General features: G+C 38.8%; 1 protein-coding gene and 2 long non-coding RNA genes across 3 annotated transcripts; 2 read left to right on the top strand and 1 right to left on the bottom strand.

Moving 5' to 3' along the window:
* The first annotated feature begins 28057 nt into the window (after positions 1-28057).
* On the top strand, positions 28058-28600 carry LOC136837975 (uncharacterized). The gene has a single exon (XM_067102846.1). The coding sequence runs from the start codon at positions 28058-28060 to the stop codon at positions 28598-28600; it is 543 nt and encodes a 180-aa protein (XP_066958947.1).
* Positions 28601-67118: 38518 nt separating this feature from the next.
* LOC136835668 (uncharacterized) lies at positions 67119-90605 on the top strand. The gene is made up of 3 exons (XR_010852233.1): positions 67119-67190; positions 73052-73099; positions 86968-90605. It is a non-coding gene; the product is annotated as an uncharacterized lncRNA (long non-coding RNA).
* A 12410-nt stretch (positions 90606-103015) lies between these two features.
* Positions 103016-121641, bottom strand: LOC136835673 (uncharacterized). Its single transcript, XR_010852235.1, has 3 exons — positions 121570-121641; positions 116899-118565; positions 103016-106852 (listed from the first exon to the last, which is right to left on the bottom strand). It is a non-coding gene; the product is annotated as an uncharacterized lncRNA (long non-coding RNA).
* Positions 121642-131978: the final 10337 nt, after the last annotated feature.

Consider the following 131978-nt stretch of genomic DNA (forward strand, 5'->3'; position numbering starts at 1 on the left):
AGAGTAAGGGGGCATACCATGTCCATTGTCAATATCTGGTGCAAGAATACTCTCTAGAGTAAGGGCATACCCATGTCCATTGTCAATATCTGTGTAAGAATACTCTCCTAGAGTTAGGCATACCCATGTCCATTGTCAATATCTGGTGTAAGAATACTCTCTAGAGTAAGGGCATACCCATGTCCATTGTCAGTATCTGAAAGAGGACTCTCCTAGGTAAGTGCATACCCATGTCCATTGTCAATATCCCTAGAGTAAGGGCACACCAGTGTCATTGTCAATATCTGGGTGAAAGAGGACTCACCTAGAGTAAGGGGCATACCCATGTCCATTGTCAATATCTGAGTGTAAGAATCTCTTGAGTAAGGGCATACCATCTCCATTGTCATACATACACATGTCCATTGTCAATATCTGTATAAGAATACTCTAGAGTAAGGGCATACCCATGTCCATTGTCATCTGGGATATCTGAGTAAGTGGGTAATGTCCAATACTCTCCTAAGGGAGTCCATTGTCAATAGGGCATACCCATGTCCATTGTCAATATCTGGTGTAAGAATACTCTCCCAGAGTAAGGGCATACCCATGTCCATTGTCTATCTGGTGTAAGAATACTCTTAGAGGGCATACCCATGTCCATTGTCAATATCCTGGTAAGAATACTCTCCTAGAGTAAGGGCATACCCATGTCCATTGTCAATATCTGGTGTAAGAATACTCTCCTAGAGTAAGGCATATGTCCTGGGATAAGAAAAATGTCCATTGTCAATATCTGGTGTAAGAATACTCTCCTAGAGTAAGGGCATGCCATGTCCCATGTCTAGAGTAAGGGCATTGTCCATTGTCATTATCTGGTAAGAGAAAGAGGACTCACTCTTAGAGTAAGGGCATACCCATGTCCATTGTCAATATCTGGTGTAAGAATACTCTCCTAGAGTAAGGGCATACCCATGTCCATTGTCAATATCTGGTGTAAGAGAGAGTACATCTCCATTGTCAATATCTGGTGTAAGTAAGGGCATACCCATGTCCATTGTCAATATCTGGGTAAGAATACTCTCCTAGAGTAAGGGCATACCCATGTCCATTGTCAGTATCTGTTGTAAGAATGAAGGGCATAATGTCCATTGGACTCTCCTAGAGTAAGGGCATACCCATGTCCATTGTCAATATCTGGTGTAAGAATACTCTCAGAGTAAGGGCATACCCATGTCCACTGTCAATATCTGTGTAAGAATACTCTCCCATGTCCAGTAAGGGCATACCCATGTCCATTGTCAATAGGGGGCATACTCATCTGGGATAAGAATACTCTCTAGAGTAAGGGCATACCCATGTCCATTGTCAATATCTGGTGAAGAGGACTCACCTAGAGTAAGGGCATACCCATGTCCATTGTCAATATCTGGTGTAAGAATACTCTCCTAGAGTAAGGGCATACCCATGTCCATTGTCAATATCTGTAAGTGTAAGAATATCTCTCCTAGAGTAAGGGCATACCCATGTCCATTGTCAATATCTGGTGTAAGAATACTAGGGCATGCACCATCCTAGAGTAAGGGCATACCCATGTCCATTGTCAATATCTGGTGCATACCCAAGAATATCTCTCCTAGAGTAAGGGCATACCCATGTCCATTGTCAATATCTGGTGTAAGAATACTCTCCTAGAGTAAGGGCATACCCATGTCCATTGTCAATATCTGGTGTAAGAATACTAGAGTAAGGGCATACCCATGTCCATTGTCAATATCTGGTGTAAGAATACTCTCCTAGAGTAAGGCATACCATGTCCATTGTCAGTATCTGGTAAAGAGGACTCTCCTAGAGTAAGGGCATACCCATGTCCACTGTCAATATCTGGTGTAAGGGCATACCCATGTCCATTGTCAATATCTGGTGTAAGAATACTCTCCCTACCCATGTCCATTGTATATCTGGTAAGCATACCCATGTCCATTGTCAATATCTGGTGTAAGAAAGAGGACTCAACCTCTAGAGTAAGGGCATACCCATGTCCATTGTCAATATCTGGTGTAAGAATACTCTCCTAGAGTAAGGGCATACCCATGTCCATTGTCAATATCTGGTGTAAGAATACTCACCTTAGAGTAAGGGCATACCCATGTCCATTGTCAATATCTGGTATCTGGTGTAAGAATACTCTCCTAGAGAGTACCCATGTCCATTGGTGAAAGCATACCCATGTCCATTGTCAATATCTGGTGTAAGAATACTCTCCTAGAGTAAGGCATACCCATGTCCATTGTCAATATCTGGTATAAGAATACTCACCTAGAGTAAGGGGCATATCCATGTCCATTGTCAATATCTGGTGTAAGAACTCTCTTAGAGTAGGGCATACCCATGTCCATTGTCAATATCTGGTATCTAGAGTAAGGGCATACCCATGTCCATTGTCAATATCTGGTGTAAGAATACTCCTAGAGTAAGGGCATACCCATGTCCATTGTCAGTATCATTGTAAGGGCACCCATGTCCATTGTCTGGTGTAAGAATACATGTCCATTGTCAATATCTAGAGTAAGGGCATACCCATGTCCATTGTCAATATCTGGTGTAAGAATACTCTCCAGAGTAAGGGCATACCCATGTCCATTGTCAATATCTGGTGTAAGAATACTCTCCTAGAGTAAGGGCATACCCATGTCCATTGTCAATATGCCCATGTCCATTGTCAATATCTGGTGTAAGAATACTCTCCTAGAGTAAGGGCATACCCATGTCCATTGTCAATATCTGGTGTAAGAATACTCTCCACTTACTCCCTCCTAGTAAGGGCATACCCATGTCCATTGTCAATATCAATATATGAAAGAATACTCTCTCCTAGAGAGTAAGGGCATACCCATGTCCATTGTCAATATCTGTTGTAAGAATACTCCTCCTAGAGTAAGGGCATACCCATGTCCATTGTCAATATCTGGATAAGAATACTCTCTAGAGTAAGGGCATACCCATGTCCATTGTCAATATCTGGTGTAAGAATACTCATCTAGAGTAAGGGCATACCCATGTCCATTGTCAATATCTGGTGTAAGAATACTCTCCTAGAGTAAGGGCATACCCATGTCCATTGTCAATATCTGGTGTAAGAATACTCTCCTAGAGTAAGGGCATACCCATGTCCATTGTCAATATCTGGCAAAAGTAGAGTAAGGGATACCCATGTCCATTGTCAATATCTGGTGTAAGAATACTCCTCCTAGAAGGGCATACCCATGTCCATTGTCAATATCTGGTGAAAGAATACTCCTAGAGTAAGGGCATACCCATGTCCATTGTCAATATCTGATGTAAGAATACTCTAACCCATGTCCATTGTCAATATCTGGTACCCAGATGTCCATTGTCAATATCTGGTGTAAGATTGTCAATATCTGGTATAAGAATACTTCCTCTCCTAGAGTAGAGGGCATACCCATGTCCATTGTCAATATCTGGTAAGAATACTCTCCCTAGAGTAAGGGCATACCCATGTCCATTGTCAATATCTGTTGTAATGTCCATTGTCAATATCTGGTGAAAGAGAATTTCCAGAGTAAGGGCATACCCATGTCCATTGTCAATATCTGGTGTAAGAATACTCTCCTAGAGTAAGAAAGGCATACCCATGTCCATTGTCAATATCTGTAAGAATACTCTCCAGAGTAAGGGCATACCCATGTCCATTGTCCTGTAAGAAACTCTCCTAGAGTAAGGGCATACCCATGTCCCATCTTGTCAATATCTGGTGTAAGAATAAGGGCATACCCATGTCCATTGATATCTGGTAAGAATACTTCAGAGTAAGGGCATACCCATGTCCATTGTCAATATCTGGTGAAAGAATACTCTCCTAGAGTAAGGGCATACCCATGTCCATTGTCAATATCTGGTAAGAATAAAGAATACCCCATGTCCATTGTCTCCTAGAGTAAGGGCATACCCATGTCCATTGTCAATATCTGTGATAAGAATACTCTCCTAGAGTAAGGGCATACCACCAATGTCAATTGTCAATATCTCTACCTAGAGTAAGGGCATACCCACGTCCATTGTCAATATCTGGTGTAAGAATACTCTCCTAGAGTAAAGGTGGTGTAAGAATACTCTCCTAGAGTAAGGCATACCCACGTCCATTGTCAGTATCTGGTGTAAGAATACTCTCCTAGAGTAATGGCATACCCATGTCCACTGTCAACTCTCCTAGAGTAAGGGCATATCCATGTCCACTGTCAATATCTGGTGTCTCCCAGAGTAAGGGCATACCCATGTCCATTGTCAATATCTGGTGTAAGAATACTCTCTAGAGAGTAAGGGCATACCCATGTCCATTGTCAATATCTGGTGTAAGAATACTCTCCTAGAGTAAGGGCATACCCATGTCCATTGTCAATATCTGGTGTAAGAATACTCTCCTAGAGTAAGGGGCATACCCATGTCCATTGTCAATATCTGGTGTAAGAATACTCTAGAGTAAGGGCATACCCATGTCCATTGTCAATATCTGGTGTAAGAATACTCTCCTAGAGTAAGGGCATACCCATGTCCATTGTCAATATCTGGTGTAAGAATACTCTCCTAGAGTAAGGGCATACCCATGTCCATTGTCAATATCTGGTGTAAGAATACTCTCCTAGAGTAATGGGCATACTCCCATGTACCCATGTCCATTGTCAATATCTGGTGTAAGAATACTCTCCTAGAGTAAGGGCATACCCATGTCCATTGTCAATATCTGGTGTAAGAATACTCTCCTAGAGTAAGTGGGCATACCCATGTCCATTATCCTCTGAAATCCTATTGTCAGTAAGAGCATACCCATGTCCATTGTCAATATCTGGTGTAAGAATACTCTCCTAGAGTAAGGGCATACCCATGTCCATTGTCAATATCTGGTGTAAGAATACTCTCCTAGAGTAAGGGCATACCCATGTCCATTGTCAATATCTGGTGTAAGAATACTCCATTCCTAGTAAGTAGAGGGCATACCCATGTCCATTGTCAATATCTGGTGATAAGAATACTCTCCTAGAGTAAGGGCATACCCATGTCCATTGTCAATATCTGGTGAAAGAATACTCTCCTAGAGTATGTCCATTGGCATACCCATGTCCATTGTCAATATCTGGTGAAAAGAATACTCTCCTAGAGTAAGGGCATACCCATGTCCATTGTCAATATCTGTGTAAGAATATCCTAGAGTAAGGGCATACCCATGTCCATTGTCAATATCTGGTGTAAGAATAGAGTCTACCCATGTCCATTGTCAATATCTGTAAGGGCATATACCCATGTCCATTGTCAATATCTGGTGTAAGAATACTCTCTAGAGTAAGGGCATACCCATGTCCATTGTCAATATCTGGTGTAAGAATACTCTCCAGAGTAAGGGCATACCCATGTCCATTGTCAATATCTGGTGAAAGAATACACCTAGAGTAAGGGCATACCCATGTCCATTGTCAATATCTGTAAGTGTAAGAATATTGTCTGAAAGAGGACTCCTAGAGTAAGGGCATACCCATGTCCATTGTCAATATCTGGTAAAAGAATACTCTCTAGAGTAAGGGGCATACCCATGTCCATTGTCAATAAGAATACATCTAAGAATCACTTTCTAGGTAAGGGCATGTCCATTGTACCCATGTCCATTGTCAATATCTGGTGTGTAGTAAGGGCATACCCATGTCCTCTCCTAGAATACTTTCCTAGAGTAAGGGCATACCCATGTCCATTGTCAATATCAATATCTGAGTGCATACCCATGTCCATTGTCAATATCTGGTGTAAGAATACTCTCCTAGAGTAAGGGCATACCCATGTCCATTGTCAATATCTGGTCCTAGAAGTATAATGTCCATTGTCAGTATCTGTGAAAGAGTGAGGGCATACCCATGTCCATTGTCAATATCTGGTGTAAGAATACCTCCTAGAGTACCTGTCCATTGTCAGTATCCTCACTAGAGTGTCCCATGTCCATTGTCAATATCTGGTGTAAGAATACTCTCCTAGAGTAAGGGCATACCCATGTCCATTGTCAATATCTGGTGTAAGAATACTCTCCTAGAGTAAGGGCATACCCATGTCCATTGTCAATATCTGGTGAAAGAATACTCTCCTAGAGTAAGGGCATACCCATGTCCATTGTCAATATCTGGTGTAAGAATACTCTCCTAGAGTAAGGGCACCCATGTCCATTGTCAATATCTGGTGTAAGAATACTCTCCTAGAGTAAGGGCATACCCATGTCCATTGTTGTCTGGTGAAAGAATATATCCTAGAGTGGCATACCCATGTCCATTGTCATATCTGGTGTAAGAATACTTCCCTGAGTAAGGGCATACCCATGTCCATTGTCAATATCTGGTAAGAATACTCCTAGAGTAAGGGCATACCCATGTCCATTGTCAATATCTGGTGTAAGAATACTCTCCTTGAGTAAGGGCATACCCATGTCCATTGTCAATATCTGGTGTAAGAATACTCTCCTAGAGTAAGGGCATACCCATGTCCATTGTCAATATCTGGGATAAGAAAACTTTCCTAGAGTAAGGGCATACCCATGTCAATTGTCAGTATCTGATGAAAGAGGACTCACCTAGAGTAAGGGCATACCCATGTCCATTGTCAATATCTGGTGTAAGAATACTCTCCTTGAGTAAGGGCATACCCATGTCCATTGTCAATATCTTGTCAGCATATGTCCATTGTCAGTAAAGGACTCCTAGAGTCTCAGATTGTAAGGGCATACCCATGTCCATTGTCAATATCTGGTGTAAGAATACTCTCCTAGAGCAAGGGCATACCCATGTCCATTGTCAATATCTAGAGTAAGGGCATACCCATGTCCATTGTCAATATCTGGTGTAAGAATACTCTCCTAGAGTAAGGGCATACCCATGTCCACTTGTCAGGACATACTCATGTCCATTGTCAGTATCTGGTGAAAGAGGACTCACCTAGAGTAAGGGCATACCCATGTCCATTGTCAATATCTGGTGTAAGAATACTCTCTTCCATGTAGTCAGTAAGGGCATACCCATGTCCATTGTCAATATGTGGTGTAAGAATACTCTCCATAGTCCATTGTCAGTAGGGCAGAGTAAGGCATACCCATGTCCATTGTCAATAACTGGTGCAAGAATACTCTCCTAGAGTAAGAGCTTGCCCTTGTCCATTATCAGTATCTGGTGAAAGAGGACTCACCTAGAGTAAGTGCATACCCATGTTCAGTGTCCGTATCTGGTAAAAGAGGACTCACCTAGAGTAAGGGCATACCTGTGTTCATTGTCAGTATCTGGTGTAAGAAGTCCACTTCCCCTATGAGTAAGGGCATACCCAAGTCCATTATCAATATCTGGTGAAAGAGGACTCAAGTAAGGGCATACCCATGTCCATTGTAAGGGCACTCTCCTAGAGTACCCATGTCCATTGTCAATATCTGGTTGTCAGTATCTGGTGAAAGAGGACTCACCCATGTCCATTGTCAATAGGGCAAACACATGTCCATTTTCAATATCTGGTGTAAGAATAAGAGTAAGGGCATTCATGTCCATTGTCTGGTGTAAGAGTCAGGGCATGTCCATTGTCAATATCCCATGAATGTCCATTGTCATTGTCAGTATCATGTCCATTGGTGATAGAGGACTCACCCTAGGTAAGGGCATAGTCAATATCTGTTTTCCTGGTAATAAACCATGTCCATTGTCAATATCTGGTGAAAGAATACTCTCCTAGAGTAAGGGCATACCCATTGTCAGTATCGGATAAAGGGATTTGTTTGGACTAATCTTACCTCTGATACACTGGATTTACCCTCCATTTATATAAAAGGTAAACATTGATGATTAGAGTATTTGTACTTTTTAACTTTGTCAATACTCCTTTTAACGACTCGTCTCCTGCTTATCATTCATACACGGGTTTATGAGCAACCAAGTCCATTGTGATTCGGTGTCATGATTCAGTTCACTAGAGTAAGGGCGACCATTCATTGTCAATACTGGGAAGTGAGTAAGGGCATACCCCTGTCCATTGTCAGTATCTGTAAGAATACTCTCCTAGAGTAAGGGCATACCCATGTCCATTGTCTTTTGTAATATGATCTAAATAGAAATAATCTTATCCACGGAATAATATTTTGTGTTGTTTTCTAGAGTAAGGGCTAATATGTCCATTTATTATCTTTGATTTATTATCATGTCCATTGTCGTCTGGTAAATCAGGAAACATTTTATGTCACATACCCATGTTTTTCTCGATTTCTGTCGATGGTGCAAAATGTCTTAATAAGCTTAAAAGGGACGTTGTCAGTAGTATGTAGTGAAAGAGGATTTACCTAGAGAGGGCATACCCATGTTCATTGTCAATAGAGAGTGAAAGAGGACTCACTTAGAGTAAGGGAGATCTGGTGAAAGAGAGAGCATACCCATGTCCATTGAGTAGAGAGAGAGAGAGAGAGATTGAGATGATTTGTTTGAGAGACTGTAAAAGGTAAACATTGATGATCCATTGTCAAACAGACTGGTGTAAGAGAGAGAGAGAGAGAGACCCATGATTCAGAGAGAGAGAGGTCAGAGACCTAGAGAGAGATAGAGTCCAGTCAATACTGTAGATTTACTCGTCGTAGCAAACACTACAGTTTTGTCGATTTGATACGATTGAATAAAGGGATTTTGCTATAGTGTAATCACATTGAATATGTAAATTGATGTGCGAGAAGCTACCTTTAAAGAGAAATTAGAAGAGATTATTTCACACCCAAGTATTTTCCTTGGCAATAAGTGCTGATTTCATGTTTACTGAATAGTATGTTAGCATTTCTGTAGAGCAGGCTGATTGCGCTATACTCTCTCTTCAGACAACAGATGTAGAGCGAAATCGTCATAGATCTCTTGTAAGAAAAGAGGACAAAATAATGTTCTAAGAGAAATCATAAATTGTATATTGACTAGTAAAAGCCAAGATGATTTTATACTGATCAAATGACCATTACTTGATTTAATTGTAGCGATATAAAGAAAAATTAAATAGGGAAGCATAAGAGGGAGAAAGAATAAAGAGAGAGAGAGAGAGAGAGAGAGAGAGAGAGAGAGAGAGAGAGAGAGAGAGAGAGAGAGAGAGCAACAATTAAGCCTTGGTTGTTATGCATTGTGAGGCTAGAAATGTCAAGTAAGCTAAAAAGCAGGAAACTGTCTTATACGAACTCAAAACAGTGAGTGATTGTATCGCGCCCAGAGCCAGAAAACCGATCGTAAAATCTGGAACCTGTGCCCTCACGATTCAGCTGACCAAGGATTACTTAGCACCTTGTCAGAAGTTAACATTCCAGCCATATCTATAATCCCGCCTTCAATAGGAGGCGTTCACATGAATTTCCATGAAAAGGGGCTGGACAAAGTGAAGTAGTCCACCATTTCTCCAATTAGACATTCTAGGGAGGTGCTAGTAACACTCCCTCCTGAGGTCATTTCCAATCAAATCCTCTAAGGAAAGATTTTAACAACACCCACAACTGTCCTTCCCAATCACGCTGTTCGAGGGGAGGCCTTACAGATAAAATCTTCCAATGAGGAACTTCAAGGGAGGAGATGGAAGATAGCAAGAAGAACCAGGGGTTCCAGAGAAGCCAGAAGAAAGAAGCCAGAGAAGATTCATTCGAGTCACTAGTCACCAATACAACAAGACACGGTTCTTCCCCTTGTTTCCGTGGTCCCAACCAGACTCTGACCACGGGCTACTTAACCAGACATAAACTGAACTTTGACTAGCAAGAGTGGTTTCAAGATAGTAAACTGTAACCGTAATTGTAATTGTGTATGTACTTAACTTTCATCATTAAAGTAAGAAGCTACCCATTTCGTCTCCATTACGCCTTTCTGAGAGATATAATTACATTTCACATATAGCCCTTCTAAATAATAAACTCGTAAGCTGCTGTCTACGGGAGGAGACGCTGTGGACGAATACTTCACTGACTTAGAAGAAAGATGCAGTATTACGATCTCGACTCTCGAGATCAACAGGTTCTAAAAAAAAAAAAAGCAATTGGGCTGTAATGACTGACGAGAGGTGACAAACAAAGGAAGAAGGAGCAGAACAATACCAAAAGTGACCTTAATATTAATTTATTTACAAAATATTTTATACACAATATACAGTGAGTCAGGTTCAATTTAACATATACCAAAATGTGAGTCAGTAATAAATTTATAAACAATATAAAATGAGACAGAACTTTAAAGTATTACAAAAACAAATCAGCAGCGTAATCAAATTACTTTAAAAGGACAATAATCAAATAAACATCTTGAGAGACCATTAACAGCACAAGCGTTACATTTAAGAGTCGTCTGTCAGTAAAATAATCAAACAAAACATCTGAAAACAACAAGCCCCAAAAAAATCATTACACGAATAACAACACTCATGAGGCAAGCTTAAATACGCAAAACAGAAACAGTACATAAATGGTCAAAAATTAGATATCTTAAACAGTCAGCAAAGCAATAAACATCACATGAAAAATACAAACAGTCAGCAAAAATAAACATCACATGAAAAATACGAACAGTCGGTAAAAACTTAACACAGCAGAAATACAAAGGCAATCACCTCCTGAAAAATATACATACAGCCGGAGTTACATAAACATCCACAGACGAAGCTGCAACACAGGAACACTGCAGGACAACAAAGACGGAGCCGACACGACAACCATCTAGCCCTCAAGCACAGTCCTCCAACTCCGGGCGCCCATGACAGAGTCGAGACGACAACCATCATGGCAAATAAAAACCCTCCGCTGCTCTGCTGACGAGACCTGCTGATGTCCTCCTCCAATAACGACGACCATGACAAAGCCGACACAGCAACCATCTCGTCCTCAAATACTCTCCACTGCTCTGCTGCCGGGACCTGACTCAGGTACGGATACCTGCTGCTGCTGCTCCAGCTGGCTTGCTGCTACCCTCAACCTGACTCGTTGCTGCTACGAACCTGACTGACGCTGTCAAGCACTCCATGACAGACGTCAACTCACCAGCATGAAAAAAATACACAAACAAAGGAGGCAACAACCCACCAAGGGAACAATCGGCAAACAATTGTTCCTAACACGCAGGTAAGAAGGGAACAATAATATGTCACACAAGTTATGAAAATAAGGTTGTGCACGACATAAATTTGGTGGCAGTGATACAGGATCCAGAGGGCGAGGTGAAACAAACAGACATTAACAGAAATATCAGTGCATTACTTAAGTTACAGTAAAACGAAAATCTACAAAACGAACTTAGATTTTACGACGGCAAGCAAAACTTATATGAAGAAATAAAATCCTGCAATAAAGTGTCAGACAGAAGTAAACATAAATAGTAATGGTGCACAACAGAGAAGCAAAACATATGTAAGGTGTCAAAGAAACGAGCAGGTAAAAGTTACTGCTACTTTATTACAGATCCAGGCAGCTTATATTGCGGCCGACTGACGCAATATCAAAGAGACAATGGAATTGACTGTGACCTGAGGTCGAAACAATAAACAATAATATGCAGTGAACGAGTACAAATTACAATACAAAACATACAGAGCTACAATATGGATACAGTCTTGATGCCTGTGAATGAAGAAACATGTGATACACAATGTGTGACATTCGAAAAATATATAAATACCATAAAGTAAAAATGATTAAAATGTGTGACCTGGCACGTTTTAGGCGTGACTAATTGAGCTTGAAAAAATGGGAAGTCACCAAAGAAAACAAGCTCAGCGGAGACTTAATTAATGGCGCCCCGAAACACTATCCTGGCGCCGATGTGGTGACTTTACAAATACCCTCCGCTGGTCTACTGACGAGAGTCAGCACGCCAAACGCCTGGTTACAGTGCCGTGTTTAGGCCGCTAAGAGCGTTTGGAGAAATCCTGGAGCCAAGACTGAGTCGCCGTGTGAGTCCGCTAATGGCTACGGATACCCGGGGTCACCACTGTAAGGTGTCAAAGAAACGAGCAGGTAAAAGTTACTGCTACTTTATTACAGATCCAGGCAGCTTATAGCATGGCCGACTGACGCCGGGCAACAGAGACAATGGAATTGTTGTGACCTGAGGTCGAAAACAATAAACAATAATATGCAGTGAACGAGTACAAATTACAATACAAAACATACAGAGCTACAATATGGATACAGTCTTGATGCCTGTGAATGAAGAAACATGTGATACACAAATGTGACATTGTATAAATACATAAAGTAAAAATGATTAAAATGCGTGACCTGGCACGTTTTAGGCGTGACTAATTGAGCTTGAAGAAAATGGGAAGTCACCAAAGAAAACAAGCTCAGCGGAACTTAATTAATGGCGCCGTGGTGAACAGAAACACTATCCTGGCGCCGATGTGGTGACTTTACACATATAGAACCATTAACCACAGCAAAGTGAGCCAGCACATCGTCGAGCAACAACAGTCAGCAAGTGTGTTTAACAAACTATCGCCACGAGCGTAACAGAAACAACACAGAGTGTGTTTCGACGAAGCTCCGAAGGCGACAACAACAGAAGAACAACTTATCGACTACGAAAGAATTCCGTAATAACAACAACCTGTAAGCTATCGAGAAAGTGAGATTTACTGTTCTCTCTCTTTAAATGTGTAAAGAAGTGAAGAATTTTTAAATTTATAATAGAGTAAAGATTATGTAACCTCTCTTTATCAAATTGAAAATTAAGGAAATTCTCTCTCCTGAATTAATTTTTTTTGTAAGTGTAATTACCATTATTACTCTCTCTATGATAAATATTTGTTTGGTAAATAATTTAGAAAAGGAATTCTTATTTTTCTCACTTGGATGGTGATAAATAGATTGAGTAATTATAAGCAATTTTGTGTACTCATTGTGATGGATATTTTTTTTTATGATATGATGCCCAGTTTCACATAAAATTTTTTTTTGTGCATTGTGGATGATTACTTTTGAAGGATTTATTTTACTTGTGCACTTGAACTCAATTTAAGAATTTAATTTTTTTGGACTATTGGGTTTTGATAGTTTCTTTTATTCTATGGTACTGTGTGCATAGTGTAACATTTTTTATATAGACATATGAAGTGGTGTACTTAATTTGAATAATTTTATTGTAAAATGCAAAAAGAGTCTTTGACGAATTACTGAACACAGTTAGCCATTCACCGTACAATTTAAGACCGTCGACACTCAGACATAGCTAAATTCCAAGACTAATTTCCCACTCAACTTTAGTGCAAAGAAATACTAACAATAATGACACAACTAACCAGAACCAAAATAGTGTTAATAATTCTAATAATACTAACAGTAATAATAATAGTAACAATACTAATAATACTCACACCTTTCAATATCGTAATATGAATCAAGCAGCTGTAATAAAACAGCCACATGCTTCTGTGGGCAGGTGGATGATTCAAATCCTGACAAAAGTCGACCCAAATCTTGTACAGTAAATCATTGGCTCGCAGATGCAGATAGTCACATATCTTCAGGAGGAATAACAGATGAAAGAGCTAAAATAAATGAAGCCTTGATTCTCGTAAGTTCAGAACATGGTGACGCCCACAAAACTCTGAATTCCACGAGTTTTAGCAAACTTAATAACTATGCGGAATTCAAGGAAATTTGTTTATCACTCTGGGAACCAGTAAATAAGACTGACAGTTTATATAACATAACCAGATTCCTTAACCTGCAATATGAAACAATAGCTAATCTGTACGCAAGTGTTGAGAATGCAATAGATAAAATAACAGAAGATTTAAAGAAAACAGGTATCACCATAGGAGATAAGACACAGTTTGGTGATAATGACAATAATTTAGTTGATCTTAGACATGTTTTGAATTACTTGTCATTTTGGAACAAGATATAATGCCCTTGGAGAAGATGAAAAGAAGGCTTTCAGGAAAATAAAAATTGATCCAAAGAAAAACAGCCTTCAAACACTGAAAACCATGAGAGAAGAAATACAAAAGAAAGAGATAAATCTCTCCAAAGAATTTGTAGGAATAACAGAAGCACAAAATGAAAGGAAAGGCAGAAATAATAATCCTACCTTTAAAATGAATGATAAGATTTATGATAATTTCAGACGAGTAGGGAATAGACCAACTACCTTTCAAGGAAAATATGCCCAAAATACTAAAAGAAAATGGAATCCAAACCAGAAAGGAAGACATAATCAAACAAAGAGTGGTCCTCCCAAACCTTATAAATATGGTCAACACTCAAACACAAATAATTCAACCCAAGTGAACTATTCCGCTCAAGGAGCGAGACCAAAGACAGCCTGTGAAAACTGCGGGTATACCAATCATTCTACAAACGAGTGCAGAAGGCCTAGGATCTGCACGATTTGCAAGAAAGTAGGACATTTAACCAGGAATTGCTGGTTCGGGAACAAAGAAGGAAATAAAGAAGTAGTTGAATTAAGCAGCAATCGCCCAACGTCAAATAAGTCTACAAGTCAATGACAATTTATCCCTCCACATAAGACAGCAAGAAAGTCCCTTCAAGAATATAATATAAAAACAGAAGAATTAGCAAAAAGGGGAAGTGCAGGTTCATCCGCATTTTCCTATCTGCAGAGTAAAGAAGTAGTATTTCCCATGAGAGAAGAAGAAATAACCAGAAAGGATTTACCTATCGTTAAAGTTCCCATAAATGGAAAGATATGTACTGTACTCATGGATTCAGTTAGTACTGTAAACATAATAGATAAACACACTTTAATCAGATACTTAGGCGTTGAAGAAACACTAATTCAGGGTCAGAGTAGAATAATAAAAGGAGTAGCGGGTAAACAGATTAAAAGTTTAGGAAATGTGAATTTAGAAATGGATATTTCGTCACATAAATCTGTTGAAAGTTTTCTAGTTCTAGAAGACAGATTTTTCCCCGCACAAGTATTGTTCTCATTTTACCTAATGAAGAGATGTGGAATCATCCTGGACTGCAGAGAAGGAAGGATTAGCTTGAAACAGGATAATCAAACGAGCGTATGCTTTACGCTTGGAGAAGAAAAGTTTCACTCAAATCTGATCAATTTGTCTGAGACGGCTTCGGGAAGCGAGAAAGACATACATGAAATAAGTTACCATCAAGAAAACAATCAAGATAAAATAGAAAAAGATAGAAAAGAGGAATTCCCACAATTGCAGCATAGAGAATCAAGATGTGCACATCAAGAAACTATATACTCCGAAGAAAGAAATGACCCAGATACAAATAATGGTGATCACCGAGATTCTGAACATAACAAAAAACAAGGCGCCTATACTGATAAATATACAGAGATAAATACTGATAACTATAGCAATGTAGTAATCAGTTGTAATAATGAAGGGAAATTATTAAATGAAGTATTGTTATTAAATAAAATAAATAAATTTGATATAAATAATGTAATAGCAGTAACTGAAGAAACTAATGAATATACAGAACATTGTTACTTTGCAGATATAGAAGATGAAGAAATATGTTGCGTAAGCACTGCTGATGATAATAAAGTACAGTTCATACTTAATAGACAAGTAATTTTGCATCCAAAGTGTTTAACAAAAATACATTTAAGGGGAAAGGAAGAGATAGAGGTTAAAGACGTTCGGTTATTAAATGAAGAATTGCCAGAATTTGCCAAAATGGATAATTCATTGGTCCACATGAAGGGCAATACTTGTGAAGTTTATGTCCAAAACTACTCAGATGACAAACTAACACTATATGCAGGCATTGTCTTTTGCAAAGGAATATCTATTAACAACCCTCTACTAACACTGGAAGAAAAAACATTTTTCTCCGTAACTGGTCAAAAGTCTGAATTAAGCAAAGAGATGAATAAAACAGATTTCCCAGAAAAAAATTAATTAATTCAGGTATTAGAAAAATACAGAGATGTAATAGCTATAGAAGGAGATAAATTAGGCAGAACAAATGTCCTACAACAAAGAATTTTGTTAGATGATGGAGCAAAACCGTTCTTTATTCCTAATTACAGATTACCAATAAGCCAAAGACCCATAGTTGATAATTTGATAGAAGAAATGAAGAAAGATGGGGTAGTCATTCCTTCCGAATCTCCATATAATTTTCCATTGGTACTTGTTCCAAAGAAAGATGGAAATTGGAGACTTGTGATAGATTATAGAAAGTTAAATTCCAACACCATCCCAGATAGAATGCCAATGCCAGTAATTCAAGATATGTTAGCTCAATTAGGAGGTGCAAAAATATTTTCATCCTTAGATTTGCTGAATGGATATTGGCAAGTACCTTTAGACGAAGAGTCGAAACCATACACAGCCTTCAGCACACATAAAAAACACTTGCAATTTGAAGTCATGCCATTTGGACTCACTTCGGCTCCTTTAACTTTTGTTAGATTAATGTTACAAATTCTTGGAGATATAGAAAATGTTGCAGTTTACTTAGATGACGTTATCACTTTTAGTAAAGATTTAGAAAGTCACCTCAAAACTTTAGAAATAGTCCTAGAAAGATTAAGAATAGCAGGACTAAAAATCAAATTAAAGAAATGTCAATTCTTAATGAAATCTTTGGAATACTTAGGTCATGTAATTAGTGAAGATGGACTACCCATGCAAGCAGGCAAGATAAAGGTAATAGTTGAATATCCAGCTCCCACAAATTTGAAAGCGTTGAGACGATTCCTAGGAATGGTAGGTTACTATAGACCTTTTATTAAGGGTTTTGCTACGATAGCCAAACCATTAACAGAATTAACAAAGAAGGATGTCAAATATGAATGGAATAAAGAGCAGGAGACAGCCTTCCAAACGCTAAAGCGTAAAATGACAAGGAATCCTGTATTAGTCTACCCAGATTTCTCCAAAGACTTTTACTTAGCCTGTGATACCTCAAGTACAGGGCTAGGAGCTATATTACTACAAAAGGACAAAACTAGAATGAGGGCAGTATATTATGCCAGTAGAGTCTTAAACGCAGCAGAAAGAAATTATAGTACTACAGAAAGGGAATGTTTAGCATTATACTGGGGATTAAAGAAATTTAGGCACATACTTCTAGGGCATAAAGTCAATGTACTTACTGATCACAAACCCATTTGTGATTTGTTTCATAAGAGAACTTTTACAAATAACATGAAGTTCGACAGATGGTTCATTAGTGTGTTAGAATTTGCTCCAGAATTCAGATATATCCCAGGGAAATTTAATACACTAGCAGATGCATTATCCAGATCCCAAGAAGAAACAGAGACATGCATTACCACTGATACCTTTTGTTTTAGCTGTCAAGTAGTAGACTTAGACTTAGAGCACAAATGCAACAAGGAAGTGATGCAGAAATCAGACATATAATAGGACAGTTAATGACAGATGAATCTTTAAAACCTGATTTTGCAGTAATAAATGGATTGTCGTATAAAAATTTTGTAGTTTGTGATAGAAATAAGGGTAACGTAAATCCAAAGGCTCCACTTGAAAAATATCCATCAGCATTAAATTCATTTCAGTTAGTTACGATGGATTTTTTAGGTCCATTTCCTACCACTATTAGAGGGATTAAACAGATACTAGTCTTTCTAGACTATCTAACCACATAAGTAGAAATTGTACCAGTAAGAAACAGAGATGCAATTACAGTTGCAGAAGCTCTTAAATCTAGAATTATCACGAGACATTCATGTCCGCAAGTTCTTCTTTCTGATAACGCGGCTGACTTTACTAGTGAACTTTTAAGAAAATTATGTGAATTTTACGAGATAAATAAATGTCAAATCACAGCATATAAACCAAGTTCAAATGGAGCAGTAGAAAGAACAAATCGTAAAATAAAGGATATCCTGAAAACTTTAGTTAAACCTAATACAGAAGACTGAGATTTAGCTTTGGAAGACGTACAGTTTACTATAAACAATACTGTAAATGAGACAATAGGAGAATCACCACACTACTTATTGTATGGTTACCAATAGAGATTACCTAATACCTTACTAGATGATGCAATACCACCCCGACATACCTATAATTATGATGACTATATTGCAGGGAAAACTAGACGATCAAACAAACGAGGACTAGACTTAACGAATATCACAAAATTAATGCCAAGTACTATGATAAAAATACCACTAAACGAGACATTAAGATTAAAGTTAGCCATAATCGTGCGTCTGGCAACGGTATAGGCCAGGCCACCACCGGGGCGTGGTCAAAGATTCATGGGCCGCTCATACAGCATTATACTGAGACTACCGAAAGATAGATCTATTTTCGGTGGCCTTGATTATACGCTGTACAGAAAACTCGATTGCGCCGAAGAAACTTCGACGCAATTTTTACTTGTTATTATCAGAGTTAGTATCTAATTATAAATAACGCGGTGGTGGAGGCGAAGGTGATAACTCATAAGGACTATATGGGTGTGAAATCTAATAATGCATATCATGTATAGCGTAATTTATTGATGGAACAAACTTGATCAGCTGAGCGCAGTATGTGTTACAACAAATGAGTTAATTCGAACAAGGAAGCTCAAAAAAAAAGAAAGACTACAATAAAACATTGTCAGTCGCATGACAATTAATTAATATATTCCAGCTGGTCTTGCTTTTGAAGGTCTTAATTAATATTCGACTGGTATGGACGGAGCTGTATGCCTGAGGTCTTGTATTAATATTAGTCAACTTTTTTTCGTAATGGCAATATTACTCTTCATTATTCATCATGGAAAATACTTGTGCATATAACATGTAACATAACCTAATTGAATGTGGTGTATTTGAATCACTCTTTTGCACTTAACTATAGTTTAGTGGCACCATTAAACGTGAGTTTCCACGATAATATATTTTTTGTATTTTAATTTAGTAGCATCTGTTACGTCATTTGGTTATTACAGTTTATTACTATTGAGGAAAAAGGTAGATTTTGAAAGCCCTGTTTTCCCCAGGTGGACTAATAAAAATAAATCTTCTTCAGATACTGAGAGCAACATGTACATGCCTTTCTTTAAACATAAACATCAATACATATATAAGCACGAACATTATTTTATATATATATGTATGTATATATATATATATATATATATATATATATATATAATATATATATATATATATGTGTGTGTGTGTGTGTGTTTGTGTGTGTTTGTATATATATAAATATATATATATATATATATATATATATATATATATATATATATTTGTAAGTTATATATAGACAGTATAATATATATTATATATTGTGTATATTATATATATATAAGTATATCTTAGTTTAACCAGACCGCTGAGGTGATTAACAGCTCTCCTAGGGCTGGCCCGAAGGATTAGATTTTATTTTACGTGGCTAAGAACCAACTGGTTACTTAGCAACGGGATCTACAGATTATTGTGGAATCCGAACCACGTTATGACGAGAAATGAATTTCTATCACCAGAAATAAATTCTTCTGATTCTTCACTGGCCGGTCGGAGAGTCGAACGCCGGGCCAACAGCGTGCTAGGCGAGAGCTCTACCCACCCATCCAATGAAGATATATATATATATATTATATATATATATATATATATATATATATATATATATATATATATATATATATATATATATATATATATATATACATATATATATCTACAAGTTTTATCCTCCTAGAAAAGGTTTCTCTCCGCAAACCAATCTGCGATCATGAGCAGCTTTACGCTTGTAAAGTTGGACATTCCAGTCATATTCCTTATAGTAGTCGAATTGGTACCAAGGCTCACCGTCGTAGCTCCACCACGTTGAGTGATTTCAACAAAGAGCTGTGACAGGACTCTTATTTAACAGGCGCCACAAATACGTTGATTTTAAGGGGATTTTCACCATTCACTGTAAAATCAGAATACCGGTCGTGTACACGTATGGAACGTTCTAGATAGTTCAAATATACTAAAATATAGGTCAGTATTTTATTATATTTGAACTGTATCCTCGTTTATTGGACAAATAAATCGTCTGTTGAAGTGTGGACGTCATGTGTCGGTTGGAACCGTGAAAATACCTTTTGTTTATGAGAGAGAGAGAGAGAGAGAGAGAGAGAGAGAGAGAGAGAGAGAGAGAGAGAGAGAGAGAGAGAGCGAATGGACTATGTAACAGTGCATGTTTTTAGGAAAATCTTTTTATGGTTTTCTCTTGTAAGTAGGTGACGTGTTCCTGGAAAATGAGAGTAAATTAATGTGTATGTATTATCTTTGAGATCATTGCAGTTAAAAATACATATATACACATACAGTACATTTGACATCCTGCGTTTTTTATTTATTTACCACAGCGTGTGAGAGACTCTTCACACAAAAACCTATATCAATTCCATATAATTCGTTCTGTCTTTTTCTTTTTTTTTAGTTTACATTAAAGGCATCATGCATGTTGTGTCCCTGTCTTCCAATAGAAACGAGAAAAAAGGGAAATTGAAAAAAAAAATTGATTGAGAGAGAATAATGTCCATATTTTGACGAGTAATTGAACGGCAAATCAGACCTATGCGTAAGGTGCTTTAGAGAACTGTTCACGAAGAGTTGCAAAAGACAGATGGTTACCTAAATCTCTCAATTTTAATAGAATAACCTCCCTTTATTTGCTAGGCTACCCGGAAATCTTAGGTAAACCTTATCATATTCCTAGCCTACCCACTGCGAACAAAAACCAAGTCAGTATAAGGTTTAGTTCCGGAAGTGAGAATAATGTGATACTATAGTATCATTCAAATCAAATAAAACTGTAATTTTGTAGGACTACTGAAAAAGACACTCCTGGGGAAATGTCAAGACAGGATATAGACCTTAGAATAATTTCGTGAGAAACATGGTTTCTACATTATCCAAAGAGTAATTTCGTGAGATAACATGGTTTCTACATTGTCCAAAGAGTAATTTCGTGAAATATCATGGTTTCTATATTGTCATATTGTCCAAAGAGTAATTTCGTGAGGTAACATGGTTTCTACATTGTCCAAAGAGTAATTTCGTGAGATAACATGGTTTCTATATTGTCCAAAGAGTAATTTCGTGAGATAACATGGTTTCTATATTGTCCAAAGAGTAATTTCGTGAAATAACATTGTTTCTAATATGTCCAAAGAGTAATTTCGTGAGATAACATGTTTTCTACATTGTCCAAAGAGTAATTTCGTGAGATAACATGGTTTCTATACTGTCCAAAGAGTAATTTCGTGAGATAACATGGTTTCTACAATGTCCAGAGAGTAATTTCGTGAGATAACATGGTTTCTATATTGTCCAAAGAGTAATTTCGGGAGATAACATGGTTTCTATATTGTCCAAAGAGTAATTTCGTTAGATAACATGGTTTCTACATTGCCCAAAGAGTAATTTCATGAGATAACATGGTTTCTACATTGTCCAAAGAGTAATTTCGCGAGGTAACATGGTTTCTACATTGTCCAAAGAGTAATTTCGCGAGGTAACATGGTTTATACATTGTCCAAAGAGTAATTTCGCGAGGTAACATGGTTTATACATTGTCCAAAGAGTAATTTCGCGAAATAACAGTTTATACATAGCCCCAAGAATGATTTCGTGAGATAAAATAATTTATGCATAGCCCAAAGATTAATTTCGTAAGAACAAGGAAGTTTCAAGCACTTTGAAATAAAACTGTGTGTGTGTGTGTGTGTGTGTGTGTGTGTGAGTGTGTTGTGTGTCGAAACATCTTTACCCCCAAAAACCTTGGCGTCACGATGGCAATTCTGTATTGTTCACGCAATGTAACCGGCCAAAAATGCGGTGAAGTATAATTGAACGGTGTCATCCAGGAATTCCTTATTAGACCGTTCAAGTATCCTTGATCAGAACTGAATCATTTAATTGGGAAACTAGGAGGATGCCAAACGTTGCTTATTGATTTCATACAGAAAATACCCAAAAAGAGTTGAAGATAACAGCGGTCCTTTTGCTCTTGCGTTATCACTTGATGTGATTAAACGGCAGCTAACAAGGATGAAGTTAAGATCAATAAATTTTATGTCTTTCCTTTACGTATTCAGTAGAAGAAGAAGGGCAGTGCCCTTTCTGATCTTTTCCTAAACCCTTCACTATGGATTATATACAGAATTTGTTTCTGTATAGTCCTTATTCAGCGTTCATCCTCAAGAGTGGTCCGTGGTGGTAGGTTTCTTTTTCCTAATATTAGCTGTTGTGACTTGGACCATCGACGGATGGTCTCTTGTTTGTCACTTATTTTTTATAGAGTTCTTTCACATTCACAAGTGATCCCTGATCCCCTTTTCCTGCCGAGAGCGACCAGATTCTCTGAACAGCAGCATCAATATGCAGCAAATGTGCCTCGCTATTGAACTTCTCGGTTCTAGAGGTCCTATATTTTAAACCTCACGCCGTTGGAGTGTGGAGCAGCCTTCCAGTGGGTGTCATGCAATTGGAACTCAAATGTTCAGGCGAAGATGCAATGCATTACTACCGTAATGCTGTTCTCCTTGCATTTCCATACATTTTTATCTATTTATCAATTTATTAATTTATTTTGGCTTATAAATAAGTGAGATCTCTTTCTGTATTTCCCTCACTTTCTCTTACATCTTAATGAGCACCATGTTCTTTGGAAGCTTGAATTCCAAGTCAGTGGCCCCTGCGGGCTTGTTCCATATGAGTAGGGTTCAACTTCTGAATAATAATAATAATAATAATAATAATAATAATAATAATAATAATAATAATAATATTCAGGATAATTTCATCTTTCACCATAATTCAACTTGTGCATCTGATGGGAACTTGCGTCAATCTCTCTTCTATATTTCCAAACAATGATTTAAAATGGTATGCTGATTTCTTGTGTTTTACAGACATGCCCTTTTTTTAAACACTTTCGTATTAGCCACTTTTCAGCCTCAAAGTGAAATTTCGAAGCATTCTCCTACCGTTCTTACTAATGGTCAGATACTTTTTTTTATTCAAATAGTTTTTTTAACTATCTTCCTGTACTATACTTCTCGTGGTCAGGTGGGCACCGTGACCTCGTTCTGATACTCTGGATGCGGGTTTGAAACCTGCTACGGGTTTCAAAATTACTGTATATTTTTGCATTGGATCTGAGGCTTATCCAATAAATGTGAAGAATTCGAGAAGTTAAGATGGCATTTTGATTATAATGATTATATACATGTACAAGTTTATAAATTATCTGGAACTCTTGCTGTGATGAACAACTTGAATTATATGATTCCATACTGGCACAGCAAAATACCGCAGACACATTTTCCACTGCCTCTTCTTTGTTTCGTATCGTCTTTTGTCCAACAAGCAAGACCTGAGTTGCCGCTTTGCTGGATGACGAAATGTGTACGAAGCAATTACCAAGAATTTTCTTTATATCCATCACTCGTCACTGAACTGCCCCGGACATTGCACTGGGTAATTAATTTGCAAATTCATAACTCTTTACTGGCTTCGTTCCCTGTCTTTTCACTTGTTGCCCACATTACCGAGGTGGATTTCCTGTTTTTCTTTTCATTTATAGACGAAAAAACAAAAGTAAAAAAAAAAAACTTGATCATAACAAGTATCTTACTCATGTGTCCCGATCTCCGCAATTGGTCTTCTTTCAGAAAAGAAAAATCTAGACTTCACTTCATTTTCATGGGTACTATTTTAGTCTGAATATTGAATTTCTTTTTAGGTAATTTAGACAAATAAAGGGTATACACCTTGTGAATAGCAAAGAATGAAGTATGTACATAAATGCGTGTAGTGTTCAAAGTTCAGACTTACGGAAAAACTTACAGTCCATATATACAGTATATATATATATATATATATATATATATATATATATATATATATATATATATATATATATATATATATATATATATTTATACTGTATATATATGTATATATGTTACATAACAAAAAGAACTGTTACAAGCGCCATTTAACATATTAAGAAGCACGGCACAACATTGTTCAATATACGTGGCGTGAAATTTTCGTTATTGAATACTGAAAAAAGAGGTAGAAGAAGAAGAAGAAGAAAAGAAATAGTCGATGGCGAAATGCAGCCATTATACCCAATTAATCTTCCAGAGATTGACGGCAATTTTCCCGTTGTCTAGGAAACCCCAAGGTCTCGTGAAAGGTGTGTAGCAACGCCTCATGGAAATCTATTGAAGTTAATTCCCATTTGCCGAATTTAATCGTCACGCATTTCTTTCATTTTTCGGAGAGAGAGAGAGAGAGAGAGAGAGAGAGAGAGAGAGAGAGAGAGAGAGAGAGAGAGAGAGGCTGTATTTAAGGTCTGCAGTGGACGATTTCTGAATGCTTTGCTCATTCGTTCTCATTCGCCTGGAAGTAACTGGGGTGAGAGCGGCCTGCCGTGGAACGTGTCTGGCGGAGACAAGGCAATCAACAACTCTTGACGAGGTGACAGTCCGAGAAGTAATGACGCAAATTGGCAAGCTAGGTTGTTTCAAACGTAGCGAAGAATTTGTCCCTGCGCCACGCCGAATATAAGTTCAACTGAGCTTTCTCTTAGTCCTCAGAACTGTTTTCACACAGGGGAAACGATATAGAAAGCAGAAATCTTGTTGTGAAGTCTATATGATTTTCACATCTCAGTAATTAGGTAATACTAGAATTGATATGAGAGAATTGGAAGTGTATTTAAGAGTTTTAAACGGAACGGCTTTTCACTTTTTTTTAAGAAGATTGCAGTGCAACTATCTTTTCAAACTAGGGCCTCTCTAAAACCATTTATTATTTCGGAATGTTATCGAATTGCCTCTGTGAAGGAAGAAAACATATCTTCGTTATGAAAGTGCGTATCTTTATAAGTCAAGGAATTCTTGTTGTTCTTCTCCCTCTCTCTCTCTCTCTCTCTCTCTCTCTCTCTCTCTCTCTCTCTCCAATTTTATAGCCGATTAAAATACATTACTCGCTATGGTCTATGATCTGACGAATAACCTAATGAAGAAATCTACGATCTTGATTATATGTAACGGTTTGGTAGTAAAAATATATCCGATATACCCACACGCACAATATACGTACATGTATACACTCACACATATATGTATATATGTATGTGTGTGTATATATGTATATATATGTGTATGTATATATATACACACAAATAAGTATTCATTACCAGAACACGAAATTTTTTCTGCTGTATGACCTGGTTTTTTTCTTTTTAACCTCCATTTGCAGCTGTTTTTCTGTTTTAAAAATATTTTATTTCCGTCAGAACTTTGTGTTTCAAACATAATTATTTGTATCAAACTTTTGGGATTTAGAAATAATTGATTTCCATTAAACCTCTGTGCCATTTCACAGGATCCAAGGCCCAGTATTAAAGAAGGTTTTGTATCACTGTGACATTCCAGTAAAATATGTAGCTACCCTGAATTATTCATGAACGAAATAGATATAAAGTTAATGTTGATGGGTTCTTGCCCTGTAAATTTGCAGTAGATGATGTAGTGGGGTGCTACAAGGGAATGTTCTTCCATTAGATTTTAAAGCAAACAGATGGTCGGAGAGGGAAGAGGTCTTGATTGGACTAACGATAGAAAATTAGCAGACGCAGAATGAGCAGATGATGCTGTTTTAGTCAACAAAACACTGCAAAATTTACAAGCTTGCTTAACAGAATGCATCGTATATCCAGAGAGATGGAAATCTAATGACAGAGTATGTACAAAGGGACGAAATAACATCGGATCGAGTCGAGAGCAGAACAATGTTGTTGAATCTTTCAAATAGTTAGTAACAGTTATATCCAACACAAGATATATCAAGTTGGAATCTAGTGAAAGAATAGAAACGGTAAATCAAAAATAGGATTCTGGATAAGGTCTGAGAATCAAATAGATTGAAATTGCATGCGAAAGTAAAGTATGATTATGATAACACATCCGTCTAGCAAGATCTTTATTGCGTACGGACATGATTCATGGTATGCCAATGAAACTACAGTATATCTAAAAGATTTTGTGGATGTGAAAATGAATCTTCAAGAAGAATATTAGGAACTTCGAGTCAGATGAAAGGATAGAGTTATCTGAGAGAGGTTTCTTTTTGATATCGTTGTATTAATTTTATATGGAAATGAAGTGTAAATGGTGAATGCGTATGAGACAAAAACGATGAAGCTATTGGGATAAATAGTTTAAGTATTATATGGAGATACATAGAGGTAAAATTGTTAGCGCAGGTGAAAGTTTGGATTAGGGTCTTCTGAAGTGGTTTCATCATGAGGAGAGAATGAAGGACATTAAGTTGGTGAAAAACGTGCATAATTCAGAGGGGTTAGGAGGGGGGCGGGGGGAAGAGAAAGCGCTGAGTAGATGGACCGCAGGATATCTTGACAAGGTCGTAATATTTAGGAAGCTCGAGATTAAATGCAAGATAGAGGTGAATGATACAAAGTGCATTAGGCTATTTAATGTACTGGTGATAAGCCTTATGTGCAGATGCATGAAGTGGCTAAAAATATGGAAGGTATCTGCGTAGGAGGCTTGTAAAGTCCTCGCTCAACGCGTTCTCTATAGTGAACATCCCGTTTTCTGCGGTGCCTTCACATCGACCTGGGGTCAACCAGAACATATGTTTATCCCTGTAATTGTAAATTATATATTTATTGTCTTTCCAAATGATCTTGCTTTATGTACATGTAACGAAGTATTTATGTTATACATCAGACATTATTGATCACTATGTTTTCTGTATGAACCTGTCCTGTTTTTGTAGAGAATTAGTTTGACCTCAGGTCATCTGTAAATCTTTGTACCCGCGGTCTCTGCGAAGTACGCAGACGTCCACACTCCGCTTTATAAGCGGCTTGCTTCATCAATAAACTAGCAGTACTTGTCTTCCTGCTCATTATTTCGCATCTCTCTCACAGTGGTGACCCCTGGAGTGGTTCCTGGAAGCCATTAACGGACCCAAACGGCGGCTAAGTCTTGGCCCTATGAACCTTACCCACGGCCCTAACGGGCTAACTACAGCACTCTGACAAAGTGTTCGGGCGTTTACCGACCCTCGTCGGCAGGTTGCCAGCGTCATTAGCAGACCCACACGGCATGCTCCCCCCAGTGTGTATTGGCACGAGTATACCCTCACGCTGCAAGTGAGAGTGCGAAATGAGCATGGACGCGGACATTCCCAACCATGTACAAATTACTGTGAACCTCTCGGAGGCAGACACCTCCCTCTCGCAACTCACTCCCGCACGCACCTCCACGCCGGTACCTGCACCCCACACAATGACCCCCCCATGCCGCCATTTACCAGGGAAAATGCAGCGTCCTGGTTCTACAGGGTCGAGGGGCAGTTCAGGGTAGCAGGCCTAACGGACGAGGTGTTGAAGGCGGACATTGCCATCAATGCCCTCCTGGAGGAGATATACAGGAAGATCGCCCGTGGTTGATGACGACATTTGGCCCCGTCACCTTCCAAGAACTAAAATCCACTCTCGTTGAGACGTGCTCCCTGCCGGTCTCCGAGAGAGCTGCCCGTGCTCTCGACCTCGCCCTCAACCCCCGGCAGGAGGGAAACCTCTTGGAAACGTGGCTTGCCCTCCGGGACCTCCTCCTCCTCCCCAAGACTGACAGCAGTGGCAGGCGCAAAGAAATCAGCCTGTCAAGGGAGATCTTCCTGTGGCAGCTACTGCCAGAGGTCCTTGGGCAGATCATGGACGCATGTACCCTGCCGGTCGAGGACCTGATCAGGGTGGCGCAGCAGCTGACGGATTCCATGAAGGCGGCCAAGTGGGCGACCATGCCCACACACTCCGCCAACTGCCTCCTGCAGGTGGACCCCAACACAGAGCCTGCCAATGTCGTCGAACAGAAAAGGCCATCCCACCAGCAGAAGAGGTAGGGAGGGGCCGGGGCTTTGCTATTACCACCGGAAGGTTCGGGAGAGCTGCCTGGAGATGCGAAGCCCCCTGCCCTTTCTTCCCATCAAAAAAACGAAGGAGGTGGCGGCCAACTACACAGGCCTCCATGGCAGCAGCAGTAGAAACACCCAGGGGCCCTTTACCATTAGGTTTCTACGTCCGTGACACCGTCTCAGGCAGGATGATGTTGGTCGACACTGGAGCCATGCGTTCAGTGTTCCCGTCTTCAGGAGAGGACCGCAGACACCCGCTGGACCCGACTGCCTCCCTGACGGCTGCAAAAGGGTCCCCTATCCTCTGCTATGGCACCAAGCTCCTGTCGATCTCCATCCTTGGCCGGAGGTACAACTGGGAATTCATCATTGCAGACATCAGGACCCTACGGGCGGACTTCCTCGCCCACTTTGGACTGGCAGTCGACGTTGGCCGCAAACGCCTGCTGGACACTGAGTCCTGCCAGTTCCTGCCCTTGTCACTGGGCCCCGAGGAGCCCGCCATCTGTTCTGTCGCACCCCACCAGTATGGTTCCCTCCTGAAGGAGTTCCCGAAGGTCTTCAAACCCAAGCTCCGCCAGATGCCCGGGGCTCCTGCTAAACACGGGATATACCACTACATCAAGACAAAGGGCCCCCGACGTACGCAAAGTTGACAGCTTCTCCCGCAGTGCCTTCAGGAGGCCAAAAAGGCCTTCGCTGAGATAGAGAGGATGGGCATATGCAGAAAGGCTCCCAGCCTGTGGGTCTCCCCCTTCACATGGTGCAGAAAGCGGACGGCACCTAGAGGCCCTGCGGCAACTACAGGTGGCTGAACCTTGCAACAGAGCCTGACCACTATCCCCCGCCAAACATGCAGGACCTGACGGCCTCTTTCCACGGGGCCAAACTATTCTCCAAAATGGATCTTTTAAAGTCGTATTTTCAGGTACCAGTAGCACCGCAGGACATCCCCAAAACCGCCATCATCGCGCCCTTTGGGTCCTACATCTTCACCTTCTCCACCTTCAGCCTGAGGAACATGGGTGCGACCTTCCAGAGGTTGATGGACAGCATCCTGGGGATCTGGACTTCTGTGTCTGCTACGTCGATGATATCCTAATCTTTTCCAGATCACGGGAGGAACACCTGCGACACATCTGGAAGGTCCTGCAGCGCCTGCAGGAAAGTGGCCTCATCGTCAGGTTTGACAAGTGTACCTTTGGCGTCGAGAAGGTGGAATTCCTGGGCCACAAGATATCCCCCAAGGGCGTCCGCCCAATGTCATTGAAGGTCAAAGCCATCAAGAAGTTCCCCACCCCTGCCTCCATCAGGGCTGTACAAGAATTCCTTGGGATGGTCAACTACTACAGAAGATTCATCATGGGGATTGCTCACACCATGGCCCCCCTGACAGAGGTCCTGAAGGGACGTCCAAAGTCCTTAGTGTGGGGCCCCGACCAGCAGAAGTCCTTCCTCCTGATGGAGGCTGCCCTTGCCGAAGCAACATTTTTGGCCCACCAGGACCCCTTACGCTCCCGTCTAGCTGATGACGGACGCCAGCAACGTCACTTGCAGAGCTGTCCTGGAGCAAGTCATCAGGGGGGACCATTCAGCCCATCGCCTTCTTCAGCCCCACTGAGTCCCACTACAGCACCTTCGACCGGGAACTCCTCTCAGCATACCAGGTGGTACAGCACTTCAAGTTCCTCCCTTCACAATTTGGACTGACCACCAGCCGCTGGTCCATGCCTTCACGAAGTTGGGGGATGCATGGTCCTCTAGGCAGCAACGGCACCTTGCGGCCATCGCGAAGTTCACCTGCACCATCAGATACTTCCCCAGCAGGAAGAACCCAGTAGCTGACGCCCTCTCAAGGATCGAGATTGACTCAGTACAGCTCGGGATCGACTAAGAACAGGCTGCTGACCCTGAGACCCCTGCCTACCGTACAGCCATCACGTCGCTGAAGTGGAAGGACGTGCCCTTCGGCTCAGGAGGATCAACATTACTGAGCGATGTTAGCACTGGACGCCCCGCCCCTGGTGCCCGCCTCCAGACGTCGGCTGGTCTTGATGTCATCCACAGCCTATCCCACCTCTCCAGAAGGACAACAGCCAGGCTGATGACAGAGAAGTTCATCTGGCACGGCTCATTATTTCGCCCTCTCTCACAGGCTCACCCATGATTCAACAGTAGAGTATGAATGTTGGAGTGACCACTGTGTTGTTTTTTCTCTGGAGCCGTGCCTGTCAAGGAAAATGGCTTAATTTTGTATATATGTATACACACATACACATATACTGTACACACACACACACACACACATATATATATATATATATATATATATATATATATATATATATATATATATATATATATATATATATATATATATACACACACACATATATAGTCTTCTAAATACCGATATTCAAGTAACTGTCGTTCTGGACTTCCAGAGAGACGATTCTTTTATTCTATGAGTCAACAGCCCATTACGATCAGCAGTTACGCCCTGAGGTAGGAGAACTTATTTTTAGTAAATTTGGGGCTCGTAAAATGTGTTCATTAGCTGATGCTGAGTTTTTATTGGTTTGCTGTAGGGTTGGTAAGCGTCTCTCAATAACGGGAGCGTTTGCAGGCCAGTGATTTAAATTTTAAATGGGAAAAGAGTCGTTCGCTTTTGAAATAGCACGTTGTAAAACTGACGCACCACAGATGTATCTCATTCGTAAGAGAGAGAGAGAAAAAAAGAATTAGTGTCTGCGTAGTCAATTAATGACCAAAGGCGATCCACCAAAAAGTATGAGTTCCAAAAATACTTATAATGATATTCTTTCGTTTGAAGTTCCTGTAGTCAGATCTAGTTCTGGTTCGGTCATTAGCATATCATCTTTTTCTATCTTTCTCTCCAGCGGTGTTTTTCGTTGTGTTAGGTACTCTTATGAAATGCATAATTACCTTTGAATTTATGGGTGATTTTTGGAAATCTGACCAGAAGTACCGCCATGTAACATTTCTTTCATGTGCTAGGAACTAAATTGCGTTAGGAGAGAGAGAGAGAGAGAGAGAGAGAGAGAGAGAGAGAGAGAGAGATAATATTTTTTAAACATTTACCGTGTGTGTGTGTGTTTTTTTTTTTTTGCTTTTTGTAAAACTCAGCAAAATGAAAACGACAAATGAAGTCTATAGCATATTCATGATGTTCGCATCATTCAATTTTTTCTTGTTAATGACAAAAATTTTCAAAACACTCTTTCCTACAAATCTTTCTCTTATCTTTTTCTCTCTTTTTTGTAATCCTCAAACAAAAAATGAATTTTTCGCTTTGGTTTCCATCCCTTTTTAAAATGTAGTTATTCATAGCATTCCTTTGAATATACCGATGGCGTTACTCTTAAAAAAAAAGTCTGGGATGCTACGTTACCCCCTTGCAGCCCCCCCGTGACTAGACATACCGGTGGCTTACAATATAAACAAGTAAAAATCTCATAAACTCAAAATTAAACGAGGAACGATTTACATGGATAATCATTTAACTGAGATTTTTATTGAATCCTCCAATATCGCGCACTTTTATTGCAAAACTATTGCACCATTTAAAGATAGGTAAATGTGATGTAAGAAAAATGATACCCTGGAATATGTTCGCTGTTAATTTGAATAGACAGAAAAGTCTGTTGAGTAAGTTTTATCTCTTGGGTAAATTTCATCAAGTGAGTTATTTTATGCCCTGCTTATGAAAAAATAATGAAACGTCGTTATCATACAAATATTTTAAAGAAAAAATACTTTATTCCTAAGCGCTTAATGCAATTTGGAGGTGACATGCTTTTGTTTTCCCCTGATAATAGAAATGGCTCAGATAGAAATTCTCCTGCACCTGTAACATATCATTTTGGTGGTTTTTGTATCTTGTTCTCAAAGGACCGATATTAATCATGGTTGTGTAAGGATTACAACCCTCTAAGAAGCTCTTGATGTATTGTCAAAGACCAAATTACCATTCCTACATTTTTGGCTTTGTCAGTCTTTTTATACCATAAGGCAATGAATCATGTCAATTCATTTTATTTCGTAGGCTGTCACATTTTCAAGATGTATATCTATCATTAAATGAACATTGTGGAAATATTCCATATATATATATATATATATATATATATATATATATATATATATATATATATATATATATATATATATATATATATATATATATATATATATATATATATATATATATATATAAAGTATGTATATTTATATTTATATATAGATTATTTAATAGCGACAATGGTTTCTCAACTTGTCGACTTCATCTTTGTAAGTATATATGTTTGTTTTTGTAGCACGGCCGTCTCTAGAACCTCTCGTGCGTGAGTCCAAATCCTGATACAGAAGGCGAAATCTTTGCTTATATCCACTCGGGTATAGACTCTTAGTGATGAGCTTATCCCAAAAGTGTTAGGAAGTCGATAAGTAAAGAGGTTCCTTTGGTTAATACAAATATATACACGACTGAAAAAAAAAGTAAGTAAATTCTAAACGTATGTGTATTATATTCATATATACTTGAATACATACATACCCGCACACACACACACACATATATGTATGTATGTATGTATGTATGTATGTATGTATGTATGTATATAACGAGGTATCTTAAAAATCTAATGATAAATCCCAGCAACCACTTGAGGGGAGGAAAAGAAGGTGCTCTTTAAGAAGATAATTTGAGAATGAGTGACTAGCAAATGCGACAGATGCTGTTTAAATTATACGTAGTCTCATGTCGATGGAGTAAGTATTTTATGATAGTGAATGCAGGGGATAGAAGAAAGGCGGATCTGATTGACGCAAGGGTAGGATGTGCTGGGATGAACTTTAAAGTCCTTGACAATGTGACTTATGAGAATGCAATGAGGGAAAGTAAGAGATTTCAGGCACGACGGTAAAAGTTGTATTGTGTGTGTTGTGTGTGTGTGTGTGTAAGGTAATTCCTGGAAGAAGGAAAGGTTCCAAAGGAATTAATGAAAGGTAATCGTTCCCTTCTATAAGGGGAAAAGGAAGCAGGAGTAACTATAACCTTACGGAATAGTGGATGCTAATGTGTGTGGTGGAACAATGAAAGCAGTTAACAGTATGGTTGTTTCTGAGTAAATGTAATAATAGAGGAGGTAAGTGGGGAATGAAAGATTTGAGCGAAAGATACGGGAGAGTATAGTAGATTTTCGCAAGCTTTTGGTGGAATAAAGGTATGGATTGCTCAGTGTATGGATTGTTCAACCAACATTCGGATGTTGAATGCGAATGAAAGCAAAAATTTAAAGCTGTTGCGATGAATTATTTGCGCAGTGAATGTCGAGTAAGAAGAACAGAAACGGTGAGGAATGTGAAGATCCAAAGAAGTCTTGAAAAGTTTAGCTTAGGAGGAAAGATGGATCGAAGGCTTTTACTTGGTTCAATCACTCTGAGTGATTGATGGATGGAATAGAAGACTTCAGTGGGTCAGGAAGTGAGAGAATGCGTGCAAGATGGAGGGATAATGGTGTATCGTGGAAATTTTTTGGCGCAGAAAGTTAATGGATGAATGTGGCAGTGCCTATCGTCTCATTTTCAGGGGTAACGACTTATTGTTTGATATACATTCAGACAACTACAGTATAGATATATATATATATATATATATATATATATACATATATATATATATATATATATATATATATATATATATATATATATATATATATATATATATATATATATATATATAGGGAAGTAATCAACACACAGTCACATGTGGAACAGAAATAAATTTCTGACTCACATTGGTACCGAACCCAGGTTCTCAATTGAAAGGCAAGGGGGTTACCAACTGAACCACATAGGCCATAGCGCCCTTGCCTTTCAATTGAGAGACCTGGGTTCGATCTCGATGTGAGCCAGAAATTTATATATACAGTATATATATATAATATATTATATATATATATATATATATATATATATATATATTATTTTTATATTTTATATATAATATATATATTATAACAACTAATATCATTTAATATCGAGTTCACTCTACCTTAGATTTAACTTATATTCAAAGGAATCATGACTAATAATTGCTTCTGTGAATCCTGGCTGGCGTAGAAGCACTTATCAGTTATAAGTCCCTTTAATTGTTAGTTGTTAATAAGGTTTAACGAATTCGATATGAAACAATATTCGTGGCTTAATATTTGTGGTTATAAAAAGTCACACTTGTTCAAGTGACCAGTATATATTAAGTATATATATATAATATATATATATAATATATATATATATATATATATATATATATATATATATATATATATATATATATATATATATATATATATTGTTTATATACACAGACACAAACACACAACACACACACATATATATAATATATATATATATATATACATAAATATATTCGTGTGTTTCTATAGATACCAGCTAGCTCTTTTAAAATAGACTTGAGCATCATATATATATATATATATATATATATATATATATATATATATATATATATATATATATATATATATATATATATATATATATATATATAGGTCAAAGCAAATACTGAAGGTCCTTAACGCAGAGTAGCTTTGAAGAAAGTCTCATTTATCGAACTGAAAGGGAAGAGATAAGTCAACGTTAGGGTTATTTTAGGGAACCTCCTGAAGGAAAAGGAATTTCGGGAGCAGATTCCTTGCATCCGTACAAGAGTTTCCTATCTCACGCTTCGCCTCAGCACAAAATTGTGATTCATGATAATGGCTTTCCGGTTACACAGGAAAGGCTGCGATGGACAGTCTCCTAGCCTCTCTCTCTCTCTCTCTCTCTCTCTCTCTCTCTCTCTCTCTCTCTCTCTCTCTCTCTCTCTCTCAGTGTATGCGTGTGTAAAAGATTTAAGGATATTCTTTTTGTTTTGAGCTTCTTAACTGTAAAATTCTTCAAAGAAGCATACAGTAAAAGTGTTATGTTGGTAATCATTTTTCAGAAGGAGTCTGTGACATAAAAAATATAGAATATATTAGTCTCTCTTGTTCCCCAGACATTTCAGTTACTCGAAAGTGTTCCCCCTCCAAAAAAAAAAAAAAAAATAGATTAAAAAAAACTGTAAAAGGACCAACCTTAGACGAACGATCCGAATAGACCGATATATTCAACACAATTGCTTTAAATCGAATTACCAAATCTTTACAGATCGGTAGAGAAAAAGTACGGCTGGGAAAAAACAAAAGGGTTAAAATCTGTGTGACATCGTTGGGCCACCAGGCTAAAATCCTGCTTCGGTACCTTAAGCGTCCAGGCTCATATATTTCTTAGGCAAAATGGCTCTGAGGGGTATTGTCCTCCTAGTAATAGATGTATGTATATTACTTATGTTACTTTTTCCCCTAAGCTTTATTATGTCAGTAAAGGAAGTTTAGCTGATATGCGTTTTACTGATCCTACAGCATCTAGTTCCACGAAATGTCTGACTAATAACAGGCATTTCGCTGTTCACCTAGAAATTTTCAGTTCTCTTCTGTGAATGCGGCAGGTAGACAACACATATCCTCACAATGAATATTAATTTAAAATCCTTACCTGTGTTGATATTAGGTGAGGGTAAGATTAAGTGTTAGTCTGAATCGCCTCGAAAATCATTCTGTTATAACTTTATCTACTGGAAATAGATAAACGTCGTACAATGAAATACAATATAGCCTCTCAACCATAATGCTTTATATAAAGATTTTAATTAGAAGTTACCTTTTTCTTGTAAGCTGCGACGGGAAGGGGTTTTCTGTAGCTTAAAAATAGCATTTGGAAATCAAACAATTGACTCGCAAAAAACGCGATGTGCTGACATTTTTGTTTCTGATTATATAAAAACTTGGCGTCCCTCGTTATTCCCACAAATTCCACAGTCCAAGAAAGAGAATATGGCTCTTGACTTGTATCTCTGGAATAATTTTAAACTTTAGGTTTTATTTGTACTGTACCTCCTTGATTGAGCGTCTTGGCTACTGGCATCGGCAGTAACGATAAAAAGTTCGACTCTGATTGTATATTTCCATATCCAACTCTCTCTCTCTCTCTCTCTCTCTCTCTCTCTCTCTCTCTCTCTCTCTCTCTCTCTCTCTCTCTCTCTCTCTCACCAGTGTTCTGTATTCAACTTAATCCAACGAACATTCGATTAAAAAAAAAAACTTTTCCCGCTTCCAAATTGGGTCCATGAATATTCAGGTTTTGACAAACATTCCATTTTCCTACTGGCATTTTGGGCATACGCGGAGAATAAAAAATGGACCGGGAAAGAAAGAATAAAGTCTCCTAGAAATGGCTTCCATTTAGCTTTTGTCATATAGCTGACGAGAAGGTTAGGAATAATAGAGGGCGCTCTGTTATTTTGCCCGTGTGGGCGTCTGTAGAAAGGGATTTCTTCCCGTTCATTTTTAAATGCTTTTCCCTTATGTATGTGACCTCTCAAGGCAAAAATTATAGGAAAGTAAAAACCATTCCGTCCTTTGGAAAGGAAACAACAAGAGTCATGTCTAAACAACTGCTGTGAAATACTTTGTGAATAAATGAGGGGTGTTCTTTTTTGAAACCTGGTATTTTTTGTATGGCCGGACTTTTCATTCTGATGCCGGATACCAAGGTTACAGTTTATCCTTGTTTGAGCCGTATATATATATATATATATATATATATATATATATATATATATATATATATATATATATATATATATATATATATATATATATATATATATATATATATATATATATATACACATACATATACACGTATATATAGATAGATAGATAGATAGATATTTACTTATATTTCTACACATACACATATATATATATACAGTATATATATATATATATATATATATATATATATATATATATATATATATATATATATATATATATATATATATATACATACATACACGTATATACTGTATAGATAGATATTTACTTATATTTCTGCACATACACACACACACACACACATATATATATATATATATATATATATATATATATATATATATATATGTGTGTGTGTGTGTGTGTGTGTGTGTGTGTGTGTGTATGTATGTGTGTATTATTTATTTTGGTCTGTTAATTACAAAATAACTTGGCGGTTAATAAATAAATCACATTTCCTGTTATTTGGAATGTGTTTGTTTGAACGATAGAAATCATGTTAGTGTAAGATACTTTAAAACAAAGGAAATTTTATTAGCGTCCTTCCAAAGTGGTTTTTTGGAGCGCCGTCTTTCAGCCAGGCTTCTGCCGCTACCTACCTTTTTGTTAGTTAATCAGTTTCAGAAGATGTGTGAGTCGAACGTAATTTGTGATGAGATACACATTTAGTTAATTGTAGTACCATCTGTCTTGAGTTTTGTATTACCTTCTAAATCTGTCTCTGTTGGATGACAGAACCAAGATGTCCCCTCCAATTCTCTTACTCCCTCTCTCGGCTTATCACGCAAGATTGGCTTCATCTGAACCTGCCACCCGCTAGCTCCTAAATCTTCTAGAAGCTTGGAAAGTTAAGTGATGAAATGTCAGAGTCGACCAAAACCAATTCTAAAATTATAACCTGGCGTCAGGAGTGAGCTCTGGTGTTCTTGAAGTGTTCTGACATTAATATTTATTATTAGACTTACTCTTTTCTCCATGGGCTAATTACAGGTGGAGGGAAATAGAAAAGACGACTTCCTAAGGTGAAGATACAGGTCGTAATAGATACCAAGAATTTAGTTTACTTAGAATATGTCCTCTTGGCCAAAGCAGTTTCCTATTTTGGTTATAAGCCGAACATAACTTCGACATCAGTAATTTTTCTTATATGTAAAATCTAATTTTGCAGGATAGTGACATGTTAAAATTTTGACTTGATGGATAACTCCTAATATGGTCATTCTTAAGCTCGTGAATTTCAGCATTCCCAAGCTGAGAGTTTGTAAAATACTGAATTTATCTCTTGTAAATAAACTGCCTTTTCAAACTTGGATTTGGCTGTCTCTCGTGATCCCTTCCCAGGGTTTAATTTCCGTTCCTTTGATGAACACCGAATTACGACTGAGACATTTGATGGTCGAATGTCCCAGTCTTAGGAATTTGAGACACAGGTTCCTGTCCTGGGGACGCGACAGGGAAGGACATTTCATCCTCGCTACAATTCTTGGTGAGGATTGTGATATGGAGAAGTTGTGCATCTTTGTTAGGGAGCTGGCCTCTTCAGTAAATTTTAAATTGTACGCATATGCAATATGTGTATGTATAGATAGTCTATGTGAATAGATATGATTATATAGTAAACACACACATATGTATATATATGTGTGTGTGTGTTTAGATATTTGTAATTTGAAACTACTTTTAAGAGTTATTTATTAATTTATTACAGCGTCAACGACCTAGATATGGTTGACGCCAGTTTTAGTAGCTATTATCAATCAGTCCCGTTCGTACGTTGGTATTTCGGTGAACTACCTGATTAGTGTAATACTTTCGTTATTTTGTTGTCTTTGGATTTATATGAATGTTTTCAGTGGTACGGAAAAAATTTGTCTCGTCGCTTAACTAGAGGACAATCAAGATCATATGGAAGAATAATTTTGTCCGTCGTATGTTTCATAAGGAATTTTTGCTGACTTCTGAGTATGTAGGTAGTGATAGTTTCTTTTATAAGCTGTTTATATAGACGTTAACTAATAGTGTGTATATTTACACAGTTCTCGATGTGAGTAACATTCGTGCACAAGTATACCTGTTACTCATAAACACAGGCAGGCACACACACACACACACACACACACACACATATATATATATATATATATATATATATATATATATATATATACACACACAGTTCACGAACAGCCTTATAGCCTTATTAAAATTCTTTTCTATATGAGCTAACTTTTTCTCATAGGTGGTATATTGGTATCATTCAACAACGCGTTCTGTTTCATTTCATTGTATTGAGCTGTTTTTATTTATTTGTAAGTGATGTAAAGGACGTCACCGCTGAATTTGCAATGTGCATTCCAAGGGAAGAAAACTGTAAACAGTTTAAACAGACAGTACAACAACACACACACACTTCAGTTATCGGTCATCAGTTAGGGCAAAAGCGAACTGGATTTTGAGGATTGAAGATCCACAACTGCTAACATCTTAAAGAAATATATACTATGCAGGCATGAACGTTACCGTATCTAGTATAAATCCAGAAAACATCTGTAAAATGATAGCTTTTTGATTTAGTGAGTTACATAATTCACCATTTCTTTGAAATTATGAAGGTTAGAACCGTGACGGGAGCAAACTTTACGATTTGATATATTTTCTTTTAATGTAACTGTGCATATTCGATTGACGACGGACTTCTCGTACAAAAACAACTGTCTAGTTCCTCAGTCGGATGAACAACCTGGGATATTGACGGAAGAGTAACTCGCTCTATTCCTTTAATATTTCATCTTAAAATCAAATGTCTGTGACTAAGTTAAATCAGATTTTAATTGGTATAGTTTTTTATATTCTTATTAAGTAGTTTTTCTATTTAATTAAAGCAAAACGCAAATATTCTCTCAGTTCAAATACAAAAAAATATTTAGTAATGGTAGACTTCTGAAGAGCACAACAAATTCAGATTTTTCTTTTGTTTCAGGATGTTGGATCTGGGTCTTATAGGCTGCTGAAATAAGAAATCAGTCGGAGCAAATGGCGAAATGAGACTTCGCAGATTTTTAAAGCAAAGGTTTGTCAGGTGCCTATTGTTGTTTGAAAATGATGGAAATTCTCTTCTACTGAGAAAGATGCTAGGTCAGAATAAGAGTTTAATTAGAGTAATGATTTTATGGGTATTTCCAGTACTAGAATTAAAGTGAAAGTTCATTTTAGCTCATCTGGTTAAATGGTTTGCAGAGAGTTAAGTTCTCATTAGAAAATATTTTGCTCTATTCCGGGAATTGGACTAAACTTTAGGCAAAGTGTGTATGGCCACGCTTCTTAGCGTAAGTGAAGTGTTGGCTGACATGCGTTGTAGGTACAGATAATGTTTTGAGCTTTTTCTTTTTGTATAGGTTGTGTTAATGACCGGGCAGTGTTGGTTTATGAGAAATGTTTGTGAGACAGCGTTTAGGAAGTCACTGCAGAAGTTCAAATTTGTCACCGTTTGAACTACTGCAGGGACTTCCTAAACACGGCCTTGGAAACATTTCTCATAAATATATATATATGTGTGTGTGTATATATATATATATATATATATATATATATATATATATATATATATATATATATATATATATATATTATATATAAATGTATATTTATATATATATAAATATATATATATAATTATAAATATGTATATATATATATATATATATATATATATATATATATATATATATATATATGTATGTATGTATGTATGTATGAGAAGACATAAAATCCATCTGTCTTCTGAATCAGTGCTGTAGTATCTGCAAGTATTGTCTCAAACCCGTTAGTCCTGAACCGCCCTCCCCCAACAAGTCAAATAAACAAATGCTTCATTGGCTTTGGGATATATCTTGTGGATGACTAAAGCAATATGGCAAATAAAAAAGAACCTCAAGTTCATTACTAAATTTTGCTGGTATAATCAATTAGTTCACTCATGAAATATAATCAAGGGAAATCACATATTTCTAATACCTTTCAGTAAGAATAATCTTACTTTTTAAAAAAAATGAGCTAAGTGAGTATCATTTATTTCAGTGTATTTTATGATATGAAAATATTAGTTGTCAAACTATATTGACTGTAACTCTAGATGAATCTACAATAGTTCTGAAGGATCACTACATTACTCTAGAGGTGTTACTTCTCGAGCCTATTACCTTTATCTGTTGCAGTAATGAAACAGGCTCCTGCAACAAAGAAGTAAGAGTCCTTCTATACAGTGTGTACCATTCAAACCATGTAGCAGGCATTTTTCCAGTGAACGACTTCCAGGGTTTCTTCCCATGGACAGATGTATTGACCATGCACAAGATTTGGCCGACAGTGTGCCTTCTTTGTAGGTGAACTCTTAAAAAAATTAAAATCACTAACATGCTTTTATAGTACACACACACATACATATATATATATATATATATATATATATATATATATATATATATATATATTATATATATATATATATATATATATATATATATATATATATATATATATATATATATTATATATATATATATATATATATATATATATATATATTTATATATGTATTTTTATAAGTATTTATATATTTATTTATGGACTATACATACATACATATATATATATATATATATATATATATATATATATATATATATATATATATAAATATACACTGAAACATATATATATACAGTATATATATATATATATATATATATATATATATATATATATATATATATATATATATTTATATATATATATATATACAGTATTTATATACATATAGTTTAAATATATATTATATGTACATATGTATATATATATATATATATATATATATATATATATATACACATATACACAACATATACATCACAAATGTATGTCAGTGGTTTTAATTTTTTTAAGATGTCACCTATAAAGAAGGTACGCTTTCGGCCAAATCTTGTGTATATTCAATACATCTGTCCATGGAAGACACTCTGGAAGTCATTCACTGAAAAAATGCCTGCTTTATGGTATGGATGGTACATATTATATAGAAGGAGTCTAATTCTTTGTTGCAAGAGTCTGTTTCATAGCTGCAACAGATAAAGGCAATAGGCTCGAGAAGTAACGCCTCTAGAGTAATGTAGTGATCCTTTAGAACAATTGTAGATTCATCTAGAGTTACAGTAAATATAGTTTGACGTCTAATATTCTCGATATATCATGAAATACGCTGCAATAAATGAGGCTCGTTTAGCTATTTTGTTTTAAGTAAGATTGTTCCTCCTGAAGGACATTGGAAATGTTTGATGTGCCTTGATTATAGTTCACCACTGAGACGGTTGATTATACCTGCAAAATTTGGCAATGAATTTGAAGGCGGTTTCTATTACCTGTATTTCTTTAGTCATCCATACGATGCATCCAAAAGTCAATGAAGTATTAGTTTATTTGATTTTTGGGGTGTCAGGGTTACTGGGTTTTGAGACGAAGACTTGCAGATACCACAGCACTGATTCAGAAGACAGCTTGATATTATGCCTTCAGGAAAATGCGAATCGATTAAGTTTCGAATACTTTAAGCATAATGACGATGTAAAAGGAGAGAAGATAGAAGGATCAGAACTGCCACTTTCTTTGACACGAGCTAAATGGGCATATTGCGAAGTTTGCCAGTTAGACGAAATGAAAGTCAAGTTAGTTCGCAATAATAAAGCCCAGGCAAGAAACCGCGTCAGTATTTAACTAAACAGAAACCCTACAGTCATTACAAAAGGAGAATATTCATGAGGGCATCATATTGGAGGAAAGCAGAGTGAGAGGATCAAGTGCATTCGAATCACTGACAGGAGTTAGCTGAAAAAGAAGAGCCGAAGAACGTGGTCTTTCCCCTCTGCACCCACCAGAACAGAAGAATAAAAGTTGGGCTCTGCAAGAGATGTTCTTATGGTCCTTCATTAAGTAAAAACAATGAATTCACGAACGACAACAGCAGAAGTTTCGGCTAACATAGCAACAATCATTAACTCCACGGAAAATCAGAGAGACACTTATGTGAACCCACTGAGAAAGCTTAAAATATGCGTATGGAAGGTCTCAAATACACATGTATGTATTATGTATGTTTGTATGAGTTTGTGAATTTGTTGTGATAATTCATAACGATTTGTAAATTGTCTTATCCTGTCAATTATTTTTTTCCGGTATATGTCTGTATGTAGATTTGCTTTCTATAGAATTCTAACATTTTTCTCCAATCATCCCACAGTACTTGTAGCAGAAGTCAACAAGCACCGGATAAATGAATCCCCACGCGCTTTGGGGAGTTGTTAAATTAAGCAGGCTTATGCCAGCACGGCCTCTTGATCCTTCGAGCAGCCCGTAAACCTCTGGCATCGTTTGGGACGCCTCCTGCAGCTGCTCAAGGGAAAGGACACGAGCATCTTGATTACGCCCTGCGTCAGAGTGGATGAACCTGAAGGAGATGGAAGGGCCATAAATGCACTCGTAAACGGAGTGGCTGATGGACGCGCGTCCATGAAATTGCTGCAAGACACTTCAGTACCTTTGATAGTTTATTTATCTCTTCTTTTTCTTTTTATCTATTCTTATTCTTCTTATAATTCTCCATCATGTTTTTGTGCCAGACATACTTTTGATAGTTTAGATATCTTTTCTTCTTCATTTTATCTCTTCCTGTTCTTATTCTTCTTCTAACTCTACATCATGTTTTTTGTGCCAGACATACTTTTGACAGTTTAGTTATCTATTCTTCTTCTTTTTTGATTCTCCATTTTGATTTTGTGCCAGAAATTTCTGAAAATGTCGATTTTTCATGTTGCGTAATGGTGGCGGTTAGAACTAAACTTTGGGAAGTAGTAACATTTTCTGATGAAATTGTACTACTTGTAAGCTTTCCAGCTTTAGCTCTTATTTCAGCAATTTGAGACAATGTTTAGAATTTTTTGATGCAAAGAATTGTACGAAATTGTATGGAAAAAATTAAATATACTTCCACGTTGCTAGTACCGCTCTGAATGTTTTAACGCCATACTGTTGTCTAATATTTTCTAAGTATTTATTTTTCTTTCTACCGACTTTATATTAGACCATTTTTCTCGATGTTACTCTTTCCTAAGCTTTATAAAAAATGCTTCCAGTGGAAAAATAATGTATAATGGATGGAATCAAATGTATGAATGAAATTAATGAACCTATTGTTGTCTTAGACTAATGAATAAAAAGAAAAGGGTAACTTGAATATCTTTTTATTGCGGCTTTCATCCTTCTTTGTCTTTGTAGGATTTGGAAACTGTAAGCATAAATGTTGTGCTAAAAATGATGCCATTGAAATTACCAAAGGTAATTGCGCACTATAATGAATGGCGAGACGGGAAAAACATAAAGATGCAATCTGGGGTCTGGAAATTATTCATTTTTTAGAACTCTCACAATGGTTGTTACTACACGCCCATGAACATAAATATATATATATATATATATATATATATATATCATATATACATATATACATATATACATATATATATATATATATATATATATATATATATATATATATATATATATATATATATATATATATATATACAAATATATGTAATTTTTATTGATATGAGTTAGTCCTCTTGAAGATGGCTACAGAGGGCAAAACGGGCTCCAGTGCATATATAATATATATATATATATATGTATATATATATATATATATATATATATATATATATATATATATATATATATATAGTATTATATACACAGATGTATATATATGTATATAAGATATATATACATATGTAAATATATATATATATATATATATATATATATATATATATATATATATATATATATATATATATATATATATATATATATATATATATATTGTTACGTGTGAAGAGGTCTTGGCTGATCATGTATTATTCAATTTACGTAATTTTTACGGCCCTGCAAACCAAGATTACACGTAACCTGCCACTTGAAGCCAAAAGTTAACCTCAAAGACAGTCGTTAATTAGCCAAAGGTCGCCAGTTAAGGGTAATTAACCTTAACAAGAATATTTGAGATGAATTTGATTTTAACGCAACGGTTCTTCCAAACATTCGGACGCTTGAGGCATACAAAAGCGTCGAGACGTGAAACTGTGTCGCTTACCTAACCTAGGTATTTTACTGGAATAACGGGGTTGAAGCTAACAATATAATAATTTGGCTTAATCTAGACTTCGTAAACACATTTACCCTAAGTGATGGCCGAAGGAAAAAAAACAAAGAAAAATGTGAAATACAGAAGGAGTACTAGTCAATCGATGAAGCTTCAACAAGAATCGGACTTACCGTGAATGTCGAGTCGCTGCGCAAACGAGGGACCTCAGGAGTCGTATTCTGGCAGTCTTCCCAATTCACTAATTAAGATAGACGTAGGAGTAAAAGTAATAAAGAACAAAGAATATCGTTCAGGCACGCACGCAGCGTCACCCTGGTTCAGTGACGCGTGACTCTCTGACCGACCTCGCCGTTCCCGCCAGGGAAAAAATAAGGCGGCCTCTTGACATACCGCCCGGGCAATCTGACCTTGACAAAGGCATCGCCGAATGCATAGAATAAAGCTTAAGGGCCACCATAACTAGGGGTCATTGAGCGTAAACCCTCTCTGAGGCTTAGGTCCCTAATGCCCTAGCATATTTTGTTTATAAACTGTCCAGCCTATACATCTGGCGCCATTTGTCTACTGCGGTGATTGTTATTTTGAATTGTCTAGCCTACCGGCGGGGCAGAGATGCTCTTCTCTGTCGAGGTCAATCTGACTAATATTCCTACACCTAAATACATCGAGGGCGAACAGTAGTAATATTTATAAAAATATATATATATATATATACTCGTATATACACACACATACACACACATATATATATATATATACATCTGTATATATGTATATATATATATACTTATATATATATATATATATATATATATATATATATATATATATATATATATATATATACATACATATATATATATATATATATATATATATATATATATATATATATATATATATATATATATGTATGTATATATATATATATATATATATATATATATATATATATATATATACATACATATATATATATATATATATATATATATATATATATATATATATATATATATATGTATGTATATATATATATATATATATATATATATATATATATATATATATATATATATATATATATATATATATATGTGTGTGTGTGTGTGTGTGTGTGTGTGTGTATTGACCAGTTTTTGCCTTTTGAAGGCATCTTCAAGAGGACTGACTCATATCAATAAAAATTTACATTATACTGTATAAATGTACGTGTGCAATAGGAGTACAAACGAATATACAGACTGCTGAAACTTATAGTATCGGGTCAGGAGCGAGGAAGTCCACATTTGTGACCAAGAGTGAATGCACAATTAACAATCTGCACATTGGTGTACAGCTTAGATCACCTCTCTTATTTCTTGGTAACCATATTATTATGTTGTTATTAGGACCTGGCATCAGAATTGGACCAGCAGAATCCTCGCTGGACTACTGAGCTACAGAGAGTATTAGTCATATGGGGAACCTCTGCAGCTACTGGGTGAGTCCGCCTTCTCTCCAGCAAGGTCTTGACATTGAGTGGCAGGGTCCAAGTCGTCCCAGAACCCTCTGGACTACATTTGCCTCACAAGGCCAGGCAGTAGGGTCTGTGCTTACAGTACACCTTTATCATAAAGTATAACATTCAACAGGTGTATCAGCCGTAATTTGAGCCCTCCTGCTCAAATAGAAGTATGTTTTCCCGCTATGAGAAAAGAAAACCAATTAACAGCTGTTAACCATATTCATCCAATTCGGACGCCTTATGTACCTACACAGAAGTCGCAGCAGCGTGTCGTCTGTTCACTTGATGTCAAGGGTTGATGCAGTACCAGCCGCCTTACCGTTATGTCTCCTCTCTTGTACCATCTAGGGAATATTTCATCATTGTCCCTCTCTCCTTCTTCCTAAAATCTCAGAGTGATCTCGTTTACATACTTTTGGTACTTGTATATCTCTATATGTGTTTATGATGTTACCTAAATTACAGATCAATAAATAATACTGTTCTCAGATTTGAACCAGAGAGTCTTACTTGGCACAAGGAAAATGGCCAAAAATGGCATTTTAATTGCATTTATGGTTTAATCATATCGACATTATAATTTCCAAGTTATCTAATCCCACGATGTTGCGAGTAAGTAATATTTTACCTAATGTCCTTACGTGTTTATGTACAAAATATCTAAAGAACAAAATTATAGATTTAGTTGACTGGCGGCGAAGGCATCCATTGAGGAACCAATTTCAGGTGATTGAGTTTTGGCGAGTTTTGATGATGCAACAGAGCTTTCCTGAAATAGTATTACCGATTATTATTGGTTAGTGGCACAGATGTGTGTCGATTATTATTATTTTACTGGGTCCTTTGAGCCACATGACTAGAGCTTCACAGGACTCGTCCAAAGGATTCGTTCCTAAAATGCAGGTGAAAACTTAAGCAAGGTAACGTTAGAACGTTGGACAGCTAAAGAGGAAGAGAACAAGTGGAACGGATGAAGAGTAAAAAGAAAAAAGCAGTGCAGGTGGAGCCGAAGGGATGCTGCTGTAATTCATTAGTACCGTCTAAAGTGTCCCATACAAGACACATTGATGCCTGTGAACGGGTAGTTTCCAAAGAAAACGGGAATTTTTTATTACACCTGTTATAGAAGAAAAATGCAATTTGGGTAACCTTGCCATTATTCGAACAGTCCAAAACAATGCAAGAGAAAGGCATCCTACTCTGGCCACGTATTCCACGATGCTTTGTGAGTGACACCCAATATTTCAGGGTGCAGAAATACTTGCCATCGTCGACGGGAAACAGGATACATGAAGCAGTGGTGTTATTCTAGTGCGAACGTGTCTGGAATCAGCGTCCACTGTTTCAGAGATGAGGGGAATTTTATGCGAGTGTTTCGCCAGCAAATAAATGGAATGCTCAGAGCCTGAAATCGAAGATATCACTTCAACTGACATCCGATGCGTAGATGCATTTCGAAGTGCTTTCATAGAAAGCATTCGAGAGAAGAGAACTATCCCGTCGTTCAAATGAAGAGGAAATGCTTGCGATTCAGTCACGGATGATCTATCTAAACCATTCCCAGAGAGAGAGAGAGAGAATAATCATAAAACTGTCGAAGCATGAGACGGATGGGGCACTTTGACTTGAATGCTTGCATAGAGTGTTTGTGATTCTTTCCGCATGTTTTATTTGTGTTCACAGTCAAGTTATCAATACATTTAGTCTCGTAAACGCTTGAGCAAACGAAGTATCCATTTACCAGCTAACCAAACAGCGATCAGTTCCTTCGATTTTGGATTTTTTTCCAGTTCCTCTCCAAAATAGACGTCTTGACTTTTTCGTCGGCAAGAGGTTTTCTTTACATGAAATGGACAATTTTAACTTTAATTCTGGGAGATTGTGGATATTCTGCTCGATATAAAAATGTTTAAGCAACTACTTTGCCTTTAGGAGAAAAAAATAGTTTTCCTCCCTTTTTTATGAATTTTGAATGTAACGGTAAGCTGCAAGAAAATATCAAACCATTATAAAGAATTAGCTCAAAGTACTTAAAGCGCAGTGCTGGAAGAGGCATAACGTTACTTACAATACCTGGGAAGGCATAAGGTAGCATTTTGACCGAGAAAGTAATACGGATAAGAGAAGGACTTGTAGGGGAAGGGCAGTGTGGGTTTATAAAGGAATAGGGCGCGAGGACCAAGCGTTTATGAAACTTTATGTGAGAATTTTAACAGTAACGGGAAAAAGCTGTGTGTAACATACAAGGAATTAGAAAAAGTTTATGGTATAACTGAGAGAATCGCAGTTGGTTGGGGGAGGGGATGTTGAGGACGTATGGTGGGCTACAGAAGGTGTACCATTGAGAGAGATTAATAGTGGTTTTTATTGTTGAAGTGAAGCGTGTGTTACTATAAGTAGCAGGGGGAATAACTAGTTTGTTGTAAAATCTGGTCTGAGGTGAATTATGGGTCTCATCCGCGACTTTTCAGTTAAAGTATGAATTTCAGTGACCCTTGTATTGCTTTTTCTTTGGAGCCACCCTATGTTAGGGCGTATATATACGATACATATATATACATATATATATATATATATATATATATATATAATATATAATATATATATATATATATATATATATATATATATATATATATATATATATATATATATATATGTGTGTGTGTGTGTGTGTGTGTGTGTGTGTGTGTGTGTATGTTCCAGGTGGATGCGTTCTCGTATTGTTGTGCTCATATGTTTATTTATGTGCTGTACAATTTTATTCATTTTCACTTAGAGAACATGGAAGATAAAATATTTTTAAAACGAGTCTTCATAAATTTTTAGTATTACCAATTACCTCATCTTTATGTTCTCTTCCGTCCTGCTGTGTTCGCAATTGCTCTTCGGCTTTTCATCTCAAAGATTATTATTATTATTATTATTATTATTATTATTATTATTATTATTATTATTATTATTATTATTATTATTATTATTATTATTTATCAGGAGAAAGCCCTCTTTTGAGGAAGTAATTTTGAATGAAATTGCTGCATCACCTGCATTTAATTTGTTTAGAGTCTTCTCTATTTTCCTAATGATTGCTTTTTCTCTGCTACTGCATCAGGAGAGTAACGTTACAATGTTATTCATCTTCAGGAGGGAAATAGTCGAAATTCAGGGATTCCATATATCCGTGTATTTAAATATGGAAGGCATAATCCGTAGAGTTTTCTACAATGTATGTCTTTGTCAATTTTAAAGTATATCATTATTTCGCCAACGTTTCTCCCAGTTCCAACTGGGTATGATCACGGCTTCGGGTAGAAGTAGATTGATGTTGATGGACGTGTCTACTCAATATATAGTCAGGAGTCAGCAGGGGGTAGGCCTCTTGCTGAGTTTTGATTGGCCGGCTCCCCTTCCTCGACGTCCTTACCTGCAAGACTGAAGACGGCCTAAGAACCTGTTTATACCAAGCCAACTTAGGCCTTTGCCTGAATGGAGACAGCGAATGCCCTGTGAGGTACAAGAACACAACCATCAAAACCTATGTGAGGAGGGCCCTTACTCACTGCCCTCTGTTGGCCGACTCGGTTGAGCTTCAGACTGTCATTCGGTGGGCGGAGTTCAATTCCGCGGCCGGCTGATGAAGAGTTAGAGGAATTTATTTCTGGTGATAGAAATTCATTTCTCGCTATAATGTGGTTCGGAACAATAAGCTGTAGGTCCCGTTGCTAAGTAACCAATTGGTTCTTAGCCACGTAAAATAAGTCTAATCCTTCGGGCCAGCCCTCTCCAGGGGAGCTGTTAATCAGCTCAGTGGTCTGGTAAAACTAAGCTATACTTAACTTTTTCCGTGGCAGGACACCCACCGAGAACTCGACAGTGTCTCTCAGATGCTCATTGACAACCGGTACTCCAACAAGCAGGTAGTAAATAAAGAAGTACGTGCAGCGCTGGATCGATGGTACGATGAGCGAGAGAGGCCGCAGCCCCACCTCATGAGAAATTCAAGCTGTACTACAAAGTGAGAATGCACCCGCGATATCGAGATGAAGATATCATGAGGAAAATTATCGCGGAAAACTTATTCCCCACCGGAGTTGACACCAAGCTGGACCTCGTCGTCTACTATCAAAATCGGCGCACGAGAGATTTCATCTTGAAAAATAACCCAACACCACCGACAAGGGATCCTCTGAAATAAACTAATGTGGTGTACCAGTCTAAATGCCCTGTCCGTGGATGTCCTACCTCATACATCGGTATGACCACTATGAACTGTCGAAGAGGATTTCATGTCACGCACAAGACGGAGCGATAAAAACCCATACTAGAAACGCACATCGACGTCCTCTCCCGTGACGAAATTGTCAAAAACACCACGATAATTGGGAGAACCCCAGACTCGCGACGTCTACGAATACTAGAGGAGCTCCTCATCCAGCAAGAAAAACCCTCTCTCAGTACAAATATAATACCAAGACCTGCGATCGACCCCAGAGCGCGCGACACCCCCGGCCTAGAGACACCAGATCAGGCGAACAATCCCGCCACCAATGGGAATACTACACGAGAACACCAGGCCGTGACGTCACGCAACGTCACGCACCTCCCAGTGATGCCACGCCCCTACCCCGCCGGTCAGCAAGACTGCAGCAGAGTGACCTTCGTGCCTGAAAAGTTGGCTTGAAGAAACTTTTACCAGCCAATAGGATGCCAGCTCCCCGCCCCGGCCAATCAAAACTCAACAATAGGCCTACCCCCTGCTGACCCCCGACTACATTTTGAGTAGACACGTCCATCAACATCCATCTATGGCTCTGAAACCGTGATTACACCCAGTTGAAACTGGGAGAAACATTTTGGCGAAATAATTGTATACTTTAATTGACAAATACATACATTGTAGAAAACTCTACGGGTTATGTTTTCCATATTTAAATACACGGATATATGGGATCCCTGAATTTCTACTATTGCCCTCCTGAAAATGAATAACATCGGAACGTTACTCGCCCGATGCAGTAGCAGAGAAAAAGCAATAATTAGAAAATAGAGAAGACTCTATGCAAATTAAATGCAGCAATTTCATTATTACTATTATTATTATTATTATTATTATTATTATGAAATTTCACCACAGTGCAGTTTACTATTTTCGGCCTCATCATTATTACTGAACCTTTTCGCCCGCTGAAGGTCACGGGTCACAGGTCGCTTCAAGGGCAAAAATTGATTTTTAACATTTTATTTACCGCACATTTTAACAAAACTGTGCGTACGACTATACATAAAATGTAGCCATGTTTATTGAACTATATTTATAGATGTATATTATTGGGTGCATGTGTGTGTGGCCGTACGATAGTTTGAGTAAGATTGTGTGCATGTGTATGTGTGCGGGTGTTTCGGCTTTTGTCATCCTCGGAGTACAATATAGTCCTGTACTCTTGACCTAGCGTTATTGTCTCCTATAAATCACTCTAGAAAAACTTGATTCAAGTTTCCTTAAGCTTCTGGGCAATATACAGTAAATCTACAGTTTACACTTGCCATTCCTGAACTGCTGGAGCGTGAGAAAAATGATCCCATATTTTTTTTCCTTGACGTAAGACCTTGCGCTTTGCGACCTTCAAAGGCTCTATATATATATACTTAATAACGGCCAGTAGGTTTTCATTACTGCATGTGTGAGAACCAAACGATACGGGCGGGTTCCATTATAAGTCGCTGGGACTCTTTTGTTATATGCTTTGAGTTATATGCCTGGTAGACAGCCGATAGGGATGGGTCGCAGATAGTGATGGAATGGGACATGAGTTAGGAACTTCGTCTCTCCTAAAATGTTCGATAGGAATCGGAGAAGTAGTCACAGGAAAAAGGCATAAACAGCATAATACTATATGTATATATATATACACACACACACATATGTATGTATATATTATATATATATATATATATATATATATATATATATATATATATATATATATATATATATATATATATATCTGTGTGTGTGTATAATGTAAGTGTGCGTTTGGGTGTGGGTGTGTTTGTGCATAGTTATACAGAATCTGCTAGTCACTTTTTTTTTTACCAGATATCAGTTTATTTGTAATTGCTGCAATGATCTCTTTCTAACTTCTCAGAAATGCAAATCTGGTGGTAATGCATAAAAAAAACAAAACGACAGAAATGACGCAACGCCCTGTACACCTGCAATAACAACAATTTCATTCTAGAATAATTTCAAGACACGTTTAATGAATACCAAACGACCTCCCTTCTTCTTCTTTATCTTCTGCTTCTTCTTCTTCCTCCGGCAGAAGGAAAATCAGTTAGATGTCAATACTGCTCTTGATGCATAAAAGTCCCGACTTAATCCCGAAGAGATGGTTCGGAAACCTCTGAGAAATTCGGAGAATGTTTGCAGAAAAACGAATCGTCTCGTCCCAGACTCGGAGATCCGGGAGTCGAGGGAAATCAACTGTGTTTGCATCTAATAAACACTCTGACTGCAATGGAAGACGAGGAAAGGAAACGGCGCTGTCGAATTCCGTTTAAAAGTTACGGTGATTAGAGGAAAAAACCAAAATGCTCCCAGAAAGTAGGGGAAAAATAGGTCATGATGATGACAATATGTCAGAATTTGAATAATTCACCGTACAATCAAAGAAATCCCAAGGTTCAATACTAGGATGGAGAAATCATTATAATTAATTCATGGACTGAAAACATATAACACGTAGGGGATGAATATACAGGGGACTGCAAAAGAAACGTTGGGAAAAATGACGAAATATTAGGAAAAAACCGTGCATGTATAATAACCAGTAATTTATCAACCATGTCTTGAATTATCTTCCAGATTACTGAAAATTTACATGTTTTACATGTTTTACTAAAGTACACCAGAATAAATGCGAAACATGCACCATCATCCGTCTTGCCAGGTAGCATTGCTTTCCTTAACGTATTGCAAGACTGTTCATTGCTAAACGTATTACAGTTTGGCGATTTGCAAGAATAGTTAATGATGAAAATGTTACTGGAGTTTTGTGCCTGACCTCTCACAAATAGAAATTATGAAAGAGGTGAATTTAACAAAGAAGTGTCCTATAAAATCAAAGGAAACATAAGGACCGCACTTAAAATTTCCCAATCTTCCAGTTACCTGGTTTGCAAGTGTACAAGTTCTGCCGTTAGGTCTTAAGTAAAGTATCTGGATTAACCTGAGAGGAAAAGAGTGTGTTGGATAGTGAGTTAATAACAATATTGGAAGCATAAGTGGTGTGAGGTTTCGTGCTTGTTTTTTGTTTGGAACAATCGCTCTCCGATTGTTCCCTTGTTGAGGGTGCGTTCCTTACCCGGTGGTGCTTGTTTTTTTTTTATGTAGGTGATGTCTGCCACTTACATTTTCGTTAACTTTAGTCAGGCTTGGGATAGCAGCGAGTCTAGTTCTCGACAGCATAGCAGCTTTGAGTATTTTGGGACAGCTGGTATTCGCTACCTGTGGCCCTCTGCAGTTCGAGGATGATGTTGATGGCTGAACCTTGTTCATCAGTGGAGCAGTGTTGTTCCTGTTTGACAGCAGTCTTGCTGTTGCCTTGACTCTGTCGATCATCTCTGTTTTTTGGAGATATTCCTGTTGGCCATCATGGGGTGGTTTTTGATCATCATATGGCAGTGTTCAATGGTGTTCATCCTCTTCGACCTTTGATGGGGTCTCGACATCTGTGTAGATTGTTTGTAGTTTTTTGTACTGCATGAAGTTGACTTGTTAAAATGCAATTATTCTTATTTTATACTAGTGATTTGGTTTTATTTATGCTGCTTAATTATTTGATGTGTTATTTATGAAGTTTGTTATACCAATACTTATTTTACTGTTTGGTGCTGTTTGTGCATTTATTGTTTATGCTGTCCGATGTTTTGTTTTTGATGTAGCTAAAGTGTTGTTACCTTCAATTTAAATGTTTACTGTTTACTTTGATGGTGTGTTTGAAGTAACTTTGATTGAATTTGTTACATCCATGTTATTTAACTGACTCGTTTGTTGGTTTTTGTAATGTGATTACTTTTTGCTTGAAGCCTGACTCATTTGTAAATATGTAAATCTGTTTATTAAACTAGTATCAAGGTCATTTTGCTGGTTTTGCTGAACCCCTTTCCTGGTTGCTGTCTCGATTCCTGCTGGTCTTTCCAGACCCATTCTTACTTTATTTGTTGAACCTGTGTGGAGCCCATAACAGTCCATTCCAGTGGATGCGAGTAATGGCGAGAATGAGATTGGAGATTGGCTGCAGGTATATACAGTATGATCAATACCTGGCAGAAATAAAAGCTACAACGACAGATAATTGCATTTGAAGTGGAAGATTTGAAATGTAGCTTAAGTGAAAACAAGTAACAAATGCGACGCAGTTTCTTCGGCGCAATCAAGTTTTCTGTACAGCGTATAATGCTGTATGAAACTCTTGATGTGCTGCTGTATGAAACTCTCAGCTACGACTGGACAATGCTCGGTTTCTCCTCGGATGCGATGAAGTTAAGGTGTGTTGGTGACGCATCCGGAATTGGACTTGGCGGTGCCAGACGCACGATTATGGCTAACTTTAACCTTAAATAAAATAGAAAATACTAAGACTAGAGGGCTGCACTTTGGTATGTTTGATGATTGGAGGGTGGATGATCAACAAACCAATTTACAGCCCTCTAGCCTCAGTAGTTTTTAAGATATGAGGGCAGACAGAAAAAGCGCAGGTGGAGAGACAGAGCCATCTCAGTTTTCTTTGACAGAAAACTAAAAGTTCAAGAGAGTTTGATATTAAATATCTGAATGTAAATATTTAAGAAAGAAAATAACATTATTCATGATAATTTAACTCTGTGTGATTTACTTTTTCAGTATTGTACTAAACCATGACAATCGGCTGAGGACAACACACAGCCAAACGAAAAAGTAAAGACAAATAGGACTATGGAAATTCGATGAAAATAGATAGCCTTAGCCTCTGGGTCTTAGAGATGAATGCTGAACCTACTTGCCATTGCGGTATTCCTTAGGTTTTTGGAGATGCTGAAGACGTTTAGTATATGCTATAATGAAACAGTTATATTTGGCAATAAGTGAATACTTATACACACATATGTATATATATATATATACATATATATACCCCGGGTGTTTTGAAATTAGAGCACCCCCCTCCACAGAACAAATGAAAAGTTATGAAGTTTTCTGCTATAGCCTATCTCCAAGTACATTATTTTAAGTTTCTATTAAGTTATTTTTCATTTTACATTTCTTGTATTTTCAGACTGAGTGACGGAGTTAGATACAGCCATGGCTAACGACTCGGAGGAAATCAGATGGATTGACCGAATCCGGGCTATAACCTTCAGAGAAGCCAGGATGCTGGCGCATCCTTCATTTCACGTTCCTGGATAGTTAAATACATTAAAAGAGATGAATCCTTTGTTAAAAGAAACTGGAACAAAAATCCATATAACTGTCATTGCGAAAAGAGTGAGAATCTTGGAAGGCCTAAAGTCCTTTCTCAGGGGTCAAAAGACATCATAGCTGAGGCAGTGGGTAGACCAAGAAAGTCTTTATGTAAATTGGCACTTGAACTAGAAACAAAAAGGGGAAAGAAGAGAAGTTATAGTGCTGTATATCATGAGTTGAAAAAATCTGGTATCAAGCCATTTCATGTTATCAACAAGCCCAACATCACTCAGCAACAGAGAGAAGACCGTGCATGGTTTTGTGGTTCATTTCTTAAAGATTGGGATGAAGCTGACTTTCTCCATGTTGCCGCATCAGATGAATTCTTCATTTACACAGTCAGGAAGCCAAATCATAAAAATGATATCATTTGGGCTGCAAAATTGGATGATATCAGCAATGATGTGCGCTATCACCAAGTTGTGAAATTTCCTGAATGTTTGGGAATTTTTCTCTGTTTCACAGCCAAATGGTTAATGTGGATCATCAAAGAAAAAGGACAGTCATGGAATGGCTAATACTTCGGAGAAACTATGCTTACTAGTGGAGTATTTCCTTACCTCAAAGATCCTGAAAATGTGTTATCTGTTGAAGAAGTCACATTTTTGCATGATAAGGCATCATGTTTCAAGGCTCTTCAGACACAGGAGCTACTTCGAAACAGTGGTATCAATTTCTTCTTGTCAAGTGAATTTCCAGGTAGCTCCCCTGACCCTAATGTGTGTGAAAACATTGGTAGTATCTTAAAGGATCATGTTGAAGCGCGCACAGTGAACTATGATGGTATACCAATCCTCGACGACCTGTGAAGAGTGGTGACCGAAGTGCTCAGGGAAATGGAGTTTGAGTCTCAGCTTTTTCTCAATTTGCTGAAATCATACCCCTCAAGAATGCAGGCTGGTACAGGCAGACGGAGGCCACACAAAATATTAAATACTCAGAGAGAAAGTTAAATAAATACCTGTTCTGAATTACTTGTGTTTTTGTCCATATCAATTTTAGTTTGCGCTGTAGAGGGGGTGGCTCTAATTTCTGAAACACCCTGTATATATATATATATATATATATATATATATATATATATATATATATATATATATATATATATATATATATCCTGTAGAGTTCTGTAACATCTCATAAATTATGCATGAAAATCAACGAACAATAAATAATATTCCAAGAATCTGATGACTCCTAATGAGTCATCAGATAAATAAGGTAAATAAGGATTTCGGAAATTAGGGAGCCTTCTTTTTTAAAAGGAAAATCTTGGACAGGCCTTTTATTTTTTTTCCGTACAATAGCTTCTTATTTTACGCTTCGCCCCGAGACAAAATTGTGGTTTATGATAATAGCCTTCCGGTTACAAAGGGAAAAGGCTGCACAGGAGATTCTCTCCCATTCTTTCTAATATGTGTGTGTGTGGAAGGATGTACAGAAAAACGATAGTATAAAGAACGGTTCCCCTGAGAAATGCTTTGTTTTATTACAAAATAGAAACATTCAAGATATAATGATCATAGAACATAGGTAGTTGATTTTACATCATTCGTAAAAGAACATGCAGTACAATATTCATAGATTTTGAGCAACTCAATAATTATAAGACTCCCTACTGTTATCAAAGCGCTGTTTCTCACGGTCATTTGATGATTGTATTTCTTCGATGATTGGTTTACTTTCACCGCTCTGCGCTGTTTCACTCCTCCAACCTTTAGAAGTCAAATTCACACAAGCTCTGTCTACTCTTAAAAGTCAAATTTTTATCTCTTTCTCTGTAGTACTAACACTAGGTAATCTGCTTATGAAACTTCCAGGGACCTGTTTTCTAAATTCCCTTGTAGCTTTTTCACGAATATATAGAGAAAATATTTTAATGTGGTTATCATCCAGGTTGGTTATGTAACGTACATTGGTTGGTCAGAGTGAGGAAAGAAGGCAATTCCTTACGTATGCCAGTCAGAAGGTAAACAAGAAGGAAATATGCCTTTCAAGGTGCAGACGTTTATTTGATATTTGTATGTTTTGATATTCAAGGTTATGCGTGCTTTGGCCCTGCAGGGGATCTTGTTCCACAGACAAGGTATGTATGCTCTGTATTTGAGAGCCTTGGACTTACAGTGTTGCAAACATTGGCTATTAACCCTAAGCATGACTTGAAGTACAGATTTTATTGGTTAAAAATCGCAATATTTGCCCGTACTTAAGCAATAATATTTTGTGTGCTTATATCAAATACAAAATAAAATTAGATTTGCCTCTTTGTATTTATTTATATCTGAATGTATTATATCGGCACAAAAAAATTTTTGGTGATGTATATTGCATCATAGCCAATTTTTAGATTAAGCCAAAACTCGAAAATCACGTATTTTTTTTTTCAACGGAACGATGATTTAAATGCAACAGGACTTTGGCAGTATTACAATATATTCGACAGATACCATCTAACAGTTATTCTAACTGGTGAAATTCTAAATATTGGCATTAAAATAACGGGATAATTCTATCGAAATCTATCCATATGTTTTCCTGAGGATGTTAAGTTGCTAGACATTCGTGAGGCAGCTGGCGGACGTAGATGAATATATTATTATTATTATTCAGACGATCAACCATATTCATATGGAACAAGCCCATAGGGGTCACTGACGTGAAATTCATGCTTCCAATGAATATGGTGTTCATTTGGAAGAAGTAAGAGGAGGGAACGGATAAAACAGGAAGAAGAGAAAATAAAAAACCGAAGTAATTGAATACTTTGTTATCATACTGTAAACTGAATTGTACTGAAATCGACCCTCAATAATCAAATTAAAATTTATATGTAAGAACTTTATTATGAGATTCACATCTGCATTATGACATTTTGCCTTTTGACGATGGCGCTGCAGTACTTCCAATTTAGGCCAAAGTACCCTAGTTTGGGGTAATCAGACGTTACTTGTGGTAAAGCTTAGCGTAAAGGAAAAATGTGGGAAAACTAGAGTAATCCGGAGTCATCTAGTAAATTTTCTTCCCTTCTTACTGCTTTCACCTTCCAATATTATTATTATTATTATTATTATTATTATTATTATTATTATTATTATTATTGTTTTCTTTCTATTTTAATTTTTAAATCGTCTTGTTTCCTCCACAGTCCACCAGTAACCTACTGTTTATTCAAGCCAAAATGACCACGAACATGGCTGTTATTAGCTACGTTGCCAAAATTCTTCCTGGCATAATCTGACTGGAGTTGATCGGCATTCCTTAATCCGGTCACAAAATACTAATTATCCCTTCCACGGGCTGTCCAGAAGAAAGAGGCCGTTCCCGTACAAGGCCGATTTGTTTTTCAATTTACCATACACTTGAGGAGCCAATAACTTTTTTTTTCTTCATCATATTGTATCATTTATTGTCATCAGAGAGTCTGGGGTAGGTATTGGTCGTTAGTATAATTCATTTAGATGGTTAGAAACTAGATCGTCCTTACCCTGCCTTTTGATCAAAGCAGTTTAATGTATGACTTCAATTCTTCAGATTTCACTTCTTTCGCTCATTTTACGTCTTCACGGTTAGATACGCAGAGCAAGTGTCAGGCTGTTTACCTTTTCTGACCTAGTATGGGAAGATGTGGCGCCGTGCCTGCCACATCTACGCGATATCCCAACGTAGGTTAAGGTTTTATGAAACAAATATGGGAATATTGGCAACGTCTAAAACGTACTCCATGTTCGTAGGCATTTTGGTTTGCCTGTAGTTCCCCTAATGATGGCTAGACGGCAGACGCCGACATGTCCGTTACGTTCTGGCGACGCACTGCCGCTGGTAGCTAGCTGTCTACAGGATTAATAGAGTACACTCTATTAATCCTGGCTGTCTATACGGCGTCTTCTCTCTCTCGTTCGGATCGATATTATATTAACACACATACTGGTACATCTAGATGTTATGGTGAATGACAGATGTTGTTGCATGTTGTAAATTTTGAGCAAAGGTAACCTAGAAAATGTGTAGTATCCAGTCAGCAGTTCAGTATGCGGCTTATTTCGTAAAAAAAATTTTTTTGTTTTAAGATGGCTAAATTAATGTTTCGTGTTTTCTGATAATCATGCAATTATTTTTAGTATCAATCATGATAGTTAAATTTCATAGTACTTCCTTGGTGCTTTCATGTAATTTGCGAAGCTAGCGTGTATTTTCGTATAAACGCGATCATTTTTATAGTACCAACTTTTTAAAAAGTATAATTTTACAATGCTGTAATTTTTTGTTTTAATGAGAATGATCAACAGATTTCTATCTTTTCTTAATGTTCGTTCATATTTGCTGGGCAGGACAACGAAATTAAAAAAGTCTTTGCTACATAACCTGACACCGCTTAGGCCTATTGTTACACAAGATGGTTATAAAGTACTTCGTTTACCACATCAATATGACTTCTATTAGTATATACACACACACACACACATATATATATATATATATATATATATATATGTATATATATATACACATGATGTTCCTTTAGAAGGTTTAGGGTAATCAACATGTATTTAAAGTAATTTTGGTTCAGACGCAAGATACCTTATATGAGAGTAGTGCCTTCAGTGCCCTGTTTTTGGGTCTTTGCAGCGTCCATTCGGCCTCTAGCTGCAACCCCTTTCATTCCTTTTACAGTACCTCCATTCATATTCTTTCATCTATCTTACTTTCCACCCCCTTTAAACAATAGTTTCATAATGCAACTGCAAGGTTTTCCTCCTGTTACACCTTTGTAACCTTTTACTCTCAATTTTCCTTTCAGATCTGAATGACCTCACCGGTCCCAGCGCTTGGCCTTCTGCTTGAATTGTATGTTCTATGTATATTCTATCAGACGCAGGGTAAAACAACCTTGCACTCCTGCACGCCCTGACTATACATTATGTCTTGACACCTTTACTACTCCAGCCTTCTCCAAAAGTGTAACGAACATTTTCTTTGCAACCGACGTCATGCGGTCAGCCAGGTCTCCTTTCATTGGTACCTTCGCTATGACTTCCGGTTCCCCATTTTCAGGCTTGCCACGCTTCCTATTTTGAAAAACAGTCTCGTTAGTGTGCAAGGTGTCATTCAAGTTCAGCTAAAATTATCTCTGCATTAATTCCATCATAACCTAATGTTTTCCATGCCCTAAGTCCTTATTGCTGTTTCTGCCTCAAAAACTGTGAATTCATCCATAAGTACATAATCGCCAAAATAAATTTTGATTCTGTGTCTGCTGTTCTCCCTGCTTTTGCTGCATCACTTTTCCCTGCACAGAGATCAGAAGACCAGAGAACCGCTTCTAGGACCATCGAAAAACCGCCAAGATCGACCATTGTGGATACCCAGCAGTCAGCAGAGTAAAACCACCAGTATGCAAAACGCCCCGCTAACTCAAGGTATTGTGATGCTGTAGTTACATATACGAGAACAAGCGATCTCGTCATTTTTTTTCCCTCTCTCGACCTTGCATAAGAGATGCCTTTGTTTATCAAGGCAGAAGAGGCCAACTGTTAAAGTTAGCAAAAGCTTTCCTTGGCAGAGGAAAAACAATTTATTTGCACGAACAAGTTTCTAAGAAATCGAGAATCACCTGAATTACCTTCCTTACGAAATACGTAAGTCATAACTATATTATGGCGTTGCTCTACGAAAAAGTTTAGAAAAATCGATTGTTAATATAGAATCAGAACGAAACTGGAAGCACTCGGTTGTTTTCACAAATGACTATAAGCAAATCTAATCATTAATCTAATTCCAGCCATTACTGACTCTGGTAATCCGTTGAGAGCAATTAAATATAAAAAAGTTCTACAATGACATCCGAATTAGAAAAATGTTACTAGCCATTCCCTCCACAGCACATGAAATAGTGTAGTCAGTTCTGTAACTGTACCGGAATTCAGTCGAGTGTATTATAATTTCAGAAGGTCTACGCTCATTTGCTTCCCCTGCTTTATATGTAATGAGTGAGAAAAAGTGCATCCAGGGACACATTTACTTTTTATATATATATATATATATATATATATATATATATATATATATATATATATATATATATATATATATATATATATATATATGCTTATATATATATGTGTGTATATACACATATGTGTATGTATATATATATATACATACATACATATATATATATATATATATATATATATATATATATATATATGTATAAATATAATGAAATGTATATTCTATTCCAGTGCCAGAAATAAATAGAAAACGAATTAATATATTATGAAAAACTACTTTAATATTGTTTAGCACATGGGACTTTTGCACCGTGTGCCTTAAATTCTTCATGAAAGCTTTCACTAAGAGAAATTTTCTTCTTAACATGATAAAGCCTTTTGCCTCTTTCATACATCATCAAATATAAAAATTTTCCACCTTTGCCACCCGGGAAATAGTTTGTAGTTCGAAGTTCTTGGAATTCCTTCCTCACCCAGCTTGCTACTCGGGCGACCTGCTAGTGTGTATATGTGTATGCATGTATGTATGTATGAATGTATGTATATATATATATATATATATATATATATATATATATATATATATATATATATATATATATTAACTTTATCACATACACAATTGTTCTGTGCATTAGTAGAATTACTAAAAGACCTCATTTAAACTGGATGGTATCTAATAAAAAACTCCATTAATCCCATCCAGTTTGAATGAGGTCCTTTTAGTGATATATATATATATATATATATATATATATATATATATATATATATATATATATATATATATATATATATATATATATATATATAAAGTATTTGTCAATGTTTCTTAGGTTGCAATGTGAAGTGTTTCATTTCCCATACTAAAAAAGTTCTCACTCCTTCTCAGGACCCTTGATTAGAGTCCGGTAGGTAAGGAATTCTAGGTACTTCGGAATATTAATTATTTCCAGGCGACGAAGGTGGAAAAGCATATTTTCTGATGTGCGAAAGAGGCAAAAATATTGATCGTATGAAGAGGGAGATTTCTCTTATTGAAAACTTTCAGGTAGAATTTAAGGCGCACAGTTGAAAAGTCCCATCTGCTAATGAATGTTAAAGAACCTATTCACAGTCATACATCTCTTCGTTCTCTATGCATTCCCTGAAACTGGAATAGAAGATTATGTGTGTGTGTATATATATATATATATATATATATATATATATATATATATATATATATATATATATATATATATATATATATATATATATATATATATATATATAATTTACAGTTATAGTGTGCAGCTTATGTGTATTCACTAAAAGATACTTCAGCTTTGCCCCTTTCTATATGTGGTTGCTGTTCCCTTGCAGCCATCTCCACCTTCCTGTCCAATGCATCCTGACATCTTGAGCCTTTCTCCCGCATAGCAGTTGCTATTTTATCCAAAAGAAAGAGATCTCGAAAGAAGCAGACATTGTATGCATAGGATGATGATTAGGACGTTAATGTTGTACACAATTCCACCAAAGCAAGTTATTTATCTCCTGCTACCCAAACCTTTTTCTTAATCATTTTAAATGTCAAAGTTTGCTCATACATGTAATGAACTTCAAGTTCCAAAAGAGCTACTTCATGTTCAGTGAAAATTAATAACGCTTTTATAATTGACGGAGAGCTTCAGCCCACAAGAATACCAGCCTTTACCCCGCCCCCAAACCGAACACCCCGCCTAACAAAAACACATATACATGCACTCACACATGCTACACCCATGTAAAATCACTCGAGCGCTTTACAGATATTGCTGTATTGATTATTGCTGTATCTAACATCATTGTTTTCTAATAATATCCTGAATATTATCTCTTGTACTAAAGGTTTGTCGACACACAGGGCGAATGACTTTCAAAACTGTTTGGCCTAATGCTAACAGCGCTCACGTATACAAAGTAAAATTGTTTCTGTGTAACGAAATCAGTGCATGGTTATGCATAGCCTTGGTTTGTAGGACTATTTTGGTTAGTTTTTGTTGTAATTCCAATGAATAGCTATGACACCAAATTCCTTTGTATGATAATCATCTTTCAGCAGATGAATAAAGTCTTGCGCGTTAATCGTTTGATTTATCAGTTTTTTCTCATTTTTGTTTCTTGCATGCTCGACTGATTTTAATGTTAGACTACATACAATAAGTATGTGGCCTCATAATGGTTTACCTTGCCCACAGTGCTGTTTCAGATCTTCCAGAAAACCATTATTGCATTTATGCACTGATTTTGTTACACAGAAACAATTTTACTTTGAATACGTGAGCTCTGTTATCATTAGGCCCAACAGTTCTGAAACTCGTTCACCCTCTGTGTCGACAAACCTTTAGTACAAGAGATAATATTCAGGATATTATTAGAAAACATTAATGTTAGATATAAGTTGAAGTATACCTTAGTTTAACCACACCACTATCACCAGAAATAAATTCCTCGAACTCGGGCCTAGCAGAGTACTAGCCGAGAACTCTACCGACTCGTCCAACGAGGAACTAATGTTAGATATAGCAATAATCACACAGAATATCTGTAAAGTGCTCGAGTAATTTTGCATGGGCGTGGCATGTGTGAGTGCATACATGCATGTGCGTTTTTGTTAGGCTGGGTGTTGAGGGGGTGGGGAGTTGTTAAAGGCTGGTATTATTGTTGGCGGTCCAATGCTTCCCTCTCCCTCAATTACCAAAGCGTTATTTTTTTCCAGGAAATATTATGATTTTTTTTATAATTTAAATGAAAACGCATATTTAAATGTATGTTATTTTCACTGAACATGAAGTAGCGCTTTTGGAACTCGAAGTTCATTACTCGTATGAACAAATTATTAAGGAAAGGTTTGGGTAGCAGGAGATAGCCTAAATAACCTGCTTTGGTGGAATTGTGTACAACATTAACGTCCTAATCAGCATCCTATGTATAGCCTACAATGTCTTTCGAGATCTCTCTCTCTTTTGGATAAAATAGCAACTGCTATGCGGGAGAAAGGTTCAGGATGTCAGGATGCATTGGACAGGAAGGTTGAGATGGCTAAAAGGGAATAGCAACCGCATATAGAAAGGAACAAAGCTGAAGCATGTATTAATGAATACATAAGCTGCGCACTGTAATCGTGTAAATTATATATATATATATATATATATATATATATATATATATATATATATATATATATATATATATATATATATATATATATATATACATACATATACATATACTGTATATATATATTTAATCTATTCCAGTTTCAGGGAATGCATAGAGAACAGAGATATATGATTGTAAATAAATTCTTTGATATTTTTTTAGCAGATGGGACTTTTCCACTGCGCGCCTTAAAGTCTTTCTGAAAGTTTTCGATAAGAGAAATTTCCTCCTGAACACGATCAATATTTTTGCCTCTTTCACACATCAGAAAATATGATTTTCCACCTTCGTCACCTGGAAATAATTAATATTCCGAAGTACCTGGAATTCCTTACCTACCGGACTCTAAGCAAGGGCCCTGTGAAGGAGTGAACTTTTTTTAGTATGGGGAATGAAACACTTCACATCTGCAACCTAAGAAACACTGACAAATACTTTATATATATATATATATATATATATATATATATATATATATATATATATATGTATATATATACATACATACATACATACATACATACATACATACATACATACATACTTACTCATTAGCAGGTCGCTGAGTAGTAAGCTGGTTGAGGAAGGAATTCCAAGAACTTTGAACTACAAACTATTTCCCGGGTAACGAAGGTGGAAAATTATATTTGATGATGTGTGAAAGAGGCAAAAGGCTTTATCGTGTTAAGAAGTAATTTCTCTTAGCGAAAACTTTCATGAAGAATTTGAGGCACACGGTGCAAAAGTCCCATCTGCTAAAGAATATTAAAGGACTTTTTTACAATATATTTCTTCGTTTTCTATTTATTTCCTGACACTATAGTATATATATATATATATATATATATATATATATATATATATATATTTATACGGTTTCGACTTTTTATATATGTTGATATATAGGGGGTTTGTTAAAGGATATTTATATATATATATATATATATATATATATATATATATATAAGGGGATATATATATATATATATATATATATATATATATATATATATATATATATACAGAAAAAAAATTGCCAAAATATATATATATATATATATATATATATATATATATATATATATATATATATATTTATATTATATATATATATATATATATATATATATATATATATATATATATATATATATATATATATATATATATATATATATATATATATATATATATATATATATATCAGCCTATGCTTTCTTTTTAGTAACAAATAAAAAGGCGTTTAGGGGTGTGTGTGGCTGGATGAACTTTTTCTCACTCATTTATGTTACATAGAATTTATTACGTCCCTAGAACAAAGTTTTTTATTCCCAAAACACGCATGAAAAATCCACCTTGTATTATATTAATTTCATGAACAATCACCATCTGAAGCAGCTTTCCATTGTCTTCGCGATGCGTTTTTGTTTTTCTCTTCACCTTCAGAGACAGCGTTGCTAACCATGGGAAATTTTCCCCAGAATTAGGGAATCAGTGGCGTGAGTGGGGAGAATGTCTCGAAATTATGAGATTTGGCAGATTTGTGTGATATTTAATATTTGACTCAGTTTACGTATTATGTAAACTGTGTATGTAAATGAGCTATTTTTGATAAATTGCAGGTGGTCGAGTTACCATAGATGGTATGTACCTATAATAGGAATTTAAATAGCTTCATTGCAGGAAAAAAGAAACATTCTTTTTATATTTTTAAAGGTCTGTCCTTGCTGGAAAGCCATCCATTTTGACGCAATTTTTTTCTCCCTGCAGGTCCAATACAGTGAATGCATGATGTAACTTTTTTTTTATTTGATTTAAATGCCTGGGGATCCTGTACTGTTGCCTTGTAACTCTCTAAAATTTACTTTATAATCTAATTTCATATTTGTTTTAACGTTTCCTATGAAATAGGAAACAATATAAGAAATGGGGAATTCTGGGGAATTTCTGCCGGAGGATCGAGGGAATTCTGGAGTCCAGTAGTTGGCATCACTGTGAATCACGGGCGACGTCTTATGATCTCTTATGTAAAACTGAGATGGCTGAGGTTAGGTAAGGAGTCATTTGCTAACAAGGTAAAAGTCAAAATGTTCAAAGTACACGTTAAAACGTAGGAAAATCAGATTTTCAAATGAAAATTCAGTAGATCTGATGGTTTAAAGTAAAAATTCACCGGTTGTCGAATGTATTCAAACAAACATGTACAAGAGTAAGGACCAAATACATTTTGAGCGCACATGAAAACATAGAAACATGATTTAATCAAGTCCAAAATATGATAATGGTTGAAAGTAAAATTACTGCCATTTGTACACCAGTCATAGCACAAAGTGAACCACCAAAATGGAATTGTCCATTATGGGCATGGTAGGCTACAACCCAAGACATCATCCTCAGAATGCCTCTTTCATGATTTGTGATTTAGCTTAACGTGTTGACACTAGTCAAGTGCCCAAGTCAATACATCTTGTGTTGGAAGTGGTAATTCTAAGCCGGCTGTCTGCGGTGAACTAGCCTATGGCAGTTGACGTTTTCCTGTGTTATTTTACATGCTGAACAAGAATTTAAAATAATATTTGGTAATTCTAAGCCGGCTGTCCGCGGTGAGCTAGACTATGGCAATTAACGTTTTCCTATGTTATTTTACTTGCTTTACAAGAATTTAAAGTAATATTTTGTCGGCCGGCTTTAACTAAACTGTAATTGACCTTTGAAGACTACACAACTTGAATTACCTAATGTGGGGTAGGTCCAAGCCATCATTCCGCGGCGAGCCCACCACCCCCTCCATAGCTAATACGGCAAAATTGTAACCAGTAAACACCCCTAAAATTACCAGCCTAACATACCGTACTGGTGTTTACTGGTTACAATTTTTCTGTATTAGCTATGGAGGGGGGTGGTGGGCTCGCCATAGAATGCCGGCTTAGACCTACCCTGCGTTAGGTAATTCAAGCCGTGTAGGCTTTAAAGGTCAATTACAGTTTAGTTACAGCTCACCGACAAAATATTAATTTAAATTCTTGTAAAGTAAGTAAAATAACACAGGAAAACATCAATTGCCATAGTCTAGCTCAGTCTAGCTCACCGCGGACAGCTGGCTCAGAATTACCTAATATTTTAGCAGTCGGCTTTGACTAAAATGTAATTGACCTTTGAAGGCTACACGATGGTACCAACAGGTCCCCTGCACTGACCTATACAGTTCAAAGGTAAATTACATTTTAGCTACAGCCAGCCGGCAAAATATTACCTTAAACTCTTGCAAAACAAGTAAAATAACACAGAAAAACTTCAACTGCCATAGTCTAGCTCGACTGTACACCATTCGAAGCTTTCAGTTGGGGCAAAGAAACGTCAATGGCAAAATATTACCATTTTTGCTTTCATCTTTGGTGCAGCGGAACGGCGCTGCGCACCTTATCCACATTTTGAATGATTCTTGGCAAGCTCGTATGTTTTGGCAAGTGGTAATGTACTTTAAATTCTTGTAAAGCAAGTAAAATAACATAGGAAAACGTCAGTTGCCACAGTTTTGCCCACTGCGGAACACCGGCTTAGAATTCTACTCTCTCAGTTGGACTGTTGGAGGCATCCGGTGATTGGCTCACCTGTAAGACCGCGCATGCGTGATAGGGCCAGGAATCAGTAGTAGTAGTAATGCATGGAAAGTGCCTTTGGAACGGCTCCTGCTGTCCATTTCTTCGCCCTTTTTTTTACGCTTGTCGTTTGGAACAGAAAGCACAACAGTAAGGTGCCCAAACCTTTTCCCAAGTTATTTACCCACCCAAAACCCCAAATCCCCAACGAGTTCCCCTTACTGTCAGCAATTCTCGAAAGTGTCTTCCCCCACCCAAACCCCTGATTCCCAACAGGTCCCCCTTACAGTCGGCTACATTTCTAAGGTAAATTACAGCTCAATTACATTTGGCTGCCAAAATATAACCTTAAATTCTTGTTCAGCAGGTAAAGTTCTATAGAAAAACGTCAACTGCCATAGCCTAGCTCACCGCAGACAGCTGGCTTAGATCTACCTTGGAAATCATTGGGCACTTTTTTTCTGTAAATTCTGTACATGTTTTTTCCTCAACAAAATTTGCATTTTTAAGTTTACTGTTGGAGGGTTGATGTTAGTAGTATAAATAAATATTTCTCATTTAGGCTATATTGTTGGCTCATATAATTAGTGTATTTGGAAGAATTTCAGCTGTGTGCATTTAGATCTATTGATTCAGTAGCATCAGTGCTGTGGTCTCTCTTTTAACTTTGAAATTTCTGCCCTAAACCAACACTCCGCAGGGCCCTGTTCATCCTTTTGCCTTATTCCTACTCGCCTCCTTGCTAACACCACATGGGGCACAATAGAGTATTGCTTGAAAGGTCAGTTATATTAAAACTGACAATACCAAGATACTACCAAGTAGGCTACAGTACTTTGCAAAGTAACCAACGTAAATATAATTTACCTTGGGGCACATAATTATGCATGCCTAAATGTTTGTATTCGTTCAACTGTACTCTAGCTTCTTGATTCTCATGAAAGAGGTCAACAGTGAACCTGAATTACTGTCATTGGTTCCACAAGTGGTTCAGAGCCTTTATGTAGGGTTCCAGTGTGTTTGCAGCAAAGAAACAAAGATACCAAAAAATTAGGTGGTTTTCCTTAGGTGTATGCTGGAGGATACCATGTTCTATTGGCAACCCACAGTAGACCCAGCCTTTATCCAAACCTCACTTTACCTCATCTAGGGTGACGTGACCTAACCACCCCCCTCCACACACACACACACACACACACACACACACACACACACACACACACACACACACACACACACACACACACACACACACACACTATTAAGCTACTTTGATGAAAATTCTCTCAGTACTGCACTTGATCAGTGAGATACAGGTTGCAAAACTGCATTTGTCTTACGACTTGCAACTTTATATCTAGAGAAAGCCCCTGGCCATACTTACTATAGCCTGAATAGGTAATTATTCAGTTTCTAGTTTAAATCCAGTGTTTATGGTCTGATTTGTATTTTAGTGTAACATGATTATAATACTTGTAATGTCATTCAGGATTTTGAACATTTCCATTAACTATTCACTATGCCACCAAAAGAGAGAAAGAGAGAGATTGTATGTAAACAGTCTTTATATAACTATTTTTGTTAAAATAAGATTTTTATCCAAAGTAAATACAAGCTTACATGTGCTAAAATCTCCAGCAGACCAACGGATCATCCGATATAATTTTTTTTCTTTATCTTTAGCTTCAACATCGGCAATAACATACCCAGTTGCCATAGTTTGTTAGCTTAATGAAATAACCTATCATCTAATGTTAAACTTAATTTCTGAGGAGGCCATGGCATATTGCACAGTGAAAAAACATGACAAAGACTTTATGAATGGCGGAACGATGCTTAGATGTGGGTGGGGTATCTGTGCTAGCGTAGTAATACTACTGTAGCAGTAGTGCCGAAAACAGCATTATGTACAATAGCAGTAATATATATGAATTAAACGTTTAGGCCAACAGCTGGGATCCTTGAGGATCATTTAGCACTTCTTACAACTACTCGAGAAATGAGTTTTTATAGCCAGAAGTTAAATTTTCTAATCCAACGATGCCCATGATAGCCTTCAGTGTTATCCTGAATTACAACGAGGCCAAAGTGGGTGGAGCCTTATGAAGTCATCATTCTGACGATAATTATTGCTGAAGGTTTAAAGCCAGTAAATAGGTAGATAGCCAATAAATAAAAATTGCTTGACATTGGATATAGCAGTTATCAAATCAAGCTTGTCTACTATGGTTTTGAAAATTACCAACTATTCCCTACATCTTGTCAATCTGATTGTGACCTATGAAGTAGACTGTAATTTCTTAGGAAACTTATTTTGGGAGTTAGACTAATAATCGAAGTGTTTTTGTAGTTATTAACATATTTTGTTGGTTTGTTCATTATGACAGTTATCAGTGGAGAGGTTTCAGAGTTCATAAAGGTGTACTGATTTGCTTGAATTTAAATTTTTATGTCATTGTTGCCAGGGGTCTAGCCTTCGTTACGTATAGCCAATCATCCACCGAGAAAGAGGGAAGAGATGCTGTCATAAGTTACGTAACGAGTGCGTTCGAAACCTTTTCTCTGAGTAAGTTGGCCCATCTTCAAAAAAAATCACTTTTACATTATAAGTACCAAATCTATTCAACCTACGTAATGCAGAATACAGTCAAAGTTTATGTGTAGATATAATGTGTATTCTGAATAAGCGTTATATTTATGAAATGCATAGATAAAAAGTTATTGCGAAAAAACCGTGTTACAGAGGCCCTGAATCTCATAGTAGAGCAGCAAAAGATGAGGAGAAATGTTTTTAAAGAAAAGCAAATTAAAATGATGCCAATGCCGCATGGTATTCACAGCTAGTCTTTGGCTGGTTAATCTCTTAACAACAAACATAGTTCATATGAGCAATTCAACACTCTTGAAAGAGATGTGATATTTGTGATATTGCTGTATGTAGATTGAGCTGTATGTTTTACTAGGAACATGATTTCAGTTTGCAAAGCATGTACAGTAGAAGCAGTACGTTTTTTTTTAGTGATTAAAACATTTTTCATGATTAGTAGAAAAATATGTGACAAAAGTACATGACCCTGAGTCTAGGGTAGGATACCTAGGCTTGGGTAAGTTTGTAAGGATGGTATTGAGTGACATACTGGCTGGGTGTTGTCTAGTTTATTGGTGGTTCCTTACTGAATGAATGTGCAGAATCTTCGAAGTTGTTATTGGCTGGTGCGAGCCGCAAAGTTTCTACTCACAGACGGGGCAAAACAGAGATTATGTTTCGGACATCTGTGCTTGTGGACAGACAAACAGATGGCGATTGTGAGAGACATAATAAACGTACAATGATAAAACATATATCAATGGAAAGGCCAGGAAATTCCTCATATGGACATTTGCGTGAGATTCGAGACAGATTAATGAACACAATTCAGTAGCATAATATATGTGAAATGGCGAGACGTTTGGGGTCTTCACAAACAGAAACATACGTACAGTTTGACACAGAAGATTCGGTGGAACATTATTAGTACATGACCGAAATGCTTGCATGGCAATGCAAGTAGTGGTGATTGTACATGAATCGAGACAACAATGGTTTATAGAGAAATAGACAGGAATAATGTATGGTAGAAGTTGCATTCCTTCGAGCACTCCTCTCCAGCTGATGCACGGAAGGGAGAGAGAAAAAGCAGGATGCTTGTCTTGTTTTTGTCCGATGGATGACTCACACACTCGGGCGCCCGTAAGACCGCCAGTGCGGTTTCTTACAAGTTGTCAGTTTTGTAGCCAAATTTAATTTTGGAAAGAAAAATCGATAGTGATGTGAAACCCTTTGGCTTAATAACTATTGGCTTGACATAAGACCGCCAGTGCGGTTTCTTACAAGTTGTCAGTTTTGTAGCCAAATTTAATTTTGGAAAGAAAAATCGATAGTGATGTGAAACCCTTTGGCTTAATAACTATTGGCTTGACATTTTTAAACTGTTGCCTTGATGGTAAATCCATTGTTCATTTTGTTCTTAGTTGGTGTTGAGAGATTACAGGCTTCTGACGGATTTGATCAATGTTTTATTCAAAGTGGCTAAAGATGATAACGATTCATATCCAGGCTAATGAACCACACCGCAATCAGTGTGGTTCATTTGTTAAATATATTGCCATATTCAATAATTTTACTTCAGAAGTTCATGTACTGAAGGTTTTAGTGTATATAGTAGTATTAATTTTAATTACAGGTGATTTCTAGTTGTACTAAAAAAATGCCATTAATTTGGATAATTTTGTGTGAGGTGTAATTTCTGATGAACTGGAATATATTTATTTTTTTAATGTAACTCTTGTATTTTCAGATACAAGTTTTATTTGTACCCCTCCAAAGAAGTAGGAAAGAGAGATAAGTACGTGTATTTGTTAATCTACAGGTGTTTTGGATATTAGTAAATAAAAGATAAGTACATTATGATACAAGTAGACCTGGTAGTGAGTTAGAATTTGAATTATGCCAGAACTCAACCTTTTCATGTTCACTTTGGCCACCCTGAAACTGATCAGATTGATGCCGTTCATATAACAAGGATTTTGCCAGATTATGTACAATGATCAACAATAGTATACACTACCAAATTTTACAGATTAAACTACTCCCCCCCCTCCCCTCAGTTCGTGAACACTTGAGCACAGTACACACTGTGAAGTAATACCAATTTGTTGATCACCCTTGAAGTGTGACTAGTGAGACATTGCCCACATTCTCCCTTGTCACCTAACTAGTAATTTTGTTCCTCTCTTTCATCTTAGTCTTAATGTATCTGCTTGTCCACGACCACTTTTGAATCGTCAGTCACCTTGAACATCTTTTGCCATGTAAATCACCTGTCACTTTGGCTGTACTTTGAAAATACAGTTGTATCGTTCATGTAATTTACACTTCAGAAAAGCAGTTTTATATTACTGTATATCTGTTTTGTGGATCAGATACCTTTAGTGACTTGGGTGTTATCAAAGTACTTTACCGTGGCGAGAGCCTATATTTTACACACCCAACAAATGATTTCCATTTAAGACTGTGGAACTAGTATTTAGGTAATTGGTTTTAAAGTGTTGATGTAATTAAAAAGTGGTTCTACTCTTCATTTCCCTTTGGAATAAAAAGTTTTTACACTGCCACAATAAACCATTTAACAGAGCTTTTAAGTAAACTTAATTTTCTTTGTTCTCCCACTGTTTTTATGGAAAAATGTTGTCACCTTTGTAAAATTTGTATTTTTGTGACTGAATTTATTTTTTCAAGAATTTTGTTAACCATAGAAGCTGAGCTCCAATGAATTTTGTATTGATTAATCTGTACAGTCTTACAGAGATGCAGAGAGGCAGAGTTTAAAGTTTCATCAGTTCACAGGAAAGTATCCTTTATGCCTTACATCACTGGATTATATTAGCTAAAGCGATTCTTGTACTGTACAGTAGCATTGTACTTAATTTCTCAAGGAGGAGCAGCTTTTCCTTCCACCTGTCAGGCTATGAACCTTCTCTTTTACGTTTTCTTGTCTTTTAACTGGGTTAGATGGAGGGTTGTTGGTAATTATCAACATCATTAAAATTTTTTGTGGGTCAAGCATGCTTTCTGCCTCAGTTCCTGACTGGCTCAGATCTTCACCTGAGACTTGCCATGAATGTTTCTGACTAGCTGCCCTTCCATTCGTATGTCCAAACCATCGCCATCTTTGAATTTGCTCTTTTCCTGTGTCGGGACACCACGTCCCACAGTAACTTCCTGATTTCCAACATTAACATTCTAAAGCTTTCAGGTCATGAATTTTAATACTCTGTCATCACACCTCTGTAATCAAAGTGTATAAGTATATACATGTACATTCGCTGCATTCATTATTGCATTTTATATGCATCATGAATTTTTCTACTTTACTGGTGGGATACTTATTGTCAGCAGTCCAGGAATCTTTTTTCCTCTTTTATCTAGGCTATTGCTATTCTTTGGATCATGAGTTGAGTGTGTTAACAAAGTAGTTAGGTTAAAGAAATTATTATTGTTGCCATATTTCTTACATTGTGTCAACCTCATGGTAGCCTTACAGTCAGTCAGTGGTTGCCTCTTTGTAGCTGAAGATGATAGCTGCTATGATAGTACAGTACTGTACTCTTTCATTGCACAGGGAGTTAGAAGCTTTTAGCAATTAGGGAGCTCTTTTTGAAAGGGTCGGGTAGGTGCATTGGTCATTTGTAGCCATAGACATTTTTCTATCTGTTTTATGTCGGGGAAACTGCTTGTAGGCAGAGCTGATTTATTAGGCTTATGTTGGCTGTTTCGAAGTTTAGTTGCTGATTTTGTTGTCAGTAGATATAGGTAGTATTGCTGGTTTTGTTTCAGTTGATGACAGCAGCATTGCTGATTTTATTACATGTAGCCAATATTTCCAGGTTTCTTGGATTCGTATTCCACTTTTGACATGTTGGTAGGCATGTAGTTCATTTGTTTTGTGTGGAATAGTGCCTTAATTAGTAAAATCAAGTTTCAGACATGGAGATTTTGGTTAGGTTATATTTTTGGCCTCTGTATTGGGTAGTGAGGTGCACTGTACGCGTTGCTTAAGGTTCTTTGCTGCATGCCATCTTACTTTCCAGCCTCTCCGAATAATTGATTCACAGTGCAACTCTGAGGTTTTCCTTCTGTTACACCTTTCAAACCTTTTACTGTCAATTGCTGTTTCCGCGCTGAATGACCTCATAGCTCCCAGTGCTTGGCCTTTGACCTAAATTCTATATTCAGTTCAATCCTATATTTTTGGCACTAAATCACTATGTTCCTGAGGGGTAAAAAGAGATTCTATACAAAACTGAATCTTCTTCTGGGGCCATTTTATTATGAGAGGTTGTATTATGTTACTGGAACAACATTGTGAGTTGGTTTGATTTGACCCATATTACATTTCTTGGAGCCTAGTTCATTGATAGCTCTGAATATCTGTGCACATTGGTTCGTATTGAGAAGGTAAGCCAGGATGTTTATATTCTTAGGTTCAGTATTAGTTCTTAAAGCTTCAGAATCTCTCTTGAGCAAAGTTTTTATCTCCTGTTATTAGGCTAAGTTGATTCAGCGCTACATACAACCTGTTAAGCTTCAGAATCTCTCTTGAGCAAAGTTTTTATCTCTGTTATTAGGCTAAGTTGACTCGGGGCTACATACAACCTGTTAAGCTCTTGGCCTATAGATTTCAAGTAATTGTTCCCTGGTCATGTTCTCTGCCAGCCCTTTTGACATAATATGTGACAATACTGGAAAGTGAACCATAAGGAAGGGAATCAGTTTGATTTTAGCAGATATAGTCAACTCTAACTTGAGAATACCCTAATCATCTGTGCTTTACGGAGATATAAAGGTATTCCAAATGTCCTTTTATAGTGCCTTCTTCAGCTTGGTTATCTCCAGTTGTGGACTACTAGCATTCCATTCATCTACAGAAATTTAAATATATACTGAATATGCAGTAATCACTTTCAGTAAAGTTTATGTTAAGGTCCTTATTAAGGAAGACATTTTCAGTGTTGTCTTTCAACATATCTCTGTTGATAACTTATTTTTTAGTAAAAATATCAGTATTGCAGTACAATTCCTGAACACGTGGATTCGCCCTTAATCCCACTAGCCCGAACAACTCTCAATTACCCATCCCACTAGTGGGAATTTTAACAGCCAGCATTATCAACGCTGCAGGTAAAATCTTGTCACTTGAGCTACCATAACAAACGTTTGGCAGCGCTGACACAGGTGTGCGCCGACACGCCCCATTTCCGTCAATTGCATTTTGTTCGCGCTGCTGGAAGGTTGTTTCCTTCTGCAGTGCGAGGTTTTAATCCTATTGGCCGACTTATCTTTGTATTTTGGACTTATGGTGAAGACCTGGATCGTATTTAACGGTTTTTCTCCTGGATTTTCTGGATACCTTCGACGTGGAACGTCTTTTGGATTTGGACTCGCTGGTTCCCAGTCTCGATTGTTCATCATGGACTTTTCACTTCACCTTCTACTACCGCGCCATCAGCTTCGACGTCGACCTCAGCTGCCTCTACGACGGTGGACGCTGGCGCTCATCGCTTCTTCTTCCTGCAAGAGACGGATGAGTACTTTGAGACACGATAGACATTCTGTCAGGTATGTATGAAGGTTAAGTGTGATGAGCAGACTCATTGCGGTGAATGTTCCGATTGGAAGGCACAAGAGATGGAGGATTACATTCGTCATCACAAGTCTTTGGCTAGTAAGGGCGGCAAACGTCGGTCAGATTCTTCGTTGCCTCAAGTATGTCAGGCATCTGTTACAGATCAGTTGATGGATTTAGCGAGTTCAGAGGTAGTCAGACAGATAGAGGATAGGATCGCAAGTAGTATGGAAAATTTAATAGCTAGTCTTTTCAACATTAATCAGATAAAGGATAGTAGTAGTGTTAGAATGTCTAAACCTTCTTCCGTTTCAGTTCCCTTCCTGTTCCAGAACCAGCCCTAATGGGTGCTGAGGGTAATGGGGAACTGCAAAGCCTCCGAGTGGGTAGGTTCTCTGGCCAGGCAGTGAAGGATTCCCCCCCAACCCCCTTGTAGTATTGATAAAGTTAATGTTGATAATGTTGTCAGGATCTAGGTGTGATAAAGGAGGATAGGTCTGGGTTAGGTAGTGAGGAAAAGGTAGTAAAGGTGCAGAGCCGTTCTACTGGACGGGTTCCGGTTTCGGGTTAGAGTAGTTTTTTTTGGTGCTCCGGGAAAAGTTTTGCCTTCATCTTCTTCTCGGTCTGGCTCAGTCTCAAGTCAATGTTTCAGTTCCGGCGGTGCAGAATCCTTCTGCTCTAACTCCTAATTCACTTCCGACTGTTTCTGAATCTCCTACTGTAGTTTCCCCCTTCTCTGTGTTTTTCTACTCCTCTATCTAGTAAGGCAGATTCTGGTGTGTCCTTTCGTTTCGGCTTCTAAAAGTTTGTGGGACCTGCAATTAGATGTGGCGGAATATAAGGCGGATTTGCTGGGTCTTTCAAACAGGTACAGACTTATGGTGAGTTTTTTTTTTTTTTTTAATGGTTTCTCTAACATTAGAGAGTATGTGACACAGTAGTGTCCAGAATTCATGTCGGTTTCAGGGTTATCGAAGGGGGTCGGTGGATTGGTGTACCTTCTGTCCCTTTGTTCTAAGTTTTCTTCTGGGTTATCTGTCGTTTCATCTGCTCCCACATTTTCTGTTGGCTCCTTTTTCAGTCTCCTCTTCGGTCTCCGCCTCTTCTGCTCCGGTCTTTCGTACGGCTTCCGCATCTTCCGTTTTCCTTCCTTCTTTGACTCTTGGCTTTTCTTCTTCTCAGGTAACCTTTTTGTGTCTACTATTCCTCTGTCTCCAGCCTTTCCTTCCTCAGTACAGTCGGGTTATATTTCGCTTCATCTCCTGCTCCCACATTCTCTGCTGCTCCTTTTTCAGTCTCCTCTTCGACCTCTTCTTCTGCTCTGGTCTTTCCCGCGGCTTCCGCATCTTCCATTTTCCCTCCTTCGACTTTTGGCTCAGGTAACTTTTTTTATGCATCTGCTATTCTTGTCTCCTGCCTTTCCTTTCTCGGTACAGTCTTCTCCGGTAGGAGGAGCTTCCGGACTGGTGAAAACGCAGTTTCGGCAGAATTTGGCTGCAGGTTTTTATGTTCCATCCCTTCGGCCTTGCGCAACCCCAGATTAAGGATTGGGCACACTCATTTAATCCATCAGTTTATTTTAGAAGGAAGCAGCCCTCTGGAGTGTGCTTACTGTGACGAGGCACTAACAGTGGAGCACATATTGCTGGTCTGCCCCAGATATTTTAGCCAAAGAGAAATATATTTCCAGGGTGGTATTCTAAGCCGGCTGTCCGCGGTGAGCTAGCCTATGGCAATACGTTTTCCTTTGTTATTTTACCTGCTGAACAAGAATTTGAAATATATGGTATTTTACAATAGTTCCAACTCATTCTATAATAATTATAGTATTATAGATGCATTTTGCATAAAAAGTAATTAAACTTTGTATCCGAACACTTTTTGGGGAAATTCACCATATCTGAGATATGAATGTTCATATAATCCCCATCCTCGAAAAATTTCTAAGTGTTTTGTTTACTTTAACACGGACACAGTTTGTACTCTGATGCGAGTTTGTTTTTGTTTAGAACTGCATTGTGGTTCTGATGCGAATTTTTCCCCCTTAAAATTGCATTGTGGGTAGTTACGTGTTGTCTGGGAGTCACGTGACCTAGTGAAAATTTTACAGGTGTCAGACATTTTCCCTTGCCATTTGGTTCAAGTCTGTCATAGAGTGAGGTCATGTCCAGTCTGTGTTTGTCTTGTAACTTTGATTATTTTCGCTTAATTCACGATTTCTTTGAAAATGAAACACGATGCGTTGATTTTTAAAGACAACATGGAGTGTTACCTGCAGCAGCACAGTTCAGTTTTACACCAATTTTTACTTGAAGCTGCTAAATTATATCCACCTTTAAGTGACACTCAGCCACCATCACCACCTAGGGAATCATTTTCTGATGACGACGATGATGACACTGTAGATGAGCCACAACCATCTTGTTCTGGATATAACCCAAAAACGTGTCCATCCAATTAAGGTAAATTTATAATTGTTTTTAAAATATTGTAACATGATTTACCTTCTGTAACCCCTGTGGCTAGTGTGCGCAGCACAACGTTACCTCTTGTCAGTATATACGAGCCTGCCAAGAATCATTATAAATGCGGATAAGGCGCGAAGTGCCGTTCCGCCACCCCCTTGCGGTTAAGGGATGTTAGGCTACGTTACACTAGCTTACATTGCCTGACTATGGCTTGCTAGGTATGCTATGATTTACCTCATTTTATTCATTAATTCAAATGCTGTTTTGTGTCGATGGTGATTTACCCCACCCAAAACCCCCCCCATTCCCAAAGGGTCCCCAACCTTGTTGGATGTGGTAGGGGTGTATAGGCTAGTAACTCAAAAACAACTCATTTCCCCGATGTATTACTATCATAACCATTCAGAACACATGAAAATACAGAATTACTTTAGAAAAATGGAGTTGGAACTGTTGTAAAAATTTACCTAATATTTTGTCGGTCGGTTGTAACAAAAATGTAATTGACCCTTGAAAACTGCACATCTGTACCAGTGGGTCGTACACAGCTCAAGGTTAAATTACAGTTTAGCAGCAGCCAACCAGCAAAATATTACCTTAAACTCTTGTAAAGCAAGTAAAATAACATAGAAAAAGCCTCAGTTGCCATAATCTAGCTCTACTGCACACTATTCGAAGCTTTCATAAACAGGAAACAAAACATTACCATTTCTGCTTTCAATTTGGGTGGCCTCTTTAGGTCGCCGTGGCAGAATGACGCTGCGCGCCTTATCTGCATTTTTAAAGATTCCTGGCAATGCTCGTATGCTCTGGCAAGAGGTAATTACTTTAAATTCTTGTTCAGCTAGTAAAATAACTTGGGGAAAACATCAATTGCCAGTCTGTCGCAGCTCTCACTAAGCGCAGAAAACGGGCAGTTGCTTATTGGTGAACCGAAAGCTAGCGCATGCATGTTAAGGCTTAGAAACAGTAGTACTAGTAATGAATGAAAAGTGCCTTTGGAATGGCTCCCACAATCCATTTATTCGCCCTTCTTTTTACGCTTGTTTTTCGTGTTCCAAATGAGATCTTCACAATATTAAGGGTCTCCAGGGGCTGATTAAAAAAAAAAAAAAAAACGCATTTGAAAATTGGCAATTTTCAAACACGCATATCTCGGTGATTTATGAACGGATTTTAAACATTTTTGTTGCATTTGAAAGGTACAGTAATCATATCTACTTTAGGACATCATTATTGTTTTTGGCTAAATCCTTTACGACTGCCTTATTTTTAATAACAACGCTTAGGTAATGAAAGGGTGTTTTTATGGATATGGCAAAAAAGTATAAAATATGTATTTTAAACATAAGTAAATGTAATAAATACTTAAAATTAAATATTTTATGAAATTTTACTTACCTAGGCATATATTTACATATGCACAGGGGTAGATAGTGGATGAAAATGCAATAAAACACTAATACTGTATTATTATATATGTAATATTTATCAAAATCTTATTCTTATAATATGAACGACAGAAAATAATATTCAGCTATAAGAAGAGGCACTCTTATGTATATAATGAAAAAAACAAACTTTTTTTAAGGGGCACTGTTATGTATATATATAGTGAAAAATAAGCTTTTGTAAGGGGCACTATTATGTATATAGTGAAAAAATATACATTTTTGTTAAAATCTTTCACCTATCTCACGCGCAGTTCACCACCCTTTGTTAGATCATGGGATTTTCGACCACTTTGGAGTCTACATATGCAGGTATGCTTTTCCATGGGAAAAGTAGGATTTTTTAGAAGACTTTGGAGCAAAAAAAAAAAAATTTGCTACTTGGAGCTCTGGGGACCCTTAATATTGTGAATGCCTCAAATGACATATATAACAGGAAATACAACAATAAGGTACCCAAACTTTTTCCCAAGTTATTTACCACACTAAAAACCCCAAATTTCCAACGGGTCCCCCTTACTGTTAGCTATTCTCGAAAGGGTTTTACCACACCAGTTCTAAGATAATTTACAGTTTAATTACAGCCGAGCGACAAAATATTACTTTAAATTCTTGTTCAGCAGGTAAAGTTCCATAGGAAAATGTCAACTGCCGTAGCCTAGCTCACCGCGGACAGCCGGCTTAGATCTACCTCCAGGGTAAATCCCTCTCTGATATTTTGGGAGATGAAATAGATATTTCTGCTATCATCTCTTTTTTTTTAAAGTGTATACAAATTTTTAGTGATATTTAATTTTTTTCCTAATATATTTATTTCATCACAGTTTTAACGACATTAAATTTTTTTATTATGTATACAGTATATCATATCATTCATTGAACTTCATATCATTATTTATTGGTCACATCACTTCACTTTATTTATTAATCATTTCCTTCATTAATTCATAAATTCATTTACATTAAATTTATTTACTCTTCACTATGATGCTGAATGGCCTTCTTGGTCCCAGTGCCTGGGCTTTTGTCCTAAATATCATACATCCATTTATCCATCCTTGCTTCCGCTTCAAGCGGTTGTTCTGGTAGTATCAGGTATTTCACAGGTTTTGCCTGTCACTTCCCATTCGGGTTTGGTCTCTGTGGTTTTGGCAGGGCTTGCAGTGCCTTCTTCGAGCAGTCCGCGGCTTTCATCGCCTGCATTTTCCTCTTTCATTCTCCCTCCTTCATCTTCTTCCGTCCCTCCGCAAGCGGTTTCGTTGCGCATCCTCCCCCAGGGTTTAGCGATGTGGGTTTGGCTACTCTTACTCATCTTCCCCTTGGTAATAAAGGGGAATCTGCTCTGGGTTTCTCGGTTCAGCCTCCTCATCTTCCCGGCGGGTTCAACTATGCGGATTCAGCTCTGGGTACCCGATTAGGTGTGAGTGTTCAGCATTCTGGTTAGGGTGGTCCGCTTGAGGATTCATCGTTGTTGGGGCTTCATTCAGTTCCTCCTCCTTCTTAGGTCTTAGACCGTCCGGACATTGCGGAACAGGATTCTTATCCGGAGGTGCACGAGATTCCGGCGGACATAGAATGTCCTCTCGCCAGCATTAACGATTATAGACGCATTCTTGAGTATGTTACTTCTTTGTACCCTCAAGCAAGAGCTCCGGACCTCCCAATTTCGTCAATTCAGTCTTTTTTTTTTTTTTTTTGAGGCCTTTTATGTCACTAAGCCAGCTCCTGCCTCTTTTTTGTGTTGGCTGGTTTGGTTCGATCGGGTTTAGACAGGCTTTGTAGGAGGCAGATGGTTGTTTAGCATCGGTAGTGTAAGAAGATTTACGCAGTTTGAGGTAACCCTTCGGCAGGTCTCAGGTTGCCATTCAACGAATCGGTTGAGGCAATCCTGTCTAGGTCTCCGGCGTTGTCTCGGCTCGTAGGGACTTCTCTCAGGGAACCAGGTGCTTTGGAGGATGTGTTGCGCAATCAGACTGAGGCTCTTGCGCACTCTCTCTGGATGCTGTCACGTTTACTGTAATGGGATTCTAAAAGAGTGATGGCTGTGTCCCTTCGGATACATGGCTGTTTGCAGCCTAATAAATTTATCTCGAGAGGTCTGGCTCACTAGGCAAATGCTTTGGCTTCATCTACAACGTTTGGAGCAGAAAAGTCAAAATTTCTATCTTAGTCATCTTTCCCCTCAGTATCTGGACGTTCATAAGAGGGATTACTTAGAACACCTTAGCCTTAGCTAATTGTTTGTTCAAGGAAGATGACATAGACAGTATGACGAACGTTGTTGCCTTTAACTCGTGTCTCCGGTGTCTGTAAGTATGCATCGTCGAGGGTACAGAGTGTTGAGGTATCTAGACGACTGGTTAATCCTTGCCTCCTCTCTAGAGGAGGTAGTAAGAGTGAGGGAATTCTTATGGAATCTTTAACCTATTCAAGTAGGAGGATTCTCTCTCTTCCATTGAGGGCTTTCCCAACCTTGAAGAGGATCCAGTCGGTCCTTCAGCAGGTAGAAGGGTTCCTATTCAACAGGGAATGGCCGGTACCAGCTTGGAGAAGCCTCTTAAGGAGAATGTCTCTCTCTCTTTTAATTCCAGGGTCTCGTCTCCGGATGCGCTCTCTTCAGGTAGGTCTCAGGAATTGCTGGGACTTGACTTTCACAATGGGAATGCACTTAGAGTCAGGAGTGATTCTTGCCTGTTGGATCATCTGTGGTGGCCAGAATAAGTGCATCTGACACCGGGAAGGTCTATCAACTCCCCTCTTCCCGACGTTCATCTGTACAGAGATGTCTCAGATCAAGGTTGGGGAACAACCTTGGAGGAAACCCAGGCCTCGGGCCTCTGGGGTGTGTTCAGGAACGAGAGGAGTCAATAAATCTGCAGGAATCAAGGCTGTAAAGGAAGCCCTCACTTGTTTCAGTCCAAGTGTGCAACAGAGTAGGGGGTATGTTTAGCGACAGCGTAACTGCCATGTCATATCTAAAGAACTTTTGGGGTGGGGGGACAAGATCAACAGGATCAACAGAACTCAATACTATAGCACAGAGTCTCCTGAGAGGATGCAAAGAACGAAAAGTGTCTCTTCTTCCGCAATTTATGTCGGGGAGTCTCAATGTACTGGCCGATTCGCTAAGTCGCTCCTGTCAGGTATTGGGTTGGGGGGTGAGTGGACTTTGACTCACGAAGTAATATGTCAGGTTCTCCGGAAGTGGCCAGCAACTGCGGACTTATTCATGACATGATTAAACCATTGTCTTCCGATTTACTTCTCACCAATGGTGGTCCCCATGTCGATAGGCACCGATGTGATGTTACAAATTGGAATCACATGCAGGTGTATGCTTTTCCTCCATCCAGTCTCATTCATCAGGTAATAAGGAAATTGCGGAAGAGCGTCAAGACGTCTATGACCCTAATAGCTCCCTGCTGGCCCTAACGTGCTTGGTTTCCGGAACTCCTAGAGCTCCTTACGGAAGTTCCGATGTCCCTACCCTTGCGAAAGTTCTCCTCAGACGACTGCATTCTCACCATTATCATCCAAACCCTCGTGTGCTGTACCTAGTTGCAGGGTGAATGTAGAGGGAGCAGCTAGACAGTCCGGACTCCCTAAAGCTGTGGCTAGACAGCTTTCTTTCAGCTTGAGAAAGTCAACCCGTAAGCCTTACCAGGTTCAGCTAGACAAGGTATAGAAGTTACTAAGTTAGTGTCATAAGGGAGGTCATTCCATATCTAGACCTTCCATAGCCAAATAACTGATTTTCTTTAATTCCTTCGGAAAGTCAAGGCTTTTTCATATTTGGCGATTGCTGACTACCGCTCAATGCTTAGTGATACAATTAGTTTCCACCTTCCTAAAATATCTAGTAGTAAGATAATCGATGGTTTATTATGTTCTTTTAAGATTGAACGTCTTGTCTTGCTGACTCAGGCCCCTCCTTGGGACTTGTCGGAAATACTCCAATATTTTTCTCGTGTTCCCCTGCCTTTGAACCCATTGAAACTATAACATTAAGACACTAAGAAATTGCTTTTTCTTATGGCTGTAGCTTCAACTAGAGGGTTGGGTGAGCTTCAGGCAGTTTCTAGGTTGGGTTCCTATGCAAGAAATGATATGTATTTGTCTTTCTTCCGCAATTTATGGCGAAGACAGCGTCAGAGGATAAAACTCTGCCTCATTCGTTTAAAGTGCTTTATCTGCAAGTGTTTGTTACCGGCGATCCAGCGATGTCATTTGTCCGGTGTGAGCATTAAAGTCCATTTATCAAAGGTTGAGAAACTCTGTCTGCTTCCGCGTACACTTCTTGTCTCTTAGCAGAGTCCTTCCCGTCCGCTGTCAAAGAATGTGATTAGTTAAATTCAGAGGGAGGTGATTTCCCAGGCTGCTTCTTCGTCATCTTCAGCTCTGTATTTCCGCGACCGCACAATATTCAGAGCATGTCCACTTCATCTTCCTTTCTAAGGAATTATTCGATGCCTTCTATTCTGGAGGCAGCTACTTGGAGGTCTGTCTCAGTGTTTACTTCCTTTACTTAAGAGACGTTTGATTCGTCTCATCGCGCGTAGAGGCGAAGTCTACTATCTCAGGTGTGTTCAGTTAGCTGAGGTGATGTTTACTTAGTGCGGACGTTCAAAGGGTTATTCTCTTAGTCCACATGTAGTGGCAAAGTCTATTACCTAGGGTGCGTTCATTTAGCTGAGGTGGCATTCACTTACTGCAGAGATTCTTAGGTTAACCAGATAGAGGAATTCCTTTTAGTCTTTAGAATTCTTAGGCATCAGTGATAGTATAATCACATGAATTTAGATTTAGTACGTTTTAAGTATCGTAGTCTTTGATAGCCCTATGAGAGTCCAAGGGGGTGCTCTAGTAGGCTAGGCTCTTTTGTCGGCGCTGAGATACTTCTTCGCTTGTCGGGTGTCAGGCCATATCCGCAGCCTACATGGCAGAGGGTCAGTGGTTCAGCACACTGCTTCATTTCCCTCCATACATGAGAGGCTCTGAATAGCCACATGGGAGGTTCATCGTACTCCTCCATACATGAGAGGTTCTGAAGAACCACATGGGAGGTCGATGGACCGAGACAGTACGGACCTGAAGGGCAATCAAAGTACCCTCCAGCATGTCTCATCACCAAAAGCATTGATTGATAAGGTGAGTGTATAACTAAATAGATATCCTATGCAGAGCAGATCGGTGAGCTACCATCTCTGCGGTTGTCAAAGGGGCGTGCAATAGAATTGATCCCCCCCTCCTCTAAATGTTGTTAATCGGGCGAATTCAGGTGTTCAGGGAGTGTATTGCAATACGAAGTTTTCATAATATAAAACCAATATTGTAATACTTACCTAACCACCTGAATGATTCCCACCCTTCTTTCCCCACCACCTGTGTCAGTGTTGCCAGTCGTTTGTTATGGTAGCTCAAGTGACAAGATTTTACCTGCAGCGTTGGTAAGGCTGGCTGTTAAAATTCCCACTAGTGTGATGGGTACTTGAGAGTTGTTCGGGCTAGTGGGATTAAAGGCGAATTCAGGTGTTCAGGTAAGTATCACAATATTAGTTTTATTATGAAAACTTCATTTTCAGTTAAGTATTATCATCAGGCCACCTGTCAGACAACATTTCTTTACTCTGTTTCATTGTAATGCATCACAAAACAAAGGAGGCTGTTGCTAACTCGAGTGCTGTCACTTGGGTATGACTTGATTGCATGGTGCCAAAATAGACTTGAAATTCTGTATGTTGCTTTTTTGGATATTCTGATTGCCAACAGTGATATATCCAGGGTAAATTTGATCGTTTTTAATTTAATTAAATGGCACTTGTGGGTCCTTTTACTCAGTGCTTGGGTTGTGGACAAGTACCACGCATCCAGTTAGTTCCTAATAGTGCTGATTTCTGGTTCTTACATATTAAAATTTTGAAACGAAGGAATTCAGCTTAATAAGTGCTACTGCATCACAGGTTCAAATTTTGTCATGCTGTACAGGTGGCCCAGGCAACAGTGCTCTTTGATGTTACTGTGTATCCCAAAATATCTCTGCCTAAGCCAGTCTTCTAATAGCTCAGAAAATTATCATTAATAATATAATGTCCATTTCAGTGACTTCATAGTTCAGACCCTTCTGGCCAGCCAAAATATAGTTGAATTTTAATATATGTAAACTTTGCAGGTTGTTGCTCACTGGGAAGATGAGAGAATTATCTTGAACCAGTTGCTTCTCCAGGTAAAGGAATCAAACTACAATAGGAAATCATGGAGTTTAAATGTGGCTGGAGAAGTCAGGACTATATGTGCTAGTGATGAGATTGCTTTCCATTTACTTCCCCAAGCTTTGGTTTTGCTTGATTTAATGGGCCAAAATCTTCAACTGCTTGCCTAGTGTGTGTGTTAACATGTTGCCACTTGCACTGAATTGTATTTCTCTTTAATTTTTCATCCACTCCATTCATTTTCTCTCCCTATTTTCTTATTCATAGTCTTGATCCAGCAGTAAATTTTGCTGAGGAGGATGGTTAAAGTATATATGGTTAAAGTTTCTTCCATCTTTTCTGTTTATGATATTGTTGCTTATATTGTCGCTGTGCACGTTCTTGTTTCTTGTCAAAATGTTCACTGCAATATTCTTTTATTATACAATGAACCTGCTCTTATGTATACCTTGTGTCTGATAATGCAATGAAATTCCCTTTTCATCCTACTGCATATTACATACAGTAAGCCCTTCTGTCCCCTTGAATACAGGTATCTCAAGATTTGCAAATACTGTATACCATCCCAATGCTCTTCATTGACATTCATTCATTTTCTCATGTATATTTGTCCATTTCACAATGACCACCATTCTCCTTGTTCTGAGTTTAGTTTTTCATGTGATCTCTCAGACAACTGCCCAGAGTTTTAAACCTGTAGCCTAGCCAATGAACAAAATTGTGTAGTTCCTAAAGTGAAGGTGTTATGTGATGATGGTACAGCTATGCTCAAATGAGGCGACATGACTTTTTGTATTGTCCAAAATCTCAGACTCAGCGTAACATTGCCAAGTAGTGCTAAACTTTTTTTTTTTCACTTCCAGTGTCATAAATGTCGACAAGCTTGCGAATTCACAGCTAGTACTATTTTCCCTATGGTTATATAAATATGATCCCTTTATGCATTGGTATAATTTGTAACCTGTATGATTTGAACTGATTTTCTTTTTTACATTGCTTAGCTCAAAGTATGGTGTGATAAGGTTAGCGGTGCTGTCAATGGCAGTGCGCTTAACATGATCCTCGGGCTGGTCAACGTAACTACCTCTGCAGCATTATAACAGTAGATCTAATAAGCTCAACAGTCATAACAGCATTTTCAAAATAGGAATATGAATTACTACAAGTTTTCTTTGGATGTTGGAAGTTTTAGGCAATGTTCAAGCTGCCTGTATGTTGCAAAATGATTTACTGTATAAGCCTAAAAAAATAATCTAAGGCTTCTGAGATGGAGAAGATGGCCATTAATCGAAATATCTATTATATTAATACCAAGGCCTATGGAAAACTTTTTTTAATTGGCTTAAAATATTATTTTCTTAAAAGTGCTTCTGCTAGATTTTGGGGTGTAATTTATTCATTCATAAGGCAATGAAGTGCAAGAATGTTAACTTCATATGCTTTTTGGCCAGAAGTTGTTAATATAGAGATGTGAATAATAAGTGCAATGTATTTATAGTAGGTAAAGAAATCTAACACACCTAGGCCTAGGAACAAAATCTTGGCTTTAACAAAATAATTGCGTAGGCGAATATTTGCTAGTAAGCCATAATTTTTGAAGTGCTTAAGGAATATAACAATTTTATTTTTGTGAAAATCCAAATATTCCTTTAACAAATATAAAATAAATGGTTTCAGGATAATTTCATTGTCATTACTCATTGTAGTGTAGACCTATGTTACACCAACAGTTGCGCCGCCACTCTAATGGTTGTGTCACACATGCTCACCCGTTGATATCGTTGGATGCATTCTACTTTTGTATTTACTTATTTACATTTTTTCAGTGTTGAGGTGTAAAAACAATCAAATAGACTACTGTATTTCAAATTTTATGGTTGCATTGGAAGCAATGTTAATGTTAATGACAAATTTTTTTGTTTTTTTATTTAACATTTGAACTGAGGTTTGATAATGACTTTTTCGTCAAATGCATCGGTGAGTAGTGAACGAAAGTTTTGGAATGTTTTGTAACTTTTTCCAAAATTTTGCTACACATGACATTTTCTTACAGCTTTGAAATATATGACAGATTTTACCCTTATGAAATATATTATGGCCGTATTTTATGAAATAATTGTGTTTTCACATTGTAATAATTGATTAATATGGAGCATGTTAGTCGCCAGTTCATGAATCTTGAATGAAATCCTATGCAATCATGTCGCATCACTTAAGAGTATAGCTGTACCATTTCCTCTAGCCCTCATCCCAGTGAGGGATGTAGTGAAATAATTTTGTCTTGTCAGCTGTAGTATGAAACTCCACTGCCTTTTGTATCTGCTCTGTTGGTTGCAAAATTTTTTATACGAAAGCCCATGATCAGGAAATTTAAGAGAGTTGTAGTGCTCTTGTCCCAGACTCCCGGATTGTGTACAAACTGGCTAAGTGGTTGAGGTATTGTGCAATAAAGCAGATTGGATCAAGTGGGTAATAACGTCCCCAAGAACATTGGGTTTTGTATTATCGTGCACGAAAGTCTGTTTCCTCCGCTGATCCAGAGAGAGAACACGAATCCGCTGACTATGAAATCGAAGCAGTTGAACAAGTAACTAATGGAAGACCCAACGGATGTTGCACCGGAAGGGCATATGGGAACAGGAAGGGGTGGTGGGAAGCAGGTATTTTCTTGAGCATAGAATAAAGTCTAATTATTCTAATATCGTTAAGAAAGTGGTCGTAAAGTTTTTGTTGTTGACAATACTGGGTTTGAGTGTAAAATGTGCAGTTAAGGAAAGGTGCAAAATGAATATGAGAATAAAAGTGCTTAGGATATGAGAATGAAAGTGCTTAGGAAGTAGTATTCATGAATTAGTATTTCCTATAGGTTTTCTTATCAACAGACATGACTGTCCACAGGATTGATGCAAAACATTTCAAGTGTTTACGGTGGTGTTTGATAATTTGCAAACCACCTCTTATAAAAAAAAACCTAACAATTATAGCAGCAAATTAACAAAATATTCAGTTCACTTACGTTATTGAGGTAGCAACCATAAACTGCTGCTGGTGCATCCTTTATATGTAAACATTCATAGATCTGTTATATTTATTTATATATTGCGTGATTGGGCCAACATCCATAGTGAAGGTTGGTGATGGGTGATGACAACCGAATGCCAGTTTTTAGACAAATTATGGCTATGTAATTTTTTTTTAAATACTGACACAAAATGAAAGATTCAGATACTTTCACCAATGTAACAAATTCATATTCAGTAAAAAGATAAAAAGAAGCAGAGAAAAAATTTTTTTCTGGGTAAATGGTAGCCTAATAGGCGTAACTAGCGAATGATTTTATCAGTATGTATTGTTTGGTGGTTTTGTTGGTGGTGTGAGGTTACAGCGACGAAAATGCGCTGTGATCTGAATTTTTTACCTGTCCAATTGTGATTATTGCTAGTGCAGAATGTCTTGGTCATGAAAACTATTAATCCATAAACAATATCATGGTGTTGACACTTGTAAAATTAAGTCTATACCCCTCCTTTCTTCTATCTTACATGCCACCCTCTTCTGAGAATTGATTCATAGTGCAACTGGGAGGTTTTCCTCCTGTCACACCTTTCAATCTTTTACTGTCAGTTTCTGTTGCAGCTCTGAATGACCTCATTGGTCCCAGTGCTCGGTGTTAGGCTTAAATTCTATATTCAATTCAGTTCAACAGTCTATATTAAAGGTTTAAGGATGACGCTACCCATACCTGTGGTAGCACATTTTACGTTCAAACCTTGTATCGTCAACAAAAACTTTACAATCACTTTCTTAACAATACAGTATTGGAATGTGGAGACTTTGTAAAGTCCGCGCTAAGCGGGTTTTCTGTGGTGGCAACCCGTTTTCTTTGCTTCTCCTAGGATAACGGGTCATGCAGATTCAGCCATACCCAATCATTTAAATTGATTTATGTAAATATTTACCTGCTACCAACTTGTATGTTATGTGTTTTTTTTTTCTGGTATCAGAATGTATTCAACTCCATTATTGTCCATTTGTGTAACTCAAAGTGTGTTTGTTTATTGTATTTGTCAAATGTTATTGACCTCAGGTCACCCTAGTTCTCATTGTATTCCTCGACGTGGCGTCAGTCTGCCGCTATATAAACAGCCTATGTCCTCAAAGTAGCAGTAACCTTATCCTGCTCATTTCTTTCGCACCTCTTAAAGTGGTGACCCCGGAGTGGTTCCACGAGCCATTAGCAGACTCACATGGCGACTCAGTCTTGGCTCCAGGAACTACCCGCGCCCCTAGTGGACTCATTACGGCGCTGTAACCAGCGTTCGGGCGTGCTGACTCTTGTCGGCAAATCACCAGCGTCATTAGCGGACTCACACGGGATGCTCCCAAGCGTGTATTGACGCAAGTATCCACTCCAATTAAGAGGGCAAGAGCGGGCATGGACCTGGACATCCCCTCCCTCGTTCAGTTAACCGCAAACCTCGCGGATTCAGACGTTTACCCCCCGCCCATATGACCTGCACCGAGGCTCTCGCGTTCCTCCACACCACTGCCTGCACCCCGCATGCTGCCATGCCCGGCAGGACAAACAAAAGCTGCCCTCGCCATAAAGCTGCTGCCTTTCAATCGGGAATCCATCATCATGGCTGTACAGGGTCGAGGGTCAGTTCACGCTGGTGGAACTCAAGGACGAGGTGCTACAAGCTGACACAGTGATTAATGCCCTGCCGGAGGAGGTCTATAGGAAACTCATCCCGTGGGTGTCCGCCGCACGCCCCCTCACCTACTGCCACCTGAAAACATCCCTCATCGAGACTTGCTTCCTGCTGTTCGCCGAGAGGGCCACCCGCGCCCTCCACCTCATCATCAACCCGCGGCAGGAACAGAGCGTCGTGGAGTCATGGGGCATGATCCAGGACCTCCTCATCCTCCCTGACACCGACAGCAACGGTAAGCAGTCCGAGATAACCTGTCGTGGGAGATTCTCCTCCGCCAGCTCCTCCCAGAGGTCCGTACTCACATCCTCAAGCCCTACACTATGCCCCTCGAGGTCTTGATCCGCACGGCGCAGCAGATGACCGACTCCGCAAAGGCAGCGAAGCTGGCATCAGCGCTCGCACACCCCATCTGTTCCATTTAACAGGAGGAGGGTGCAGAGGAGGAGATAAGCACCGTCACCAGGAGGTGGCCACCGTATCATCACAAATGGAACCCACCGGGCCCTTGCTACTACCACCAGCAGTATGGCAAGGATGCCTGGAACTGCCAACCCCCGTGTTCATTCGCCCGTCCAATAAAATGGGGGGAGGCGGCGGCCAGCAGAACAGGCTGCCATGACAACAGAGGAACCCAGAGCCATTAGGCTTCTACGTCCGTGACACCATCTCCAGCAGGATGATGTTGGTCAACACAGGGGCTGTTAGATCAATATTTCTGCTGTCCAGGGAGGACCGCAAGCGCTCACCGGACCCGGCTGCCTTCCTGACGGCTGCCAACGGGTCCCCCATCCTCTCCTGCGGCACCAGGCTCCTGTCGATCTCCATCCTTGGCGGAGGTATTCCTGGAACTTCGTCTTCGCGGATGTAAGGACCCCGCTCCTAGGCGTCTCCTCGACACCGACTCCTGCCAGTCCCTCCCGTTGGCAACGGGACCCAGCGTGCCTACCATCTGCTCCGTCGCCCCCCACCAGTACGTCCAGCTGCTGAAGGAGTTCCCCGACGTATTCAAGCCTGAGCTCTGTCAGGTACCTGGGGCCCCAGCAAAACATGGCATCTACCACCACATAAAGACGAAGGGCCCCCCTACACATGCAAGGTTCTGGAGGCTTCTCCCTCGGTGCCTTCAGGAGGCCTCCAGCCCGTGGGCCTCTCCTCTCCACATGGTGCAGAAACCGGACAGCTCCTGGAGACCCTGCAGCGACTACAGGCGGCTCAACCTCGCAACTGAACCTGACCATTACCCCCTGCCGAACATATAGGACCTCACGGCCTCCTTCCACAGGGCCAAAATATTTTCTAAGCTGGATCTTTTAAAATCTTACTTTCAGGTACCAGCTGCTCCAGCGGCTCACGGACAGCATGCTGGGGGACCTGAAGTTCTACGTCTGCTATGTGGATGATATCCTTATATTTTCCAGGTCCCATAAAGAGCACCAGAGGCACATCTGGGCGGTCCTGCAGGAGAACAGCCTCGTTGTCAGATTCGACAGGTGCACCTTCGGCGTCGAGAAAGCTGACTTCCTAGGCCACGAGATATCCCCGGATGGTGTCCGCCCGCTCACATCAAAGGTCGCAGCCGTCACCAGGTTCCCCGTCCCCACCTCCGTCAAGGCCGTCCAGGAGTTCCTCGGGATGGTGAATTACTACAGGAGGTTCATCCCCAGGATTGCACACACCATGGCCCCCCTGACAGAGATCCTGAAAGGACAACCAAAATCCTTAGTGTGGGGACCCAGCCGGCAGCAGGCCTTCTCCCTGACGAAGGCTGCCCTCGCCGAGGCAATCGCCTTGGCCCACCAGGACCGCAGCACTCCCCTCCAACTGACGACGGACGCCAGTAGCGTCGCATGCGGAGCCGTCCTGGAGCAGATCGTCGATGGTGGCCCCCAGCCCATCGCCGCCTTCAGCAAAAAGTTCAACCTGTGGAGGCCCGCTACAGCACCTTTGACAGGGAACTCTGCACAGTATACCGGGCGGTCTGGCACTTCAAATTCCTCCTGGAGGGTATGCCCTTCACAATCTACACGGACCACCAGCCGCTGGTCCATGCCTTCACCAAGCAGGGGGACATATGGTCTTCCAGGCAGCAATGACACCTCGTGGCCATCGCAGAGTTCACCTGCTCAGTCAAATGCCTCCCCGGCAGGAAGAACCCTGTAGCAGATACTCTCTCCAGAATTGAGCTCAACGCGGTGCAGCTTGGGATCAACTACGAGGACCTCGCCTGGGAGCAGACCGCCGACCCGGAGACTCCAGCCCACCGCACCACCATCACGTCCCTGAAGTGGAGGGACGTGGCCCTTGCCCTCGGGGGTCCAAGCCACCTCTGCGACGTCAGCACCAGCCAGCCTCGCCCCCTGGTGCCCTCCTCCCATCGCCGCCAGGTATTTAACGTCATCCATGGGCTGTCCCACTCCTCCGGCAGGATGACGGCTGCTGACAGAGAAGTTCGTCTGGCACGGAATGTAGAAGGACACAAGGACCTGGGTGAGACAGTGCCTTTGGTGCCAAACCAGCAAAGTTAGTCGCCACACTGAGTCAGGGGTAGGCGAGTTTTCCATAACCGGGGCGGCGGTTCGGCCATATACACATCGACGTCGTCAGCCCTCTTCCCCCGTCAGGCGGGGCCAGATATCTCCTGACGATTGTCGACCGTTCAGCCAGGTGGCCCGAAGCTATGCCCATGCAGGAAGCCACCACCAGTGTGTGCACCGAGGCCCTCCTTTCCAGCTGGATCAGCAGGTTCAGCGTCCCAGACCACATAACCACCGACAGGGGCCCTTCACTTCCTATCCGACTTGTGGTCTGACTACATCAAGCCTGCCACTCCTGAGGAGGACATCTCACCACACCACACCCTCCACCTGAGCAACCCTGCAGCCAACGGCCTGAAAGAGGTTTCGCAGAAACATCCGCCCCCCTGAAAGGTCCCCACACCCTGCAGCCAGCTGCCCACACAGCACAACTCATGGCCCACTGCACCGCAGAGGAATCTTCAACGCCCCAGCAGATGCCCGATTAGTCAGACATTACCTGTGTCTTTGGGGGTTAGGGTCCTCCTTAGGGGCTGAGAACTGCCCCAGGATAATGTAGCCATTCAACAACCCAATCACTTAAATTGATTAATGTAAAAATTTACCTCGGAGAGCCTGTATGTTGTGTGTTTCCCAGGGGTGAATTCAACTCCGTTATTGTCGTTTGTGGACCGCCAGTGTGTTTGTTTATTGTCATTTGTCAAAGAGGTGGGTCTTTTAGTTGTTCAACTGTCGGTGTTTTCATAGTCAGCGGATTTGTGTTCACTCTTTGTTTATTGTATTTGTCAGTGGGCCTTTTAGTTGTTCAACTGCCTGGCTTGTCCTCCACCACGGATTTGTGTTCACTCTCTGGATCAGTGGAGAACAGACTTGTGCACGACAGTACATGAACCATGCAACAAATAGTACTTACACAAAAGGCAGTCAAGTTTCATTGTACTTTGCAACTTGAAAGTTACATAACTGAGGAGGAAACTAATAAAATACATACTACCTTAGTAGTTTTATTTACCATAAATGGATACAGACAATATACAGGATTAAAAAAAAAAAGCATTGCTGGCACATAGTGGGTTTGCATGGGGCAAGTGAAGTGTGGCCACTGAGGAGAAAAGAAAAGGAACAATTGGTGGGGTAGAGGACTGGGTCCCTGGCACGCCCTTGGAAACAGTTTCTCATTCACACCAATCAGCCATAACTGGTCTAAAATATTACAACTGCTTAGTAGTATTGCTTCACTAGTAAATTAAATAGGCTAGAAGGAATATGATACTCTTAGGTGACTCTTAATGCTTCTTCCACTAAGCTTATATTCACTTAGTTAACTGCTTATTGGAAACATGACAAGAAATCACTGATTAGTCAGACATTACCAATAACTTTTTGGGGGTTAGTTTTACCAAAGTCACCGCTGAAATAGGTTTTTTGTGATGGCGACCCAAATGTTTAAAAAAATTTACCCAAATCTTTAAAAATTGTGAAAAATAATGTATCACTTGGTATTCAGCCATACAGAACAATCACTTAAATTGATTAATGTAAATAAATATTTATCTTATTTAACAAATTGAAAGTGTTGCAAGATTGTTTCTGATTTAAAAAAAAAGAAAATGAAAATCAGAATTCAACCCCGTTATTGTCCATTTGAAGGCTTTTTAACAGTTGTAGGTTTGTTTATTGTATTTGTCAAATTTTATTGAGGTGGGTATTTTAAGTTGTTCAACTACTTCGGTGAAATGATAGTCAGCGTTTTGTGTTCACAATCTGATCAGCTCTTTGGAGAACAACTCTGTGACTATCAGTGATAAATTATGCCCTTCATATTGAAACCATTGCAAAAATAGTACTTACAGACAAAAGGCAGTGATTAGATATTCATTGTATTTTTAAAATTTTGCCAAAGTTACATAACTGAGGAGGAAACTAATAAAATACATACTAATAATTGCAAAAAGTTTTATTTACTATTACATGAATACAGACAAACCATAAAAATTAAAAAAGACAAAATTGCTGGGTACATCTCCATAGTGCAAAGGGTTTGAAAACTGCAGCCTGGGCAATGTACTGTAATGCTGGCTTATACTGAGGAGCAAAAAAAAAAGAACAATTGGTCAGGGGTAGAGAAAACTGGGTCCCTGAATATGTTTTGAACCAATTACATCAGCATCTTTTCTTTGGTATGCACAGATTTCTCTACCAAGGGTTTGCAACCTCAGTACAGCCAATGATGAGTGTTTATGGCCACTGAGGAATGAAAGTCATAAATGAACAGATTCATGGATAAATTAATCAAATATGTTTTGGCACTTGTTTGCATAATTAGCTTCTTTAATTGAAAAAATTACAGTAATGCAATTCTTTACCTCAATCAGTAAAATATAACTGGTCTAGTAAAAGTAATGGTGGATGATGGGCTTTTGAATTAATATTACAACAATAGTTTAGTAGTGCCAATTGCTGTTACCTTCTAGTAAATTAAATAGGCTAGAATGGAGAATAATCTGATGAACAGAATGAAGGACTTGGTGATTTTAAATGGATCTTCCACTAAGTGTGACATATAAACAAAACTAGAATAAATTAAAATGACTATCAAAGAATATGATAAACATATGCAGAAAACCATACCATAAAATTGCTTCTTCCACAGTATCCATATTACAGAACCTTAGTTAACTTTTCCTGGTTACAAAGAAATTCTAAATAAGGAAGAAAAAACAAAAAATCACTGAGGTTAAGAAGACAGAACTCAAGTACCGCTCCCATAAAAACAAAAAATTTTAAGATGACTTTGCAATCAAATATGCATTTCCATATGAAAATACATTTTTTCAAACATCACTTTACAAACTAAGGTACCATGCCAACAATGATTTAAAGTGGCTAAAACCCAAATGTCTTTGGCAAAAATGTCTGCATTGAAAAACTAAAAATTACATCTCTTGGTACTTAGGTTATCAACTGAAAAGATTGGTCTTTCAACATTTTAACAGAATCTAAGTTTTCATTCAATATAAAATATTAAAAAAAAAAAAAAAAATTTAATTATCACTATCCTTTTCTTGGTGTTCTAACCTGAAACCATAACTAGGAGCTTTTGAAATTCTTATTTATAACAAAAAGCACATGAAATGTATTACGTTTTAAACAGAGCAAGATTATTTCTGATATAAAAAAAAAAAAGAAAATGAAAACCCTAACAACATCTGGCCCATCATCATTTACAAAATGGTTTCACAAAAGTAACAAATGGGCAAAAATTGTCAAATATTAATTTCACAACCAACAACATATTCAGCAGTGAATACATTTACAAGGCATACTACTACTATCAACAGTTGGTTGCCCAGAAATCATGTTTATAACCATTTCAAGCAATCAAAAGCAAGAAATAATCCCTAAATTTTCTCTTAATGACCAAAGGAAAATTAGAAAATTATAAATTATACAAGTTTTTTTTATCCAAAAAATTATTTTAATGAACTGGAACAAACATCAGGCAAGAAAAATACAACACTGCAGAAATCATTTTCTCTTTTTTTTTCTACCAATTTATTTTAATACAGACTAACAAATACTACTGCGGAAATGATAACTAGCATTTTGATGTTTACAATCTGACCTCTAAGCTCTTTGGCTGAACAACTCTACAAGAAACCCCTATCAAAAGTGATAAATTATGCCCTTCATATTGAATACATATTTCAAAATTTCTATGGTTGCTTACAGAGCACTATAGAGTACTCAAAAGTGATTAGATATACAAATTTGTATTTTAAAATAAAATTTTCAGCCAAGAGTTACCTGAATAAAATAGTATCAAAAGATCTTAAAGCACTTCTTGCATTTGCAATAATTGCAAAAATTTTTCTATTTCAGTACTATTACAGAATTCACACAAACCATAAAAAATCAAATATGCAGATGAGACAAAATACTCCATGGGTACATCTCCATCTCTTAAGCAAAGGCAATTTTCCAAAGAAAACTGCAGCCTGTAATTCAATGTACTGTATCCTATGCTAACCTCTTATACACACTTGTAGCAAATCCTAAATAAAAGAACTATATCTTCAAACACCTCTCAGGATTATACAAGGAAAACATTATCAGCTGAATATCAAACACCTCAAAACTTTGAACCAATCACATCAGCATCTTACCTGTCTTTAGTTCATGCACTGCAGATTTCCTCTACCAAGAATATTTACGCAACCTCAGTACAGCCAATGATGAGTGTTTATAACCAACCTAAGGAATGCTTCTGGTCATAAATGAACCAGATTCATGATAAATTAATCAAATATGTTTTGGACTATTAGTTAAATGCATAATTAGCTTCCATAATTGAAAAAATTAAGTAATGCAATGTACCTCAACTGCATAAAATAGTAAATAAGACTAGTAAAAAGTAATGGTGGATGATGGGCTTCTTGAATTAATCAAAGCTATAAAATTGGGAGCCCAAAACACGAGAACCAATAGTTCCGCTTGTAAGTGCCAATACCCGTAAACTGTTACCTTCTATGTTTATGAAGGTAGGAAATGCAAGTGTGCAATGGAGTACATAATCTAGAAGTGAACAGAATGAAGGACTGGCCAGATTTTAATCACAGGATCTGTATGACTGCCAAGTGTGACATGTAAAACAAAACCAAGAATAGGAATCTTGAAAATGACTATCAAAGAATATCTATAAACATATGCAGAAAACCATACCATAAAATTATTATATGGGAGCAGTATCCATAATGTACAGAACCTGCAGCACTTGAAACTTTTCCTGGGTGTGACCTTACAAAGTACAGTATTCTAAATTAAGGAAGAAAAAAATAAAAAAAATTCCAATGAGGTTTTCTAAAGTAAGAAGACAGAACTCAAGTGACCGCTCCCATAAAAACAAAAAAAAATTGTAAGATGACTCTAAGCAATCAAATGACAACCGCTACTCTATGCCTTATCACCTGAAAATCCACATTTTTCAAACATCACAGCAAAGTACAAACTAAGGTACCATGCCAACAATGATTTAAAGTGGCTAAAACAATAAAATTCCCAATGTCTTACCTGGCAGAAAATGTCTGCATTGTTAAGCTGAAAAATTACATCTTACGAGACTTAGGTTACCTCAACGCCTGAAATAAGCTATTGGTCTTTCAATATTTTAACAGAATCGTAAGTTTTCATTCAATATAAAATATTTAAAAAAAAAAATTTAATTATCACTATCCTTTCTTGGTGTTCTAACTCTGAAACCATAACTAGGGAGCTTTAGGTATTCTTAACATTTAGATACATAACAAAGGAAGCACATGTCCACTATGTATATTACGTTTTAAACAGAGCAGAGAATGTGGACGACCACATCAAAATTCATCTCTGAATACTGAATTGAAAATGCAGAATACCACTAACAACATCTGGTTTCCCATCATCATTTACAAAATGGTTTCACAAAAGGACTGAAAGTGGGCAAAAATTGTCAAATATTAATTTCACAACCAACAACATATTCAGCAGTGAATACATTTACAAGGCATACTACTACTATCAACAGTTGGTTGCCCAGAAATCATGTTTATAACCATTTCAAGCAATCAAAAGCAAGAAATAATCCCTAAAGCTCACTTCTTAATGACCAAAGGAAAATTAGAAAATTATAAAATATACAAGTTAAAAAGCAATCCTTATCCAAAAAATATACATGTTAGAAGGCAATCCTTATCCAAAAAATGAATTGGAACAAACATCAGGCAAGAAAAATGTCCACAACACTCAGTTTTAAATCTATTTTAATCAACTTCCCAACTCTCTATCCAATATCTAACTTTCCTTGCTACAGTCTTTGCTTCTCGTTAAAGAATCGACATTCCACACCAGCTCAAGAAGACAATTAGCTCTATATCACACAATAGAAGGCAAAAACAAAACCGCCAAACATCAGCATTAAAAGACCCAATAAAGGTGGTTGTTGTTGTTGTGGTTCCCCAGACTCTGTTATGCCATGAAGCCTGCACCACGCAAGAAGGACACCACGCTTACTGGATCTGACCATAACTGTGGTAGTATGGATGTTGTGTTGTTGTCTAAGGGCTGCCAAGTTAGGGCAATCTACTAAGAGATGTGTAATTGTGTGGGGACTAACTTGGCAGAGTGAACATATGTCTGTTTGGGTGTTGTCTATGCGGTGTTTGTAGGTGTTTAGTGATTGGTGATGACCACAGCGAAGTCGAGTCAGGTGTACTCTCTCCAATCTTGAGAGCTGTGTTTCTGTGCTGCTTATGTTGGGTGGGGTGCTGAGTATTTTGTTGTTGGGAAGGTTATTAAGTGCTTGTCTGGTGAGGTGAGTATGGATGTGCTTTTTGTTTTGTGTGATGTTTGTGGGTGGTGGTATAGAATTCAAGATATTTGTATAGTGTCTGTGTGGTGTATTCGCTATTTGCCTGTGTGTTGAAGGGTGGTCGTGAAGGTAATAGCATGGGCTGTTTGTGTTGTTTATGACTGATGCCAAGAATTGTGTGCCTCTCATGTCTAAGTGTTGCCTGATGGTGAGAATCTTGGTTTCGGCGTGTAAGTGTTCTACTGGTGTGGATTGTGTACTGCCAAGGATGATTCTAAGAGCTGTGTTTTGTATTATTTGTAGTTTGTTTAGTTGTGTGTTGGATATGGCAGGGTGCCAGGCTGGGCTGGCGTAGTTTATTATGGAGCGGATGTATTGTTTGTATACTGTGATGAGCGTTTCTTTTTGTTGTCCAAATGTGGACGCGTCATCATCGTGGGACCTCTCCAGACGGCGGTGGAACGACGGCCGCCTGGATCAAACGTCCACAATACAACCCCACTGCGAAGACAAAGGAGGGGAGAAGAGGAGGAATGGCTCCCCAATGCTCTGCAGGGTACCGCGCCCGGGGTGGCGCCGCGCAGCTGGATCTCCCAATAAAGGTTAATGGACATCACCTAAAGTCATTCCAAATCAACATCAGGGAAGGCAGATGACTACCACCAAGTATAGAGTACAGCCAAAGGGATTTTTACTGTAATCCACAGCAGGAATAATGTTGGTTTTCCTTTACAGCTGCCTATTTGGACAGTAGTAAATGCCATAAAAAAGCAATTTTAATAGGAAACTATCTCTTACATGGAAGAAATAAAATTTTCCATTGTTCAGAACTTGACTTTTAACTAATCTTGCCCTCATAGGCTGACCAGAAAAAGGCTGGCTCAAAGGGCTAAGAATGAACAAAATCTGCAATTTCAGAAACACTTGACCACATTGCAAACTTGAAGCCTGTATTATGTAACATAAAAGAATAAGATAAACCTCAGCATATTTATCTGAATATTTCAGACCTAAGGGCTTAGAACTTGCAACAGACTTTAGGAGGCCTTATAAGCCAACAAAGTCAGCGAATACTAAATTACTGTAATGGATATGAGCATGGTTTTGGGTACAAAGTGTATTTGAAAAGTGTTACAAAATCATTTCGACTTAAACTCTGCATGTAAGCAATGCAACATGCAGATACCATCAAATATGGAGAAGTTAATGGTTACATTTGGCCATGTATAAAACACCATAACCCTTGGCCTTCAGTTTCAAGGACACATCTCACCTGCAGCACTTTCTTTCTGTAGATACTCTTGGTATTTTCATCACTCTTTTACTTTTGTTTTTCATTCTTTTCAGTCTCTTTACATACAGTATCATCTCATCTGTGGAAGTTTGCTTTTCATTTCCTACCACGAAATGATTTTCTTGTTTAGGCCTTTTCTTCACTTAATAATGAGCCTATTAGATCTGTAAATTCTGAATGTGGCAGACTGGTGGGATATACAGTAATCACACAAGAGTCCTTGAAGGCTATATTAAAAAAACTAATGTTTGGATTGGATTCCTAAGTGCTGTATCAACTCCAATTAAATGTGCATTCATCCAAAATTATGCATCAACACTTACAGCAAATTGGTGCTATGCTGCCAATTGGAATCCATTCTTATCATCACTATTTCTTGTTCATTTTTTTATCCATTTGTAGAGACACTAAGGCAGGCAGTCACCAAACTTAAGAATAGTCACTGCAAGACAAGTAATGTACTGAAACCCCTTCCTTGGTGATGATAGGCTATCCTTTTGGAAACCATTCAGGAAACAGAGGAAGAACTGTTAGACTCTTCTCAAACAATTGTGAAATGAAACCACAACAAATTAACACTTCTCGTTGGAAAAGTTTGGGAAGAGCATTGTGTACACATTGATTTTACAAGGCTTTAATATGATTTTGGATATGGTTGCCTTTCCAGAACATATCATTCTAGAAACTCTCTTTCTAAAGCGTTCAGCCATGAAACTAATATGAGGAAGAATAGGGCTCAGACCTCTAGATGGAGATTTTTATTTAAAATTTTATCTATTTTTCCTTTTTTCAAGATCAAAGAAATTGTTGGAACAGGCAATTCAAAGCTTCTAATACAGGCTTGATGGCCACAATACTGAAGGAAAAATTAAAGGTTTTCCCCACAGCAAAATTTCTTTTGAATAAAGTTCAGAGGCCAACTGAAGGGATAACCTAGAACCCTATTCTAGTGAATGAAGAAGATAAGCACAGGAAAGGAAGGAAGAAAGAAGCGTAAGACTTGACCACAAAGGATGAGGCAGACCTTTTATCCTTTCAAAGGTATGAAGGAAGGTGATGCATCATGGTAATGAGAAGACAATTCTGAATGGTAGATTTGCCTCCTGAAAGGTGGGCAATCACAGAAAACAAGAGAAACCAGTGAAGAAAACTTTCCAAAGTTTGGCAGTTGTGGGTAAAAAACACATTACCTAACTCAGATATTTGAGAACTTGATTTCCTCAGTTTATGGTATGTTAAGTGACTTCAACATGACCTTAAACATGTTACTTGTGCACATCTTAGTTCACTTACATAAGCACTTGTCTTTCATTCATCATTAAGGCAAGATGTCTCTGGTGTCACTATAGTCATTGAATTTTACTTGGTTTTTAAACTTTTCTTTATTTTTCTTGGGTAGTTAACAGCCAAATTTGGAATAATCCAGTGTCATTTCCCTCATCACAGAAACACAATCAAATTATTTATGCATTAAACAATCAAAGAAAACTACTGTAGAGCAGTCTGTTTTAAAAATACTTTTTGCCTCTTTTTTTTATATATGGTGACAAATTGAAGGCTTGTTTCTTCGGAATATACAGGCTCTGATGACTATCATTAATAACGGGACTCAAAAAACACATAAAACTGGGGGACAACAGTACATATCGACAAAAATGCTGATAAGGATGCACAACACAGAATATTTTTCAAACAAAAGAAATTGCACCAACTAATTTTTTTTTTTTTTTTACTAAGACAACAGCATTTGATCACAACGATAAGCGCTCTTCTAAAGACCAAAATAACAGGCAAATGCACCTGCCCATTCAGGGACCATGTAGGAGCACAGCACCAAATATTCACAACTTTACCTTTCATGAGACTGAGAGAGCTAAAGACAGCAATCCTCATTGGTGTCCCAGGGTCCATATTCAACCTTCGACTTTCCCTTAATTCCAGACATCTGGAAACCCACTAATTCTGTGACATAGCAGTGTCAAGAACAAGAAGACAGCATGATACTCCCATTCAAAATTTCCTACGGGGTCACAAAGGTCTAAACAGCATTATCGGCTGCCATCTGCTCTGTACGATCACCTTTCAACTAAGTGATTGAAATGTACCAATAGATAGATGTATCAATACATCTATCTACACAAAACAGTGAATATAGCTGACATGGACCTCCCAATGATAATGAAACAAAACCCCAATTCAAATACTGCTGCCAAAGAAGGCTATACTTAGTCTTCTAGGACCATTATACAAAAATGACTTTTACATATCATATGACATCTACTTAAATATTTTATACTACAGTTTGCATCTTAGCTCTACAGAACATATGTGACATTGTCCACAAGAGCCATAAAAATTATAAAAAATTTGGCATTCCACTTTCATGAGTGCTAGAGGTAATTATATCTTATAAGCTACAGTATAATTTCCTCACACAAAAATTTTCAACCAGATTTCATTAGTCAGATTGTACATAGTAATTAATGTACACTCTTGCTTATAAGTTACTGGGAGACAGTATACACTTCACATTCCTTCAAGTAAACAAGAAACATTTCAAATGATAACTATCTGATAACGTGAAGTCCCTAAACAATGCATGTCAAGTCATATTTTCTCATATACATAGTAATTAGTGTACAATCTTGCTTATAAGTTATTGGGAGACAATATACACTTCATATTCCTTAAAGTAAACAAGAAACATTTAAAATAACTATCTGATAACATGATGTCATTAAACAATGCATGTCAAGTCATATTCTCTCATATACTATATATCAAATAATGTACCCCTGTAAACAACCACAATATAATTATTAGTACTTTTGGTTAAACAACAGGAATACCACATGGAAAAAACTGATACATATTCATTAGAAAAGTTATACTTAATATAACTGGATCAAAAGTCAGTGAAATGCTTTTGATAAGAGTAGAGCTAACTTTTGTTCACCACATTTATTGGCAATATTAAAAGAAATCACTGTATGTACAAAGAAACACATCAACTTACTTGTAGAATTACATAAAGGTCACTCTTCAACACCATATTCCTTCTATTAAATTTAGCTTCAAATGAACCTATACTAAGAAGTTATCATATTTTACACCAGAGGTGTAGGAAAATGTTTGAAACACAGACATGGATGAAACACTGTGGGAAAGAATCTCTGAAATTCAGTCACCAGGGAAAGGGAGGAGGGAGAATGACAGAGTGAGTGGAAAACAAATGCCAGGGACCCATTCCTCTGCCCCATCAACTGCTCTTCCTTTATCTTTCTCTTCTTTCAGGTGGGTGGCCACACTGCCCTTGCCCCATGCAACCTCAGAGGTGCCAGAAAGCAGGTTACTGTACTTATTTTTGAATCTTTCTAATTAACCACTGAGAAAAAGCACTTCAGTTAAGACTTCATTAATAATCACGACACCAAATAATGAGATGTAAAAAAACACTCCTAAAGTCCGACCATGAACAGAACTTTAACACGCAGGTTCTCACTCACAGATGTGTATGTGAACAGGAGCCTGGCAATAACAAAGAAGTTTCATAAACTTTAGCTTCTCAAATTTGCTAACAATATTAAAGTAAGACAGACAAACACGAATTCTCTAATAATGTTTTTCTTCTTTATGTTCCTCATTCATAAATTTTCAGGGTCAAAGTGATGAAAACAAACTCTTTCCTGAACATAACTCTTTCACCTACTTGCATAATGCAAAAGTGCAACCTAAACATTTTGTGAAATCCAGCATAAAATGAAGCAATGGCTACCTAAGCTGTCCTGTGTCATAAAAAATTTTATATTCTTAATTTCTTTAATATGTCTGGAAGATAGAACAGTTTTCTACATGGTAAAGCACTACTGAAGCTTAAAATTAATGGAAAATGAGGGTCCCAGGATTTTACATTAGTAGTTGGATATGACTGGAGCAACTGCTTTGAATACCATGAAGGTAATGAAAAAAGCTCTTGGTAACTAAACTAAAAAAATGCTTTCAAGCAAGCTTTAATCTTAATATAAATCAACAAAAGTATGAGAAAAAAAGAGAAAATAGCTATGACAAAACTAGTAATTACATTAAAAACTTAAAATATACGTCCATCCCATTTTCTTTTTCCAGTATTTGCCCCTCATTGAAGAACAAATCTTTTGTGCCAACCTTCCAAAACCTGGACCTGAATAGGTGGTTTGGGATGCAAAACTGACCAACAAATTTCCATTTACCTGTACTGTTAGCTGATGCAGTAATCCAACACAAATAAAAAATGACAAATTTTTAAGTAATTTGTACGGAGGTTTAACCCTGAAAGAAGTAATGAATACATGCCTTAGAGAAGAGTATTAAGAGGGGGCAAACAAAAGTAGAAATCGAATTCCAAAACATTAGTCTAGCTAGATGCTAAAAGCCTACAAGAGGAATTGTCTTTCTGAAGTAAGAGGCTTAAAGCATAATTCCAAGTGGCTAAAGAAAAACTTTCAAGCAAGCTTTAATCTTAATATAAATCAACAAAAATATGATTGACAGGAAGTAACTAAGAGAAAATAGCTATAAGAAAGCTCTCATCCAGGTCATAAAGCAATACAATAACCTGTATTGGTACTAAAAACCTCATAACTATTTATAAAATTTATGAAATGAATTTAGATAATACAAAAATTAACTAACCATAAGAATATCATGGTCCATGCAAACGATCCTAACCGAAGCTGTGAATGAAAAAACCTGCATGATATCAATCCTTAGTGCTGACAAAAGTTAAGGTCTTCTTAAAATAGTTTTCCTTTTCCAGAGTTACAGTGCAATCAACTACACTAAATTAAGAATTAATTAGGTGTGAAGAGATGACCGAGATGGATGGATCACTCCTTCAGAAAACTGAAATCCTACTCCCACAGGTACAGAGTTAAATGCAGAACATTTCATTAGCTTCAAGTTCCAGTATCAATTAATTTCCTGTAAGAGAAATTGCATTCATAAATAAAACACTTCTTTCCGGTCCATGACCATAAATCAAGTTACAACAGTGAAAATTGTTTCAAGTGATTAATGCACAAAACTGACACTAAAACTACAACACTTTCCCTAAAAAATTTAAAACACGCAATACAGTACAAGTGTCAAACCACTGCACCTCCCACTCTTTCCCACAAAAAAGGATGCAGAATCATCTCATTCTCAAAAAAAAACTTTGATCTGGTATTTTTCAACATGTAACTAAACAAGGCACCAAGTTATCTTTACTTTTGTTATACTTTTTTAATTCAACTTTGTAAAAGGATGTTTCATAGATAAAAATAACTTTGTAAAAGGATGTTTCATAGATAAAAACCTTTGCATAACAAACACTTTAATCAGTTTTTAAGCTTGTTACACCAATGCTAGATTTCACATGACTTTCAGAAGCCATGACTCTGTAGGATCTTAATTTATGTTGAGGTCTTTCAAGCAAAAGAGAAAATATCAATGTAGAGTTCATTTTGCAGAGAAGAATAACAGGGATTCACTGCAGAATAATTTTGCAGCTCTAAAACAACAAAACACTTCAGAAATTCTTGCTCTCACATTCAGTTATAGAAAAAACTGCCACGACACTATAAACAGTCATGCCAGCCCAAAGGCCAAATAAGAGTGTTGAGAGCAGAGTTAATGCCCTGAACATGTAAACAAAACAAAAATAATCAGTTTAAACTTCAGGGTTTGGTGTGAACAAATGGTCATAATAAGGCACAAAGCCAATGGAAGCAAGAATTTCACAAACCTGCTGGTGTTCTAATATGTGAAGTTCTGCTTAATAAGGATACAACTGATCCTTATTAAGCTGTGACCAACTACAAGGTATGGGCTGGTGCTAGAAACTTCATCCAATGAATTAATGTGCTAACATTTGCAAGACACTAAGCAGACTAGTGCAAATGAGAATAAGATAAAATCAGGCGTGAGAGGTCAGGTTATGCTTTGGTTTAGTTAGTCTGTTTGCCAGCAGGGCTATGCAAAATGTTAGTGTCAGTTTGGACGAAAATCTGAACAAAAATGGACTTCACGACTAACAGCATGCACTAGATTTTGGAAGAGGTATGGATCTTGATGGAGGTTTAAGCAATGTTATTGTAAAAACTAGGCATTGCTTAGCTCTGATCATGCACCGAGAATACAGCATTAAACATAAGTGATTCTCATGGAAAAACAAGGATCATAATCCTGCAAAGAACACTTTCAAGTCCTTTAAATTAACGTCCTAAGGCTCTTAACATTTACTATAATATTAATTCTTCTAAAAGTGTACTCAGCCTTCATGTTAACAAACATGATATTTTAATAATAAAATAAGGTTTGTTCATACTTACCTGGCAGATATATATATAGCTGTATTTCTCCGAAATCCGACAGAATTTCAAAACTCGCGGCACATGCAGTGTGGCCAGGTGGTTAGTACTCATTCCCGCCACTGGGAGGCGGGAATCGGGAACCATTCCCATTTTCTATTCAGATTTTCTAGTGCCACTGTCTCAAGAGGGGAGGCGGGAGGGCACTAAAAGTATATATATCTGCCAGGTAAGTATGAACAAACCTTATTTTATTATTAAAATATCATTTTGTTCATGACACTTACCTGCCAGATATATATATAGCTGAATCCCACCGTAGGAGGTGGGAAGAGACAGAATAGGATTTAGGAAACAAATAAATGTAGGCGATTGACGCCTTGGTTCCTTACCTGTTAGCATAGCTGACTTCGAGGTTATCTGTCACCCAAGCCTGCTTCTGCTTTTCTAGAGTCTCCAGCAAGGTAGGGACCTATAAAGCTGGAGAGATCTAGATGACCTGTCCACGGGAGCGTGACCACAATAGGACTAGATCATGCGACCATACAGAGAGGGAGAAGGAGCAACGACCAACCACCTGACCGCCCTATCTAAGGTAATGAACCTAACATAGGCTAAAAAATTGGGACGTCCATCTCAATGGCCACCCAACAACCAAAAAAAAAAAAGGCCCTGAGCCTGAGATTCCTCCAGGATTGCACCCCAACCCTGATCTGAGGCATCTATGTACAGATGTACACCTGGAAGGGGGGAGTCCAATCTTACACCGGTGGTCAGATACCACCACTGAAGATCCTTCAGGCAAGAATTGTCCCAGATTATTGACATGTTCTCTTCTCGGAAGTCCCAGCGATTCCTGAGACACACCTGCAGAGAACGCATCCGGAGACCAAACCCTGGAACAAGAAGGGATAGGGAGGACATCTGGCCCAGCAGGCTGAGATGAAAGTTTCCAGCTGGATAAAAATCGCCAGAACCTGCTCCTCTGTCAGGAAAGCCCTCAAAAGACGTGTCCGAATCGTCATTCCCAGGTATGTCTTTACTTTAGTTGGAAACAGAGAACTCTTGTCGAAATTGATTCTTATGCCTAACTTCTGGCATAGGTTCACAAGAAAATCCCTTGCCTGCCCTTCCGACGAAGCTTGAACCAACTAGTCATTGAGGTATCTTCTCATTTGGGAGCCCCGACGATGCTTGATGTCCGAAACAGGAGACATCACCCTCGTGACTACCCGAGGTGCTGTGGTCAGACCAAAGCAGAGGACTTTGAACTGAAATGTTCCAGTTGGATCCGAGAAATGAAGGAACTTCCGAGATTCCTGATGAATCGGAACCTGGAGATAAGCATCCTTGGGTTCCACTGAAATCATCCAATCTTCCCTCCCTCCCGATCGCTGCACCAACTGCGAAGTTTCCATATGAAACTTCGTCGAGGTTACAAACTTGTTGAGACCCAAGAGATCTATGATAGGTCTCCAAGATCCCCCCGCTTTGGGGGCCACGAAGATCCAGGTATAGAACCCTGGAAAAGGGGAAGTGGGCTCTAAGGCTCCCTTCTCTAAAAGGGCTCGGATCTCTGCCGCCAAAGCTAACCCACTGATGGAAGAAGGGGAGTAACTGGGAAGATGCACTGCTGAATTGGACAGTGGACGACAAGAGTGAAAAGGGACTCTGTAACCCTTCCTTAAGACCTCCACTACCCAACTCTCTCTGCCCCACTCCTTCCAGATGTCCCAGAAAGGGGCAAGGAAATGCCTACAGGTGCAGGCAAAGGGAATGTCTCCTATTTCCGAAAATCCTTCTTACAATTGGAAGGTTTCATATCTGCGGCAGAACTGGAAAGCTTGGATGAAAAGCGTACTTTCTTAGGAGAACTTCCCGGAGACTTGGAGCGAGAGCACTTTGAAGGAGAAGACATTCTAGACCCCTTCGGAGAGCTGGCACTCTGCGCTGCAACCCTGATCATGGCCTGCGCTGCGACTCCACTGCCAAGGTAGACGAGAGACAGTAGACCATCGCCGAAACGTCTTCCTCTCTAAACAAACTGCTGCTGAGCGCCAATGGAGCCCTCAGCAGTGCCCTCTTGTGAATGTCAGGAAAATGAGGAGGCAGATGGTTTAGATAGAAGTCTCTCCTCTTCTTCCCGAAGAATGTAGTACATTCTGCAGAAACATTCACCTGGTGTGCAAGCCCCATGGAAACTGACGTGATGAGGTTGTTGAAAAGAGTCGGGTCTGACGGAGTATAACCATCCTGTTTGAGGAACCCCATCAGACCAGATAGCATCCACATAGTGTGTGATAATGCCTCTGACTGGTTGCGGAAGACATCTTCCAATATACTGGCTTCCCTGGCCGAAATAGATACTAGACTGTTTGATGATGGAAACCGAGATAGAAGAGCCTCTACCGACTCGTTCAGCGGCACCCTAACACCTGCAGAAGAGTTACCCGTGACCCTACAAAAGCCCTTCTGAATAGGAAGCAAGGCTGAATCCTGCTTATCCATCCTATCAAGGATGCCAACCTATTGTCAGCTCCTCTCAAAGCCTGCTCAACCCTGCCAAACCAGACTAATTCTTTGGTGACTGTGCTACCACCGGTTTTGTTGTATAAAGCGACTCGAACATATCTTGATTATGCTGTATCAGCTCCTCCGGAGCCTTGGACTGTGAATACAGCAAGTGGATAAAGTCCAACATCCGTCTGTTATCAGACTTATTACACGAAGGAAAACTAGCGTCCGGTATCTGATCCTCCCCTTCACAGGAACAGTCTTTGTCGAATTGGTCCAACCGAGCCAAAACCGGAAATGAGACAGGTTGACCCCGTAGCAAACGTTGAACCTGACGACCTGGAACACGACACACCTGGATACGGGAGACGGACCCCTAACGAATCAGTCCCAAACATATTGGGAGTCACCGAAATAGGTTGCGCAAACCCCGCACCCTCCAAAGACGATGACTCAACACCTGGGCAGACAACGCCCACTCCTGAGAGCGGAGAGACCGCAACACCCGCACCACACAAACCTGGATGTAGCAGAGTCGCGTGAGACTGGAAATCCGGAACAGAAGGTCCCCTACTTAAAGAAGAAGAGGGATAGGGTCCCTGATGACCCGAAATCAAACCCGAACCTACGTAGACTGCCTTAGCCGGAGGAACAGAGGAACATGTCGGAAAAGTTGAGAACTGAAGGAAGAAAGAAGAAAGATGCCACACACTGAGCCACCACTGGCGCTCCTGCCGCCGATGTTATGAGGTTACAGAAGAGGCCACAGATTTTAGAGAAATAAAACAGACTCCGGTCCCCCTTGATAATCTTGTAATACATCATTTGTGAATCCCGGAAAATTCTTCATTACATGATCATGGATATTCGAAAACCCTATATTAAAACACTGTCTGACCAATGACCTATACCCTTTGTAAAGACCCAATAAATTAGCATTATATTCTGCTACATTTAATGTCCTACCAAATGAATTACCATCACCAACCGATGAAAGTTTTTTTTCCCCAGAAGGAAAAGGAATTCTCGAAGAGGAAGGGAAATCCTTCAACCATCCCGAGCCTCACAAACTTACAACTAAGTCTAAATCATCCTCAACAGATTTAGCAACATTTTGGGTATTATTTTACAATAGTTCCAACTCATTCTATAATAATTATAGTATTATAGATGCATTTTGCATAAAAAATAATTAAAACTTTGTCTTTGAACACTTTTTGGGGAAATTCACATATTCGAGATATGAATGTTTATATAATCCCCATCCTCGAAAAATTTCAAAGTGTTTTGTTTACTTAACACGGACACAGTTTGTGCTCTGATGCGAATCTGTTTTTGTTTAGAACTGCAATGTGGTTCTGATGTGAATTTTTCCCCCTTAAAATTGCATTGTGGGTAGTTATATACGTGTTGTCTGGGAGTCACGTGACCTGGTGAAAATCTTACAGGTGTCAGACATTTTCGCTTGTCATTTGGTTGAAGTCTGGCATAGAGTGAGGTTAGGCTATGTCCAGTCTGTGTTCATCTTGTAACTTTGATATTTTTGCTTAATGCAAGATTTCTTTGAAAATGAAACACGATGCATTGATTTTTAAAGACAACACGGAGTGTTACCTGCAGCAGTACAGTTCAGTGTTACACCAATTTTTACTTGATGCTGCTAAATTATATCCACCTTTATGTGACACTCAGCCACCATCACCACCTAGGGAATCATTTTCTGATGATAACGACGACACTGTAGATGAGCCACAACCATCTTGTTCTGGATATAACCCATCAAAGCGTTTGTGTCCATCCTAATAAGGTAAATTTATGGTAATTCTAAGCCGGCTGTCCGTGGTAAGCTAGCCTATGGCAATTGACGTTTTCCTATGTTATCTGATGTGCTGAACAAGAATTTAAAATAACATTTTGGCGGTCGGCTGTAACTAAAATGTAATTGACCCTTCAAACCTGCACATCTATAGTGTGGGTCGCATACAGCTCAAGGGTAAATTACAGCTTAGCAGCAGCCTACCGGCAAAATGTTACCCTAAATTCATGTAAAGCAAGCAAAACAGAAAAATGTCAATTGCCATAGTCTAGCTCAACTGGACATTATTCGTTGCTTGCAACCGGGGTGAAGAAACTTAACAGGTATACAAAGCTGCCATCTTGCGTTACGTAACCACTAGGGAGCCATGTGTTCAGTGGGGGGGGCACTGCACTGAAAGTACGAGTTGGTAAAGTGACATAGGACTTATGTAGAGACGTGGCGGTAAATAACAGTTACCCAAAAAAATAACACTTCCATATAAAAAACACAATGGTAAATCTATATATTACCTCCGCACCTGTTTTTACCTTTTCAACTGGTTTTTTCTACACTTTAAGGGTTCTGACACTGGCGGTGCATCTGTTTGTTGTCAGCCAAATGGAATGTCCCTTTGCCGTGTTTAGTACTGGCCCGGGGGGGGTGTACCCATACGTTAACAAGTTATTGCACATGCTGGACGGGATATGAACCGTTCGAAACAGACGCATCCGTGCTCTTTCTTGTGAAGATCGCGTATGGAAACCCCTTGTTGGATGGACTTAACAGGTTAATTATGCTCGAGTGCCAAAAATTAAAGGTAAATTCATAATTAGCAACCAAAAAACTGTAGAAAAAGTTATTACAACCGTGATTGGTTTAGTATGCCCAACCCCCAAAACACCTGCCAACTACTCTCTCGGTTAGGGGCACTGGGTGGACCAAAAGCTCCCCTGTAAATCAACGCATGCGTGAAAAGTGCCTTTGGAACGGCTCCTGCTGTCCATTTATTCGGCCTTTTTTTTACGCTTGTTTTTTGTGTTCCAAATGGCATATGTAACAGGAAACACAACAGTAAGGTGCCCAAACCTTTTCCCAGGTTATTTACCCCACCCAGAACACCGGATTCCCAACGGGTCCCCTTACCATTAGCTATTCTCAAAAGTGTTTTCACCCACCCAAAACGCAGGTTCCCAACAGGTCCCTCTTACCATCGGCTACATTTCTAAGGTAAATTACAGCTCAATTACTTTTGGCCGCCAAAATATTACCTTGAATTCTTGTTCAGCAGGTAAAGTTCTATAGAAAAACGTCAACTGCCATAGGCTAGCTCACCGCGGACAGCCGGCTTAGATCTACCAAATTTATAATTTTTAAAATAATATTGTAACATGATTTACCTTCTGTAACACCTGTGGTTAGCGTGCTCAGCGCAACATTACTCTCAGTATATACGTGCCTGCCAAGAATCATTATAAATGCGGATAAGGCGTGAAGCACTGTTCCGCCACCACCTTGCGGTTAAGGGATGTTAGGCTACATTACACTAGCCTACGTTGCCTGACTATGGCTTGCTAGGTATGCTATGATTTACCTCATTTTATTCATTAATTCAAATGCTGTTTTGTGTCCATGGTGATTTACCCCACCCAAAACCCCCCATTCCCAAAGGGTCCCTAACCTTGTTGGATGTAGTAGGGGTGTATAAGCTAGTAACTCAAAAACAACTCATTTCCCCAATGTATTACTATCATAATCATTCAGAACACATTAAAACACACATGAAAATACATAATTACTTTAGAAAAATGGAGTTGGAACTGTTGTAAAAAATTACATTTTGTTGCAAGGAGACTGCAGCCAGAAACAGAACAGCTGCTGGATCTAACAAGGATCCAGGAACCTTAATTGCACCTGCCCCCAAAGACGACTGCACCTTCAACTTCTCTCCTACACTCTTTGCTACTTCAATATCCCTATTCGTCTGTGTCACTCCTGTATCTAAATTTACCTCTGAACTTAACACTATCCAAAGAAAGGGGGAAAACTGCAGCTAACACTGCCTGCTCTGCACCGGGTGGGGAGATCCTACCTTTGAGGTTTGCAGTTCTCCATGAACCCAGGCACCTGTTAAGGCTGGTTCTGGAACAGGCAGGGGAGCTGAAAAAGAACGGGTAGTTTCTATTTCCCTAGCACTCATATTTTGCTCTTTGAACTCTGATAACTTTCTGAAACTATAAAATAAATTTGTCATGCTAACTGATAATTTATCCTCTAACTTCCTAAAAGATTCTAAAGCTTCTGTGTCTAGTCTGAGTTTCTACAGCTGGTTCCCTACGTTTGCTCTTGGAAGCTTGAGATTTTCTATGTTTAACAATCCCCCTTCTGATCTTTTGACCATGACCTACATTCGTCAATTCTCAATGTTAAGCTACATTGCACCTTCTTACATGTTATACAAACAATGTCATGTTTGAGGGTACTCATCTTCCGTTTGCAAGCTGTGCACGATCGGTGGGTTGCAGCGTCTCCAGCAGTAGCAGTCTCGGTCGCAGTAGCTGTAGCTAAGGTTGAGGCAGTTGTGCTATCCAAAGGAGGCGTCTTTTTAAGTCCAAATCGAGCCAAAGTCCAGACGGGAGAGAAAAATCCGATGCCAGGCGAAAGAACAATCCAGGAGAAAAAGGCGAAAATACGGTCCAAGTCATAATCCAATTTCAATAGTCAGTATACGGGGGTCGGGCTAATAACCAAAAGTTCGCCTGAAACAGTTAACATCCATGCACCAAGGCCAGCCACGAACGGAAAGCAATTAGGGAACGGTGAACCCGGCCTCGCTCGGCTGGGACTTGCAGCAGCGTTGCCAACGGTGTTTCAATGAACTCATTTTGACAAGATTTTCCTGCAAGCGTTGGTAATGCCGACAGTTAATTACCCAATTAATGGGTAAAAGTTACGGGGATGTAGTTCGGGCTGGTGCGCAACCAGGGCTAATTCAGGTGTTCAATGAGTGTTTTGCAATGTTTATGCTTTACGTTACCGGTGAAGGTGGTAACGCGGTAAACTACGCTACGGTAGTTGACCAATTTGATTGTAAAAATTCGCTACTGTAGTGATATTTATGATACATTTGAATCAGATCTTAATAACAAACAATAAAATACTGATCCTGAAAGCCTATGCAAGCTTAAAGGTTACTTGAAATCAGCGATAATACATCACCGAAATCTGGTCTCTGACCGGCAAATTCAAGAACAAAGCTGACATCGATACTCGGTGTTTACTGAACTACTTTGCCGGTAAACACATTATGTAGTTACAGTGGTTGTCTTCCAGTAGTTCCTGGTATTCCAGCTAGTGGGCGGGACCAGTCACCTGCACTATACTTGAGGCGTTGCCCGCGAATGTTTGAAACTATAGGCTATGTAATTACTTGGTAATTCACTTATATAAAACAACAGATTTTTATACACAAGAACACTACCCTACCCTGTTCAGACCAGCTGTTCCTTTTGGACTAACTAAGCACCTTATCATTATTATAGCACTACTAGTATCACATAAAAATATCAACTAGATCACAGCATCACATTTTCAGACCTCCAACGAACTTGTATAAAGGATTTATACTTATGTGAACAGCTCCAGAAAGCTCACAGCATCAAATTTTCAGACTTCCAAAGAGCTTCACAGCATCAAATACTTACGTGAACAGCTTTTCAGACTTCCAAAGAGCTTGTAGGAAGCTAATAATACTGTAGTTCAAGTCATTCTGGGAATGGCCTGCAAGCAGTTCTATGGTCTCTTTTAGCAATCTGCAGTGCGTTCTCTCTATGATTTTTCATCATGCTTTTTCCAACTGAGAATCCAATTTCCCAACCTTTTTTACGTTATTTTGCAACCACCACTGAAGAACACAAATTCCGTAGTCAATAAAACCTAATTAACAAAACTATAAATGCACTGTAGTATTGAACACACTCAAACCATTGCATTTTTTCCTTAAAATAATCTTATGCTGCATTGAATACTGCCTACTAAAACTTTATTTTTTTTATAGTGAGTGCACTATTCCCGCTAATATGACTGTTATATAGTCACAGAACCACTGGTACAAAAATAACAACAAACCTAAGGGTAGAAATGGGAATCTCTATCACTGTCATCTGACCAGCTTCCCAATATTGTAATTATCAAAAATAGGAACACAAAAAGAAAAATGATGAAAAATGCATTTGTGGAATAGCGAATACAGTGTAAAATGAAGCAAAAAGTAACCTGTACTACGCATCTACATTTTCTCCATCTTTCACGCTATCATTCTTAAGAAAGCATGGTATAGTACCCTACAAAATCATTTCAATACTTACAAGAATAAAATATGGCTTTCCTCTTGGTATAATTTACATGTGGCCTTGCCTCTATAAAACTACTATACGGACATCCTAAATGACAACTTCATTTGAAGATAAAAGTGCTGTAGATGTTCCTTTTTTCTAATGCTTTTTACTGGAGATCCTAGATAATCTTGATGGTTGGGTTAAAGAAGTTCCAGAAAAATTTTTTCCTTGAAAGGATTTTTATCTTTTTATCTAAGACTCAGCCCATTTTACCATTTTTGCTTTCTGGAAGAGCATTTTATCAGATATGCATCATTTGTAATGACTCTGGCTCTCCTAATTGCTCAAGCCCTAATTGCAAAAATGAAAGCCCAAGCTTCATCTTCATGGTGCTCTCTAAAGTTGTGAATGAAGGTTACTGTACTGCACGGTATGAAGTTTTTATACAGAAGTAGAGTACTTTAAATCTAGACGCTGGATTCCTGACAGCCATTGGAAAAATTACCAACATATGATGCTCATTTAGATCAAAGCTGCACCCATCACAGCCTTGGCAACTGATGTGTGCAGTTTACACAATAAGTTGATTTTAAGCTACCTTAATCTAGGTATCAAACTTCACTGATTATCGAATCTTGTTATTCTCTAATTGTATGATTTTCTTTGTATGGGTGACACTGTACTCAGTGATTTGAATATTGTACTACATGGTAATTGGTGCTACCTTTGACTTAACATTTTTTCACAGCTCTTAAAACTATACCATATAATGCTTCCAGAGAACTAGCATTGATCAGATGGCTTTCTGTATCTTCAGAGATGATGATCACTTTGGGTCTTCTGTTATTATGCTGGGATATTGTCTGAATAGCTACAGCATTCAAAGATCATCATCATTCAGATAAAAGTGCTCCAATTAGTGGAATCCTTTTCCCCAACAAGGTATTTAATCTTGCTGTCTTCCAAGCACTGTTCCGACAACTAACTTCTATACCTGCAATTCAAAATGCTTTCACTTTACAGCACATCAGCATCATACTCTGTTGACATGCCATAATATTATACTACTCAGTAACATATGTCTTCCACACCCTTCACTGCTAATTCTGGTATGCTCTTCCTTCCTGGAAGTAACAATGATGCAAATACTTTCAAATTGAAAGAGGTTGCAATACTACTAATCTGAAGCATCATGAAACATTGCCTTGGCATTTCTGACTTGAAGTATTGTTTAATGATGAAGGTTTGTTGCTATACCTCAGCTTCTCTTCACTTTATTTCTTTCCCCTCTCTTAATTTTTCTTCATTTTCCCTTTATCACATCTCGGGCTTCCATTCTATGGAAGCTTGTGTTCAAGGCACATGGCCTTTTAGGCATGTATCATCTGAATATTTGTATCTGATGCTGGCAGAACTAAGGACATCACATAGTGTGATGTTAGGGACAGGGATTAGGTGCAACCAGTGTAAGATGTCTGACTATCAGCACTGAAGAAGGTGAGGGGTCTGTAATCAGAGCTATAAAGACACACAATAAGCTGGGCTGTGGTTCCATCACAAAACAAAGCTGCTGGGTGGCAATGGGCTTGGATCCTTTGTTGTAGCACTCCAGAAGAAGTAGTAACTGATAACGTGATCTTCCAAGCACATCCGTGGTTGGGATGGTCAGCATACTTGGCAAAGACTTCAGTGCTCCCCTGAGGAATAAAAAAAAGTTTATGAATACAGTAATATATAAGGTATATCTTACTATTAATCATAATTTAAAAATGAAATGCAGCATAGTGTTTTATGTTTTAAGTGTGATTTACTATTGTTGATGAAAACTGTATTTATTTGGGGAATGAAAATAAGATCAAGAGGAATACTGAACTGTGAAATGTAAGACGTGAATAAAGATATTACACTACACTACTTGTGTTTAACAAGCCCTATGGTAAAAAACAAAGTAACCTGTTCCCCAACTGAAGTGGTCAGGAACAAAGCCTGGTCTGTCAATATATGAACATATTCATTTAGTTATAAATACACAGTACATAGGAAGATCATTAAGTGATGTACCTCCACCTTAACAAATTATCTAGTCCTATGAGTGCATTGTTACAATAGGTCTCCAGTCCCAAAATCTAAACTGGGTAGCTGATAATGATTAAAGGCACAGTTAAATTACAAGAAATTATTTTTATCCAGGCACTGAGCTTAATGTATAGACTTATAGGGCAAGTCAAGAGGATATTTGTTCTTTAATAAAATGCAAAAAATCACAGCAAAAGTGGAAGAAGTTGGGTGTGGAGAGGTCAAAGAGAAAAGATACAATTAGTATGCACATGAAAACAGCACAGCTCCAAGGCCAACAAAACCCTTTATTAACTAAATAAGGATTGTTACTGAAATTTAACATGCCTTATCTAACACATAAGAGGCTATGTCCTTAGCCTTCCAATGACAACCATATTAACAGATTAATTTTCACTTACAGGTGATTCTATAGCTTATCTGGGAGTTTCTTTTGACCTTATTTTACAATTCTGGGATGAAAATGTCACATGAAAACTAACCAAAAATCATATCTTCACATACCATTGCCTTGTTGCGAGATAAAAGCATAATATATTATCTTATACTAACCTATGCTTATACTAAGGTGACAGCATGTCAAGTTATGCTGATATTCAGTGGCAGTTAACCCTTCCTGGAACATTCTACTATTTTCCACATTAGGTGTAGAACTTTAGAACAATAACTCAAATGCCTCTAGGAAATAAAACATAAAAAATACTAATAACAGATTTCTTAAAGAGAATGACAAATATGCCTCATAAACAATATATTACAAAAATCATTAGTGTGACAGATGGCAGTGAACCATGTAAGGGAACAAAAAGCAAATTAAAACCATTCAATAATTTTTATGCCCAAACTTTTAGGACACCTGTAAGACTGCAAACTTTATTGTGTCAAGTATAGTCGCCTTACAACAGCTGAAGGGTAGACTGGATTTTTGGGGTAGGTTAGACTAGGTTACAAGATAGAAAATTACGGTTCCAACTTTTAAAAACTTCTATTGGAAACTAAAAGGAAAATTAACCTTTCTATCTCCATACATGTGCCCACATTAATGGAAATTCTTTGGGTGAATTACCTTTGCCAGTTATCAACAAGGGTTGTAAGGCTGCAATACTGAATTAGGTGTCAACTAAATTCTGGCGTCAGTTGGGCAACTGATTCCTCAGCTTCATTAACCATAACCAAACTCTTATGTAAACAATTAACCCAGTAATTCAAAACTTCAACTAATCTTTATTGTAAGGAGGCCATCAGTGTATCTTCAATTACATGCATCCTAACTTAACCTTAGTACCACTGCACGACAAAAGTCTTGACCTGGTCTCCTTCCAAGACTACTGCAATGTAAAGTAAATACTGTGCACCTGATGTTTTACAACAGACTCCTCAAGATGACATCTCTTAACACTTTCTGTTAGTACTGTGACATGAAACTAAATGGATATAGAGAACATTAAATTCTGTGCACGTGTTGTAACTGTATCAACCCCTGAAGTATCATTGCTGAAGCCTAGCCTAAATAGTCTACCCAATACATTTTATGTTGTTCTTTTCTCTACAGTGAGCAATGCTCAGGACAGCATAGATAAGTAACGCAATGTATTTAATGAAAGTTTGTCTTTTGATATAAATTAATACATTAGGGCAGTACAGTGTAGGCCTACACCTGATGATTTATTTGGAATTGGGACAAGACTTTTAATCAATATGAGAGACCATAAAATGTAGCCTAGGTTTTTCTCACTTTATGTGTATGACCCTAGCTTGAGTAAAGTTTTGTTACCTTGCTCACTCTCATTGTACAACAAATACAAAGTGTTGCAGACTGATGGCAAAGCTGGTCCTTGACATACAAGACCTAGGCTATTTTTAAAAAAATTCTTAGGCTAAGGCAATGGGGGGACCAATGACTTGTGCTTACGTAATAGGCAATGGTATGAGATGTTATTATTCATAACCTGCACAACCTCTATGGTTGCTTAAGACCCGTCTGGCAATGAGTAGCCTAAGTCGGTGGCCTAGGTTAGGTTAGGCCTATATAAAGACAGGATGTTACACACTTTTTCATGGAACCTTTGGTGTTCATTTAGGCCTGGAATATATTCAGTGTCAAGATCTGTCCCAAACAGGGTAATTATTCATTAGACTCCAGCCAGCCATTTCGGACGACTCCAGCTAACCATTTTTGCATGAAAAACCATTTTGAGTTTTTCATGCAAAAATGGCTAAGAAATGATAGGGCACTAAAAGAACCTAAAAATACCAACCTAAGGTTAACCTAGGGGCGTTTACTGGTTACAATTTGGTCGATGGTGTTGTATTACGAATTTTTTTTGTTTTGATGTGTTTTACCCAAGAAAAATATAAATTATAATGTGGGAGTGGCTGGAGTCTTCCGAAAAATAACCCCAAATAGTAAGACTCACGTCTATCGATAATCGGTTTACGAAGTCAACACATCAATGAGGAGAATGAATGTAGGTCGTTTAGCCTAAGACCCAAACCTACTGTAGTCTAACCATCGATACCGTAAATAACAACCAATATACACCTCGTATATAATGACAAGAGGGGTTAGAATAGGCCTACGCTACTAGAATAATAACCCAGCGCTTAATTAGAAATTTGACTTACTCGTCAGTATCTTTATTGGATGCCACCGGGAGTCACTGTTGTCTTACTGGGAATTCACCACCTTCCGGCTTTCTTTGTCTGAGAAAACGAGTAAGGGTAAACGTTGATAAATCTACTTTTATTCTTTTCCGGTAGATAAGTAGCTTTTAATTAATTAAAACTTGACTGTTATATGATATAAAACGACTGAATTATAGTTTTATCGCAATATTACCCATTTCTTATATAATTAGCTCAAAAGAACATTCTTAACATTAGCTATTAAGAAATATAACAAAAATAATTAATTTTTCCTTTAATAAGTCATCAAAACCTTCTTCTGCCAACAAAATTAATTTATCGATTAAAAGAAGGCTATCAGAAAGGGATCTTAGCTCTTTTATCTTACAAAATTTGTTGAAAACACGCAAATTATTGAGTTTACAATTTCGGGTAAATATAGCGAATATTCACCAATAGAAACTGTACCTCAAGTCATAATGGGTGTTTTATAGCCAGCGTTTGCAACAGTGTAGCTATGACTTTTAAATGAATGGGGTACGTGAGTTTTTTTTTCAAGATCCCAAGGTGACACAAGAGACGGTTAACCGTATAAAAAAAAAAAAATGTACAAATTGGAGGAAATATATACATCTAGGAAGGTATATGTCTTTCTTTTTATATAATCATGGGAAACTTCAGAGCCAATCAATGGTTACCTTCCAATTCATATCCATAAGTTTGGCCATTTTTTTTCTCCAGACCGGTCTACACAAATGACTTACTAAAGTAATGCGACTATTAGGCTATTAATAATGACACACTTTTGATAAGAGTCGGTACAATTCCCAGATATTTCCACATTAAATAAAATTCACAACATTCGTGATTACTGCTAACATAATTTTAAGTTCATATTTCGAAGTACAGTATGAATTTGATGCTGATTTCAGCCGGCTTTTCAGTGAATGCACCAGAAAAAAAAGCTCTTCAAGGAAGCGTTTTCTCCTAAAAATTGGTGCAGTTTTCAACTCATGATATCAAATAATAAATTTACCATTCATGAATAATTGTAATTCGTTTGCAATATATTATCTTTACAATTTTAGTTTAAAATTAATACAAACCTCATTACTAAGCTCAGAGAACGAGACTCATACTGCAATATGCATTAGCATATAAATTATACTGAGTTCTTTTCACATGTAAATCCCCTAAACAGCATGCTGGTGCCAAAGTCCATATTCAGTCACAATCTATAAGGTCACCATACCTGAAATATGTTTATATTGAATGATATTGTCGATCCCAAGTTTTCAAGGGGAGATATAGGGCCAAAAGGAAAACAATCTTGTAGCTTTGTTGACAGGTTCTGTCACTATTCACTTGTAAAGACATGAAAAGCAGAGAGACAATAAAGGGTGCATTACATTGCTGCATCTCAAGGGTGATGCTATTTTCACGTGATAATGGGTAAGCTAGGAGAACTCTCATATACTCTAATTCTCTGTATCTAAAGATATTTCCATCGCTTTTTCACCCCATACAAGATAGGCTACCACCTACGGTGTGTCCTAAAATATGCACTGCAGGTAGTTTCAAAGTTTCTTTGCACCTTCTTTTGCCTGTTGTTCTTTATGATCCCCTCCTACCTAACTGTCTAACTTCTTTAGCATTGTCTTGTAATTTCCAAGTTTTGCAAATATTACATGTACATATAAAGAGAAAAATAAACCATTTGTCTTTCTCAGAAATTGTGAATAAAATGTGTCTAGTGTGTTACCAAGATCTACCGCAAACCGTGATCTGGTTACACTACTAATAAAATTTCCAAGCAGGTAATCAAACTGATGACCAGGGCAGTTTCTGCTGTAAAAGGGCCAGCGGATAAGGCTGGAAAATGATCTCCTTTGACATTATGAAAAAAATGATCACTGAGACTATGTAGTGAAGATTTCATTCAAAGACTGTGCAAGAATTTTCAAAGAGGCACTAAACTATTATTTATAACGTACAACTATTTTCACAACAATTCTGTGGCTGAGTTACTTTCGTAAAAGATTATCCCTATACAGAGTGTTAATTCTAAAATTTTATGAATATTTAAGATTATGTATTATTTCATCCCACTTTCTGCTTGTCACGCTTAAATATTATCTAAATTAAGCACCACAAACATTTGAGGAATGGACCCTGAGAAAGTATCATATTACTATAAGGGTAAATGTCCCTGCAGTTGCCTACATATATTCATATGAAATAATATATAATTAAAACATTCAATGCAGTGGAAAGATATAAAAACATACTGCTTGCCTTCCATTTATCACGTTTATGCTTGGCCTCAGGTGATAAATACTTGTACTTCAGTGTATCATCATGTATTTACCAAAAATTACTAAAAAAAAATAAGTTTTATAAAAAAACTGTTGACCTCTGAGTAGTATATATTTTATGTTCATCTAGCCACTTCATTACTTTTTTCTTTTTAATTTCCGGAGACTCGGGTTTTACATCTGCATTTCGATCTGCGGAAGCTAACATTTTTGATGTTCTTTTAAATGTGTTCCACATAAAATGTTATTTCGTATAATAATAATAATAATAATAATAATAATAATAATAATAATAATAAAAAAATGCAAGTTGGATTCAATATTTGACAAACACAATATTCAAGTGGTCTCACTCGCTATAATCACTTGGTAATAGGTATTCCGATCCCAGCAAGCCAACTTTCCCCCACTGGACACTTGGCGATACTGACGTTAGGTCTTCCCGGGGAAGAGTCCCGCACTATTATCAAAACGTTTATTATCCCAAGAAATATAAGCCGTTTCAAGGTGAGTAATATGACCTGGAGTGACATTCGATGTAAACATTGTATGTTAGCCGAACTTATGGCAATACTGATCTGCATTAAATTACATCCTGATGTATTATACTGTTGTCCCAAAATTTATTTGTGTACCACAGCAATATGGAATTCAATACAGTTTTTTCGAATATGTCCAAAATGTCAGTTGGTTCTGAACAGAGTACTGTGGATCTAGACCTAACCTCAATTGTTGCCTAGGTTTCATGAGGCTTTCGGTTGATTGGGAAGTTTTTGGAGGGCCACGCCAGCCTCATGATACCTTTCACATCTTGCTGCACTTATAAGCATGGGTCGCCTTTGAGCGACGGCTCGTCCTGGCATAAGCCAGCTTCATCTCAAATAACCAACTAAGCTGTGTCTATGTAGATTTTACAAGGTCTGTGTATTCTCCAAGTAAGCGAATTGCGACGAGTTTAAATTCCTTACAAAGATATTAAATAGGATTACATTAAAATCTACACCCATCCTGAAAATCATGTTGGGGGTGTATTGTCAAGAAGGGTCTGAATGGTTTAGGCTCATGGGAAGTTTCAAGCTTTCTACAGTTACAGAAGCACCACCAAGGATTTGATGTTTGTTTGAAACCAGGTCCTAAATAGGGAGCATAGGCTTCATAGTAACCAGGATTAACCCAAGCAGATTCTAGTTGTGCTAGCCCCTGTTAACAGTGATTTTGGCCCTCACCTAATCTTGTATAGCCTAGTATGCGAAACTATTTTGTGGCCGACAGATTTCTTCACCACCTAAGGCATTAGCTCAGAAAAATGTAATCACTTAATTTCCTAATCTATTTTCTTCATTAATAAAGATTATTTTAGGCCTACGTTGCTGTGCCTCGTTGACAACTTCCCTCTCCAAGTGTAAAATTAAATTTGCATTTCAACAGATCAAAAGATTTTGCAAATTATTCATGGTTTTCTTGCTAACTTTTATTTTGTCCATAATTCCTGACATAGGGTAACAGCTAGTAAGGTTGTAAAGTCACCAATTCGGCGCCAGGATAGTGTTTCGGCGGCGCCATTAATTAAGTCTCCGCTGAGCTTGTTTTCTTTGGTGACTTCCCGTTTTCTTCAAGCTAAATTAGTCACGCCTAAAACGTGCCAGGTCACGCATTTTAATCATTTTTACTTTATGGTATTTATACGAATGTCACACATTGTGTATCACATGTTTCTTCATTCACAGGCATCAAGACTGTATCTATATTGTGTCTCTGTATGTTTCGTATTGTAATTCGTACTCGTTCACTGCATATTATTGTTTATTGTTTCGACCTCAGGTCACAGTCAATTCCATTGTCTCTCACGGCCCGGCGTCAGTCGGCCGCAATATAAGCCGCCTGGATCTGTAATAAATCAGCAGTAACCTTTACCTGCTCGTTTCTTTGACACCTTACAGTGGTGACCCCCGGAGTATCCCGGAGCCATTAGCGGACTCACACGGCGACTCAGTCTTGGCTCCAGGATTTCTCCAAAAACGCTCTTAGCGGCCTAAACACGGCGCTGTAACCAGCGTTTGAGCGTGCTGACTCGCCGGCGCACTCCCACCAGCGCCACTAGCGGAACCACACGGCGCACGAAAGTGCGCACCGACGCGCGAGTATCCTACTCCAGTAAGGGGGTCAAAGGAGCGAGCATGGACGCGATATCCCCTCCTTCATGCAGTTAAACGCGGACCCCGCGGACTCGAGGTTTACCTACCTCCCATCGCAGCCGCGCCGCCCCGCATCGAGGCCCTCCCGCAACTCCACACCAGCGCCCGAACACACGACGGCCGGGCAACACAATCGCGGGCCGCCCTCACCCTAAAGCTGCCGCCGTTTACGCAGGGCAACCCATCGAGGTGGCTGCGCAGGGTGGAGAGCCACTTCAGAATCGCGGACCTCACGGACGAAATCCTACAGGCCGACACAGTGCTCAACGCCCTTCCGAGGACGTGGTACAACAAACTCATCTCGCGGGTACCCAAACACTCACCCTCACATACGGCACCACCAAAAGTTCCTCCTCGAAGCTTGCTCCTGCCCATCGCCGAGCGGGCCGCCCGTGCTATCGACCTTGCCAATAATCCACGCCACGCGACTCGAACCAAGAGACGCTTGGGGCATGGTCATAGATCTCCTGTCAACACCAGTCTCGGGTGGCACGAACAAGCGGCAGGAGATAAGCTTCAGCACGGGAAATTTTCTTCGCCAACTCCTCCCGGAAGTACGCAACCAGATCGTGCACCCCTACACCATGCCTGTCGAGGACCTCATAGAGGCGGCACAACACCTCACAGACTCCGTCAAGGCTTCACAGCGGCTAAAACCGGCCACTCAGCCGGTCGGCTCCGTCCAGCCTGAAGAGGACGAGCAGCCCGTCAACGCCATCGCCAACAGACGTCCACCGAACCACAGTAGACGGTGGTCCCCGGCTTCTGTCGCTATCACAAGTGGTTCGGAAAGGACGCCCGAAACTGCCTGCCGCCCTGCTCGTTCAACCGTTCAAAAAACGGGGTGGCGGCGGCCAGCAGGACAGGCCGCCATGGCAGCCGAAGAACCCAGGGCCTCAAAAACAGTAGGTTTCTACGTCCGCGACACCGTCTCCGGCAGGATGATGCTGGTCGACACAGGAGCCTTCAAGTCGGTCTTCCCAGCATCCAGAGAGGACCGCAACCAGACACCAGACCCGGCCGCCTTCCTGACGGCCGCCAACGAACCCCATCCTCTCCTACGGCACCAGGCTCCTGTCGATCTCCATCCTGGCCAGAGTTACCCTGGGACTTCATCGTCGCGGACGTAGGAACCCCACTCCTGGGGCCGATTTTCTGGCGCACTTCGGCCTGCTAGTCGACGTGGGGCGCAAGCGCCTCCTCGATACCGACTCCTGCCGGTCTCTCCCGTTAACGGCGGGACCCAGACCCACCATCAGCGCCGTCGCCCCCCACCAGTACGCACACCTTCTGTCGGAGTTCCCTGAGGTGTTTAAGCCCGAGCTTCGCCAAGTCCCGGGGCCCCAGCCAAGCACGGCATATACCACCATATAGTGACTAAAGGGCCCCGACACATGTGAAGTTCCGCAGGCTTCCCCTCAGCGCCTTCAGGAGGCGAAAAAGCATTCGCGGAGATGGAACGGATGGGCATCTGCAGGAAAGCCTCCAGTCCATGGGCCTCCCCCCACATGGTGCAGAAACCGGACGGCTCCTGGAGACCCTGCGGCGACTACAGACGGCTCAACATTGCAACGGAGCCCGACCACTACCCTCTGCCCAATATGCAAGACCTTACGGCCTCCTTTCACGGGGCCAAAATATTCACTAAATTGGACCTTCTTAAATCTTATTTTCAGGTACCTGTTGCGCCAGAGGACATACCAAAGACAGCCATCATCACGCCCTTCGGGTCCTATGTGTTCGCCTTCTCCACCTTCGGGCTGAGGAACGCCGGGCCACCTTCCAGCGGCTCATGGACAGCATCCTGGGGGACCTAAAATTCTGCGTCTGCTACGTCGACGACATTCTCATATTTTCCAGGTCTCACAGCGAACACCAAAGGCACATCAAAGCAGTCCTCCAGCGCCTCCAAGAAAACGGCCTCGTCGTCCGTTTTGACAAGTGTACATTCGGCGTCCAGAAAGCAGAGTTCCTGGGTCACGAGGTATCTCCGACAGGCGTCCGCCCTCTTACATCGAAAGTGGCAGCCGTAGCAAAGTTCCCGACACCCACCTCCATCAAGGCCGTCCAGGAGTTCCTTGGGATGGTAAACTTCTACAGGCGCTTCATCCCCGGGATCGCGCACACCACGGCCCCCCTGACGGAAGTCCTAAAAGGTCAACCGAAGTCCCTGTCTTGGGGACCCAGCCAGCAGCAGGCCTTTTCCCGGACGAAGGCCGCCCTCACCAAGGCAACCGCCTTGGCACACCAGGATCCCAAGGCTCCCCTCCAGCTGACGACAGACGCCAGTAACGTTGCCTGCGGTGCTGTTCTGAGCAAATCATCAACGGCGCCCCCAGCCCATCGCCTTCTTCAGCAAGAAGTTCAATCCCGCAGAGTCCCGATACAGCACCTTCGACAGGGAACTCTGCGCGATGTACCGCGCAGTTCGGCACTTCAAGTTCCTCCTGGAGGGGACGCCCTTCACAATCTTCACAGACCACCAGCCACTGGTTCACGCTTTCACGAAGCAAGGGGACGCATGGTCTTCCAGACAGCAGCGCCACCTCTCAGCCATAGCCGAATTTACCTGTTCTGTCAGGTACCTCCCGGCAAGAAAAATCCCGTAGCAGACGCCCTCTCCAGAGTCGAGTTGAACGCAGTGCAGCTTGGTGTAGATTACCAGGACCTTGCCAGAGAACAGGCCGCTGACCCAGAAACCCCAGCATACCGCACCGCCATCACATCCCTCAAGTGGCGAGACGTGACCCTCGCCCCCGGAGGCCCCAGTCTGCTCTGTGACATCAGCACAGGCCAGCCCCGCCCTTTGGTTCCAGCCTCACGCCGCCGCCAGGTATTTGACATCATCCACGGCCTCTCACACCCCTCCGGCAGGACCACGGCCAAACTGCTTTCAAAAAAGTTCGTCTGGCACGGGGTGCAAAAGGACGCCACAGCCTGGGCAAAACAGTGCCTGCAGTGCCAGACCAGTAAAGTGGGTCGTCACACGCAGTCGGGGGTAGGCGAGTTCCCACAGCCAGGGCGCCGCTTCGGCCACATCCACATCGACGTCGTCGGGCCCCTTCCCCCATCAGGCGGATCCAGATACCTCCTCACGGTGGTAGACCGTTCAACGAGGTGGCCCGAAGCCACGCCCATGCAAGAAGCCACCGCCAGCGCGTGCGCCGAGGCCCTGCTCTCCAGTTGGGTTAGCCGCTTCGGCGTCCCGGACCACATCACAACCGACAGGGGCCCCGCTTTCCTCTCCGAGCTGTGGTCTGCCCTGGCTCAACTGCTGGGAACCACGCACCACACCACCACAGCGTACAACCCAGCGGCCAACGGCCTGGTTGAACGGTTCCACAGGTCCTTAAAGTCATCCCTCATGGCCCGCTGCACCGCCGAGGACTGGAAACATCAGCTGCCGTGGGTCCTCCTCGGGTTGAGGACCGCCCCCAGAGCCGACGGCACCCCATCCGCAGCTGAACAAACCTATGGGGAACCCCTCGTGGTGCCGGGAGAGCTCGTGACGGATGATCGCCACTCCCCATCTCTGCAGAGGCTCCGCGGCGTGGCGGCAAGTTCGCCCCTTGCAGGCGCTCATACATTGACAGAGCAACCACCTTCGTGCCGCCACAGCTGTCATCCGCCACCCACGTCTTCGTCAGAGTCGACGCCGTCCGTCCACCACTAACTAAGCCCTACAGGGGACCCTTCCGCGTGCTGGAACGGAACAGCAAGGCGTTCCGGCTGGCACTTCCAGGCAGGAACGACTGGGTTTCCATAGACCGGCTAAAGCCCGCCTTCCTGTCGGAGAGTCCCGGCAGCGTCGCAGCACCCCTTCCGCCCAAACGCACTCCAGCACGCCCTCACCACCGCAGGCGCGGCCGCCCCAGGAAGGGACCGCCCAAACAGCAGCCTCACAGGCGGGAGGCCCCTCAGTTATCCTCAAGGAGCCGCGGCACCCTTCAGCGCCCCACCAGGTACAGGGATTAATCAGACGCGTCCCTCGTCTTGGGGGGGGAGTATTTGTAAAGTCACCAATTCGGCGCCAGGATAGTGTTTCGGCGGCGCCATTAATTAAGTCTCCGCTGAGCTTGTTTTCTTTGGTGACTTCCCGTTTTCTTCAAGCTAAATTAGTCACGCCTAAAACGTGCCAGGTCACGCATTTTAATCATTTTTACTTTATGGTATTTATACGAATGTCACATTGTGTATCACATGTTTCTTCATTCACAGGCATCAAGACTGTATCTATATTGTGTCTCTGTATGTTTCGTATTGTAATTCGTACTCGTTCACTGCATATTATTGTTTATTGTTTCGACCTCAGGTCACAGTCAATTCCATTGTCTCTCACGGCCCGGCGTCAGTCGGCCGCAATATAAGCCGCCTGGATCTGTAATAAATCAGCAGTAACCTTTACCTGCTCGTTTCTTTGACACCTTACAAGGTAATAAGTTTACTGTATGTGGAAGCAGGAGAATGAGGACCTATAAAAAGGCCTTGAAAATAATGATAAAAATGACAGGTGCTGACCTGGCTCGTATTGGAATAAAGAAAAAATATGCATATAATTAAAAGAGAGTTGAAAATTGAGAATAATAAACTTCATCACACTTTTTTCTACATAAATTTAATGTTTTTTGTGCAAATATTTTAAGATTAGTTTGTAGAGTTTTAAGGTAATTTGAATTTACTTCTCAGTAATTGCTTGTTTTTCAGTTACTAACAGAAGGAAATTCATCTGATTATTACTTAAATTTACTAAACGCTGAGGAGTGATCAAAAGATGGCAGGATTTGGAAAGACCAGAGAAGGGAGGTCATGGAAGTCTCTGGCGGGAAACAACTTTTAATTTTGTCTTCTGAGAAGACTTATCTAGGGTCGAAGTCCTCCAATTAACATGTCGTCATCGCAACCAGCAACTGCTTAAGAGCATGTAAATGAAATTTTTTATCGTTAGTACCTTCACCTTTATTACTTTCTCCACCCTGGACGCCAAAGATAGATTATTATTTGATGTAAGGTTTGCAACAGGAGTGATGCACTTGCCTTTTAAGCTTTTCAATAATAGATACGTTCATAACTTGAGTGAGTTTTTCAACAAGCCTGTATTTATAACTCAGTATCAAGGGCACTGCTTTTGTGTCTTTGGTCAAGTCATTTTTATGCAGTAGATTATGTAATGTATTGGCTTGTTCTTATCAAAGGACTGGAAAATTTATAAATACCTAATTTCTCACTTTAGAAGGTTTGGTAAAGTATGCGACATTTTTTAGTTACTTTGTTGGATGACCATTTATAGTAAAGTTCTTTGGCGACAAAACCTTTAAATTGTTTTATGATCGTATAAGTGGTTTGTAATTTGTTTATTGGTTAATTTTTTGACAAGAAATTTGTTATATTTATGCATATTTATATTTGTGACGCCTTGCAGATACAGATTTTAATATTTATTACTTAATGGTTACAAATCATTTATGTGTTTTGGAATAAGGAACAAAGTGGGGACTGACTGAAGTTCGTTTCTCAAAGGGAGAGTCAAAACATAATTTGAGGAGGCCTAAAGCACTATAATACCAAAGATCATCCTTATTGCCAGCCAGTAGCATTATCTATTTGCTTTGCCAGTTTATAAATAAACTTTTCCTAATATCTCATTTAATATTAAAATTCATACAATTAAAAGCCATAAAAAGAATACATATTTACTTCATCTTTTCATTTTACTCGCTGTCCATGAATAATTTCTAGAGGAAACTGATTTCTCGTCTTACCTGTACAGGGAACACCTGACATAACAACTGTACGTTTTTTAACCACTACATTATCATTCATTTATTTATGAACACGTGACATTCACCAAATTTTACCTTTAAACATATTTTGTCTTTGGCCTAGTTACGTGAATTTTCAA

The sequence above is a fragment of the Macrobrachium rosenbergii genome, chromosome 4 (assembly GCF_040412425.1).
Source record: "Macrobrachium rosenbergii isolate ZJJX-2024 chromosome 4, ASM4041242v1, whole genome shotgun sequence".
Classification (NCBI taxonomy): domain Eukaryota; kingdom Metazoa; phylum Arthropoda; class Malacostraca; order Decapoda; family Palaemonidae; genus Macrobrachium; species Macrobrachium rosenbergii.

Excerpts from the sequence above, each read along its gene's own strand:
- LOC136837975 (XM_067102846.1), top strand. The coding sequence starts at position 28,058 with ATGGCAGCAGCAGTAGAAACACCCAGGGGCCCTTTACCATTAGGTTTC.